This window comes from Homo sapiens, chromosome 7 (assembly GCF_000001405.40).
Source record: "Homo sapiens chromosome 7, GRCh38.p14 Primary Assembly".
Classification (NCBI taxonomy): Eukaryota; Metazoa; Chordata; class Mammalia; order Primates; family Hominidae; genus Homo; species Homo sapiens.
The window spans coordinates 45939423-46083601 of NC_000007.14; the positions used below are offsets into that span (position 1 = coordinate 45939423).

At 40.6% G+C, this 144179-nt stretch overlaps 2 long non-coding RNA genes and 3 pseudogenes across 3 annotated transcripts, besides 5 other annotated features; 1 reads left to right on the forward strand and 4 right to left on the reverse strand.

The window, feature by feature from the left end:
* Positions 1 to 1026: 1026 nt before the first annotated feature.
* LOC102723446 (uncharacterized) lies at positions 1027 to 53733 on the forward strand. 2 transcript variants are annotated; one of them, NR_187745.1, is made up of 5 exons: positions 1027 to 1458; positions 38097 to 38256; positions 38928 to 39046; positions 40487 to 40605; positions 46552 to 47050. It is a non-coding gene; the product is annotated as an uncharacterized LOC102723446 (long non-coding RNA). The 2 variants fall into 2 exon arrangements; NR_187744.1 differs by lacking the exons at positions 38097 to 38256; positions 46552 to 47050 and adding an exon at positions 51111 to 53733.
* Positions 13450 to 13950: an enhancer, noted in NCBI's record as "H3K4me1 hESC enhancer chr7:45992471-45992971 (GRCh37/hg19 assembly coordinates)". NCBI's record gives its function as "activates a minimal SCP1, AML or CMV promoter by ChIP-STARR-seq in naive H9 embryonic stem cells {active_cell/tissue: H9 hESC(naive)}" and the evidence as "EXISTENCE:reporter gene assay evidence [ECO:0000049][PMID:30033119]".
* RNU7-76P (RNA, U7 small nuclear 76 pseudogene) lies at positions 35960 to 36016 on the reverse strand (annotated as a pseudogene).
* Positions 38205 to 39404: an enhancer, noted in NCBI's record as "P300/CBP strongly-dependent group 1 enhancer chr7:46017226-46018425 (GRCh37/hg19 assembly coordinates)". NCBI's record gives its function as "activates an origin of replication core promoter dependent on BRD2, BRD4, P300/CBP, MED14 and CDK7 cofactors, with strong dependence on P300/CBP, by STARR-seq in HCT116 cells {active_cell/tissue: HCT116}" and the evidence as "EXISTENCE:reporter gene assay evidence [ECO:0000049][PMID:35650434]".
* On the reverse strand, positions 52606 to 85000 carry LOC105375264 (uncharacterized). Its single transcript, XR_001745204.2, has 4 exons — positions 84857 to 85000; positions 56656 to 56710; positions 53392 to 53518; positions 52606 to 52692 (listed from the first exon to the last, which is right to left on the reverse strand). It is a non-coding gene; the product is annotated as an uncharacterized LOC105375264 (long non-coding RNA).
* Positions 57965 to 58852, reverse strand: FTLP15 (ferritin light chain pseudogene 15; annotated as a pseudogene).
* On the reverse strand, positions 60091 to 61399 carry TTC4P1 (tetratricopeptide repeat domain 4 pseudogene 1; annotated as a pseudogene).
* Positions 75509 to 76279: an enhancer, noted in NCBI's record as "OCT4-NANOG-H3K27ac-H3K4me1 hESC enhancer chr7:46054530-46055300 (GRCh37/hg19 assembly coordinates)". NCBI's record gives its function as "activates a minimal SCP1, AML or CMV promoter by ChIP-STARR-seq in naive H9 embryonic stem cells {active_cell/tissue: H9 hESC(naive)}" and the evidence as "EXISTENCE:reporter gene assay evidence [ECO:0000049][PMID:30033119]".
* Positions 76280 to 77050: an enhancer, noted in NCBI's record as "OCT4-NANOG-H3K27ac-H3K4me1 hESC enhancer chr7:46055301-46056071 (GRCh37/hg19 assembly coordinates)". NCBI's record gives its function as "activates a minimal SCP1, AML or CMV promoter by ChIP-STARR-seq in naive H9 embryonic stem cells {active_cell/tissue: H9 hESC(naive)}" and the evidence as "EXISTENCE:reporter gene assay evidence [ECO:0000049][PMID:30033119]".
* Positions 94105 to 94604: an enhancer, noted in NCBI's record as "H3K4me1 hESC enhancer chr7:46073125-46073624 (GRCh37/hg19 assembly coordinates)". NCBI's record gives its function as "activates a minimal SCP1, AML or CMV promoter by ChIP-STARR-seq in naive H9 embryonic stem cells {active_cell/tissue: H9 hESC(naive)}" and the evidence as "EXISTENCE:reporter gene assay evidence [ECO:0000049][PMID:30033119]".

The following is a 144179-nucleotide window of genomic DNA, read 5'->3' on the forward strand; positions in this document are numbered from 1 at the left end:
GTGTCATATATGCTGATGGGGCTGAAAGAATGATCTGGAAAGCCAGGGCATGGTAATCAGAGAGTGGGGTCCATGATGAGACCCTGTCAGGGCAGGGCTGGAGTTACTGCTCATGGAAGTCTGGGAGTGGAAGGCCGAGGTGGGTGCAGGACAAGGTCCTGGGAGAAAAGAAGGTCAAGAAGAAAAGGAGGTCGGATAGGACAGACTTGTAGACAAGAATTAAGGTAGCCAGAGTTTTGGAGAAAATGGCAGAGGCACTGGAGCTAGACTCACCCAGGAAAGAAGGGGAGAGGCCCTGTGGGAGGGCAGAGCAGCAGCAACGAGCAGTAATGGGTGAGGGACTCCACTAACAGACGAACGGTTCAGCCAGGAGCAATTGTCAGCGAGAAACAGGAGCGCACCTGCGTCCTCTGCAGGTCGAGGGGGTGCAGGAGCCGGGGCAAAACAAATTACAGTGGAGAGGCAGCAGCACCCTCTGGGGGGACCGATCCCCTTCAGAGTAGGAGTCAGCAAACTGCTGCTCAGGGGCCACATCCAGCTACCCGTTTTTGTAAACAAAGATTTATTAGAGCATGGTTGCCCCCATTCATTGGCAGTGGGTTTTGCTATTTATGGGATCAAAGTTTTCTTAGTATGCTCTGAGAGGGTTACTGCAATAAATAAGATGACTATATTTTTTTTAGCAGAAAGGTCATATGATTGTGAGAGGTGAAGCCGGCTGGGATTCTGGGTCAGGTGGTGACTTGGAGAACTTTTCTGTCTAGCTAAAGGATTGTAAACACACCAATCAGCACTCTGTGTCTAGCTAAAGGATTGTAAATGCACCAATCAGCACTTGTAAAAATGCGCCAATCAGCACTCTGTGTCTAGCTAAAGGTTTGTAAATGCGCTAATCAGCACTCTGTAAAAACAGACCAATCAGCACTCTGTAAAACAGACCAATCAGCGCTCTGTAAAATGGACCAATCAGCAGGATGTGGGTGGGGCCAAATAAGGGAATAAAAGCTGGCCACCCGGGCCAGCAGCAGCAACCTGCTCAGGTCCCCTTCCATGGTGTGGAAGCTTTGTTCTTTCGCTGTTCACAATGAATCTTGCTGCTGCTCACTCTTTGGGTCCGCACTAGCTTTATGAGCTGTAACGCTCACTGCGAAGGTCTGTGGCTTCACTCCTGAAGTCAGCAAGACCACGAACCCACCGGAAGGAGGAAACAACTCCGGAAGCACCACGTTTAAGAGCTGTAACACTCACTGCGAAAGTCTGCAGCTTCACTCCTGAAGTCAGCAAGACCACAAACCCACCGGAAGGAAGAAATTCCAGACACATCTAAACATTGGAAGGAACAAACTCCAGACACACTATCTTTAAGAACTGTAACACTCACCGCGAGGGTCTGTGGCTTCATGCTTGAAGTCAGCCGGACCAAGAACCCACCGGAAAGAACCAATTCCTGACACAATCGTATGTAAAATTTTACTTCCTGATGTGGGAGTTCATGAAAATGAATTTAAACCTAATTTTAATTATGCTTATATTCTTACCCCCTCCTGTTGCCATTCCGTCCTATACATGACCCCAAACCAACAAACACTTGAATTGTTTATTTTTAATTACACCACGAGGCTACATTTTTATTGTTTTACAAGGCATAGGTAAAAAGCAAGGAGTTGAAGGCAAGTGGACTGGGGCAGGGAGGTGGAACTGGAGCGCACTGCGGTCAGAACCCTGGGTTGGATGGAGGTTTGGTTTCTGTCTCTGCCAGAAGCCGTCTCTCTTAACCGTGGACAGATCTTGTTCCTGAATGGACGCTTTCAGTATTTCTTTCTGAAGTCTGATATTTGCTATAGATTTTATTTTTTTCTGTGGCTGTAGATACCCTTTATCTGGTTAATAAAATTATTATCTATTACTATTTTGCTAAGTTAAAGAAAAGCATGACTGTTGAAATGTATCACATACTTTTCTCTGCACCTACAAAGATGACCAAATGAACTCACCATTGGTTTATTAATGTTGTGAATGACATTGATTTTGCTCCTAATGTTTAACCAATCTGTGTTCCTGATCATGATCAAACCTGGTCTTTATTCTTCTTCCCCTTTTCGTTTTCTTGCTCCTGCTGCTTCTCATCCTTCTCCTTTTCCTCCTCTTTCTTTGAATATTACTACATTAAGTTTGCTAATTATTTAGTGTGTGATTTTTGGGTTTACATACTTTTCTTTCTTGTACTACTCTTCACTCTTTAAAAAATGTTTATTTTGAAATGTTAGATTTCTAGAAGAGTTATAAAGATATACAGAGAATTCTCACATAACCGTTCACTCAGCTTCCTCTCATTCATCTGACATGACCATGGTACATTAAGATTAAGAAATTGGCCAGGCGTGGTGGCTCATGCCTGTAATCCCAGCACTTTGGGAGGCCAAGGCAGGTGGATCATCTGAGGTCAGGAGTTCGAGACCAGCCTGGCCAACATGGTGAAACCCCATCTCTACTAAAAATACAAAAATTAGCTGGGCATGGTGATGCGCACCTGTAATCCCAGCTACTTGAAAGGCTGAGACAGGAGAATCGCTTCAACCCAGGGGAGAGAGGTTGCAATGAGCTGAGATCACGCCACTGCACTCCAGCCTGGGTGACAGAGCAAGACTTCATCTCAAAAAAAAAAAAAAAGAAAAAGAAAGGTTAAGAGATTAACATTGGTACAATGCCATTAACTAACTGCAGACTTTATTCAGATTTCTGCATTTTTTTCCTCTAAGATATTTTTTCTGTTCTGGGATCCCAATCTAGTATACCTTGTTGCATTTGGCCATCATGTTTCTTTATTCTCGTCCAATCTGTGATAGTTTTATGGTTTTTCCTTTTTTAATGACTTTAATTTTTTAAAGTGTAATGATCAGGTGTTTTGAAGAATGGCTGTCAATTTGGGCTTGTCTGTTATTTTCTCATAATTAGACTGGGCTTACAGATTTTAGAGGGAAATGTCATAGAAGCGAACTTCTCTTCACATATTATATCAGAGTGTCATTACCGGCATGTTAACTTTGATCACTGGCTGTAATGTTGTCTTACAAAGTTTTGTTCAGGTTTTTCTAGCCTGGTAAAATGAGTTAGGGAGTATATCTTCTCTTTCTTTTACTGTAGAAGAGTTAGTGTAAGGCTAGATCATTTAAATATTCTGGAATTCACTGTAGAACCATCTGAAGTTGGAGTTTTCTTTGTTAGAACATTTTAAATTTCCGATTGGATTTCTTTAAAAGTTTTAGGAATATGTGTTTTCTCTTCCTGCATTTGTCAATTTTGGCAGGTTATTTTCCCTTGAAATTACTCTTTTCAACTAAATTGTGTATTTATTGACATAAAAGTTGGTTACAATATCTCCTTGTTGTCTTCTTAACGGGGACAGGATCTCAAATGTGTTCTTTTTCATTTGTGTTATTGATTATGCCATCTCTCTTGTTAAACAGTTTTGCCTGAGGTTTTGAGTTTTATTATTAGTTTTTGCAAAGAATAAACTTTCTGATTTCTTTTGGCTCTCTATCGTTCTATTATTTATTTTCTGTTTCGTTATTTCTGCACTCATTTTTTATTATTTGCTTCTTAAAGCTTATTTTAGTGTTCTTTTTTAATCTTTGGGGACATACATTTAGATTGTTAATTTTTAGCTGTTCTTTTCACACACGCACACCATACACACACACCATACACACACACATATGGTAAAATTCATGTCCTACTAAGAATTATTTTAAATTCATTACTCAGTTTTGATATGTAGTGTTTTGTTTGTAATCTAGTTCAAAATATTTTCTGTGACCCTTACGTTTTCTTCTTTGACCCATCTAATATTTAGAAGCATGTTTCTTAATTTTCAAATACATGAAATATGCCTGATTTTAAAAATGTATTTCTAGCATGGTTACACTGTGATTGGAGAACTTTCCCTGAATGATTTCAGTTCTTTAAATATTTAAAGGACTTCTTAATGGTCCTGTATATGGTTAATTTTTTAAGAAGCTTACATGAGTTTAACAACAGAATGTACTCTATAATTTTTGGATGCATTGTTCCTAGGTCAAGTTTATGAATCATGTTGCTCAGATTTTAGATAAGATCTGTATTTTTTGTGTGTTTTATTGTTACTTAATGCGAGATATGTATTATAATCTTCCACTCTTATTGTGAGTTTGTCAGTTTCTTCTCATGGTTCTGTCAATTTTTGTTATATATTTTTAGGCCATGTGAATTAAGTACATATACATTTAGTATCTTCCTTGTTTAGCAAATCATTTATCATTATAAAACAACTGTATTCATCTCGAGTAATTCTTTGGCCTTCTTTAGAATTCTTTGCATCTATTCTCTTCTGATGTTAAATAGAACTACCCCAACTTTCTTTTGGTTAGTTATGTATGCTATCTACACAGTTATTTACTCTTACAGCTTTCAATATGTACCCAGCAAATTTAAGCGTGTCTCCTTCGCACACCACAGCATTAGATTTTGATATTTAAATCTAGTGATTGATATTTCACTCAAACATCCAGTCTACTTACCATTACTGTACTTACTAATATATTACGGGGTAAACCAACCATCTAATTATGTGTTTTCTATTTGTCTGGTTTTATGCCTTTTCTCTTTCTTGCCTTCTTTTTTGGGTTGATTATTTTTTTCTTTGCTCACAGTAACACTCACTCTTTTTGGTGTACAGTTACATGAGATTGGCGAATGCATGCACTTATGTAACCACAAGGCAGCGTCATCGCAAAACTCTCCCCTGCGCTGCCCATTTGCACTCAGTTATCTCATCTCCACTCTCTGGCAACAACCAATGTGTTTGTGTTCCTCTAATTTTGAATTTTCCAGAATGTCATATAAATCAAATCATAGTTGAGCATGGTTTCTGTCAGTTATAACGATGTGTTTGAAATTCATTCATGGTGTGTGTGTGTGTAATAATAATCCATTCCTTTTTATTGCCAAAGAGTATCGGCCAATAACATTAACTTTGGATGCACCACAGCTTTTTTACTCAGTTGCAAGTTAAAGAACATTCAGTTGTCTAAGCTATATTCCAGGACCAGGCACACCCTGAGGGGATATCTTGGAGAAAAAATAATGGGGAAAATAGGGGACTCCCATGTACACTCGTTTAGCCTCAGGAGCCCTTTTCTTGGTTTCTCAGGCCTAACACACAGAATCCATGAATTCTTAACCACCAATGTTGAACAGTCTATGATTAGGACTGCCTTTGGATCCATGTTGTAAGAGAAAAGAGAAAAAACAAAACTAGAAAACACCTCCTTTTAGGCTACTTTTCCGTGTTTTGACTCTCCCCACAATTGTTGACTTTTGTTTACTAGATATTTTAGTTGTAATCAGTGATTTTTGTAGCTGTAGAGGTCTAATCCTAGCTAGAAGGAGCTTTCCTAGTTGATTAATTTTATGATTTTATAATGCTTTTTCCTGGTAGTTTTGAAGTGTTTTTTTTTTTTTTTAGTCATCCTGTAGTATTTCCTAGAAATTACAATAAGCCTTCTTAATTTATAAAATTCAAATATTAATTGATAATTGTACTCTAGTCCTGTGAAGCAAAAGCACACTCAGACATTTCAGTTCTATTTGTCCCTTTCCTGATTTCTATGCTCTCGTTGTCATATATTTTAATTTCACCTGTATAATCTACATCCTAAAAATGTTAGTGTTCTTGTTTTAATACAGTGTTCATTTCAATATAGTCTCACAATTCTTTTGATCCCTTTCTGCATCTTCAATTTTTCATCTGTGATAATGCTCCTTCTGCCTGAAGTACATACTTTTTTACATTTTTTAGTGTTCTATTCTATTGTATTTAGTATTCTATTCTAATAAATAACTTATTTCAGTTTTTGTTCATCTGAAAACTTCATGTTACCTTATTTTTTACCAACCAGCCAAGTGTCCTGTATAAAATGAAAAACATGCATTGATTGTAGTAGTTTCTGGCTAATGTTATATAGAATAATTAAGATTACTTTATTTTTTCTGTGGAATAAGCCTCATATTTTTGATCCTTTAAATTGAATTGCAAGAGCCAGATGATGTGATCTATCTATTTCTTTTTTGTAATATATTAATATATCAAATTATTTAAGCAATCTCAGTTTCTTTTCTTTTGCCTTTTCACTTTGGTTCATTTCATAAAATAGGTGTTATTTTCAGTTTTGCTGGTACAAAGTTAATTCATGATTGCTTTATGTTTTTTGCACCACGTCATTTTCAACATTTATTCATTTCCCATCATTTATATGCTGCAAAGTGTTATCACTAACAATGTATTTTTCTGTTTGCTTGCTCTTAAATGTGTAGACTTCTAGTTAGGTGTGGTGTTTTTTACATGAACAGTGAATAATGACTTTATAGGTTTCCTCATCATTCTCTTCGAATACCATTGTGGATCCTAAGGTTCAAGTCTTGATGCCAGTTTAGTGAGGGGAGGGAGGGAACTAAAGCTTTGATTAATTTTTGGAAAGGAAATTTGCTTCTCTGTCTGTGTCTTTTCTCCTCTGGGTTTGGCAAATCTCATTTTTTTTTTTTAGTACCAGTCTTGACATGGCTGAGTCCCATTCCTGGTGGAGGGTGGAGAAGCATATTCCTTTTTCTCTTTGGAGAGGAGCTAACTCCCCACCTTGCCTGTTGCCTTCTCCTGCTGTTTGCATAAATGAAGAACTCTTGCAGTCCTGGGAAACTGTCCTGGGAGACAAAGTCCCATAGACCTGAGCCTTTTCATCACTACCCACAGATTCCACTGCAATGGCCGTCAAAGCCATCTGAGATGTAATTTTCATTTTCTCCTCTACCCTCCAGTTTGGGGGTGCATTGGAGTCTCAGATCTTCATTCGTATCCTTTGGGTCCATACTGCTTCTTCAGTGTGGTGAAGTTTCGAAAAGTTCCAAGAGTTCTTAATAAACCTGGTCCCATTTTCACTGTTCCTAATAAAAATTCTTTTGAGTTTTGGAATTTTTTGGCTTCCAGTCTTAACATTTCAGTTTGCACATTTTCCTCATAGGATTCATAATTAATATATAACTTCTTTTTTTGTATGAAGGTGGGAGAATGAAACTTACCTCCTAGATTTACTATATTTTCCAAGGACTTTGTTTTAGGTGACTTTTAGAAATTTTTTCTCTCTCTTTATTCTTTATTTCATTAGTCGTTTTTTCTGATCAAGTAATCCATGCTTATATAAAACAATGTAGAAAGTCAGAAATAATGTAAATCAGAAAATATTATCTTAGACTTTGTTGTTTAGTAAAGAATCTATCTGGTCTTTGTCCTTAGTTCATGGGAGGCAGCCCCTAAAACTTTGGAATCTTCCAAGTGGTAAGAATGTCTATTTTTTTTTTTAAAGGGCTAAATTTCTTTAATATACAAAGATCTCTTACAAGTCAATAAGCAACAAATAGGCAAAAACCACTCACATCCAGATACTGAAATGAAAGATAATAGCCTGTTGACATGAGTATATTTAATATCTTCATAATTCAGAAAATGCAAATTAAATAATAAGGATATAATTTTCCTTGTGTCTGATTGACAAATTGAACAGGTTAACATTTAATATGGGGAAGGATGTGGGAAAACAAATATTTTGTTGGAACGTAAGTGGAATTAACCCTTTTAGAGAGCAATTTGGCAAAATATATCAAAATTATAAATGTGTATTTCCATGTGTAACAATTTTATTTACACCATTTTCTATGAGTGCTTGAAAATATTAGTATATTCCAGGTAGAATCCCTAAGGGAAAAAAAAAACCACTAGTACAATGAACTTAATTATCCCAAATGCTAGGGAAAATGGATATGGAATTTATGGTCTGAGCAAAGCATTCAATGCTTTTCTTCTTTTCATCCTAAGTTATAGTTGGTTACTTCCAAATATAAAGGCTAAAGCTTGGCATTACCGTGTTTTCAGAGATTCAGAAATTCTATTTTTTTTTCTTTTTTTAAATTTTTTTTTTTAAATTATACTTCAAGTTTTAGGGTACATGTGCACAATGTGCAGGTTAGTTACATATGTATACATGTGCCATGCTGGTGCGCTGCACCCACTAACTCGTCATCTAGCATTAGGTATCTCTCCCAATGCTATCCCTCCCCCCTCCCCCCACCCCACAACAGTCCCCAGAGTGTGATGTTCCCCTTCCTGTGTCCATGTGTTCTCATTGTTCAATTCCCACCTATGAGTGAGAATATGCGGTGTTTGGTTTTTTGTTCTTGTGATAGTTTACTGAGAATGATTTCCAGTTTCATCCATGTCCCTACAAAGGACATGAACTCATCATTTTTTATGGCTGCATAGTATTCCATGGTGTATGTGTGCCACATTTTCTTAATCCAGTCTATCATTGTTGGACATTTGGGTTGGTTCCAAGTCTTTGCTATTGTGAATAATGCCGCAATAAACATACGTGTGCATGTGTCTTTATAGCAGCATGATTTATAGTCCTTTGGGTATATACCTAGTAATGGGATGGCTGGGTCAAATGGTATTTCTAGTTCTAGATCCCTGAGGAATCGCCACACTGACTTCCACAATGGTTGAACTAGTTTACAGTCCCACCAACAGTGTAAAAGTGTTCCTATTTCTCCACATCCTCTCCGGCACCTGTTGTTTCCTTTTTAATGATTGCCATTCTAACTGGTGTGAGATGGTATCTCATTGTGGTTTTGATTTGCATTTCTCTGATGGCCAGTGATGGTGAGCATTTTTTCATGTGTTTTTTGTCTTCTTTTGAGAAGTGTCTGTTCATGTCCTTCACCCACTTTTTGATGGGGTTGTTTGTTTTTTCTTGTAAATTTGTTTGAGTTCATTGTAGATTCTGGATATTAGCCCTTTGTCAGATGAGTAGGTTGCAACAATTTTCTCCCATTTTGTAGGTTGCCTGTTCACTCTGATGGTAGTTTCTTTTGCCGTGCAGAAGCTCTTTAGTTTAATTAGATCCCATTTGTCAATTTTGGCTTTTGTTGCCATTGCTTTTGGTGTTTTAGACATGAAGTCCTTGCCCATGCCTATGTCCTGAATGGTAATGCCTTGGTTTTCTTCTGGGGTTTTTATGGTTTTAGGTCTAACGTTTAAGTCTTTAATCCATCTTGAATTGATTTTTGTATAAGGTGTAAGGAAGGGATCCAGTTTCAGCTTTCTACATATGGCTAGCCAGTTTTCCCAGCACCATTTATTCAATAGGGAATCCTTTCCCCATTGCTTGTTTTTCTCAGGTTTGTCAAAGATCAGATAGTTGTAGATATGCGGCGTTATTTCTGAGGGCTCTGTTCTGTTCCATTGATCTATATCTCTGTTTTGGTACCAGTACCATGCTGTTTCAGTTACTGTAGCCTTGTAGTATAGTTTGAAGTCAGGTAGTGTGATGCCTCCAGCTTTGTTCTTTTGGCTTAGGATTGACTTGGCGATGCGGGCTCTTTTTTGGTTCCATATGAACTTTAAAGTAGTTTTTTCCAATTCTGTGAAGAAAGTCATTGGTAGCTTGATAGGGATGGCATTGAATCTGTAAATTACCTTGGGCAGTATGGCCATTTTCGCGATACTGATTCTTCCTACCCATGAGCATGGAATGTTCTTCCATTTGTTTGTATCCTCTTTTATTTCGTTGAGCAGTGGTTTGTAGTTCTCCTTGAAGAGGTCCTTCACATCCCTTGTAAGTTGGATTCCTAGGTATTTTATTCTCTTTGAAGCAATTGTGAATGGGAATTCACTCATGATTTGGCTCTCTGTCTGTTGTTGGTGTATAAGAATGCTTGTGATTTTTGTACATTGATTTTGTATCCTGAGACTTTGCTGAAGTCGCTTATCAGCTTAAGGAGATTTTGGGCTGAGACAGTGGGGTTTTCTAGATATACAATCATGTCATCTGCAAACAGGGACAATTTGACTTTCTCTTTTCCTAATTGAATACCCTTTATTTCCTTCCCCTGCCTAATTGCCCTGGCCGGAACTTCCAACACTATGTTGAATAGGAGTGGTGAGAGATGGCATCCCTGTCTTGTGCCAGTTTTCAAAGGGAATGCTTCCAGTTTTTGCCCATTCAGTATGATATTGGCTGTGAGTTTGTCATAGATAGCTCTTATTATTTTGAAATACGTCCCATCAATACCTAATTTATTGAGAGTTTTTAGCATGAAGGGTTGTTGAATTTTGTCAAAGGCCTTTTCTGCATCTATTGAGATAATCATGTGGTTTTTGTCTTTGGTTCTGTTTATATGCTGGATTACATTTATTGATTTGCGTATGTTGAACCAGCCTTGCATCCCAGGGATGAAGCCCACTTGATCATGGTGGATAAGCTTTTTGATGTGCTGCTGGATACGGTTTGCCAGTATTTGATTGAGGATTTTTGCATCAATGTTCATCAAGGATATTGGTCTAAAATTCTCTTTTTTTGTTGTGTCTCTGCCCGGCTTTGGAATCAGGATGATGCTGTCCTCATAAAATGAGTTAGGGAGTATTTACCTCTTTTTCTATTGATTGGAATAGTTTCAGAAGGAATGGTACCATTTCCTCCTTGGACCGCTGGTAGAATTCGGCTGTGAATCCATCTGGTCCTGAACTCTTTTTGGTTGGTAAGCTGTTGATTATTGCCACAATTTCAGAGCCTGTTATTGGTCTATTCAGAGATTCAACTTCTTCCTGGTTTAGTCTTGGGAGAGTGTATGTGTCCAGAAATTTATCCATTTCTTCTAGATTTTCTAGTTTATTTGCGTAGAGGTGTTTGTAGTAGTCTCTGATGGTAGTTTGTATTTCTGTGGGATCGGTGGGGATATCCCCTTTATCATTTTTTATTGCGTCTATTTGATTCTTCTCTCTTTTTTTCTTTATCAGTCTTGCTAGCGGTCTATGAATTTTGTTGATCCTTTCAAAAAACCAGCTCCTGGATTCATTAAATTGTTGAAGGGTTTTTTGTGTCTCTATTTCCTTCAGTTCTGCTCTGATTTTAGTTATTTCTTGCCTTCTGCTAGCTTTTGAATGTGTTTGCTCTTGCTTTTCTAGTTCCTTTGATTGTGATGTTAGGGTGTCAAATTTGGATCTTTCCTGCTTTCTCTTGTGGGCATTTAGTGCTATAAATTTCCCTCTACACACTGCTTTGAATGCATCCCAGAGATTCTGGTATGTTGTGTCTTTGTTCTCGTTGGTTTCAAAGAACATCTTTATTTCTGCCTTCATTTTGTTATGTACCCAGTAGTCATTCAGGAGCAGGTTGTTCAGTTTCCATGTAGTTGAGCGGTTTTGAGTGAGATTCTTAATCCTGAATTCTAGTTTGATTGCACTGTGGTCTGAGAGATAGCTTGTTATAATTTCTGTTCTTTTACATTTGCTGAGGAGAGCCCTACTTCCAAGTATGTGGTCAATTTTGGAATAGGTGTGGTGTGGTGCTGAAAAAAATGTATATTCTTTTGATTTGGGGTGGAGAGTTCTGTAGATGTCTATTAGGTCCACTTGGTGCAGAGCTGAGTTCAATTCCTGGGTATCCTTGTTGACTTTCTGTCTCGTTGATCTGTCTAATGTTGACAGTGGGGTGTTAAAATCTCCCATTATTAATGTGTGGGAGTCTAAGTCTCTTTGTAGGTCACTCAGGACTTGCTTTATGAATCTGGGTGCCCCTGTATTGGGTGCATATATATTTAGGATAGTTAGCTCTTCTTGTTGAATTGATCCCTTTAGCATTATGTAATGGCCTTCTTTGTCTCTTTTGATCTTTGTTGGTTTAAAGTCTGTTTTATCAGAGACTAGGATTGCAACCCCTGCCTTTTTTTCTTTTCCATTTGCTTGGTAGATCTTCCTCCATCCTTTTATTTTGAGCCTATGTGTGTCTCTGCACGTGAGATGGGTTTCCTGAATACAGCACACTGATGGGTCTTGACTCTTTATCCAATTTGCCATCTATGTCTTTTAATTGGAGCATTTAGTCCATTGACATTTAAAGTTAATATTGTTATGTGTGAATTTGATCCTGTCATTATGATGTTAGCTGGTTATTTTGCTCATTAGTTGATGCAGTTTCTTCCTAGTCTTGATGGTCTTTACATTTTGGCATGATTTTGCAGCAGCTGGTACCGGTTGTTCCTTTCCATGTTTAGTGCTTCCTTCAGGAGCTCTTTTAGGGCAGGCCTGGTGGTGACAAAATCTCTCAGCATTTGCTTGTCTGTAAAGTATTTTATTTCTCCTTCACTTATGAAGCTTAGTTTGGCTGGATATGAAATTCTGGGCTGAAAATTCCTTTCTTTAAGAATGTTGAATATTGGCCCCCACTCTCTTCTGGCTTGTAGAGTTTCTGCCGAGAGATCTGCTGTTAGTCTGATGGGCTTCCCTTTGAGGGTAACCCGACCTTTCTCTCTGGCTGCCCTTAACATTGTTTCCTTCATTTCAACTTTGGTGAATCTGACAATTATGTGTCTTGGAGTTGCTCTTCTCGAGGAGCATCTTTGTGGCGTTCTCTGTATTTCCTGAATCTGAATGTTGGCCTGCCTTGCTAGATTGGGGAAGTTCTCCTGGATAATATCCTGCAGAGTGTTTTCCAACTTGGTTCCATTCTCCCCGTCACTTTCAGGTACACCAATCAGAAGTAGATTTGGTCTTTTCACATAGTCCCATATTTCTTGGAGGCTTTGCTCGTTTCTTTTTATTCTTTTTTCTCTAAACTTCCCTTCTCACTTCATTTCATTCATTTCATCTTCCATCGCTGATACCCTTTCTTCCAGTTGATCGCATCGACTCCTGAGGCTTCTGCATTCTTCACGTAGTTCTCGAGCCTTGGTTTTCAGCTCCATCAGCTCCTTTAAGCACTTCTCTGTATTGGTTATTCTAGTTATACATTCTTCTAAATTTTTTTCAAAGTCTCCAACTTCTTTGCCTTTGGTTTGAACCTCCTCCCATAGCTCAGAGTAATTTGATCGTCTGAAGCCTTCTTCTCTCAGCTCGTCAAAGTCATTCTCCGTCCAGCTTTGTTCCGTTGCTGGTGAGGAACTGCGTTCCTTTGGAGGAGGAGAGGCACTCTGCTTTTTAGAGTTTCCAGTTTTTCTGCTCTGTTTTTTCCCCATCTTTGTGGTTTTATCTACTTTTGGTCTTTGATGATGGTGATGTACAGATGGGTTTTTGGTGTGGATGTCCTTTCTGTTTGTTAGTTTTCCTTCTAACAGACAGGTCCCTCAGCTGCAGGTCTGTTGGAGTACCCGGCCGTGTGAGGTGTCAGTCTGCCCCTGCTGGGGGGTGCCTCCCAGTTAGGCTGCTCGGGGGTCAGGGGTCAGTGACCCACTTGAGGAGGCAGTCTGCCTGTTCTCAGATCTCCAGCTGCGTGCTGGGAGAACCACTGCTCTCTTCAAAGCTGTCAGACAGGGACATTTAAGTCTGCAGAGGTTACTGCTGTCTTTTTGTTTGTCTGTGCCCTGCCCCCAGAGGTGGAGCCTACAGAGGCAGGCAGGCCTCCTTGAGCTGTGGTGGGCTCCACCCAGTTCGAGCTTCCTGGCTGCTTTGTTTACCTAAGCAAGCCTGGGCAATGGCAGGCGCCCCTCCCCCAGCCTCGCTGCCACCTTGCCATTTGATCTCAGACTGCTGTGCTAGCAATCAGCGAGACTCTGTGGGTGTAGGACCCTCCAAGCCATGTGCGGGATATAATCTCCTGGTGCGCCGTTTTTTAAGCCCGTCGGAAAAGCGCAGTGTTCAGGTGGGAGTGACCCGATTTTCCAGGTGCCGTCTGTCACCCGTTTCTTTGACTAGGAACTCCCTGACCCCTTGCGCTTCCCGAGTGAGGCAATGCCTCACCCTGCTTCGGCTGGCGCACGGTGTGCGCACCCACTGACCTGCGCCCACTGTCTGGCACTCCGTAGTGAGATGAACCCAGTACCTCAGATGGAAATGCAGAAATCACCCGTCCTCTGCGTCGCTCACGCTGGGAGCTGTAGACCAGAGCTGTTCCTATTCGGCCATCTTGGCTTCTCCCCAAGAATGTCTATTATTCATCGGAGGCCCCTGGGATAACACCTGAGTTTAGACTACTAGAGTAACCCATGGTAGGCCCCCTCTGTATCTTCAGGTCAGGTCAGAAAGACCAACAAAGTGATTAGATGGTTGGTGCTTTGAGCCACATCACATCATCCCAACATCTGGGGAGGAAAGCTGGAGACTGAGTCAATCACATGGGCAGTGATTCAATCATGTCTTGCTAATGAAATCACAATAAAAACTCTGGACACTGAAGCTGGGGTAGGCTTTTCTGGTTGATGGTACACATCAGTGTGCACAGAGGGTGCCTTGTCCTGAGGACATGGAAGCTTCACATTTGGGACCTTCCCAAGTGTCATCCTACAGGTCTCTTTTTTTGGCTGGTTCTTATTTACATACTTTTTTCTGTAATAAAACTATAATCATAAGTATATGACTTTCTTGAGTTCTGTGAGTTGTTTTCTGAATTATTGAAACTCAGTGGATGGTGGAAGCCTCTGGATTTGTAACCAGTTGGTTAGGGTTGCCTGGGAACCCCAAGCTTGTGGCTGGCATCTAAAGTGAGGGCAGTCTTGTGCTAACTGTGCCCTTAACCTGTGGAATTTGAGCCACCTTAGTTAGTGACAGGATTGCATTGCAGAATGCCACCCCTCAGATCCCCTGCCTATTTACATGTTGAAATACTTTAGTCTTTATGAATTTTTCTTCCTTATAATTGAGATCACCCCATCCATACAATTTTCATATCCCTTTTCTTGTCATTGGAGACTTCCAATTTGAAATAAGGTTTACAAGATGTAACTTTACGTACTTAATTTTATATTTGTAAATTAAATCTTGTTCCTCATCGTTAGATGTTATTTCTTGAACTTATCTTTTATGGCTAATTCCATTTTTCTGATATACTGAAATTTATTTTATTGCCTCCTTATTGTTTGACATTTATGTTGCTCTCAAATTAATTATAAGAATATTTTTACAACTCCTTTGTACATAAAGCTTTTATCACATTTTGTATTTTTCCAATAGATACCTAGTAATAGAGCTATTAATACTTTATTAAAAGGCATATCAGTTTTAAAGCTCTTTGCCGAGACTTTTTAAAAAATTTGCAAAGTACCTCTTTATTGAGGTATAATAAATCTGTGCATTTGAGATCTGTGCATAGAGGAAAATGCAGAGATCTTAAATATATACTTTGCTGGATTCTGACAAATGTGTACACCTACCTAACTGTAACCCACCACCTGTCAAGATGGAATATTTTCTTCACCCTAGAAATTTCTCCTATGCCTCTTTCCAATCAACGCTCACCCCCAACATCCTAGACAAAACCTCTATTCTGATTTTAATTATTATAGTTTTTGCCTATTCTAAGCTATTAATGGCCATCATAAATACAACTTATATGAACATTCTTTTTTTAAAAATGAAATTTTTATTGTGCATATTTGAGATTTGCAATATGATGTTATAGGATACATATAGGTAGTAAAATGGTTACGATAGGCAGATTAACGTATCTCTCATCTCACACAGTTACTTTTATATAAACATTCTTGTACAAACCTTTGTGCAGACATGTCATTTCCTTTTTCTTGGACCTCAATTAATCTATATATTCCTTCTCTATTTTTTCATTGAGTTGTATTTTTTGAAGAGTCTGGATTCTTTATCTTGCCTTTTCCCAAAGTCTGGAGTTAGCCAATTGTACCTCTAAGATGTTAACATGTTTCTCCATCTCTTATAATTTTTCTAAATGGGTAGATGTGCTCAGAGGTATTTCATTGTTTTTTAGAAAGAACTCTTTGTAGGTGGTAGTATTTCTATTAGGAGGCATAAAATGGTATTTCTGATATACCAAAATTTATTTTATTATTTTCTTATAGTTTGACATTTATGTTGCTCTCAAATTAATTATAAGAATAGTTTTACAATTTCTTTATACATAAATCTTTTATCACGCTTTGTGTTTTTCCAATAGATACCTAGTAATAGAGCTATCATTACTATTCAGACAGCCACAAAGGGCTGACAGAGCTATTCAGACAGCCACAAAAATGCTGTCTCCTTTTTGTGATATTAGTAGGCATTTATGAACATTGCATAGAACCAGTAATTTATACCAACCTGAAAAGTGGTGATATTTCAATTCTATTTTCTTAATTTATTAGTCAGAATACCCTTGTGAAAAAAAGCTCTTAAGTAACAACCTTTCTGAGAGACACTAGGGCAGGTGACCACTGGCAAGTGGGACACCACTACTATTAGCAGCACAGTCCTGGTGGCTTCCTCGTCCCAACTGGCCTGAGACTCTCTTTCCCCATGGCCCACAGGAGAGCCCCATCCATCCCCTCAATCAGCAGGGATAGCAGTAGCCCCGGTAGTACAACACCAAGGAAACAGAAATAAAACTACAAGAATTGGAAAGTAAAATTCTCATTCAAACCAAAGCCCACAAAACTAAGCTAGCACCTGTATGATACATCTAAAGAGGTGACTGGATACTGAAATAGAAGATGTAAATGGACCCAGAGCCTCCAAAAGTTGACATGCAGTATGATTCCATTTATATTACATTTTTGAAATAACAATTTTAGAAATGGAGAGCAGATCAGTGATCCAGGGTTAGGGACAAAGGAGGGGAAGACAGGAGCAAGGTAGGTGTGGTTATAAAAGGGCATCAGGAGGGGCTCTTGTGGTGATGGAATTGTCCTGTGTTTTGACTGTAGTGATGGATACATGAATCCACACTTGGGATTTAATTTTCTAGAATGAAATACACACACACACACACACACACACACACACACACACACACACACACGTTTTAGAAGTAAAACTGGCAGAAATTACCTGAATTCAATTGTTGGATCTATGTCATAATATATTGGTTTTATAATATTGTACTATAAATTTCAAAATGTTACCACTGGGGGGAGTCGGCCAAAAGGTACATGGGGTCTCTGTGTATTATTTTTTACAAGCGTATGTGAAGCTACAATTATGTCCATAAAATTTTCAGTTACTTCAATCAGTGTTACCAAAACTCAGTTTTTTGGAAAAACAAAACAAAACAAAAAAACCCAACAAAGCTCAGGAACTAACAAGGGGACATTATTACAGATCTTACAGACCTTAAAAAAGTTATGACAATATTATGTAGCATTTTTTGCAATAAATTCAACTACTTAGATGAAAAGAATAAAATTCTTGATTGACAAAAATTACTAAAGTTGACACAATAAATGACAGAAAACTGACACAACAATTTAAGTTCTAGGTATATATATTTATGGCCCATGAGAAAGGAGAGTCTCAGACAAGATGAAACAAAAAGGCCTCTAGGACTGGGTTTCTAGTTGCAGTGGTATTCCAATTGCCAGTGGTCTCATGCCCCAGTTTCTCTCAGTGTAGGTAAGAAGAGGCCTCATGAATACTCTCCCAGTGTCTCTTCATGAAGAGAAGAGTATGGGCCAGGCAGAGAAGCGCATATCACCTGGCCCCTCATTATTAGAGGGCTTCCAAGCAATCTTTTTTGCTGATGCTACCTGACTCCCTTGTGTTGTGAAGAGACTTCTGTTAGATCCAGGGGAAGATCTTACCTTAGATGCTCTAATGGTAGGTTAGGGGTTGGAAAGTGCCAACTATGGGTCACCTTCTATTGGTGGGAATCATGAGATATCCTGTCACTGTGCTGTTCTTTTAGTCTGGGGAGTGCAAACCAGTTCTCCTTCCTCTTACTACTTTTTAAAGTTCTCCTTTGGTTGGCTCTTGCATTACTTCCAGAGGTATAGTAGTATCTCATGGAGAGGAGCAGGGAAAAATAGTCTGTTCCATCTTTTCCTGATCAGAAGTTGTTTTGATTGATTCTTTCTACTCCTATTTAATTTCTATTTCTTTGATTTCTACTTTTAATTATTTTTCTCTTCGTCCTAACTTTAGGTTTAACTTGCCTTTTTCTCGAACTTTTTAAGGTATAAACTTAGATCATTGATTTAAGCTTTTTTTCTTTCCAATTTAAACACTTCAAGCTATAAATTTCACTCTAAGCACTGCTTTAGTTGGTTCCTATTTTGATATAGTGTGCTTTCATTATAATTCAGTTCTAAATGTTTTCTTATTTCCCTTGTGATTTTTGTCATTGAACCAAGGATTATTTAGAACTGTGCTACTTAATTTCCAAACATTCATAAACTTTCTTGTTATCATTATGTTATTGATTTCTAATTTAATGCCATTTGGTAAGATAAAATACTCTGTTGATTTCATGACTTTGTAATTTATAGAGGCTTGTTTTGGAGCCCAGGAAGTGGTCTCTCTTGGTGAATGTTCCATATGCATGTGTAAAGAATGTGCCTTCAACAGTTGTTGAATGTAGTGTTCTGAACACGTCTGCTGGTTATGTTAGTTTACAGTGTCTTCGTTATCTACTGCTGCCTAATGAATTACTCTCAAAGTCAGTGACTTAAAAGAACAAATATTTATTATTTCACATAGTTTAGGAGTTTCAGGAATCTAGGAGAAGCTTCTCTGGGTGGTGTTGGTTCAGGGTATCATGAGGTTGTAGTCCAACTGCAATCCAATGGGGCTGCAGTCAGCTTAAGGCTTGGTTGGGTCCAGAGGACCCACTTCCAAGATGGCTTAGTCATATGGCTATTGACAAGAGGACTTAGTTATTTACCACGTGGGCCACTCCATGAAGCCACTCGTGATATGCTGATGTCTTCCCCACAGTAAGTCATTTGAGACAGAGAGAGCAAGCAAGATAGAAGCCATAGTGACTTTTTGTGACCTAGTCTCCAAAGTCACAATTTTTCAATTCCATTACTCTATTCATTAAAAGCAGGTCCAGCCCATACTCTAGGGGAGGGGAATTGGGCTACACATCTTGAAGGAAGGAATATCAATCAATTAACTATTAAGAGAATAATATTATAATTTCCAGTTACAACTGTGGATTTGTTTATTTCATCCTTTATTTCTATTGGATTTTGCTTCATGTATTTTTAATGTCTGTATTAAGCATCTATGCATTGAACATTGTCTTCTTGATAAATTGATTCTTTTTTAAAAATGAAATGTCTATATTTATATAATTTGTATCTTTAATATAAATAACTTAATAGAAATTTTAATATCTTTAATGTAGCTTAATGGAGCGACCCACATGGTGAGAAACTGAGGCCTCTTGGCAACAGCTATGTCACTAAACCAACTTGGAAGTGGGTCCTCCAGGCCAACCAAGCCTTAAACTGACTGAAGCTCCACTGGGTTGCAGTTGGACTGCAACCTCATGGAAGTTTCTGCCCTGGGTACTTTTCTTGTCATCTACTTGAGGTGGCATTAACTACTTGGTATGTATATTTCATCATTTAAATGTTAACCTAATGGTGTGTTTATGTTTAAAGTTTGTTTTTTATAAATATAGTTGGGTCTTGTCTTTATTTTTATTTTTAAACCTAGTCTGATAATCTTTGTCAGATTAATTGGAGTATTTAGTTAATGTAAATCTAATATAATTATTCATTTAATTGGGTTTAAGTCTACCATCTTGCCATTTATTTTCTATTTGTCCTGTTGAATCTTTGTCCTGTTTCTCTTATTCTGCCTTCTTTTGGGTTTATTATCTTTCAATATTCCACTTTATGATTGCTATTGATATTTAACTATACGTTTTTGTATTGTTTTTAGTGTTTAGAGATTACAATTACACTTTAAACTTTTCTCAGCATACCATTATTTAATAATATACCATTTCTCAAACAACATAAGAATATTAGACCATCATAATTTTATAATTTGACTTACTATGACCTCTAATCTTTGTGCTATTGTTGTAATAATATGTTATAAAACACACAATACAATATTCTTATATATTGCGTGTATGTTATAAAACATACAGTGTTCTTACATTGTGTGTATGTTATGCAATACAGAATACAATGTTCTTATTTTTTCTTTACAGAATCAATAGTCTTACATGTTTTGAATTTTATCTTTATTATATCTAAACTCACTGATTCACTCTGGTGTTCCTCATTCCTCCCTGCAGATCCGTGCTTTCATCTTGGCTCATTTCCCTTCAGCCTGAAGATCTTCCTTTAGTATTTCCTTTGGTGTAGACCTGCTGATGATGATCCTCTCCGCTTCCTTTATTTTCTGAGAATGATATTATTTCATCTTTATTTTTAAAGAATATTTTTGCTTACTGTAAAACTTAGGGTTATAAATGTTGTTTTTTCCACACTAAAAAATAATTGTCTTAATTCTGGCATTCCTTGTTTCTAAGGAAAAGTTACTTGCCTTTCTTATTGTTGTTACCCTGAATACAATTTGTTTCCTTTCTGTGTGTACTTTTACCATTTTCTCTTTATTCTTGGTTTTAGAAAGTTTGACTAGGGCATACTTTGGTATAGATTTGTGTGTGTGTGTTTATCTTTCACTGAATTTGTTGAGCTTTTTGAATTGTTGGGTTGATGACTTTAAACAGCATTGGAAAATTCTCATTTATTATCTTCAATTATTTTGCTTCATTATCTCTCTCCCCTTCTGAAAATTTAATTTCATCCTTATTAGACTTTGATATTGTCTATATCTCTCTGATATGCTAGAATATCTCTTTTCTATCTTGTCCATATTTTTTGTACTTCAATGTGAATACTTTCTATTAAGGTATTTTCGAGTTCACTAATTTGTTTCTTATTGTCTTATTCAGCCCTTTTTTTAAACCAACTGAATGTATTCTTAATTTTACTTATTTTTTTCATTCTAAAATTTCTGTTAGGATTTTTTAAAAATAGTTTTTCATTTTTTTGCTTAAATTATCTCTTTTTAAATACTTTTTCATATTTTTCTTTAGTATTTTAGTATATGTATCACAGTTATTTCAAAGTCTTTGTCTGTTAATTTCAGAATCTGTGTCATCTTTCAGTGTGCCTCTACTACCTGCTTTCTCTCTCTCTTTTTTTTTTTTTTTTTTTTTTGAGACAGAACCTCCTTTGTGGCCCAGGCTGTAATGCAGTGGCGCAATCTCGGCTCACTGCAACCTCTGCCTCCCAGGTTCAAGTGATTCTCCTGCTTCAGCCTCCCGAGTAGCTGGGATTACAGGCGCCCGGCACCACGCCCAGCTAATTTTTGTATTTTGTAGCAGAAACGGGATCTCATCATGTTGGCCAGGCTGGTCTTGAACTCCTTACTTCAGGTGATATGGCTGCCTCAGCCTCCCAAAGTGCTGGGATTACGGGCGTGAGCCACTGTGCCTGGCCTGCTTTTTCTCTTTATTATGGGTCTCATTTTCTTGTTTCTTTGCATGTCTTATGATTTTTGATTGTATAGTTGACTTTGAATATGAAGAACAGTAGAGAGGACATACCTTTTCCTTTGTCAAGCAGCTAGAGTGAGGAGCTAATCACTTTCCTACAATTATGAAAAGAAATTGAGCCAGGCCATGGCTGGTTTGCAGTTTATTCGTAGCTCATTCTGGTTTGAAACATCTTCAGGGTGACACACCAGGTTCTTCTCGGTAGTGGAAGATTTGGATCTAAATATTTGAAAACAGTGATGTCTCTGTCACTCTCCTCTTTGTGGTCTCACTTCCATCCTCTCAACTGGGAGAACAGGCAGGATAGGTGAGCTAGCTTCATGTCTGGGAGTCCTCCAGATTCCAACCCAACATGCCAAGCCAGTAAATCTCCTTACCCCAGCAAAGTTGCTCATCTTATATTCTGCAATTGCCCTCAGAAAGGAAAATGGCCATTGGCTTTTTCTTACCTGGAAAGGGCTTATAAGCCTTCTGGAATTTAGTAAATTTAGACTTCTGTGCATATGCAGATCTCTGATGGGTCTAAGTAAAATACGATATTTTAGAAGTTTATCAGCTTATCTTCTTTTCTCATTGCTTTGGTGAGAGCGATGTCTTGTAGTTGAACATTCTATCTTGAAGCAGACATCTTAGTTATTTAAGTATGATACTCCATTAAGTGATTGTATGATCATTTGTTTAATAGTCCCCTATTGATAAACATTTTGGTCATTTTTAGCGTTTTCCTTTTGTAAAACAGCACTACTATGAGTAATCCTGTGGATGTCTTTCCAGATTTTTGCCAGTATATTCTTAGAAGTGACACTGCTGAATTCAAAGGGTAAATGAAGTAGTGATTTAGTTATATCCTCCTCCATAGGATCTGTGTCACTTTGTATTCTCACTAGCTATAGATGAGGAAGCTTCCCCTTGTCTTGCCCATGTTATAGGTCATCAGTCATTTGGATTTTCTGACAATTTGATACGTGAGAAATGGTAACTCAGTATACTTGGAATTGGCATTTCTATTATGAAAATAGTTAGTTGAGCATCTTTCATTATATTCAAAAGTTATTTGCAGTTCTTTTTTTGTGGCCTGTCTGTTCATACCTCTAGCCCATTTTTTTCTGTAGGATTCTTATTCTCTTTTCTTCTTTAAGAAACTTCATATTTTAAGGATATTAATCATTTTTATATAGGTTGCAAATGTTTTTCCCTTTTTGATTTTTTCTTTCTTGTAAGATTAAGCATAGATTTTTATTTATTTATTTATTTTTTTGAGACTGAGTCTCACTCTGTTGCCCAGGCTGGAGTGCAGTGGTGTGATCTCAGCTCACTTGCAACTGCTGCCTCCCAGGTTCAAGCGATTCTCCTGCCTCAGCGTCCCCAGTAGCTGGGACTACAGGTGCGTGCCACCATGCCCAGTTAAGCATAGATTTTTGAAGATTTATTTTGTAGTATAATTGTTTAAGACACCAGTTGTCACTTCAAATAGAAAGGTATTGATACAATTTTTTTTTTTTTTTTTTTTTTTACTTATAACATAGATTACAGACTTATTTTGGTATCCCGGAAGGTTCCCCTTGGTACCTCTCTGTCTATCTTTTGCACATTGTTGATTGGATTGGCCATACTGAATTATGTCTTGAAGATATTACACTGTTTTCTGCCATTTTGTGTAAGCTCTCAATGACATTCTTAGAGCTTCAAATCAAAGTTGAAAGGTCACCGTTTCTCTAAGTCTTGCCTGATGCCTCCAGATTTTTCATTACCTTTTACTATGATTTTCTTGTGCTCTATTATTGACCTCTATAATGGAGCTTATTCTGCTTTTAAGAAAATTGATTTTATGTCTGTTTTTCCTCTTCAAAGTCAGGGACCAGGTCTTACTTTTTTTTTTTTTTTTTGAGACGGAGCCTCCCTCTGTCGCCCAAGCTGGAGTGCAGTGGCGAGATCTCGGCTCACTGCAAGCTCCACCTCCTGGGTCCACACCATTCTCCCGCCTCAGGAGTAGCTGAGTAGCTGAGACTACAGGCGCCTGCCACAACACCCGGCTAATTTTTTCTATTTTTTTGGTAGAGACAGGGTTTCCACTTTGTTAGCCAGGATGGTCTCGATCTCCTGACCTCATGATCCGCCCGCCTCGGCCTCCCAAAGTGCAGGGATTACAGGCATGAGCCACTGCGCCCGGCCTCTTTCACCTCTAATCCCAATTCTTCCAGATAGGTGCACTATGGATATTTTAACAATGGAGAAAACCCTATTCATGGGCTATGATCCCTGGGAAGCTGGGCTGCCAAGTGTTTAAACATGTAATGATGGGACCAGGTGCCTCAGTGGCTGGGAGCTGGGGTGGACATAGAAGTCATGAGTCCCTGGAGACCAAGCTGGAGCTTATGGCTTTGGAATCAGGATCAGGATGGAATGCTGCTGTGGCCCTCTAGCAGCCAGCCACATAAAAGCAAGACCGATCATTCATTAAACACTTACTAGGTGTCAGTCTTTACACTAGGCATTTCATGTAGTTTATAATATTTAATCCCTACAGCAGTTACATTATGAGGATTTTACAGATGAGGAATCAGACCCAGGAAGCCGTTTTTGAAAATGTCACTTCAATGGGCAATGACAGCATAAGGACCTGTTCATTTGAAGATTTCCTAGCCCTGAGGTGCATGCCCTTCTCCACTGTGCTGCCATGCCTTCATTTAGTATTGTTCTCCAATGCAATTTCAAATAACTCTACTCGATTCAGAGATGATCATTTTTGCTACATAGATGTATGAATTATGCAGTTACTTTCTGAGTTTGAAGACCTGGTATAAGAAAAAGAAACCAGATATTTGATAGAGTCAAACCTGGTAAGGTATTCAAAGGCCAGGGGTTTACAGAAAGTGTGGGAGAGAAAGAGAAGGATGTCTAGGTAAATATTTCAAACTAGAGATTTAAGAAAATAAAAACTTCCCCTGTTGTATAAGCATGCCATCTCCTTTTAAAGAGTTGGGTGGAATTTTTGGAGGAAATCCTATTTCTCAGTAAGGCAATAGAAGAGATTTCTGATGATCTGAGATACATTTCTTATTCCATTTAAAACAGCCTTTCCCTAAGGATTGTGTATGTTTGGGTGAACTTGTGTATGTGGACATGTGCGAGAGCGTGTGCACACCTGTGAGTGTATGTACATGAGTGTGTGTTAGTGTCTGAGTGTGAGTGTATGTGAATCTGAATATGAGTTTGTGTGTGTGTGAGTGTGTTTGATGCAGGCACAAACTCACATTTTCTCATTTTATCACTTGTTTTTAGTTGAACAAAGTATTAGCTAGAGGCATAATGAAACAATAATGATCAAGATTGGCAGAAATACAAGCATCAATTGAATTTGAAAACAATTTTACTGGCCAAAGATAGGTTGTATTTTGTTGAAATGCAGAAAATAATTTTCACTAATTTTAGGGTGGAAGGGTTCAAAAAATAAAGCCTTTTGTAAAGACTTCTGAATATCCCCCCTGAAATCAGCCAATTATATGAGGATGATTTAAAATGTCATTGTTAACTTCAAAAGTTCAGAGGCTTCTGAGCATGCCCCAGAACATGTTGAAATATGTGAAAAAAATTACGAATGAGAGCAAGTAACTTTTCTAACAAGCTGCAGGCAAACAAGCAAAAATCCCAGTTCAACAGGGGCAGGCCATGTAGGCGGAAACCTCAAGCTGTACACAGCCTACTCCCTACTGTAAGGTTTGTAGAGTGTTGATCCACCAGAGTATAGAGATTGGGCTTGGAAGAGCCTCCAAACCTTGCCTAATTTCCAAACGTGTGAGCTTTTTCAATTCTAGTTAGCTTGATGAGGAAAAGGTAATTAGGCAAATCCCAAATACTCTGGTAGCACCCTTTGTGGTGTGGCCTGTCCTGGGAGGTGTGGACTCCTGGCCTAGAGGGTGTATGAGCTATGTGGCCCTCCCTATCTCTGTCAGCTCTCTGAGCTCAGGCCTGGGATCTGCCTCCTTGGGGTGGTGCTGGCATGATTCTCTAACTTGGGACACATTAACAGGTTTAGGGGCTCTAATCAAGGTGGTGGACACGATGCCTCACCTCCCCACAGGGTATTCAACAGAGAAATAATTCTGAGATCTCTGTAATGAAGCACAGAGATGATTTTATTATGTAGACGTTGACCCCTTTTGCCAATACAGCTTGGTACAATATTTGGGGGTTTCTTGGTGGGTCAGTTTGGTTTACTCATCCAGAGTGGGACTGAGTGGCCTGGTCTCATAGGTTGACGATTAGGCTGGCTGTTACCCTCTGCCTGGGCATGGCCCACATAGGGGAGCAAAGGCAGAATTTCAGAGGCAATGTACTAATGCTGGGGGTTGGGGGTCTTTCCCGCTGACACGCTCTCTTCCCCTGCTCTGCCCTCCTGGCTGGGCCTCGGGGTGAATCTGCCTCTTCCCCACCTGGTTAATGTGGCTCCGCAAGTGTGTCATTACATTTGTGTGGCTCTGCTCATCCAACCCCATGCTGGGCCTGGGTTTTGGTCTCCATGAGAGGCCCTGTGTGGGCAGACCCCTAGCTAGCAGATGGGACCCCATCTGGGGTGACAGCTTGCAAAGACGGCACCCTGACTCTGGGTCTGCACAGTGTCTGTGTGGTCTGCAGATCTAAGTCCTTCTCCATTTGCAAGGACACAAAGCGCACAGGAGAGTGAAGACACACTCTGTATATGTTTGCTTTAATGCTTAAAGGCCTGGTTTGGGGCTCGGTGCAGTGGCTTATGCCTCTAATACTAGTATTTTGAGAGGCTGAAGTGTGAGGATCACTTGAGGCCAGGAGTTCAAGACCAGCCTGGGCAACATAGTGAGACTGTGTCTCTCCATGCAAAACAAAACACAAAATCTAAACCAAAAAACTTAGCTGGGTGTGGTGGCATGTGCCTGTAGTTCCAGCTCCTCCGGGAGGCTAACTGGGGAGGATCCCTTGAGTCCAGGAGTTCAAAGCTACAGTGAGCTGTGATCACACCACTGCACTGCACTCGAACTGCGTGACAGAGAAAGACCCTGACTCAAACAAAAAAAAGGAAAAAAAAATCTAGTTCGACTTCCTTTGAGAGTCTTTTCCCTGGAGCTATGGAGCTGGCAAAGCCTTCAGGAGTCCTGAGATATTTTCTCCCTGAGAGTCCTAGGACACCCTTTATCATTGGAGCCTGCAGAGCCCATAAGGAATGTTTAATTACAGCTTCGGTCCTTAGAAAAGAAGGTCCATCTCCTGGGTCTGTCCCTGCGGTTCGAACCCACCATGCAGGTCTGGGCGCGCATGACCACATGTTTCTACAAGTGCATACTCATATCCAACTTCCCAGTTTAAACAAACAAACAAAAAATACATCAAGGAAAAGTTATTTTATACTTAGCAATCCACACTATCAAAATTTTTCAGTCAGAAAAGTCCTTAGTATGTGAATCAATTCCATCATTTTATAAAACCGATGTTACACACCTTGTCTTGTCTCATAGAACTGAGCCTTTTTATCAACCTCTTGCTGTTAGAACCTGGCCTGTTTCCTCTGCCTGCCTGGCATAGTTAGAGACAGGACACATTTTGGTTCTTTGTCCCCTTTGTAAGATCCCCATGAGGTCTTGAGTGTGAATCTCAGAAAACAGTTTTGCTCAAAAACCAAACACCCCCTAAGATCCCAGGAAGTGGCGGTGACTTTGCACTGTTTTCAGCAGTGCCTGTTCCAAGGAAGGTTGTTAGCATTGGGTTAAAACCATCAGAAAATCCATCATGAGGGCGTTTTCAGCTTTACCAGAAGCAGGAAGTTACAGAAATCTCTGAAGTAGAGTCCGTCCTGGTGCAGCCCGGCTGACTCAATGGGTTTACATGTTTTGGTTGTGGTTTGAGGATATAAAACCTCTGGATGGGATGTCAGGTGAACCTGCAGTTTGCTGATGGCTAGTAGGGTTTGAGTATTTCTCTGTATGTTGCTAGCTGTCTGTGTGCGATGCTCCTTTCCAATTTTGTTCTTCCAGATCCCCTCCTCTCCTTCAAGAATGTGTGGACTTGTGCTGCTATCTCCTCAGCCCTTCGCAGATCTGGGGGTCTCCTTTATATTTTGCGATGTTTCAGAGTTTCTGGGGCTTTCTGGGTTGGCCTCCCTTTGCCTGAATGCAGGCCATTGTCTTGTACGCTGACTTGCCCCAACTATTGTATGGCTGTTCCCGAAAAGTAGACTCCACAGCTCACTTTGTTAATGCTACCAATATGTACTCTATAAAATCTTGGGGGAAACAGCTGAATACGGAGGATGACATTACCTCCCTAGAACCGGCTGCTGGTAGAACCACACATCTGGATCTGGCCCTAAACTTTCCCAAAAGGAATCTCTGCACTTTGGGATCCAGGCCTAATGTGCTGCCCCCTCTGTCCTGCAAGGAGAGCCTCATTCCAAGTTGCAGCATGGTCAACCATGAGGACCTCTGTTTTCTCAGGGATGATCTTTTCCTGACCCAGGGGAATTGGGACCTCAAAGAGCTAGGGCAAGGTCATATAAAATGTAAGTTTACTTATATTTTTATATATAAGATGGAAGACTCCGTCAGGCTTCCCTCCCACTGTGGGTGCTCTCTCAAGCCCTTCCTGCTGCCTCTCCATAGCTGGTCTGGCCCAGTCTCCCCAAAGACTTTGCCTCAAATTCTCAGTGAGAACAGACTTGAACCAAGAGAATAGATTAATAAATTCATAGGTCATAAATAGGTCATACATTCATAAACTGGGAAAAGGAGTAAGTTCTTAACCTTCCAGGGCTGTGGTCTTCCTATTCCAACCACAACACAGAAGTGCTGTATCCTCCCAAAGGTGGATTAGAAGGGATCCCCTGGCTCAGAATCATGCATAGAACGCTGCAAAAGTTTACTCCAGGGCAATCCCAGCCTCCCTGAGACTCACTCACAGCCTTTCCCCTTCAGAATGGACCCACTGAGCCCTTAGCTCTGACTTGAACCTGAACAAGGTGACCTTGGGCAGGTGGTCTTCCCCAGCCTGAGTCTGACCCTCAAATGTGGAAGTTGGAGGTGGCCAGGTCTGCCCCTTGCTGCTGTCCTGTGCTCTCCGTCGCTGCTGGAGAGGGGATTTGCTGGGGCACGCTTGCTTTTCTGACCCAGGCAAGCTTCTTTTTGGTGCCTTTCTCTAACAGATAAAAAAATGGTATGAGAGAAGAATTGAGCACCTGTGAGATGCCTGCCCATTCCCAAGGGTTGGGGAGCTCAGCCTGACTCCCACTCCCTGGGCGGGCCTGGTTGCCTCACCCCCAAGGTCCTCACAGTCCAGGCCACAGAGAGTGAGGGCTGTGGCTGTTCTTTTTCCTGTGTCATCTCAGCAAAGGGGGATCCTGCCAGTTAATGCAGGAAACAGACTGGAAAAGATGGCAAACCCAAAGGTAAGGGTGTCCTGCCGGAGCTCCCCAGGGCTCAGGAGACTTCCCACCCTTCTCCTGAGGGTGGGCCTGGCTTTCCTGCCTCTCCCACCCCTGGTGCCTGCTGCTCACCTGACAAGAACCCATTTGGTCAGTGCCCACATCCTCTAAGGCACACAATCCTGGGCCTCCAGGTAGGGCCTTCTCCTTGGATTGACAGGCGGGGCCTAGGGGAAGGAGCTTATATTCTCCCTCTCTCTCTGTCTCTTCTGATCCTTTTTTGTTTTTCAGAGAAACTATTCCAACAACACAGGAATAGACAGACTCAGATGTGCTGGTTCTCGCTCACCTGCCCTCCCAGCCCTCTCTCCCCGCGGAGGTGAACAGAGCCATTGCCTGGTGAGCCCCTGCAGGCTCCATAAGTGCTGCTTCCATGCCCTTCCTTTAAATGGGCCAAGGGCGGGCTCTATTGATGTAGCAACTTGCTTTCCACAACGTGTCCCGGCTCTTTCTATGTGGGTGGACACACATCTCTTTCATCTTTCAAACTTTCCCCCTTTGCCCCTTTGCCCAGGTATGGTAAGTGTCCAATGGCTACAGAAACTTGATGAATAGACTGTATTAAGCGTCTGATTAGCTATAAATCCTTGTGCCTGGTGTTGGAGATCTGGGGTAGTATCTGTTGCATGCTGACCTTCCCAAGTCAGGATTTCTCTCCCTTCTGATTTGCCTTTTTCTGATTAACGTCCAAACGTGAGGAATATTCAGTTCTCTTTAGATGAAGAATCTCCTCAACTAAGAGTCATCTAGATGGAAGATTTTGAAAATTTAGTTGCAAAGAGATGAGGCTGTGTCCTGTTTTGTATTCTGCTTTCTCTCTTGTGGGAATGTCCCCACCCTTCACGGAGCTGCGCTCCTTCCTCGAGGCCGGCAGGGCGGATGCCAAGTGTTCTGGAGAAACTGAATTAAGGACACATTGTTTTCTACCCCTCTGTGCACTCATTTTGTTTCATATCAGATGATATCATTTTGTTTGGATATATATCAGATTATACCATTAAATCTGAGGGGACCATAAATATCGCAAAGTGAATCCCTGGCTAACATTCTGACCTTGCTTACCTGCCTGGATTCTACACTTAACAGAAAGTAATTTATTCCAGGGGTGACAGGGAATTTCCATGGTGCGAGTGGAGAAGAATTCTGAAGGCTTGCCCATGCTGGCAGGAAGGAGTGTCTTAATGATTAATTATGTCCTCTAGTCACTCTAAGGCCAGTGACAAAGGGTGGGCAAGTATTTGCCATCTTCTGGAGTGAGCAACTGTTGCTACCCTCTTGGGCCCATCCAAAAAGAAACATCCAAGCTCCCGAGGGACAGAGAGATGCACATCACAAAAGCCAGTGGGTGTGCGCTTTATCGCTTAGTGCTTAACCTGGTCATCTACCTGCCAATCAGCTGAAACATACCAATCTACGTGGGAAGCTTCCATTCGTATAGTCCTGCCGCTTCCTGTGGCCGCTGCATATTCAATGCTCCTTGCTGCTTATTTCTGGAATTGAGGTGGCCTCGTGCTTTTATAGGACAGCAATTGACACATTTGCCCTGGCAGCTGAGACAGCCCATGAGGAAAGACGCTTTGGGGTCCACCTGTCCTATTTAGAAACAGTTACACAGTGAGTTAATTTCCAGATGCTGGGTTCATTTTCAGAAAGTCTTTTGGAAGCAGGGAAAAGAGTGGTTTGGAACCCTTGTTCTTTTGGAGTTTTTTGGGGGAATGGAAAATAACCTCTGGGCAGTTCTCTTTGTGTCAGAAGCCTTGTATCAATCACCAAATAGTTATCCAACATTTACCCAGTCTGGAGTGTATGGGGCTCCGGGCCAGAGCCCAGGCACAGAGCCCTAGTTGGGAGGAGCCCACGTTCAGCAGGGCACATGGCAAAAGGTGGTACTCGTTCAGGTCAGGGCTGGGAGATCAGCAGTATAGAGAGACTGGTGTGGCTGCCCAGGCAGGGGGTGGTTGTGCCTGCCTGGGGCATTGGGAAGGCTGCCGAGACCCAGTGACACTTGGGCCTGGCCTTGAAGGTAACTAGGAGTTTGCAAGCTAGAGAGTGAGGGAGAGGAGAGGTTGGGAAGGATGCGCAGAGGCTGTGTTTTGGACTTGGGGAGAATTGGTTGGGTTGAGGGAATGTCCAGAGAGAGATTTGGCAAGGACACTCGGAGACTGGTGTGTGGGTGGCCTCCTGGGCTGCCTTAGACCCTCATCTTCATGCCCTGCTGCTATGAATTTTTTATTATTGTATTTTGTTTCATTTTGACAGGATATTTTGATAGACTTCTAAAAATGGACAGGACTGTTTTTCTAGCCTTTTGTGATAAAAGTGCCCTTTGTGCTAAAAATTCTAGCCCATGGTGTGTTGCATCTGTAGGTCTCTAGCTTGGCCAGGCCTGCTTCTGTTTGGGGTTTCTAGAGCTGATATTCCTCTGCTGAAGGCTTTATAAGCTCAGATGGCATTTCCTGCCCTGAATCCAAGTCTGCCGCTTAAGAATATGCCATTAAAGGCTCACTGGGTTTGGGTTGGAGTGTGGAATTCTCATTCCACTCAGAATGAGCACGGTTGGGCACAGATTGCAAGACCTCTTTTAGATTTGAAGGTCTCAGCTCTTGCACATGGAAATGACTGAGCTCCTGGTGCTGACCTGAGAGCTGACATTGAGACAGAGGAACTGTGGGCACCATCCACATTCACCTGGATCCTGAGTGTGGCTTCTCTTTTCCTCTGCCCTTCTCAGTTTGAAGTTTTTGAAGCTCTCATTTCTTCCTCCAGTTCTGTTTACTTTGCTTTTTATTTCATTTCCTTTATCCAGTCTGTTTCTCCTATTTCTGTGAGAAACTATCCTAGTTCAATCTCTCATTTGAATTCAGTGAAAGCTGTCTGCCTACAGACTCCACGTCTCTTAAACCTCTGCTCCTTGGAAACTCAGATTTCTTCTTCCCTTCAGAGCTCAGTTTCATCAGCACTTCTGGGAGATTGCAATGTTGTCTGCACAGAAAAATGACCCCTTTATTTCAAGGCACTCCTCTCTACCTTCCAGAAGCACGGTTTTGGGTGTGAGCTGCCAGTTACAGTCCTTAGCATGGTTTGCTAAGGTCTGGGCCTGGGCACATGACCCATCCCAAGCCAAAGGCAATCCTTCCCTGGGACTGCATCTGGAGCTGGCGTGGGGCATATATGTTTCTCTGTGGTCCTAAAGCCGCAAGGTCATCGATTTGGAGATGCTTCCAGCCTTGGGGTGGATGAAAGAACTCCTCCCTCAGAGAGTGAATCCATCACCAACCAGGAGAAACACATAAACAAGAGACGTGGGCCTTCACCTTTATATCTAGGCCCATTCCTTTATTGCTCAGTCCTTCAATTCACCCACTCTTTTTACCTTCTCTCCCCCAAACTTTTGCTACAGCATTGCTCCTTTGTGGTACGCTCTTTGGAAGATTTCTGTTGAAACTAGAATGAAATCTCGACTCTCATGTGGTCAACAGGCCTGGCTCCTGCCTGCCTCCCTCCCTGCTCCCTGGGTGTCCTAGACCCATCTTGCAGCATGTTCCTCCCTCAGGGTCCCTTCCCAGCCCTCTTCAGAGAGGCCTTCCCTGGTATGTCCCTGAGGGAAGTCACCCTCCTCACTCTGAATCATCAGGTCCCAGAGATTTCTTTTTAAAGTACTTACATCATTTTATATCTGTACCTGCCTTTGAAATTTACTTGCTTTGTTCCCTCTTTGTCTGTTCCACAAAGAGTTCAGCACCACGGGGAGCCCATCTGTCCAGGACACTGTATCCCTAGCGTTTGGCATGGGTGGGCTCCAGAAACTGCTTGTTGAGTGCACGAATGAGAGTGAGAATACTGGAGAACATCCCCCTGTGGCCAGGGGCTTGTCCCCTAAGCCAGCCAGCTCTGGCTTTCCCAAGGTTACGCTATGTGCACCAATAGCGTCTGGGTGCCATCCTTTCCTGTCTCACTGTGGTGAAATGTGGGTTAAGAAGAATGAATTTCACTGGGTGTGGTGGTTTATGCCTGTAATCTCAGCACTTTGGGAAGCTGAGACAGGTGGATCACTTGAGGTCAGGAGTTCGAGACCAGCCTGGCCAACATGGTGAAACCCCATTTCTACCAAAAATACAAAAATTAGCCAGGTGTGGTGGTGTGCACCTGTAATCTCAGCTACTTGGGAGGCTGAGGCAGGAGAATAACTAGAACCCGGGAGGCAGAGGTTGCAGTAAGCTGAGATCGCACGACTGCACTCCAGCCTGGGTGATAGAGGGAGACTCCGTCTCAAAAAAAAGAAATAAATAAATAAAGAAAAAAGAACAATGAATTTGAGGGGTGTAGTCTTTGGGCTGGGCCCTGAAGGGCACATGGGATTTGGGCCCAAGAGATATTCCCAGCTGGGTGGGGTCTCAGACCTCATAGCCATGTGAAACACCTGAGTCTTAGGAAAGGCCTTTCAGTACACCCCATTCACATTGGCTGCCACTCCCTTCCCCTACCCTCTGATTTATGATCTTTGGCCTCACTTGTTATCTTCCTGATATGAGAAAGCATCTTTTGTTCATTTCCTGCATGGTTGGACCCAAGGTCCGTGAGACCAAAGACAAGGTCCAGCCCAGGATGTGGAACGGCCACAGAGGATGATGGTGACAGCTTGGGGCTGAGGGAAACCGTGGGAACAGAGCACCCACGGTGTGGGCTGGGCTCAGTCCCCAGGCAGGGCGACTGTGCGGCTGGGATGTAGGAATGTCAGGTGCTAGTTGGCTGGGGAGGCACAAGCCCCTGTGGGCAGGGGGAATGCAGGCAGCCCTATGGCTGGTTTATGGGGCCCTGGAGAGCTGTGGAACAAGTGAGGGCGTGGTCAGGCTGCATTTGGGGAAGACAAGTGGAGGGGGAAGACAGAAGCTGGGACAGGGCAGGTGGCTGTTGGTGTCGGTGCAGAACTGGGCAGACACCCCAGGTCACTTGTGACCAAGAGTCTTTTCGGAGGTGAGACCCAGGATGTGGGTGTGAGTGAAGAGGGCTGAGCCAGAGGAAGTAACTCTCCTGTTTTCTGAAGGAGCTGCCTGATTTCCTTTCCACTCGGTGTCTTCCTGCACCTTTCCCATTTCCACCTGCGCTTTTCTCATTCGGAAAAGAGCATAGACGTGGATGCCACCCACAGCAGACGGTCCCGAGGGGCCTTGAGAAACACCAACTGCAGCTTCTGCTGTCCTGGGGCTCCCCCACCCCCAGAAGCTCCCCCACCTCACAGAGTCCTGAGCTAAGCACAGAATATTCTGGAACATTTTCCCTGTACACCCTGGGGGAGTGGACACAGAGCTGGAATTATCACGGTTCATCTCAAAAACGGACACATAGTTTGTATTCTGTTCTGTAATACGTTTTTATTTAAAATAAATGCAATGCTTTACATTTTTACTCTAGAGAAAATTTCATGCTGCAGCATCTCATTTAAACTACACTGCAGCACCTTCGAGTGGGTTCTAGTGTTATTATTACTATGACTAAAACTTCCATTTGACATTGACGTAGATTTTGGGAGACTCAGAAAAGTGAGGGCCTATCAGCACTCACGCCAGAACCGAACCCTTAGGTTGTTGGCCAGGTGGGGATCCTGAGGAGCCAGTTGCTGAGGATCAGGACCTGGGAGGCACCCACTGCACAGTTATTTTATTCATGTGATTCCATCTTCTCAGCAATGCCGTCCACAGGCACCGTGGCTGTCCTTACACCCTCAAGGAGGAACTGGAGACTTAAAGTTGCCGGGATCCTCTAGGGAGGCCTGCCTTGGAGATGGATGGGATGCTGCCGCTTCCACCGGCTGCTTCTCCAGCATCCACTACTGTCTCCTGGGCGTGGGTCTGGCCTTGGAGAACCAACTTGATCCCTTGCCCCCTGTGTCCCCTCTGTGGTCATTTGTTAATTGTGCTTTCCTTTCCCAAAGTCAACAGAACAATGCACAAAGCCCCTTTCATTCTGGAGAGCCTATTTATTTGTTTAGATAGAGCTTCAGAGAGTTGGCAGCCCTCACGCAGCTGCCCGCTGCCCATCCCAGGCAGGAAATGGAAACCCCCACACAATCGGCCTGTTGTGTAAAGCACAGTGATGACCATCAGGAGGTGGCTCAGCCTCCCGGGATGGGGGTGTCTGCTTGCTATGCAGCATCTCCAAATGCTCCCTAGTTACTAGAGTCAGTGTGCTCTCCCCCTCCGGGGGTTTCCTTAACAGCCCATGTGCTGACACATGGTTCTCAGCATTTTTCTGCCTCCATGCTACTCACACTAAACCCTCTGGTCAATGTCAGTGTCACCTCTCTGATGGTCAGTGATGCTCCTTTTTTCCGTGGGGGCAGCACCCAAGGAAGGGCTGGGGAAGTTCTCTCCTCCCAGAGTTCCTATTCATAGGGAGTCATGGAGAAGGTCCCAGAATAGAAATATCCTACACCCCCACATACCAGCCACATAGCTCCCCCTGCCTGGGGACTGAGCCCAGCCCACGCCCTCGGTGCTCTTCTCCCTAGGTTTAAATTCAGAGCCCTGTTGCCTGAGTTGACCCTGCTCTCACCTTGAATGCACTGGCAGATTTCCATGGGCTTCCAGCACCTCCTCTGTGCCCACTGGCGCCTGGTTCTGGGAATGACAGCAGGAGTGAAGAGGGGATGAAAACTGTCCCTAAAGAGCCAAGTGATGTTGAGTGCATGGGGAAGGGAACAGCATGATCTGTGGGTACACACAGACCATGGGGGGCTGACGGGGAAGGATATGGCTGGGCTCCTTGGAGGTGCATGAGGCACATGGAGCACAGTGCTCAAAGGCTGAGACAACAACGATGAAACGGGTGCGTTTAACACACTGACAGCTTTTAAAATGTGCCCTGAGGCAGGTGGCTGAGCTTATGTGTGATATTGATCCCTCCAGGGGTAGATGAGGCAGCACCACAGACTGAATGCTCACCCGGCATCAGCATCACGCATCCTAATTCTCGAAGTCATCATTCGAGTGGGGTTGTATCTACTTTTTAAAGATGAGGAAATGTAGTAATGTTTTTGCAGACATGGTAGAGCTAGTGGATGGCAGGAGCCCCTATCTCTGCTCAAGGGTGTCTGTCTTAGTCCATTTAGTGTTGCTATAACAGAATGCCTGAGACTACGTAATTTATAAAGAAAAGAGGGTTTTTTTTTTTTTTGGTTGGGGGATTGCTTTCCAGCAAAACCTGAAAAGCCTGCTAGACAAATTCTAAAAGAGCTCTAACACTTAAGAAAAGAGGTTGATTTGGCTCATGGTTCTGGAGGCTGTGAAGTCCAGGAAGCATGGGGCTGGCTTCTCATGAGGACCTTGTGCTGCACCCTAACATGGCAGAGAAGCAGCAGGGGAAGCAAGTATGTGCAAAAGGCCAGCCATGAGAGGCTTCCTCAACCTGTCACAAACTGCTCTTGTGAGGGTGAGTCAATTCCCGTGAGAACTGACCCAGTCTTGTGAGAATGGCATTAACCCATTCATGAGGGTGAGTTCTCAAGACCCAAACACCTTCTGTTAGGTTCCACCTCCTATCACATGAACTTTTGGGGGACACACTCAAAATGTAGCAGTGTCCTTGTCCTCAGGCACCCCTCAGGTGGGGTGAAGGCTGGGCACAACAAAATTGATGTGAAGACTCATCCCAAATGAATGGGGCACCCTCTTCCCTACAGGAGTGTCCACATAGCAGCTCCAAGCACTCAGCTTCCAGGGCCAGCAAGCTGCACGGGCGGCACCACTGGGCTCCCGAGAGGGCTGGGGGCTGCCAATGACATTTGCACTTCCCTTCAAAGCACCGAGGCACCAAGACTTTGAGGATGATGCCCAGAGGGAGGGTTTGGATGAGGTCCAGGAAGAAAGAAAGCTGAAGCCTCTTTGGGCAGGTGAGGGAGATGGCAGGAGCTTGTGGTTTTAGAGGCTGTGTGAAGTGAGATTGGACACTCAGCTGGGTCAGCCCAGAGGCTGGGTCCTGAGGTTGGTCTCAGGGCAGCTCCGGGAGACTCCACGTGTCCCTTCTGCAGGATGCTTCCCTCTCCTCGAGGCCCATCAGTGTGGAGTGGAGCATCCACCAGGGCCCCCAAGAACTTGGCACTGAGGGCACTGGGAATGTTCAGCAGGGCAGTGCCCAGCCTCAGCATGACAGGCTCGATGGCCCCAGGAGGATGTTCCAGCACCTCCCCTGCCATCCTCACCAGGGCTGGGAGGTGGAGATAGGCACTGGTGCTGCCCATGCAGTGCCCTGGGTTCTACATCTGGATTTCCCAGCAGGATGGGGTTTCAGGAGTCCCCTTAGAGAACCAGCTAATTTAACCTTATTAATCAGATGGGAATCAAAGGTCCTGGGTGGGGAAGTGAAGAGCTGCATGCTACAGACACATGGAGGTGATAGGGGCTCCTCCATCCACCCGGGAAAGGGCTCTGGGTGGGAGCCCTTGCTCTGCCAACCTTGGGAGGGCTTCATCCATCTCCTGGACACTCCCAGGGCCTGAGGAATCCTTGACGTCCCCTCTAGGTGCAACCCATGTCCCTGTGTGCATCCCAGGGGTCATCCTCAAATACTACCGTGGTCTTGGTGTCCAGAATCTTCTTAGCAGGTGGGGCTCTCCTTTCTTCACCAGCCTGTTGGGATCAGCTCAGCCAGTCTGGTTAAAGGACAAGTGGCTCTGAGCTTTATTGTAGAACTTACTTTGTTTTCCTCATAACTTTCTCTTTCCATGTCTGCAGCTGCCATTGTGTGGGGCTCCTTGAGGATGGGGACCCCCTGTTCTCTCAGCTCCACTCCCCAGCATGAGTCATGGTCTCTCTAAAGACCCCCTGGCCTTAAAGCAAACATCACCAGGTGCACTCAGCAAGGCTGGTGTCATCTCTGGATTCTCTTCATAACGCTATGGGAACACAGGAAGATAAAGCTCAAAGTGGAGGGAAATTTTTGGTGGCTTTGGGTGTTGGAAGTGGTGCAGCTCCCCAGGACCCCAGCCCCTCAGCAAAGCCGCCCTCAGATACTGTGTATGGGCTGTAGCAAGTCTGTTGATTTCTCATGGGGTAACGCCCTCCTTGGATGTTACTCTTTGCAGTTTACATAATACTAGACACATATTATTTTCTTTTATCTTCATACAACCCTACATTTTCAGCATTCTGGGAATTAACCACAGGCCCCACTATCTGGTGCCCAGAAAGACATGGGACACCCTTGGAGAGGAGCACTTGGCCTCTTTGCTGTCCTCGGACTTAGTGCAGGGTGGTGGGTGCCGGGTGCGGTGGATGGGGCTGGGCAGCAATGATGGTGCCCTTTACTCTTCTCCATTTACCTCCAAGGTTCTTCATGGTCTATGACTCCAAGGTCTGAAATGATCTCATTTACCCCACATGATAGATGTGGCCCTTCCAGATGAGGAGTTCAACAAGACTACATGGTAGAGCAGCCAGAGAACCCACTGGAAATAAGGCTCAAAATAAGGAGTAACCACAAAATAAGGTGATTTATAAAGGTGCATTAACTTATTTCACTAGAGAGGCAGCATTTTATTGAGTAAAGAGCACTGGGTTTTTAATCTCAGAGTCAACTATACGGTTCTGCTGTCTGTCTAAAGATCTTGGTCAAGAGTGTCTCCTTTCTTCCCTTGTAAAGGGATGAATGGGAATCCCCACCTTAGAATCTCTATGACATTATGAAGCTGGAAGTAAATAAGGGACATAGACAACCTTTCAGAATCAGCAAGGGTTGTCCCAATAGGGTGTTGGCTACAAGAATTATTTCATGAAAGAATATCTCAGGGATCACAGTTGAGCTGAATCTGGATCATTCTTTTGACCTGTACTGAGGAAAAGACAGGGATTTGAGTGCATTTAGGGTGAGCTGGCATTTTTCACTTCTCACCTCTCCATGCAATGATGCTGTCTGCTGGCCCCAAAGGCACTGTATTTGCCATCTCTCACCAGAGCCTTGTCAGAGCCTGCTGCAGCCAGGGGCTGGGCATGCCTAAGAGCCGGGAGCCACTGTTCCCAAGTGGGCATTACAGGGTTAACTTGTGTCTGTGGCCAAGGCACAGAATCAAAGTAGGATGAGTCACCTCTTGTGCATTTCTTACTTCAGCCCTCCTGCCACTTTAGAAGTTTCTGATGTTTAATTTCCTCGTTTCATTCCAGAGACAGAGAATGCTGATTCACTATGCAGTGAAACATGCCTAACGTGTCAACAGCTAAATGCCCGGTGACAGTGTGGTTGTCTGGGCAACAGAAGAAGTCACCCACGCAAACACTTAAAGGTGAGCTGTGAGAGTTAAGCAAGCGGGAGCTTTTCACTGAGTGAACTCACGTCCACACAGGGTGCGTGTTCAGACTCACGGGGCAGCTCCAATTATGGGGAAGGTCGGAGAAATTCCAGGCTCCGAGGAGTCCAAGACAGCATTCCAGCTCATTCCTAATTTTATATTCAGGTTCCTTAAAACAAAAACTTCACTATGAGACATTCAAACCCTTTGCATGTTACAGTCTGCAAAGTTTGAAAAGCATTTCCTTCCTTAGTGTCTCTGAGTTGCCCTAAATACTTTCTTTCAACCAGCAGGATAGGGGACAGTAGGTTTTTGTGACTACTTAAGTCTTGGCAGCAAGAATGGGGCCCCAGAAGGCGCTAGTGTTTCTGGAACAACCGATATCAGGGCAGATGTCTTGTGCTTGGCCCCTTGGTGGGCCACTTGCCTGGAGTTATGGGACAGGGATGAGCATGTTCCTGCCCCTGAGGAGTTCATGGTCAGTAGGGGAGGCTGCATAGACAAAACTCAACCCCTGGACTATGGCTGTGGCCCTGGATGGCCCAGAGGCCCAAGAAAATATTGGGCAAGAGTACCTCTTTTCTTCCTCTGTAAAGGGAGTAATAGGAATTCACACACTACAGTCATTGTGACAGGATGCATGGGTGGGGGTGTGCAGGGGACTTGAAGAGGCCACTGCATCCCAACTTTCTCTTCTGCTGATTATTTCCTTTAAATAACTTCTTGTGGATATTGCTTATGAGCAGATGCCTTGCTAGGTGGGAAGGGGGATGGAAGTGAAAACACATAAATCATCATCTCTGTTTGTGGAACTCGAGGTCAGGTGTGGAGAGGGCTGAGCAGGTGAAACTGAGTCTCCAGGTTGGGGCATGAGCCAGGGGCTGAAAGGGGCTCTCCCTGTACTGGCAGGGAGGATTCTCTTCTTCCCTGCTCTGTGGTTGCATGTGGCCTGCCAACCGTTTCTCTGTCACACCATGATGCAGTCATGGGTTGTCCACCCATTGATCTCAGGCATCTGTGGTCCTCCTCAAGGGAGAACACATGTTGGGTCATCTTCGTCTCTGATCTTTGTCCCTGCTGTCCCTGATCATGCTGGAGGTCAGGAAGGAGCTAGGCTCACAGGTGTGCCCAGGTGTTTGGCAGGGCAAAGGCCTGGGCTGAGACTCTACAATCTTGGGCTTGAGTTTTCCCATCTGTAGGACAGGAGCAGGGCCAGCATCCTAGGTTTGTGGTGAGGACTGGTTGAGGGCCACACCAGGCTCCTGGATGTGGCCGGCTGACCAGGGCTGGGTGTCTCACTGGCTCGCAACAGGGAAGAACAGAAATTGAGAGTAAATCAATGTGAACTTTACAGCAATTAGGCAGAGTAATTTCATATCTGTTGAATCTAACAAAAAATGGGATTTGTGTTTTGTCTTCATTTCATTTTTCTAGGACCATACTTATTTTACAAGAGGAACAGTTTTCAATGGAATGGATATTAAAACACACACCTGGATCCCTTTACCACAGGTGCTTTGAGAGGCACCATCAAGGACAGTGAGCTAACGCAGGTAACTCAGGTAACAGGGCGGTGAGCTAATGCAGGTAACACAGGTGACAGAGTCATGGGCTAATACAGGTAACACAGGGTAGTGAGTTAACTCAAGTAATATAGCTAAGCCAGGTAACCCAGCTTACACAGCCAACACCTGGCAGTGGGCTAACACAGTTAACTCAGGTGCTCACCTCGGGCACATCCCCAAGGCCCCTCGTGAGGTGGTCTGATGGCTGTCTACATGTGCCCCTGGACATCTGTATCCTGATGCAGGGGAGCCTGGCAGGAGAGGGGACCCTCAGACTCTCCCTCAGCCACACAGGGCAGACATCCTCCACGTGGCTTCAGCTGCAGCTGTCAATTGAGTGGTGGGCAAGGCCATGCTCTGGATAGTCTACCTGGTCCTCGGTGAGGCCCAGCCCCACTGACAAGCATTTGGGGTCTGTTTAATTGCTCAGCCTGTCTGCTGCTATTTGTCACATGCTAGTATTGGTGTGGCAGCTTCTTCTCTGAGTTCTAGAGCAGGAAAGTCCTGGAGACGAGGCCACTGCCAATGGGGGACCCTGCAGCCTGGAAGGGAAGGTGCCTGTGTGGTCCAGCCCTAGTGGCAGAAACTTGGGTCTGCTCTGTGTGTTGCGTCTACAAGTGTGTCTGCTTGGCTCCTCACTGACAACAGGAGTCTAAGAGATTCCTAACAACTGACTAAACAACACAGAGTCTGAGCAAACGTTACAGAAATGGGGGAAATTGCAATGAAATTCTGGAAAAGGAAACAGGCACAACTGAGACAACATGGAACCTTGCTTCTGAAGGAAGGGGTGGGGTGCTGTCTGGAAAGTTCTAGAAGACAAAGCACTAGCAAAAGGCAAGAACATATTGTGAATGACTCAGGAGAGGGATTCTGCAATTTTTTTTATCCACTAGGACAATCCTGTACTGAAGAGAGTGGGGCTCTGGGCAAACCCTTCTCTCCCCGGAGTCTCATTATTTTCAGTCTATAGTAGGGCAGTAGTGGGTAAGACGCCGCTAAAGTCCCTTCCAGGACCAGTGCTGGGAGTTTTCTTTGAAGGGACACGGTGGCTGCTCCTTTCCACCCTGATGGCTTCCTCATGCCTCTTCCTTCCTTGCCAACCCACATCATCTCCCTGGGACTTTGCTTGCAGTCAGCTCAGAGGTTGCCTCCATGCCTGCATTCCTACTGTGCTGTAAACACAAAGGATTCTTGCCAGATAGGGTGGAGTGGGGTGGGTCTTACCCCTCCTGAGGGAAGCCTATGAACTCTGACTCAGTGAGTTAAGGAGAAATACTTCTCAGGTGTGGAGAACACATACGCTGCTGTGTTGAAGGTGGTGCCGGGCAACATTTAAGTCTCCTCCAGGAGCCCCGGGAGCAGCCTCTGGGGGATGACCTGCACGTGGTCCAGTAACTTGTGTCAGGTTTGCAGGATGTTAGGGCCTTCAAGTTGATTTAGCTCAAAAATATTCAAACTTCCTTAGCAGCAAAAGTATTCTTTCTCAAACAAGATCTTATATGAAGTCCAAATATATAAAATTTCTATATTAAAGACAGCATTTTGTAAATTTCTTTATAATTTCTCATTGACGATGCTTATTTATTTGTAATTAAGCCAGTCAACAAAAATGTAAAGGACATTTTGGTCAACCTGGATACTTTCAGTTGTTTCAATATTTTCCTATCTTGATCTTCCTCATGTGGTTCCAAAAAATTCCAATTCATAAAGATAAGTAGCAATATAATAATTTCTATAATTTTCTTGAATAGATATGTCCAGTTTTGAATTTCAGGGAAATAAAAGAACCTCCTAATCAGAGACATGCCTGAAAGAATTTGACTCGAACTCAAAATATCTGAGATGATTGATAAGCTAATTACCCAAATCTGACCACTATACATTATATGTGTGGAAGCTTCACTCTGTAGCCCATACATATGTATAATTATTATATGCCAATTAAAAAAAGAAATTTGAAATATGCTTGTGTAAGAGTCATGAAAGAAGTATTTTTTAAAATTGAGGTAAAATTCACATATCATAAAATTCACCATTTTAACCGTTTTGAGGCGTACAATTCAGCGGCTTTTACATTCTCAGTGTTGTGCCAGCATGGTCTCTATCTAACTGCAGAACATTTTTATCACCCCCAAAAGAAAACTGACCCTATTAAGTATGCATATTTTCACTTAAGTTTTGAAGTAGTTACAATATATTAAAATGAAATGAATGCAAACCAGAATAACCAAGATGGTTTTAGGTCATGATAAATTCTGTGAAGGGAAAGTGATAACGAATGAGAGGGAAGAAAGACACTTGATTTAAGACCCAGATAATGGGAAGGTGTCAGCAATGGAAGGGGCAAAGGACGGGCCTGAAGAGGGGAAAGAGAGGGTGTGCAGAAGCCCTGAGGCAGGAATGAATTCAGCAGGTTTAAGTATAGAAATGAGGCCTGTGTGCTTGGAAGGGAATGTGCCCAGGAAGGATGGGGGAGCCAGAGTGGGCTGCTGGGGTTTGGGGTGCACTTTAGAATCCCCTGAACAATGTGGGAGCTCCTGGCCTGGGGCCTAGCCATGGTCGCTGGCAAGCTCTGCAGGTGATCCTGGTGAGAAGCCGGGACACAAATACCTGATGGCCGCTGACGGATTTGAGAAGCAGATACGCAAAAATGATCTGAGTGTCAACCATAAAACTCAGGAGTTGAGCTTTGTTTCTTCTCAGTCTATGCATATAACACCTTTAAAATGTTTCTTTCTGACATTATGAATCTTGACTTCATGAAACTAAGAAGAAATATAAAGAAAACAAGTTATTCTGGGTGAAATGTTCTCATGCTGGGTCATTAGCAGTTGCAGAAAAAAAAAAACCCATTATCTCCTTGCTAACTATTTTCCAACAACGTTAAAGATTTTATGACATTTATTTTATTGAAAATAATTAGTGCCTGCCGGCCTGGCAGGCAGCTGAGAGGAAGGCACTGTCCCCAGAGCCCTCTGCTGCAGCCTCTACCCAGGTCCAGGGGCTGCCGTTCCTGCATCTGCGCTTATCCCCGCAGGCGCTTTTGTAGCGGGTGTTAGTGGCTCTTGGCTGATTAACAAAGATAAGTTTAATTTTACCCTTAGATGGGAACACGGAGATTCAGTCTTATCTGATGCCTGCCAACTTCAGGCTCTTCTGTCTAAATTATGGGAATTTGGATTTCCTTGGCTGTCCACCATCAGAAATCAGTAGATTTCTGCAAAGGAAACCAAACAGGACTCCAGCTGTCCAGGTACCATCTGCCAGAAATGGGTTGATGCTACTTCTATTTACAAAAATACTGGCTGTGGAGTGTGTGTCTGTCCCACAAATCCAAGGCTTTCTAGCCTGGCCCTGGGGGTCCAATGTAGGGAGGGAGTTCAGCTGTGAGGCGCAGGCCAAGCCTGTGCTGTGCCTGGGGGAGATGCTCAGGGACCTGGCAGCCACTCATGGAAACTCTGCGTGGCACATCCTCAGGAGAAATCCAGGCCACCCACAGCCTGTGGGGCTGTAAGTGGACAATTTGCTGCTTTGAGTCTCAGTTTCCTTGTCTGAAAAAGGGCCTGATGATAGAGCTTGCTTCTTAATTTCAGCTGTGTTTGTCCTATGCTCTGCCACATTAACTGGGGCAACTTGGTTAGAAGCAACCCTGGCCCCGACCTGATCCCCTTCACTGTGGGGCCCTGGCCAGTTTTCTATGGGGATGGGAGCCCCCAGCCGGGCTGATCCACAGCTGCCCTCATGGGATTGGTTGAGTGATGCAGCACTTTGGCCACCATCCCCTGACCACGCCTGGCTCCTAGTGCCCTTGGGGGTCCTGAGCTTTTGGCTGTGGGAGCAGAAGTCCCAAGGGAGGCTCTAAGAATAGAGTCCTTTCCAAAACTCTCATTTCCAAAGTCTGAACTGACTTTGCAATACTAAATAAATATTGAACGAAGTTGACCTTCTCTCTCCTGCCAGAATTTTCAGCTTCTTTTTCTAAAATCCATGCTAATAGCTTCTGAACCTTTTCCTCTGCGAGAAACCCCCTCTTTTTCAAAATACTTGCTGAAAAGTCGATATCTCGTAAAAGACAAATGCATGAAACTACCAGGAACTTAGGAAGTCCAAGGGAGTCTGAGAAAAATCATAACTTGGTAAGAAAATCTTAAAAAATATTTTTATTAGCTTCTTGAGTAATGGAATTTAGTCAGGACTTCAGACAGAGCCAAATATGAAATTTGTTGTTATTTAATATTATCCAACATGAAACTGCTCTCCATTTTAAGCAATGGTTTAAATGTTAATTTTCATTAGGGATCTTTCTGCTTTCAGGAAAAATAACAGTCAAACCTAGCGCAAACTTGATTAGGTGATTGTTTTGCTTAAAATCCCCAGAGATTTAAGGTTAGAGATTTCATTCTCATTGTCCTTTGGCTCTGACCGAGGCTTCTCACCTTTCAGTCTTGCTGTTGACTGCTGTCTACTGTCTACCTGCCTCCATTCCGTGCCTCCACAACTGCCCCCAACCAGTTTCCAACTGGAGGGGACTGGCTCCTCCATGGAACCCTGGAAATCTTGCATATATCCACCAGGCCATGTGGCAAGACTGTCACTGTGGCTAAATCCAAATCTTTGCAGAGTGTCTTGTGGTCCTCTTAGACCATGGGATTGATCATGGAGGCTTATGAGAAGCTGCCATTTCTCAGTTGCTTCCCTGGGATTGAGGAGGCTGTGGTGAAAGTTTCTCATGGCCTCCTGGCTTCTGACGAGACCTCCCTTTGGGCACAGCTACAGGTGATAGAGCTGCTTTGCCACAGGGTGGCAGGGTGTCCCATCCCTCATTCCTGTTGCTGTTGTTTCTGCACTGTCTTGAACAGGGACCTGGGGAGCTGGCACGTGCAGCTCCTCCTCTTTTTGCCGTTCATGGGCCCAGTAAACTCTCCTGGCCTGAGAAGGGCTCCTTGTTTCTCTGCCTGCTGAATCAGTCCTGTCAGCCTCTGCTTTGTCTTGTTCTTGATATCTCCTCTCCTCCCTGCTCCCGGCCCTCTCCCTGAGATTCAAGTCTGTGTTTGGGGCTCTTCACTTGCTCTGTGGCACCTCTTTCTGAGATGCTGCTTGCCTATCCTAACTTCAAACTGTGGAGTGGTCTGTCTTCTCTGTAGTGTCTTTGCTCTGCCCTGCCCAGCTATGGGCTGGAATCTCCAATGTTTCAAGTGATGAAAGTGGTAGAATATGTCACCTTTGAAAATGGGGAAACTGCCCTGTCTCCCTCAGCCACACAAAGCACCAGCAGGGGCAGGACACCAGGGGTCTTGGCTGAGGTCCTTTTCAGCTCTGAAAGCTCAGTATCCATCCAGAAGCGCACCAGTCTCCTTGGGAGCTTTAGAGCAGATGACAAGATTGTTGGATACAGGTGGCCAAAGGAGCCCTTTTTTCTTGGGACATTGAAGAAACAGATTAAAATGCTACCTGCACATGTGGTACTTAAAACCCCGCTGTGCTCCTGAATTCCCTCATTCGTAAAATGGTAATACCAATATTTATCTCTCCACCTGTTGAGAGGACCCCAGAAAGGTGTCTAGGAGGACACTCTGCCCCTCCAGGACCTGCCACCCCATGTCCTATGGGAAAAGCACAGACATGGGATCCGAAAGATCCTAGGTCTTGCTCTAAGTCTCTCCCTCAACAGGTGGGAGAAAACCTTAGTTTTCTTATGTACCATATGAATGTAGCATTAATAGCTAACTTATGAGGTTTCTGTGAAGATCAGTGAGATTATTAGCAAAAATATATATGAAAGTTCCCAGGCCATAGGAGACACATAATAAATGTTAACTGAATTGATGTTTGAAGTTGTAGGCTTTGCACATCCTATTGGCTTAAAACTAATTAGAGATACGTGCTCTCACCAGGAAATAAGTACCTAACACTCTTACCACATCGTCTTAGGAAGGCAGTGTGGAGCTGCTTGATGGCCTCTGAGTCACATTGCTTCCCTAGAAGCTTATTGGCCAGAGTTGCAAAGTTCTGCTGCCTGAGCCATCTGAGGGCTGTGTCTGCTGTGCTGGTGCCCATCCATGTTGGAGCAGAAAGGACCCTAGCTGAAGCTCAGAGGCTGTGACTGGAGCCACGACAGGAAGGGCAGGCTGCTGCTTCTGCAGAACCAGAGGCCTGGGGGAGAGGCCCCAGAGCTCAACACAAAAGCCCCAGATGAAGCCCTAGTGAGGCCAAGTCCTGTCTGAGACTCTGCCGTTGGGGTTGCCTGTGAGTGGCTGACACTGACCCCTGCCCCCAGCCCCTTTATTGGGATTCTGCTGTTCTCATCCCTGTCCCCTGGTGCAGCTACACACATTTGCTCAGAAAGAGAGCCCCCAGCAGCTTAGATTTCAAGATTTTCTTGTTGGAAAAACACAACTTTTGGAGAAAATAAAAATGGCAAAATGCTAAATGCTGGTGTGAGCCAAGCATGTGTCAGGCGTGTGTCAGGCACGTGCCACACATATCAGATCATCCTCTGTGTTGTTTCTATGGTTCCTTCCCGCCATGTTGTGAAAGACACATCATTGTTCCCACGTTGAAGAGGAAATGGAGGCCCGAAGGGTAAAGTGTGTGTCCACCTTGCATAGCCCATAGAAGGCAGGCCCAGGATGGGTGGCCCTGGTCCTGCAGACTCTGAATTCCTTTGCTGTGCTGTGATCACACCCATTGTAATCATGATGCCATAGCCACTGGCACTTGCGTCACTCTCTCAGCCTTAGAGACTGTTCCCCTGACACTACGTCCTTGGATCTTAACTTAGCCCAGTTGGTAGACAATCTGGTCATACCCATCAGAGGATGAAAGAAGCCCATGGGAAGTTGGCTGCCCTGCCCTGCCCCTGCCACCTGGGGAAAGTTTGGGAGGAGAGGACTATTGGAGCCACCCATAGGAGAGCCAGGTTGGGACTGCCAATGCAGACCAGGTGTGGTGATGCTGTGTGGAGAGTGCCTCTTCCTCCAGGAGAGTGGCTCCGTGTTGAAGAGGACTGAGAATGTGGCTGGAACGGGCAATGAGAACCGTTGTCAGCAGGATGTGCCCGTGCTAGGGAGCCTGGTCCCGAGCCCAGGGTTGCGGGTGAGTGGGGAGGGGAGGTGCAGGAGGTTGGAGGTGGCAGAGGAGATGGACCAGCTCCTTCACTGCATCGGTGGTCCCGATGGTCGACAGGATGGGCTGGATGGGACTGGCAGTGGACAGAGAGAGGAAGTGTGTCTCCGAAGGGCAGCACAGAGCCATGTGCCTAGCCGAGGGGCATGCAGGATCCTGAAGCCAGCTCAGAGATGGTGTGTCTGGGTAGCAGGGAACTGGGGCATGTTGCAAAAAAAAAAAAAAAAAAAAAAAAAAAAAAAAAAAAAACGGGAAGTGGGGCATGCAAGAGCCTGGATTGCAATGATCTATTAAAGATGGAACTCCGGGCTTCTGATACATGACCTGGGGCCCGGAAACATTTGGGTGCCCCACAGGACAGAGCATGGTGTGGCAGGGGTGCTTGGGGAGATGACCTCAAGGGGAGGGGAGGCTGGAGAAGGTGAAATTAAGCTGTGGGAAGTCCCTGCGACGGACAGCTCCAGGTGTGAGGCTTGCGGTTCACAAACGGGTTCACACCTACAGCTGCTTTCACCTGGGTCCCAGAGGACCCTGAGGTTCAGGAAGTCTCCTGGAATTGCCTGGGGTCACAGGACTTGTAGGGCTAGAGGTCACCAGGCCTGGCTGTGCCCTGTCCTCCCATCCCCTCTACTGACTGGACATGTGATTTCCTGTCTACTGCAGAGGGACATACAGGGGGAGGGGCAGGGGTGCAGAGACCGTGGGGTGGAGGGTGCTTTATGGCATGTTTACCCTCACATGATCAATAAGCGCTTTTACCTTAGACCCTCGGAGGCATTTCAAAAACAACTTTCCCAGTGTTAAAATGAGTGAAGTCAGAAGCTGAAGCAGGCATGTCCGGGCTCCCTCCAGTGTGTGCGTTTTCCTGGCGTCACTGGGCTCCTTGCCCTGCTGGCAGCTCCACACCGGCCCCTCAGCCTGGAGGCAGCAGCCCCAGTGGTTGAGCCAGGGGTGCTCCCCAAAGGACCCTGTGCATGTCCAGTCTAGGGAGAACCAGCCTCCAGTCTAGGGAGAACCTAGGCTGGCAGACGATGAAGTCACTTTTATTTCTATTAAATACTGTGCGGCCTGGAATAGGGACACATGTACAGATTTTAAAACCACACTCAGCCAAGACGGTTCAATGATGTGTCAAAGACATCTGACAGGGGTCACCTGTGAGAGCAGCTGAGGTTGACCTTTGATGTTGGAGAGTACACAGGACACTTGAGTTTCTTCTTACCCATGACACAAGTTCAAACCCAGAGAGAAAGTTAAGCCCATTTTAGTCCTTCCTAGTTTATAAGCATGGACCTATTTTCTTCTGAGCTGGGGGAAGCAAAAGATACTGCGGAATTTAGCTGGGAAGCGCACATTCTCTGAGGTCTGATTGTCCACTCTGGTGCCAAGGATGCTCATGAGCACTCTCTGGCTGTTCCATAGCCAGCTTTGACGTGGGGCATTCAAGGACATCCAGGGACACGGCTCACCTTTGGGTGTCAGCCAACCTGGGGAGCAAAGATTCCCCAGGCAATGCAACTGTTCAGTCCCATCCACAAATGCTTACTGAACACCTTCTACAATTAGTCATTGCACCTCATGGAGTGACAGGGACGTGAGGAATCCATAGCCCTGGGGTCTGGGGGCCAGGTGTACATGTGTGTGTGATGTTAATGATCGCCTCAGGAGGTGGAGCAAACTCCTCACTCCTCACGTTGGGGCACACAGAGCAGCTTCCATCCACAGAGCACAGCATGGAAAATGGGAAGGGAGAGGCACTCTATGGTGGAAAAACTAACAGGACCTCCTCCCGGTGGTCAAGGCCAACACCCATAGTGATGAGTCACACTGACAATGTGTACCATTTATGTGATGTGAGGCCCTTCACCGCTGTGGGCTTCCTCCCCAAACCCATATTTCAGTCTAATCATGAGAAAACCATCAGACAAACCCTATTTTGGAGACATTCTACAAAATACTTGACCAGTCCTCCTCAAAACTGTCAAAGTTGTCAAAAACCAGAAAAATCCTGACAGCCAAGAACTGCCAAAAGAGATATGACAACTAAATGTCCTTGGTATCCTGGCACAGGAGAAGAACATTAGGCAAAAACCAAGGGAACCTGAGTAATTTATCAATATTGGTTCATTAATTATAACAGATGTGCCATACACATGTAAGACATTAATGATAGGGGAAACTGGGTATGGGTTACATGGAAACTCTCTTCACTATTTTCATAAATTTTATTTACTAAATTTGTGACTTTTTAATCTAAATCTGTTCCGGAATAAAAAGTTTATTAAAAAAGACCACTCCATCCAGTAGGCAATAGCAGGTGACCTGCCAAAGAGGTGGAGCCAGTTGGTGGCTGGAGGCAATCGAGATGCTCGGGGGATGGTGACAGATGCATCTAAGACATGACAGTGATGAGGCAGTGTCCCAGACACCAAGGGCGACACCCCCAGGAACCTGGACCCTTTACGGTGGCTGAGATCCTTGCAGGATCAGTACAATGAGAGTTATTATGGCTACTCTGACCCATCAGTAACCAGGCTTGTGAGATTGGCAGGAACCTGGGATAACATAAAGCTATGAAGGCAGAGCCTCAAGAAACCTGAAGAGTGTAGCCAAGGTCATGTTGAGATCAGAGCTCACAGCTAACAGATAACAACACAGCAAAGGCATGAAGCCCAGCACGAGTGAAGGGGCATCAGTGATGCAGACACCAAGACGACAATAGAAAGGGTCCAGAAGGGTCGTCCTGAAAATTAAGTTGATGTAAGTGTCTATTGGAGAATTTACCTTTCCTTTGTATCAGCAATCAGCATGCTTGCTCTTTCTGACATAGGGATCCAAGTTCATTCACTAAAACCAATCTTAGACATAGGAGAGGACTGCTCTTTCTGTCAGATGAGTCCAACTAGAGCCTGAAATAAAGCCAAAATGCAAGTTGGCAAAACTATGGTTTGGAGAGAGACAGACTGCACACACACTTGATAGTGTTTAGTTCCTGGATGGAGCTGTTCCTGAAGTCTACACCTGAGCTTGCAGTATAACTTTTGTTTGTATTTTGCTTAAGCCAGTTTGAATGGGATTTATGCTACTTAGAATAAAAGGGTCCTGAGAATCTTTCTGCTACTGAGAAAGATCACAGAATAGTGAGTGCTTCTGTCCCCAGGGCACTCCTGGGAGGCAGTTTGCAAATGCATTGGGGAGGAGATGAGATTTTCTGAAGTCAGATTGTGGTGAACAGGGCATATCCTCAGGAAAGCACAGAATGCCACAGCTAGCCAGGCTGTGAAAGGCTCTCTGGAGCCTGGAATGCCGTCATTGTTCTGAGGTTTTGCATCATGTCTAAAGTCACTGTCCTGTCCTCCTAACAGGAGAATGGAGTCCCAGAAACCTAGGAGGAGAAGACAAAGTGTCAGCCTCTCGGCATCTGCAGTGTTGCTAGGAAAAGAGCTCTGATCCCAGGGGCTTACCCACTTCCACAGGTAGGAAGCGTCCCTGAGAGGACTGGAACATTAGCATATCTCAGATCCATCTGCAAAACTTTTGCAAACACGGAACTCCCTCGTTCTAATCTTATCAGCAACTTCCAGAGCTGAACCTTGATTAATCTGGATACAAAAAGGATTGAAACGCCACATAATAAGCATTAACAGGAGGGTGTTTCCTTTATCAATGAAGCTTGATTTATCCATGATGATCTAGTGCATTCTCCTCCCAAAAATCAGGATCATCCTCTGCATATGAAGGAACAGACAAGCCCTCAGCTCTACCACTTTGGAGAGGGGGGGATTGGACAGCATGAGCCTTCAATTGTATCTCTTGGATGACCAAGGAAGGCTGGATTTCTGCACCTAAAAAATGGAAGCACAAACTGTACAACAAATACTCTCCATTCAAGTTGAAGTTCTCAAATAAGGTATCCAATTAACCAATGTATTAATAACATTGAAAATAATAATCTCATAGGAAGATTCCAAAAATTTCTGGTTTTATATCTAGCAAAAACTTCATGCACTATGTTTGATTTGTATGTAGAACTCAGGGTGAACATGCCAGTGACAGTGGCAATGAGAGGGGTAACTGGGGGCCAGAAGCAGGCTGAGGGAGAGGAGAGGAGGGGGCAGAGTGTGCTCAGGGAACCATGAGCCATGCAGGATAAGCAATAGGGCAGAATAAACAGGACATACCCATCTGTTTATTCTCTCTGTATAATGTTTTGATTCTCTTTGTACCCTAACTAACCAAGGCACAGCTCAGGAAGTTGCTGCCAGGATTAGAAAAAGGGAGTTGCACATTCTCAAAAAGCAATGGTACAGTGCAAAGAATGGTAATTAATCCCCCAGCACACTTGACCCAGCCCCTAAAGAACTTTGTGACCTTGGGCCAGGCAGGCAGCTCCCAGGCTTCTGTTTTGTCATTTTTGACCTCTTCTGGCTGCAGTGATTCATTTCCAGATATAGGTTGCTTCAGCTCATCTCAAAGTCTTCTTGTAGCCTGTTCTTTGAGAAATGGTAATATATCTCTTGAAAAGTTTCTTTTTCTTGCAAAGTCACCCAATTCATGAGTTAATGAGGTCCCACCAGTGATACGATTGCAGAGTCACAAATATCACTAACTGAAAGGAGTAGAAGGAAGGCGGGAATTGCAGACACACCATGAGTGGGTGGCCTCCAGGAGATACACGTGAGACCAGCCCTGTGGTGGGCCAGGTCAGAAGGACTTCTGCTTAGACTAGGTGGAAACTTCTCAGCATTCTGAGGAGTACCACCATCTGACTGGCAGTTTGAAGGTATCACTTGGGCTGCTGTATCAAGAATAGACTTCAGAAGACAAGTTGAACGTAGCAAGACCAGTGAGAAAGGTGTCATAGCCGTCCAAGTGCAGGGTGGCAGTGGAGATAGGAGTTATATTAAGGAGAGAGTCACCAGGATTTGCTGATGGGTTAGGTGTGGGCTGTGGAAGAAAGATCAAAGTCAAGAATGACTCCAATGACATTGTCCTAAGCAATTGGAATGATGAAATCACAGTTGTTGAGATGGGGAACCTGCACATGGAGTGAGTCTGGAGGAGAGATTAGTTGTTTGGCTTTGGCCATGCTGAGTTTCAGATGTGTTTCGACACACATGTGGAGGGGTTACGCTTGAATGTCTGAGTCTGACTTTTGTATTGAGATGTTCCTATCCTACTTCTTCCTACCTCCACCCTGCAAAGGATGGCCATGGTTATCTTCAGTGCCCCCACAAAGCTCTGTGCAGATTCCTGGTATGTCACATTTATTTCAAATGGCTTTACTGAGATGTAATTGATATATAGTTCACCCATTTAAATTGGACAATTGAATGGTTTTTAGTATATTCACAGAGTTTTGATCATGTGTAACATGGTCTATTTTTAGAATATTTTTGTCACCCCTTCCCCTCTAAAAAACCTCATAGCCATTAGGAAACATTCTCCATTTCCTAGCATGGTATTTTAAAATAGTGACAATTCCTATTTTCAAGTCTGTCAGTAAGCCTCTTAATGGTAGGGACTTCCGTGTTATTTGTTTTTGCATTTCACCCTGTAACAATTACTCAAAAAAGCTGTTGTATGAATGAACTACAGTTTGAAAAATACGACCCCAAGACTGTGTGTCTTTAAGAGAGAACCAACCCTTTGCATTCCGGTGCTCTTCGTATGGCTGCCTGTAGCATTTTTCAGATCTAGTTGAGAAACCGATGGGAGGATATGGAGATAAGTCTCATTACTCTTTTCTTTCTTGGCTATACTTCTCTAGCATCTGTTGTAAACAAAACAGAAAAGAGTCTTTCTAAACCTGGTGAAAATATCTCAAATGCAAGGAAGCCAGTGATGAAAAATGCAATATCAAAGTTCGGGCTGTTACAAACACATGGCATAAATCACATCTGCTCATTAAACTTATTACAAAGAATGATAACAAAAGCAAAGAGATGTCTGAAAATGTCTTGGGAAAAATAAAGTAGCTAATAAATTCGTGGTTTTACTGTTTTATGTCATAAGGATGGATATAATTTCATTTGGGACAAATGTTTCTGGACTCAGACTACAGACTACAGATTTGGAGCTGAAGGCCACTACCAAGGCAATCTCCTCTAACATCTTCATTTCAGAGCTGATGAGCTAGATAGTCATGCCCTGTGACCTCTCAGCTGGTTATGGCAGAGCTCGCCCAAGAGCAAGGGGCGTAATATATTAATTAGTTTAAACTGATATGCGTTATGTACTAACAGGGTCTGGGCAGACCAGTAGCATCTAAATATTATTCTAAGAGTCAGAAGCTTTTTTTCCAATAAAGCCTTATGCTGAAAACAATAATTATGGCAGAATCCTTCTGATGGAGCCTGGGGGGTGGACTGCTTTTTCCCTCTGCTGCTGCAGCCCTGACGTGGTTTAGTGTGTCCTGGGACTATCCCTTTGACATCCCTCCTCTGTATTCTTCTGAAATACAGGACCCATCCACTGCATATAGTCACAAGTTTACTTGCTTCTCTTCCCTCCTAAACTGTGGAATCTCTCAACATAATGATTGTGTCTTACACAAAACTGCATATCTCAGTTTCTGAACTCAGGAAATATTAACTTTGTTCTTTGACTTGCCAGGTTCTTTTCAAGGTGTTGGTGACACAGATATGAGGAAAACAGAGTTGACTCATGGTGATGGAGCTTACATTCTATGGGGCAAGAGTGAGCAGAGGGTAAATCATGAAATAAAGAACTTACTATAGACACATATTGTGGGGAAAATACAGCAGCAGAAGATAATAGGAAGTGTCAGGACATTTGGAGTGGCTAAATCTGCTGTTTTTTTTTTTTTTCCAGAATGTGGACAAGAAGACATCTTCAATAAAGTGACATTTATATAGAGACATAAAGAAATGGAGGGGGAGCCATGCATATCAAGGAACATAAGTGCAAAGGCCTTGAGTTAGAATCCTGTAGGGTGATTTGTAGAAACAGTAAGGCCAGAGAGGAACACAGCTGGAACAGAGTGAATTAGGAGATGTGAACAGAAAGGTCGCAGGGAGTCAGGTTATTTAGGACTCTGTAGGCCATTGTAAATATTTGGGATGGGACACTGGGCAGAGGAGTAACATCATCTCATTTCAGTTTTGAAAGGTTCACTCCAGCTACTCTGTTGACAATGGATTATAGAAGACTGAACATGGAATCCAGGAGACCAGTCAGAAAACTTCTTCAGGAATCCAGCACAGTAATGGCAAATTCATCCTTCCCCTTTATTAGGCCTCTCTACTCCACATTTTTCATTGCCTGCATTCCAATCCATCTGCAAATCCTTTGGCTGTACCACCTAAATATGCTCAGAATCTAATCACTTCTTATCACCTCCACTGTTCCCCATCTAAGGCACCCTCATGTCTCATCTCATTATTGCCATTAGCTTCCCAGCCTCAATCCTCTCTATTGCTTCCTCTTAACACAATAGCCTGTGGTTCTTTGAAAATGTCAGTCAGAAGCAGAAAATGGCAGAGTAGGGAACTCTAAAACTGTTTCTTCACTAAAGCAACAATAAAGTTGGCATAAACTATTAGGTTAACTTTTTAAAACTAAGGAATCTAATAAAAAATATACAACAATAAAAGAAGTGTTTCACAAAGAAAGAAGCTCCTAAATTTCAGCAAAAGAGTATTGTGGTGCTTTAACTTACCTATACAATTTACCACTTTCCAGCTTGGTGGTAGCTGTGGGGCTGGCTGCCCATGTTATTGACATAACTTGATGGCCCCAGAGGAGGCACTTAGTCTCAAACAATTATGATTGTATGTCTGTCTGGTGGCTCCCCGAGTGATTGGTGAGGGAATTCCCTATGTTTCACATGCCTCTGAACTTTCTCAGGCCTGAAGCAGCCTCCTGAGTGGCATTTAAAGAAATCATTTAAGGCAAACATACTCACTGCTGCTGCCTGGGGAAGGTTATAACAGATAGCAAAAGCAGCAGACAGACTAGAAAGGTTAGGAAAAGTCAGGGAAAGAATATAAATGTGAGAATAAGTATTTTAATAGATTCCACATAATTGGATAACCTGGAAGTCCACACAAATGCCCAGGACTAGACATGCTCAGAAAAGACTGGAGAACACCATGAACTTTCATCTCTGGCTCCTGTCTTTAGGCTCCCGTGAAGCTGAAAGTGGACATTAAGCAAATGTAAATGGCCTAGCTAAGCATTAAAGGAATGCTCAAACACGTAGCCAGTCCACAAAGACTTGAAGTATTTTTTGTTACATTGGGTTTAGGCATTTAAGAAAACCTCTGTTAAATCACCAGCTGACCAGTAAGTTAACAGAACTGGAACTTTGGTGACTACACATAACAGAGAAAACAGTCTTATAAAAAGAATTTAGAAGAGTCACTAAACAACTACAACCTACAAGTAGCAACAGCAAATCCTGGGGAGAAGAAGATTATGATTTCTAGAGTTACAGATTATGATATTAAAAATGTTCAATTATCAAAAATTTACAACACATGCAAAGAAACAAGAATGTATGACCCACTCACAGGAAAAAATAAATGAACCAAAACTGTCCCTAAGAAAACACAGACATTGGATTTACTATAAAAAGACTTTAAATCAACCATCTTAAATATGCTTAGAGAGATAAAGAAAAACCATAGACAAAGGAGACCATAAATATGATGCCTAGACAAATAGAGATTACCAACAAAGATAGAAAATATAAGAATAGACCAAACAGAAATTCTGGAGCTAAAAAATGCAATCTGAAATTAAAGCTTCACTAGAGAGATTCAGCATAAAATTTGAACAGAAAGAAGAAAGCATCCTCAAAATTTCAAACTAAACTTAAGATAGCTCAATGTAGATTATTCAATTTGAGAAGCAGAAGTGGAAAGAAATGAAGAAAAATGGACATACCTTAAGAGACCTGTGGGACACTGTGAAGTGTACCATTATATGCATAATGGAAATCCTAGAAGAAGGAGAGAAAGAAGCAGAAAAGTTATTTCAAGAAATAATGGTCCAAATTTTTCAAATGTGAGAAATAACATAAATCAGCATATCAGGGAATCTCAATGGACTTTTAACCAAAAAAGCACAAAGACTCCATTACGCGTTATAATTAGACTTTCAAAAGGAAAAGCCAAAAAAGAATCTTGAAAGCAGGAAGTAAGAAGCAACTTGTCATGTTTTTGTACAAGGAATCTTAAATAAGAATAAGAGTCAACATCTCATCAGCAAGCATGAAGGGCAGAAGGAAGTGGGACAATATATTTAAAGTGCTGATAGAAAAAAAACTGTTAACCAAGAATTCTGTCTGGCAAAACTAATCAATGAAGAAGAAATAAAGACATTCCCAGATAAATAAACTTTGAAGAAGTTCATCACTAGTAGGCCTGTCCTACAAGAAATGCTGAAGGTATTCCTTGAGGTTGAAATAAAAGGACACCAGACAGTAACTCAAAGCTGTATGAAGAATTAAAGAAGACCAGTAAAGGCAGCTACAGAGATAAATATACAAGCTAATATTATTGTATTTCTGGTTTGTAACTTCTCTTTTCTTTTTCTTTTTTCCCCTATATGGTTTAAAATTCAAATGCCAAAAATAATATAAATTTGTGTTAATGGGCACTCAATGTGTAAAGACAAAATCTGTGACAATAATAACATAAAGAGATGGATGAGGCTGTATAATAGCAGAGGTTTTGTACACAATTCAGGCTAAGAGGGTATTGATTCAAGCTACATTGTTATAAATTTAATATGTTAATTACAATCTCCAGATTGTGCGGTAGAAAATAAAGAAAATAAAAAAGTGAAGAAAATAATTAAAAACTATGCAGAAAAGAAAATAGGAATTGAACAAAAATGGACTAGAAAAAATCAATTACACAAAAAACAAATCCATAATGAAGGAATTGAGAAAAACATATACAAAATCTATGGAATATAAATAGCAAAATGAGAGAAGGAGGCCTTTCCTTGACAGTAATTACTTTAAATATAAATGAATCAAACTATTCAATTAAATGGCAGAGATTTTCAGTATGTATTAAAAAACGTGATCCAACTATATACTATCTAAAAGGGACTTATTTTAGCTATAAAGACACAAAAATGCTGAAAATAAAAGGACAGATAAGATACTTCATGCAACTACTAATCAAAAGAGATCTGGAACGTCTCCACTATTATTAGACAAAATAGACTTTAAATTTCGTTTTTTTGCTTCCAAAAGCTTTATTTTAATTTGATCCAAGGCTTGGGAGAGTGCTCCAGGGTAGTTAAAAAGCTGCCCAGTGGCTGGAGGGAGAGGCTTAGGCAGAAGCCCTGTTACTTTGCAAGGGGCCCCCCAGAAGTCCCTGGGCTCAGTAGGCTCCTAGTTGTACTTGAAGGTGAGCCTTTCAAAGAGATACTCGCCAGCCCAGCCTCCAGGCCAGCCAGCCTGTGCAGCCTGTGGAGGTTGGTCAGGTGGTCACCCATCTTCTTGATGAGTTTAACTTCCTCATCTAGGAAGTGACTCTCCAGGAAGTCACAGAGATGGGGATCTGTGTAGCCAGAACTGAGGGCATGAAGATCCAAAATGGCCTAGTTCAGATTTTTCTCCAAGGGCATTGTGGCTTCCATGGCATCCAAAGTTGTACCCCACTTATCTTGAGCCGGTTTCTGGATGTCCTGGAAGACAGCATGCTGCCACACTGGTTTTGTATCTTTGAGCGATGCTCGGTGCTCTCATGCTTCTCCTCAGCTGATTTGCAGAAGTGGCCCATGCCTTCCAGAGCCACATCATCATGGTCAAAATAGAAGCCCAGAGAGAAATAGGTTTAGAAGATCCACAAGTACAAATTGACCAGGTGGTTGATGGCTGCCTCCACCTCAATGGAATAATTCTGATAAATCTGGGAGCTCATGGTTAGCAAGAAGGAGCTAACTACAAAAATGGTGTTGGCTGGTCCCAGAAGCAGGAGATGACCGAGAAGATGTTCCCGAAGGTTGAAAATGGAGAGAAGATTGGAAGGTAGCTGGAGACTGGAAGAAAGAGAGTTCCTGGATCTGTTCCATCCAAACACTGTTGAAGCAAGAGACAGATCCACAGGACTGCTGAATGTGCTGCCTAGACTTTAAAATGTATCATAGAAGACAAGAAAATTGTGTATTCAAAAAAGGTTAATCCATCAAGAATATATGACAATGATGAACATACCTGAACATCAAACAGAACCCCCAAGACACATGAAACAAAAATTAACAGAAATAAACTGAGAAAAAAAATTCTACAATAATATTTGGAGACTTTAATATCCAAATTTCAATAATGAATAGAACAAATAGACAAAATGTCAGTAAGGAAATAGAGGACTTAAACAACACTATAAACAATTGGAATTAGTAGACATATAAATAACACTCCACTACCACAAACACCAGAATATGCATTCTTCTCAAGTGCACATGTAACATTCTCCAAGCTAAATCTTATATTAGGCCACAAAACAAGTCACAGTAAATATTAAAAGGTTGAACTCATACAAAGTATTTTCTCTGACTACGAAGGAATGAAACCAGAAACCAGTAACAGAAGGATAGCTGGAAAACTCAGAAATATGTGGAAATTAAACAACATACTCATAAATAAGCTCTAAGTCAAAGAAGAATTTAGAAAATACTGTTTTTTTTTTTCAGGATGGATAAACCCCTCTTAGGAAGCAGGCAACAAACAGCTGCAGACAAAAGTATACCTTATAACAACAACCCAACATACTAGAAGATTTTCCAGTTTAAAAGACACAGAATCCTAAAATGTGAAACTGCAGAGGAACTCAGAGGCCACTGTCCAAGTCTGTCACAGTCCTCCATATGGCAAAGATGAAGAAAACTGGCAATCTTTTTAGGGGTACCAAGGATCTCCGTTTGTATGGTCTTTATAAATGCAGAGCAGGATGTGGCTTTCCTGCCCCAATTTCACCTCAAGGCATCTACAGCAACCCCACATGGCTCCCCTCTGTGCTCATGAAATAACTTGAGGTCAGGGTCTCTCAGCTTTAAAGCCTTGGAATCCTACGCATAGTTTGTTTGTGTGTAGATATGCAGTTTGAAGGGTAGCTTCTGTAACAAGGTGTTGAACTCCACGAAAGTTCAGAATCATGTCACTGGATCCCTAGTCCGTCTCCACAGACCAGGGTGCCAGTCAGGTCAGTTGCTGTGGTAACTGCAGCAGATGGTCCCTTTAGAGATGGAGTCCAGGGATGTCATGGCCAAGGCACAGAGTTTTATATCAACTGAAGAAAGTGAAGACCAGCCAGAGAGGCTGCAGTTCAGGGAATCCAGAGGCTCCTCCCCCACCATGATACTAGGAAGGTCTATCCCCAGGGTGACAGAAATAAGGCACTGGACTGATTCAGGCATGCTAGGTTCCCAGCAGAGGAGGGTGAGGGAGGAGATCCAGGGGGCCTGGCTCAGTCATCTTACCTGGTGCACCTTTCTCCCCCAGAGATAATTCTTTCAAAAAAGTTTGGATCCTACACAGACCAAAAATGCTGGTGTCAGGGCTTTTACAAAGTGCCTGTGGTGCTGTAGATCCTGCAGCAAGGTGCTCTTGGCAGGCACCCAGTACAGTTCTGCCCTGTCCTCATCCTCAATATAGACCTCCAAATTATCAGGGCAATATTTTTGCTCTAGGTCCCAAGAGGGTGTTTCACCAAACATCACCATTAGATGATCAATAAATCTGGAGTCCTCATGAAAAGCAGAGATGAAATCCGATTGGGCATACTCTGGGTACAGAAAGAGCACAGGCCAGCTCAGCCTGCCCTGGTCATCTAGACTCAGTCTGGCTCCATGGGGGTTCTCAGAGCTGAGTCCATCCAGGAAAAGCTCACCTAGACCTTCTGAGGCTGAAACTTCATCCTCACAGGCAGCTTCAGAGAGCCTGATATTCCTAGCCTTGGTATCCTGGAGTAAAACTTCATTCTGATTCCTCTCCTTTTCTTTCAAGTTGGCTTTCCTCACATCCCTCTGTTCAATTAGCTTCAGCTTGTCTACTTTAGCCCTCATTTCCAGAAGCTTCTTCTCTTTGGCATCTATCTGCAGTCCCTCATCACATCAGTTCACAGCCTTGGCAAAGTGTTTCAGTTCCAGATGGCATAAGGCACCTCTTATTATTGCTTTGAGGTAGCACGGTTTTAACTTTTTGGCAGCTGTCACATCACGGAGAGCAGAATGAAAATTGCCCAGATAGTATTGTGCTGCTGCCCGGTTGGTATAAAGGACAGCACTCAAATCAGGATTTGCACATTTCTTCTTTAATCCCTCAGTGTAGGAAATTACAGCTTTCTTGTAGTCTTTTTCTTTAAAATAATCATTGCCCTCATCTTTATAGGTCTTGGCCTGTTCTGGAGAATGCTCCCCATCAAAAATAATTGACTGGAGACAAGCCAAGTCAGGATTCTCCCTGGGATCAATTTCTGATGGCGCTTTCTTCATAAACAGGGGGACCTTTTCAAATTCCTCTTCCCACTGGTCCTCATGAAAGCCGCCACGGTAAGGCTGGCTCTGGAACTTTTCCAGGAACAAGTCCGTGGCATCGTCTGAGGTGGGGTCCTGCTCAGGTTACTCCATAACTGATGCCCTGCCCTCCAGCCCAGGTCCCGGCACCGTGAAGTGTAGAAAATACTCTACAATGAATAAAAATAAAATACAATATTCAAGATTTATGAATGCAATAAAAGCAGTGGTCAGAAGGAACATTTAAGCTCTAAACACATTAAAAAAGAAGAATGATATTAATAGAAAATCTAATTGTGTATCTTACATAACTAGAAAATGAAAAGCAGTCTAAAGCCAAAGCATGAAGGAGGTAGGAAATAATGATTAGAGGAAACATAAATGACATAGAGAATAGAAAAACAAGAGAGAGTATCAATGAACCTAAAATTTGGTTCTTTAAAAAGATTACCAGATTTGACAAACCTTTAGCTATACTAATAATAGAAGACTAAAATAAATAAAATTAAAAATGAAATCATAGACATTATAACTGATACCATAGAAATACAAAGGATCAAAAGAAACTACTAATGAACAATTATATGCCAACAAATTGGATTACCTACAGGAAATTGATGAATTCCTACAACATACAACCTACCAACGCTGAATCATGAAGAAATAGAAAATCTAAACAGACCAATAGTGAGTAAAGAGATTGAGTCTGTAATCAAAAATCTTACAAAAAAGAAAAGCTCAGTATCAGACAGCTTCACTGATGAGTTCTATCAGTCCTTTAATGAAAATTTATACCAATCATTGCCAAACTCTTTCATAAAATTGAAGAGATGAGAATAGTTCATAATTCATTGTATGAGGCTGGCATTACGTAGATACAAAGCCAGACAAAGACATTACAAGATTGTCTCTTTTAAGTATAGATGCAAAGCCTCTTGATAAAATCCTATCAAACTGAATACAGCAGCATATTAAAGGGATCATACTCCATGACAAATGGGATTTATCTCAGTAATGCAAGAATGGTTCAACGTATGAAAATCACTCAATGTAAGAAACCACATGAATAGAATGAAGGGAGAAAAAAGACCCCAAAATATACGAACATTTCAGTTGATGCAGAGGAATCATTTGATAAAGTTCAACATTCTTTTAAAACACTCAGTAAATGAAGAATAAAAGATATCTTCCATAACACGATAAAGGTGATATATGAAAAACCCACAGCTAACATCACACCCAATATTGAAAGACTCAAAGCTTTCCCTTAACAATGGGAACGAGAGCAGGATTCCTACTGTCGCTATTTTTACTCAATATAGTAGTAGAAATTCTAGCCAGAGCAATTAGAGAAGTCAAATAAATGAAAATCTTACAAATTGAAAAGAGAGAAGTTCTCCATTCACAGATGACCTGGTCTTATGTGTAGAAAGCTCTAAGGATTTAATAACAAAACTATTAGAGCTAATAAATGAATTAAGCAAAGTTGTAGGACAAAAAAACAATAAACAAAATCAGTTGTGTTTCTATACACTAGAAATAAGCAATAGGACAAGTTTTTTAAAACTTTCTTTTTATAGTAGCATCTGAAAGAACAGATATGTAGGAATTTAATCGGAAATTAAAGACGTACTGAAAACTACAAAACATTGCTGAAATAAAGAAGTCATAAATCAATGGAATGTGTTCATGGTGTAAGATTTAATATTGTTAAGGTGATAATGCTACTCGATTTGCTTTGCTAATCAAAGCAATCTACAGATTGAATCCAACAATTTTTTTTTTCTTGTGGAAATAGAAAACCCATTCTAAAGTTCATATGAAATCTTAAGGGACCTTGCATAGCCAAAACAATCTTGAAAAGAATAAATGTGGACAACTCACATTTCCTGATTTCAAAACTTATCACAAAGATACAGTAATCAAAACAGTGAGGTACTTGTATAAAGACAGACATACAGACCAATAGATTTGAATAGATATTCCAGAAGTAAACTCTCACATACACAGACAATTGATTTTTGACAAGGGCACAAAAGCCATTCAATGGGGAAAAGGACAATCTTTTCAACAAATGGTGCTGGGAAAACTGTGTATCCACATGTAAAAAAATGAAGTCAAACCTTTTCCTCAAATTATATACAGAAATTCACCAAAAATGAATAAAATACTTAAATATAAGAACTAAAACTATAAAACTCTTAGAGGAAAACATACAACTAAATCTTCATGATATTAATTTCTTAGATATGACACCAAAAGGATGAGGAATAACAAAAATAGATAAACTGAAGGGTAGAAAGCAAAGTGATAATGGAAGATGAGAGTCGAGTGATGTGACCAGGAGCCAAGGAATGCCATGGCCTCTAGATGTGGGGAGTTAAGGGACCAATTTTCCCTGGAAACTCCTGAAGGAACTTGCCATGCCAACACCTTGATTATAGCCCTTTAAGATACATTTTGGACTGTTGATCTCCAGGATTGTAAGATAATACATTCGTGTTGATTTAAGCCACTGAATATGTGGTGATTTGTTACAGCAGCAATAGTAAACTGATACACAATCTCAATGAAAGTAGGGATTTCTGTCTTCCCACACCCTGCTCACTTCACTAGAGAATTTATAGCACTTAGTGTATTCTTCGATAAATATTTGTTGAGTAAGATGAATGAAGCCAGACTTTAGAGTCAGATTACACTTGGCTGGTTAACTGTTGTGAGGAAAGCAGTTGAAAGTTCTCTTGGCCTTGCTTCTACTTGCACTGGGAAGCACTGTCATCAATGAAGGGGTTGCTGTGGGTTTCAAGAGAAAAGAAAAGGTGTGAGAATCTCCCAGGTACAGTGGGAGCTCATCTGGACTAGGGAAATAAAATAGGATTGCTTGGTTATTGCTCACTTGGTCACTAATATAACATGAATTGAGACAGTATGGTTGTATATTTTTCTCCAATTAAGGTTATGGGGTGGCATGGCCTAGGGGAAGTTACTTATTTTGCAAGGGTGATTTGATAGAGGCAGCAAGCCAGGTAGCTGGGATGTTTGCAAGGGCATGATCATAATGGTGTACCATGCAATTTAAGCAGGGGCAGGTGGAAATAAGGACTTGATGTGATATGTTCAGATCCATGAATAAGACATCATAACAGGAGTCACAGTATTGTCAGACTAGAAGTACTGGAGGAAGGGAGCTGGACATTTGAAAGAGATGGGAGGGTGGAATGTTTGAGATTGAGTGAATGGAGGTGCTGTGTTCATTTGGTCATGCTAAGGTCTTGGGGTGGCCATGGGAGGGGTGGGTGGCTGAGGTGGGGCAGAGGACAGACTCATCTGGAGATGATGCAATAAATGAAGGGGAAAGCTAGGCCCTGCAAGGAGCTCTCTTGTGTGTATTAAAATCATCAAAAACTGTGGCAGGAGTGATTGCAGAGATCCTAGTGACCCATGATCAAGGAATGAAGAGGAAGACCAGCGGTCTAGAGATTACTGCACATGTGGGGTGGGAAGAGGGCGGTAACAGATGACAATCATTAATTTGATAAAAAAGTATTGAATGTCTGCTCTGTGCCAGGCACATGGTGGTAGGGTCTGATGGGAGGTTAAAGGGAAGAGAGGTGGATAATGTTCTGGAGATTTCAATGAGCAAGAAGGGTATTTAGCCCACATTGAGGCCCAACAGATTGAAGCCTTAAAAGAAAACAGCAACACCTGAGAAGGATGCCAGGAAATGAGTCCTAGGGGTACATGTGGAGTCAGCTGGAGCACATCCAGGAAGAAGGACAGAAGAAAGACTGTGAAGGACTTGAGTCAGGGAGGGGTGTGAGCTGACTCAGAAAGGGTGATGCATGGGTAGGCCATGGGGTGAGGGATGAACGGGAGTCTTGGATTTCCTGTGGTCACTCAGGGAAACCCAGCAGCTAAAAGTAAGTGATTTAAGCAAATGAATGGACAGATGAATTAATGAATAGACTAAAGATGGACAAATGCTTCCACCAGCCTTGCTTCAGGCCCTATTTAGAACTGAAGTTGACTTCCTCTTTCTTTTAATAGCTGCAAAAATGATGAATTTGATTTTCGTCTCTAGAAGCAATTTCCTTTTTAAATCAGGTGAGGATCTTGGCAGATGCGAAGAATCTTTCAGAACCTGCATGTATATGAGAAAGGGATATGACAGCATGAAGTTCTCCTGTTTGAAGAAGCTAAATGGAGCCACTTTTTGACTCAGTTGACTGGGACCTGGAGCTGGTGCACTATTTGAATTGCATGGTGTGCCTGCCGCTGCCTTTTGACTTCTCCAGCCTGTACACCTGCCTTTTTGGGGAGAACTGTGGTAACATATGGGGAGGCGTCCTGTATTTTCTGCAATATCTGACAAAGAAAAACTAGTTGGTTCATATGTATATATGATCTTTCAACAAGAACGTCAAATAAATATCTTCACTCCTTGGGGAGAAGCAGGTCAGAGCCCCACTGTCTCAGCTAGCTCTCACTTGGCTGTCTTGTTTTGGGGCTGGAAGGCCACACTGTGTTTCCTGGGGTAGAGGCGGAGTCTGGGCATTCTCCCTTTGTAGCTGAGAGCTAAGAGCAGTTGTGTCTGCTTTGATAAAATAAAGTTATTTTTTAGTTTAGTCTGATCTCCAAATCCTTCCCTTTCAGATACCTCTGCCATCCAAGATCAGGGGATACTAAATTTTCAAAGCATTTTCTCAGGAGTTGCATGAGAAAACATACACCTGCTCTTGTTTTCAAGGGGTGTGGGCAAGAAGTAAAAAGGACAAACTGTTAATGAGAACACTTTCTGTATTCCTCCCTCCCCACTGATACATACCAGTACCATAAAATTTAAAATGAGTCAAATGACTGCAGTAAGACTTTACTTTGGTATACGAGGCAAAATGTTGGACATGGGTGCTAATTAATCATCAGAGAGTTACAGGGGAACCTGGACGAATTAAGACTGGGGCAAGAGACAGCTCATCAAGGATCTTGCCCTGTAGCTCAAGAAGAAAATGTTTAACTTAGTTGCCTGGACACTCTGAGGATAGAATGAAATGCTGTATGCGACCTGTTGGCCTTGGAAGCCGGCATGGATTCAGCACCCAGGGTTGGGGTGAACCTTCTCTCCCTCACTGTGTCAGGCATCTTAGTCTGCCCCAGGATGTGCAGGCTGCCTGTCCCTGGCCTCACATCCTGCTGTAAGTGGGATTGTGACCCCCTGAAATGCATATGTTGAAGCCCTAACTGCCTCTGTGATGGTATTTGGAGGTGAAGCCTTTGGGAGATAATTAGGGTTAGATGAAGTCCTAAGGACCTCCATGATGGGATTAGTGTCCTTACAAGAAGAGGAAGAGACACCAGAGCTTCCCCTCTCTCACCTGTGAGGACAGAGGTAGCAGGTGGCTGTGTGCAAACCAGGAAAGGAGCCCCCACTAGGGAACCAGTTGGCTGGTTCCCTGATCTTGGACTTCCAGCCTCTGGAACAGTAAGGAACAAATGTTGGCTGTTTAGGGTGCCCAGGTAATTTGTTATGGGAGCCCAGGCTAAGATATGCACCTTCTCAGCACCTGTGTGTGACGGAACACAGGCTTTGGTGCCAAACATACCTGCATTCCATCACATACCTTGTTATGTGGCCTGTGGTCAGGCACTGCCCCAGGGACACCCCACGTGGATTAGAAAGTCCTTCTCATGCCACATGTACTCCCTGTGCCGTGGGTGGTTCCCACTGTGGTCTCTAAGGCCACCAGCCATTCAGATGCTTACACAGCAAGTGTGTGGGGCTGTGGTTGGGTTCCTCTCCTCTCAGTGGTCAGGGGCATGAAGAGCCGCCTCTCACCACCTTCCATTCTGCTATCACATGCCTTTTGTATTGAACTCTTGTAAGTCTGTGTTATGAGCCAAATCCTGTCACCCCAAATTTCATATATTGAACTCCTAACCCCCAGGAGCCCAGAATACACCTAGATTTACCAATTAAGATAAAATGAGGTACTTAGGGTGGGTCCTGATCCAATATTACTGGTGTTCTATTAAGAAGAGGAAATTAGGACTCACACGCACACAGAGAAATGACCACATGAGGACACAGGGAGAAGATGCCCCATCTACAAAACAGGGAGAGAGGCCTTAGGAGAAACCAGCCCTGAGAACACCTTGATCTCAGACTTCCAGTCTTCAGGATGGTGAGAGAATACATTTCTGTTGTTTGAGCTGCACAAGCTGTGGTGTTTGTTACAGCAGCCTGAGCAGACTGATACAGGCTGTCACCACTCAGGGCCTTCAGCTGTACTTCTTGTCAGGATGCCATTTCCTTGGTCTCCATGGAGATAACTTCGATTCCTTTCTCAGGAATTCACTTGGGCATTCTTAAATGCTCCAGGAAGGCTTCTCTGCACCCCTCAGGCTGGGCTGTGCCTTCAGGGTGCCCCTGGCTCCCTGGGCATGCTGTGTTTGCAGGGCTGATCCCAGTGTGCTGTATCCCACTGTGCTTCTAGGGTCCTTGTTTGACTGCAGATTTCTCTTGTGTCCAGTTGTTATCTTTGAATTGTGTCCTCAGTGCTCAGTACTGTGTTTGGGATATTGGCCATACTTAGTAAACGTATGTTGAATGAAGAAATAGATGAATCACAGTGGTAAACCAAGGTGAAAATCTGAGTGATAAATTATCAGAGAAGCACAATAGACTACTATAGTCCAATGGAGCCATGCCATTGGTGCTTTCCTGGCCTTTTGGTTTGAATCAACTAGTAATCATGTTGATGGTCTACTTCACTTTGTGGTTTTGACATGACTATCATGTCACTCAAAGATAAACAGATCCGCTCTTAGGGAAGAGTTACTTGAACTGAGGCCAGGAGAGATATATTCTCTTGTTTTTGATGTCACATTGACTATTTTTCAGAAAGCAAGGATAACAACACAGCCTCTTGAAACTGTTATTGAGGATTTTCAAGGGATTTGTAAATTATTTTTTTAACCAAATAGGGAAACAGCTTTTTTATATACTGCAAAATTGTGGAGATAAAAGTTTCCTTGCTTGTGTTTCCTTTTAAAATTATCAAGGCAGACCCAGCTTACAAAGGGAGAAATAGCATGGATGTAGAAAGAGGTGCGTGAGGTGGGCTTTTGTATCCTCTGCACCCTGCCTTTTACACAAGCCCCAGAGCCCCTTCTGCTCAATGAGGGACCCCTCGGGTGCCAGGCCTGGTTGGCCAGGCTGGGCTGCAGCCCCTTCATAAGCTTCTAGTATGACAGTGTTGTTAAACAGCTCTGTTTTTTAAGTTTTAGGTTCCACTTGGAGTTTGTACATAGAAGACATTTGGAAGAATAAAATCCATATAAAACCATGTTTATCCAGCCTACTTATTCTTGTTATTCCTCATTCTTGGAACCTGTGTGGAAATCTTATAATAATTAATTGCTTAAGATTTTATTTCCTTGTCCTGTTGTTTTGGTGTTTACTGCCCGTTTCCCGGGATACTGACGAGGAAATGGAATGAAAGGCCCTTAACACGCTCTGGACATGGCCACCCTGAGTTGTACTTGGCTATGGGAGCTCAAGTTCACAGCAAGAGAACAGAGGCCAGAATGGCCAGCTCAGTTTCTTGGCTGAATTATCATGTGAACTTTTCCCTCCCTATCAGTATTAAACCTTTTCCCAGCTCTACATGGGACATGCTTTGTCTCTGGGGTCAGTGGGGTTGTTGAAAATAAAGACTGTGATATTATGAGTGATGTGCTGCTGTGGGAGAGGATGGATCTCAGTAGCAAGAACTACCCCCCCCAGTGACACCTCATGTCATCATCCTGGACCGCTGGTGTAGAGTCATTGAATTTTGTGTGATGTTAACATGGATGGCTCAGATCAGTAACACAGAGGCAAGGAAAGAGGTACCATGAATGGGAACAGTTCGGGGAAGCTTTATCAACCTCTCCAGACCTTATTTCTCCATCTAAGTGAAGGAAGAGTGTGATGTGAAGATGTCATGTGTCAGGTGCCAGCTCTAGTGCCAGTCATGTGTCAGTGCCCAGCTGAGGCTCACTCTTCCTCCCTTTTCTTGCTTCTCAGCTTCCAGCCTAGAATCCTTGTTCTGCATGCTGGGAGAGAGCACCAACTTTGGAGTCCCCCAGCCCTGAGTGTGACTATGGGTTCTTGCTTTTCATGAGTGTTTTCGGGCAAATTTTTTCACATTTCTAGGCCTCAGTTTCTTCTTCTGTAAAAAAGGAAAAGCACTTATGTCATTGTGTTGTTTTGAGGATAGAAAAATACTGTGAAGCATTTAGTATGTTTCGAGCACATTGTATGCACTCAATTCATGGTCACTATTATTTTATTTACAAATATAATATAAATATAAATATAATAAAATGCTTCCCAACTAGTCCGCAAAAGAAGACTGCCTGAAACGTATTGATATTTTTCTTTTTGATTTCTGGAGCTGTCATATGCCAAATGCTCTTGGGATGCAGAATTCTATTTTTCTGGAAATGAAGTCATGGGTCGAATGATTGGCAAAGAAAGTCATATTACATTTTGTTTTTTATTCTCACAAAGTATGAAGTGGATCATTGGCAACCTTAATTTAAAATAGTGCTAAATAGAAAGTATATGTAACAGTACTTATTTATTCTGGAACTTTAAAACTATAGTGAAAAATTTTCTAGACCAGGAGTCAGCACACTTTTTCTGAAAAGGACCAGATGGTATATATTTTAAGCTTTGCAGGCCTTCCTGTCTCTGTCACAACTACTCAACTCTGCTGTTTAGTGCAAAAGCAGCTGTGAACAATATAGAAATGATGAGTGTAGCTACGTACCAGTAAAGCTTGAGTGGTGTGACATTGACTTGTCAGATTCCCCCTCTATATCTTGCTTTCCTCATTACAAAAGGAGCGTCAGTCTGAGGATGCTAAACAATGTACTTAAATGTACCTAGCACAGTGTCAGGCATGAACTAATGGAGCTCACTCTGGCCTTTTATGCCATGGGTCCACAGTCCATGTGCTGTTCATGGTTAATTTAATTTTGGAGTGGTGAAGGAATTTCGTGATCTATCTATTTGTAGCAACTGGGGTGCTGTGTTGAGAACGATTCTGGGACTGTCTGGGCTTGGCTGAAAAGTATGCGGTGACGTCCATTCCTAGACTAGGCAGTGTTTCTTCTTTTCTTGTTATGTTCCCTGTATTTCAGCCATTTTTTTCTTCTGGGTTCTTCAGTCTGGTTTTTTTTTTTTTTTTTTTTTTTTTTTTTGCAATCTCATATCACCCCTTACCTTCACTCACAGTGGGAAGTGGGTATGTCTATAGTTCTGGGTTGGAGAGGAGTTGTTGACATGACTATTTCTTTAAAATTTTCTATGGTTTAAACTCTAATTTTAATCTGATGATTAAGCAAAATGTACATTTTAATTGATTAATGTTTTCTTAAGGTATAGGATAAAAGTATTTCCACGTCTGTCTGTCTTTCTTTCTGTCTGTCTGTCTTTTCTTTCTTTCTTTCTTTCTTTCTTTCTTTCTTTCTTTCTTTCTTTCCTTTCTTTCTTTTCTTTCTGTTTCTTTCTCCCTTCCTCCCTTCCTTCCTTCCTTCTTTCTTTCTTTTTCTTTTTGAGATGGAGTCTCCCTCTGTTGCCTAGGCTGGAGTTCAATGGCATGATCTTGGCTCACTGCAACCTCTGCCTCCCAGGTTCAAGCGATTGTCCTGCCTCTGCCTCCCAAGTAGCTAGGATTACAGGTGTGGGCCACCATGCTACAGGCTAATTTTTGTATTTTTAGTTGGCCTGGCTGATCTTGAACTCCTAACCTCAGGTGATCTGCCTGCCCTTGGCCTCCCAAAGTGCTAAGATTACAGGCATGAGCCACCGTGCCTGACCTCTACATGTATGTTTTATGTGTGAGATGTTGTCAGTCTTAATTTAGGAAAAATCCTTTTTAATTTTCTAAGGTTTATTTTTTCTTTTTTTATACCCCAGGATTGTCATATAAATCTGTCTTCTGCAGTGGAATGCAGAAGAGGAGATTACAGTTCTGAAGCATCATTGTCCACACCTTTCTCTTGCTGCCCTCCCAGCTGGAGGTGGACACCACCCCTGCAGCGCAGAGCAGGGAGGCTGGCCCAGTACTGCAGGGGCTTCATGTGCAGGCTGATTCCTTTCCTGTGTTTGCAAAGTTGGAGGCAGTCCACAAGGCAGCTTTCTGCACCATCTGCAGAATTTATAGGTTCTTAAGGTCACCCTCAGGTTTGATAATTTGCTAGGTGAGTTCTTACAGAACTCACTGAAAACTGTTATACTCATGGTTATGGTTTATTTGAGTGAAAGTATACAGATTACCATCGGCCAAGGGGGAGATGCAGAGCGGAGTTGAGAGCTTTCCAGACGTGGAGCTTCTAGTTGTCCTTATGGTGGAGTATGGACAATGTCAGCTTCTGCTGGGAATGGTATGTTACAATGCTTGTGGGGTATTGACAACCAGGGACAGTCACCTGAGTCTTGCTGTCCCGGGTTCTGATTGGTGCTTGAGCAAAAAGACAGGGTTGACTGCCCAAGTCACTGACTTTTACTCTCCAGCTCCTCTGGAGGAAGAGTGAATACTGCATGGCCCAAAGCCCTCATCATAAATCACACTGCTATTAAACCGCCCAGTGGCCAAAGCCCCAGGCTCAGGTGAGCTTCTTGGTTGGAGATACTATGTTTATCTTAACACATGTCATCCCTTGAAGAAATTTATGCTGTTTGTGAATCCACTGGACAATGACACCTGGAAGATCTGCATTTGGAATCCTCTGGGACTCTGCCCCATGTATCTCTTCCCTTGGCTGATTTTAGCCTATGTCCTTTCATTATAATATAACATTCCATAAATATGCTAGTTTTTAGAAGAATTCTGTGAATTCAGTGGAATTCTGTAGCTGGAGAAGGGAGTGAGGGTGGAGGTGTATGAGAAATACTTGTACAAAACATACCATGAGGCATAGGCCAACCAAAATACTGAGAAATAGTCAGGAGATGAGAAAATGCCCCTCCTCCTACACCTTATCACCATGCTAACAAGCCACCAGTAATAAGTGGATTACAGCTGAACAAGGTGTGAGATAAAGACTCTCTCTGAGAACGTTGTATAAAAGAGGGGTGAAAAAAAAGCAAAGAGGGGTGGAAAATTTTTAAAAGCAACAACAAAAGTACTTACTGGAGGCATTTGAAGTCTTTAGTGGCTACAGCTACAACAAGCATTAAACATATCTCAACTCCTAGACATATCAAGTTTAACATAAATCTTGATATATATTAAATAATGATTATTTAACATATGTTAAATGAAGATTTACCATAAATCTTCATGTTAATGTCCTATTTATCTCAATAACTATTATCCTAGGCAACACGGCTGGCTTTCAACAAGAAATTACAAAGAATGACAAAGGCAAAGTAAACAAAAAAAGCTTCACAATCTGAAAAGGCAAAATAAAAAGAGAGGAATAATCAGAATCAGACTCTGATATGACACAATTGTAGGAATTATCAGATAGGAACTTTTAAATAACCATGTTAAGAGCTAAAATAATATAGTAGTAATAATAATAATAATATACAAGGCCAGGTAGACAATGTCAGAAGAGAAATTGAAACTATAAAAATGTACCGAAAAGAGGTGCTAATAATAATAATAATAATAAAACTGTAACAGAAAAGAAGGGTACCTTCAGTGGAGTCATCAGGAGACTCAATATAGCTAAAGAATCATGGAACTTGAGTATAGGTCAACAGAAACATCTAAAACTCAGATGCAAAGAGAAAATTAGAAATAATAATAATACGGAATAAAATATCCAAAAACCGTGGGGTAATATAAAAAATTACAACATATACACAGTACCAGAAAAAAAAGAAAAAGAGAATGGATGGATAGAAAATATTAAAAAATATAATAGCCAAGCACTTTCTAAGTTTCACGTTTTATTGATTGAAACTACAATAACATACAGGTCCAAGAAGTTATACGTATTATATTCAAATTGTAGAAAATGAGAAACAAAAAGAAAATTTTCAAAAAAACCAGGGAAAGAATATACATCACTTATAAAGGAACAAAGATAAGGATTACAGCAGATTTGTTATAAGAAACCATGCAAACAACAAGAAAATGAAATAAGTTCTTTAAAGAACCTGTTGAAAAAAAACTCAACCTAAAATTTTATAACCAGTGAAATTATAGCTGACCACTTCTTAAAAGTGGAGCAGAAATAAAGGCTTTCTGAGACTAACAAAAAAATGAGAGCATTCATTGTAAACTGATCTGCCTTGAAGGAAATTTTAGAATAAATTCTTCAGGCAGAAGGAAAATTATATAGGTCAGAAACTTAGATCTATATTAAAAAGGAAAGGCATCAGAAAAGAAAGAAATGATGATAAAATATACTAATTTCCCTTATTTTTAATTGATCTAAAAGATAACAGTCTCCTTAAAGCAACAATAGTAATAATATTGGAAGTTTATAGCATATGGATAAGTAATATGAATAACAGCATTGTCAGAAGAATTGAAAGGGGGAATTTGGAAATATTCTGTTTAAGATATCTTCATTACCCATCAATATATATAAAGTATTATTTGAAGATAAATTTAGATTATTTAAAAATGTGCATTATAAACCCTTGAGCAACCACTCAAGAAGTTAAAAAAAAGTACAAATTATATGCCCAGAGAAGAGATAAAATGGAATCAAATAAAATGCTTAGTTAAAACGAGAGAATGCAGAAAAGGGGAAAAAAGGGAGAAGCAAAGAATAAAGCAACAAATGGAAAATAGTTAGAAAGATAGTAGATTTTTGTTAATAATCAACTTAAAAATGGCCTAATTGTAACAATGAAAAGTTAGAGATTATCAGAGTAGATTAAAAAAAGAGACCCAATCATATGCTGCCTAACCATTTTAAATATTAATATAAAGACTCAAGTAGGTTAAAAGCAGAGATGGAGAAACTTATGCCATGCTAACACTAATCAAAAGAATGCTGGAATAGCTATATCTGTTTCACACAAAACAGACATTCGAACAAGGATGATTTATCAGTATAAGGAGGTATCTTGCATGATGATATAGAGACCAATTCTCTAGGAAGACATAATTTCAAGTATGTATGCACCTAACAACAGAGCATCAAATAGATGAGGCAAAACCAAATAGAACTGAAATGAGAGGTAGGCAAATCTACTATTATAGTTTGAAACTCCAATACCCCTCTATTAATAATAGATAGATAAGGTGAGGAGAAAATCAGTAAGGATACATATTACCTGATCTGCACCGTCAAGCAGACTGAGCTAATTGGTATTTATATAGCACTTTATTCAACAAAAGCAGGCTACATATTCTTCTCAAGTACATATGGAACATTCACCAAGATAGCCCATATTCTCAGTGAAAAAAAACCACAACACTTAAATGGAGAGGATTAGGGAAATTATACAAAATGCATTCTCAAGACACAATGAAATTAAGAAATCAATAAATGAAAAATAGGAAAATATCAACATATGTGGAAATTTAATATGTTTTAAAAAAAACCGTTGGTTAAAGAAGTCTCAAATGAAATTTTAAAAATTAAACTGAATGAAAATTAAAACAAAACTTATAATTTATAGGATACAGCTAACACAGCACCTTAAGGAAATTTATAACATTGAATACATATATTAGAAAAGTAGAAATATCTACAAACCCATTACCCAGGCATCAAGTCTTAGTAAGCTGGAGAAAAAAGAACAATTAAGTGTAAAGCAAACAGGGAAAACAACCAATAAAAATTATAGCAGAAATCAATGAACAGAAAAAATAGGGAAAATCAATGAAACAAAAATTTGGTTATTTGAAAAGTCCAGTGAAATTGGTAAACCTCTAGCCAGACTAACCTGTAAAAAGAAAATAAAGATATATATTTCTAATATCAAGAATGAAAGAGGGGTTATGACTACTGATTCATAGATATTGAAAGGATAATAAAGGAATACTACAAACAACTTTACACCTGTATATTTTATAACTGAAATGAAATAAGCCAATTCTTGGAAAAACACAAATCGCAAAAATCCAATTAAGGAGAAAGGGGTAACTTGACTGTCTCTATATCTACTAAAGACGTTAAATTGTCAATTAAATTCTAAACAATTTGCCAGTGAAACCACCTGGCAAATTATATTAAATATTTGAAGACATAATACAAATTCTACATAATATTGTCCAGAAATACAAAAGGAAGGAAACTTTTCAATTCATTTTATGAGACCAAGATTACCCTAATTACCAAAATCAGATAATATTACAAGAAAATTGCAAATATATCTCATTAATATAGATGCAAAAATCCTTAGCAAAATGTTAGCAAATAAAATCCTGCAATAAAAAGGATAATACATTACAATCAACTGGAGTTCCTTTCAAGAATGAAAAGCTGGTTCAACATTCATAAATCAAAAAATTTTATTCATGATATTAAATTAAGAAAAACTGTAAGATCATATTTTGTGTATATGTGTATTTAATTTTTCAAAAAAAAATTTTAAAATTACTACTAAGAGATCTGACTAGGAGGCTGGTATGATCCACGGAAAGGAAGGATGAACAGCGTGGTGTGGGGCCGCCCACCTGAGAGCCACATGGGGCAGGGGAGCCCCCTCCCCCCAGCCAAGGGAGGCGGTGAGTGAGGGTACCGTGCTTTTTCCATGGAACTGTGCAACCAACAAGTTGCACAGTTGGAACTTTGCAAGTGGAAAATCCCACTTGCAAACCCACACCACCAGGGCCTAGCGTCCCAACCACAGAGCGGTGCAGATTCTCAACAGCCTGTCAGCTGGAATCTGCTTAAGCCTACTGAGGTCCTGGGGGGAGGGGCGACCAGCACTACAGCTGCAGCTGCTGTCTAAGCTGTTTTTTTAGCTCCTTGGGGGAGGGGCAGCAGCCAGCATTGGCACTCACAACTGCTTAACACGCTAAGCTCCGTGGGTTGGGGGAAGGGCGGCATTCATCTCCATAGCTCCAGACTGTGCTTTTCCCCTGCTGGAGCCAGGGAGGGTGGACGGCTTGGTCCCAAGACATGTTCCCCACAGCCCAACACACCAGCTGTGGCAGACTGCGGCCAGAGTGGCCAGAGTGCTTCTTCAGGCCTGACCTTGACCCATCCTTCCTCATTGGGTGGAGCTTCCCTTCAGGAACTCCAGTAACTCCAGCCAGAGGCTCAGGGACAGAACCTGGACCTCACTGAGCCTGAGCCCCTAGGGGGAGGGGTGGCCACAGTCTCTGCGGACCAGCCAACTTAGCCTTTCCTCCTGGTAGTTCTGAGGAATCTGGGCAGCCCAGATGAGTGGGTTTCCCCCAAGTGAAGCACACCCCCTCCACCAAGGGACAAAGTGCTTCATTAAACAGGTCCTGTTCCCTGAGCCACCCAATTGGGTGAGACCCTTCAACAGGGGTTGTCAGACCCTATATAGGAGCAATCCTACTGGCATCAGGTTGGTGCCCCTCAAGGTCAGAGATCCCAGAAGAAGGTGTAGGCACCCATCTTTGCTGTTCTCTAGCCTCCCTAAATGACATGTCCAGGTGCAGGAGCAGACCAGATGAATAGGGCCTGACGTGAACCCCCAGCAAACCACAGCAGCCCTGCAGAAGAGGGACCTGACTATTGAAAAACAAAAACAAACAGCAACAGCAACAGCATCATCAACAACAAAAGCCCCCGCAAAAATCCCATCCAAGGGTCAGCAGCCTCAAAGAGTGAAACTAGACAAACTCGTGAAGATGAGAAAGGATCAACAAAAAAAACGCTGAAAACCCAAAAGGATACAGTGCCTCTTCTCCTCCAAATGATTGCAACGTTTCTCCAACAAGAGCGTAGAACTGGATGGAGGATGAGATGGACAAATTGACAGATGTGGGCTTCAAAAGATGGGTAATAAAAAACTACGCTGAGCTAAAGGAGCATATTTTAACCCAATGCAAAGAAACTAAGAACTTGATAAAAGGTTAGAGGAGCTGCTAACTAGAATAACCCATTTAGAAATGAACATAAATGACCTGATGGAACTGAAAAACACAGGATGAGAACTTCGTGAAGCATACACAAGTATCAACAACCGAATTGACCAAGCAGAAGAAAGGATATCAGAGATTGAAGACCACTTTGCTGAAATAAGGCATGCAGACAAGACTAGAGGAAAAAGAATGAAAAGGAATGAACAAAACCTTCAAGAAATATGGGACTTCATAAAAGGACCGAACCTACGATTGATTGGAGTACCTGAAGGAGACAGGGAGAATGGAAACAAGCTGGAAAACACACTTCAGGATATTATCCAGGAGAACTTCCCCAACCTAGCAAGACAGGCCAACATGCAAATTCAGGAAATGCAGAGAATATCACTAAAAAACTCCGTGAGAAGATCAACCCCAAGACACATAATCATCAGATTCTCCAAGGTCAAAATGAAGGAAAAAAAATGTTAAGGGCAGCCAGAGAGAAAGGTCAGGTCACCTACAAAGGGAAGCCCATCAGACTAACAGTGGACCTCTCAGCAGAAACTCTACAAGCTAGAAGAAATTGGGGATCAATATTCAATATTCTTAAAGAAAAGAATTTTCAGCCCAGAATTTCCTATCCAGCCAAACTCAGCTTCACACGTGAAGGAGAAGTAAAATCCTTCCCAGACAAGCAAATGCTGCAGGATTTCATTACCACCAGGCCTGCCTTGCAAGAGCTCCTGAAAGAAACACTAAATATGCAAAGGAAAAATTGGTACTAGCCACTGCAAAAACACACCAAAATCTGAAGACCAATGACACTATGAAGAAACTGCACCAACTGGTGTGCGAAATAACCAAATAGCATCATGAAGACAGGATCAGATTCACACATGACAATATTAACCTTAAATGTAAATGGGCTAAATGCCCCAATTAAAATCCAGTCTGGCAAATTGGATAAAGAGTCAAAATCCATCAGTGTGCAGTATTCAGGAGGCCCATCTCACATGCAAATAAACACATAGGCTCAAAATAAAGGGATGGAGGAAAATTTATCAAGCAAATGGAAAGCAAAAAAACCCGCAGGCATTGCAATCCTAGTCTCTGACAAAACAGACTTTAAACAAACAAAGGTCAAAAAAGACAAGAGCATTACATAATGGTAAAAACAACAGTTCAACAAGAAGAGCTAACTAGTTTAAATATATATCCACACAATACAGGAGCACCCAGTTTCATAAAATAAGTTCTTAGAGAACTGCCAGGAGACTTTGACTCCTACATAATAATAGTGGGAGACTTTAACACCCCACTGTCAATATTAGACAGATCAATGAGACAGAAAGTTAACAAGGATATTCAGGACTTGAACTCAGCTCTGGATCAAGTGGACTTAATAGACACCTACAGACCTCTCCACCCCAAATCAACAGAATATACATTCTTCTCAGTGCCATATGGCACTTATTCTAAAATCGACCACATAATTGGAAGTAAAACACTCCTCAGCAAATGCAAAAGAATTGAAATCATAATGAACCATCTCTCAGATCACAGTGCATTCAAATTAGAACTCAGGATTAAGAAACTCACTCAAAACCACACAATTACATGGAAATTGAACAACCTGCTCCTGAATGACTCCTGGGTAAATAATGAAATTAAGGCAGAAATCAAGAAGTTCTTTGAAACCAGTGAGAAGAAAGAGACAATGTACCAGAATCTCTGGGACACAGCTAAAGCAGTGTTAAGGGGGAAATTTATAGCATTAAATTCCCACATCAGATTCATGACAGAGGCATGGGCAAAGACCATGACGAAAACACCAAAAGCAATTGCAACAAAAACCAAAATTGACAAATAGGATCTAATTAAACTAAAGAGCTTCTGCTCAGCCAAGTAAACTATCATCAGAGTGAACAGGCAACCTACAGACTGGGAAAACAATTTTTGCAATATACTCATCTGACAAAGGTCTAATATCCAGAATCTACAAGGAACTTAAACAAATTTACAACAACAACAAAAAAACAACCCCATCAAAAAATGGGCAAAGGATATAAACAGACACATCTCAAAAGAAGACATTTACATGGCCAACAGACATATGAAAAAAAGCTCAACATCACTGATCATCAGAGAAATGCAAATCAAAACCACAATGAGATACCATCTCATGCCAGTCAGAATGGCGATTATTAAAAAGTCAAGAAACCATAGATTCTGGTGAGGTTCTGAAGAAATAGGAACACTTTTACACTGTTGGTGAGAATGTAAATTAGTTCAACTATTGTGGAAGACAGTATGGTGATTGCTCAATGATCTAGAACCACAAATACCATTTGACCCAGCCATTCCATTACTGGGTATATATCCAAAGGAATATAAATCATTCTATTATAAAGATACATGAACATGTATGTTTATTGCAGCACTATTTACAATAACAAAGATATGGAACCAATCCAAATGATAGACTGGATAAAGAAAATGTGATATGTATATACCACGGAATACTATTCAGCCATAAAAATTCATGAGATCATGTCCTTCACAGGGACGTGGATGAAGCTGAAAGCCATCATCCTCAGCAAACTAACACGAGAACAGAAAACCAAACACCACATGTTCTCACTCATAAGTTGAACAATGAGACCACATGGACACAGAGAGGGGAACAACACACACCGGGGCCTGTTGGGGGTTGGGAGGCCAGGGGAGGGAACTTAGAAGACGAGTCAACAGGTGCAGCAAACCACCATGGCACACGTATACCTATGTAACAAACCTTCATGTTCTGCACATGCATCCTGTTTTTTTTTTCAGAAGAAATAAAAACAAAAATTAAAAATAAAATTACTACTAACGTCATATTGAATAGAAAGAACTACAAGATATGCAAATTGGAAACAAATTATTTTTATTTTAAGATGACAAGCATTTCCATTTTGGAAATAACTTAATAAAAATTTCCTGGAACTAATAACCAAGTTTAGCAAGGTCACAAGAACAAGGTTGATCTACAAAATTAATGTACCTTAATAACTGGAATAACAAATTTAACACAATGACAAATCACAACAAAACCAATACGTATGAAGTACTTGTTTATAAGTCTAACAGTATATATACAGGATCTGCATGAAAAAATCTAAAAAACATTGAGGAAAGAAATCACAAAAGATATAAATAATGGAATGATATTCTCTATTCATGGATTGAAAGAATTAATTAATCAAGATGGCAGTGTATTGGTGAAGAAAAGAGATCAATGGAACTCAATAGAAAGCCCAGAAATGAGAATACACAAATATAGCCAACTGATTTTTTTTTACAAAGATGTAAAGTAAATTTAATGGAGAAAGGAGGGTTTTTTCAATAAATGGGATTGCTACAATTAGATATCCACATGCAATAAAATGAACCTCACATTTATACAAAAATTAACTCAAAATGGTCATAAATGTAAAACACAAGACTATAAAACTTGTATTCAACAGATGATACATTTTGAATGGCTTTTGGTTTGGTGATTGGTTTTTGGAAACAACACCAAAAGTACAATCCCTGAAAGAAAAAAAAAAGGACAAGTTGGACTTTATTAACTTTAGTAACCTTTCTTTTGTTGAAAGCACTATGAAAAGAACAAAAAGACCACAAACAGACTACCGACAGGGTGAAAATATTTGCAAGTCACATATCTGAGGAACTTTTATATACAACACAAATAATTTTTAAAACTCAGCAATACAGAAACAAACAAACCAATTTAAAAATAGGCAAAGGATCTGATCAGCTATCTCACCAGATTACAAATTAGCATATGAAGTGATGTTCAATATTATTTATTAGGTAAATGGAAATTAAAACAACGAGAGATACTACCTGTTAGAATGGCTAAAAAACAAGAGCAAACCAGAAAACAATACCAGTGCTAAATGCTGGTGAGGATGTGGAGCTATAGGAACTTTCATTCATTGCTGCTGAGAATGCAAAACAGTACAACTACATTGGAAGACAGTTTGGTGGTTTATTACAAAGGTAAACAGTCTAACATATAATGTAGCAATTATGCTCCTAGGTATTTATGCAACTGATTTGAAAACCTCTATCTTTTGTATACAAAACCTGCATGCAAATGTTTATAGTAGCTTTATTCATACTTGCCCCAAATTAGAAGTTACAAAGATGCCCTTCAGTAGGTGAGTGAATAAACAAACTGATAGACTTATGTTATAGAATACTATTCAGTGATCAAAAGGTATAAGCTATTAATCCATGCCACAACACAGCAGTATCTTAAATGCATATTGCAAAGTGAAACAAACCATTCATAAAAGGTTATATGCTGTAAGATTCCAACTATAAGACATTTCGGAAAAGGTAAAGGTATAGAGATGGAAAATAGATCAGGTGTTGCCAAAGATTACTAAAGAGCTGCAAGAGATGACAGATGACCTATATTGAACAGCTATGAGATTGACAAGACTGTTCAACAGTAACAGCAGAGGTTAGAAGACAATACAAAATGTTTGCAAGTGTAAATGGATGCTAGATACCAATTGAACATTTTATATCTAATAAATTTTCATTCAACAATGCAGGTAAAATAAATGCATTTTCAGGCAAAAACTGAGATAATTACACTATTTATCTTCCCTAACATGTCTTCTAAAAGAATTTAATCTAGGAAGAAGCAGCTTGAACCCAGAAGGGAGGGATGAAATGCAAAAAGCTTTGATGATTAAAAAAATGGTCAATATGTAATAAACACTGATGATGTTGAGTGATAAAGACTTTATAAAACAAGATTAAACTACACAGCAATACTAGGTCAGACAGGAGAATATGATGAGCTAAGGTGTTGCAAGGTACTTCTACTATCCAGAAGTTAAGTGCTGATACTAGTAAATTTTATACTTAGTCAGGCTTTATTATTGAAACTGTAAGAGTAACCATTGAAATAATATAAATAGACTAGAACGCTAAACTGTTAGAAGTTAAGGCAATGAAGAAGTGTTATTAGGAATGAAGAGGGAGTTATCACATAATGACAAAAATACTTTTTCATAAAGCAAAATTGACATGATTTCAAGGAGAATTTGCAATACAATCATAATGGAAGATTTTAACACATCTTTCAAATTAATTGATAGAAAAATCAGACAAGATATAGAAGATTTGGATAATGAAATTAATAAGCTTGAGGTAATATAGAGCCCTGCGCACCAACTCAACTAAGAATGAATGTAAAAACTAGTAATATATATAGAAGATTTACAAATTTGACCATAATCTTGGGCACAACATAAACTTCAATAAATAACAATATAAAGAACAGAGGCTGTTAGAAATTAGAAATTAATATTTTAAAAGCTATTCATTTCCATGCAGTTAGAGATTTAAAAAAAATCCAAGATTCATGGGTCAAAGAAGAAATCATTTTGGAATTTTTGAAATAGTTAAAACTGAATAATAATAAAATTCTACATATTTTAATTGGTAGAATGCAACTAAACCAGTATCTAAAAGTTAATTTAAATCTTTAAATGACTGTTTTAGAAAGTCCAAAAAATAATGAATTTAACGAGTTGTTAGAAATAAAATAGAATAACTTCCCATTAAAGAAAGAAAAAGGAAAGTAACAAATATTGGTGGAGTACTTAGTGAAACAGAAAATAAATAATAGATAATCCAAGAAACTCAAAGCTGATATTAGAGAAAAATAGAAAGATAACCCATCTTTGTGTCCATGTGAACTCAGTGTTTAGTTCCTGCTTATAAGTGAGAACATGCAGTATTTGGTTTTTTGTTTTTGCATTAATTCACTTAGGATAATGGCCTCCAGCTGCATCCATGTTGCTGCAAAGGACATGATTTCAGTAACTTTCTCCTGATAAGAGACCATGGCCATGGGCTGGTTGTGACTGGTTTACAGAGGCTGAGCACTGAGTGCCTGCATGCCCTGCTTCATCTTTTGATCTATAGGACTTAATTGCAATACATTTAAATGTCGTTTCCACTCCAAAATGAACATAGGAGCCTTTTTGCTTATTATGCATGTATGTGTCCCCGCTTTGTGAATATTCATAGCTCTTCCTGTAACCTGTTGAATGTGTATACCTGGCCATCCTGTTCAGCACAAATCTCTCTTCCACTCTCCCCTCCCTTGAAGCACCTGTTAATGGTCTCTGCCTGAGACTACACTTCCCAGCTTGTCAGAATGGCCACCTTGCAGGCTGTAACCCTTTATAAGAAATAAAGCTCTCCTTTCTAAATTTATAAATCTTGTGATTTTTAAGTTGACATCTTCACCACCGGGAGAGCTAGTTGCCTCTCCTAAATTGATCAGAGTGAATATCTCTGTCTTAAAGACTTTTAATATATTGTAAAATAAATTTATTTCACCCTAATGAGACTATGAACTTATTAATATCATTTTTATGTTTAAGCAATTTTTATCTCTCCAGTAACTATGTGTGGCTTGATATCTAGCAAATATTCAGTATATTTATTTTATGAATATTTGGGAGTTTCTATCCTCAAGTTGTGTGTGTCTGTGTGTATGTGTGGATTGTGGTTCTCTGTTTGTGTATCACTGTTGTGGCAAGTAACTCTTTTTTCTCCTTCACTAATCCAGACCTATAGATGTTGATATTATTAAATTCTGATCAATTTCCCCTTATATTCTCTTATTACTAATGCCTCAGTCAGTTTCAAAGCATATTTATTTTGTATTAATCAAGTAGAAAGTGCAGATATCAATTGTTTGACATTACAAATGGTGAAACTGAGGCTTAGAAATTTTAAAATGCACTAGTTAAGAGGATCATTAGTGTGGAAACATTCCAGATAATAATTCCATGCTTGAATTTTAGAGTCAAATACTTCACATATGTCTGGATTTACAGATAATTAGAGATTTGCATGTTAATATTTCTGTGCCTGTTCTTAAATAACATTTCTACCCTTTTATACCAAGTCTAATTGCTATATTAAATTTAATAGCTTTGCTTATATATTCTTTATTGAAAATGCAAATGAAATCATAGATGCTGTAAGTTCTTATCACAATCAAAATGATCAGCAGTCATATTCAACCCAAGTTTCTTTAAAACAATAAATTGATCTCCATGGGGGTTCTGGATCCTGGCAATACTCTTATTTCTTTCCCCACTTGGTGGCTTCTCAGGCATTTGTTTATGATTATTCATTAATCCACTTGTATATTTTACTGCCTTATGTGTGTCATATTTCCAGTATAAAATAAATAAGTTTAATAAAGTAAATCTTTTAAAATCTCTTATTACAAAATTGATATATTTTAGAACATTTCAAAATAGCACTATAAAAAAGAAGAAAATAAAAACCTCCCATAAGCCCACCATTTGCCTGATATCTGCTGATATAGAGACTTAAGTTGCCTGTGCTTCCACACATTAGTTCAAACAGACTTACGGAGAGATACATACATGCACCCACCCCCAACCACGCCACCTACTCCTGCCCTCAACTCACTCACAGACTTTTTAAAGTAAGAAGTTAGTATTGGTATAAAACTATTAGCTAGACTGCAGACATTATTTGGATTTCACCTGTTTTCCCACCTGGTGCCATCCAGGATCCTCTCTTGCATTTAGTTGTCATGTCTCATTTGCAGGGTGACCAGCTCATCCTAGTTTGCTCTATTTGTCTCAATTTTAAAAATAAAAGTTTTGCATTCCAGGAAGCTCATTTGTCCTGAGTCAACTGAGACAGCTGGTCACTCTACTCCTTACTCTTTTGCAATCTGTGGCAATTTTTAGTCTGTTCTCATCTTTCATGACCATGGTTCACTGCTAAAGGGTGCTTTTTGGTATGTTGTAGAATGTTCCCAGTTTGGGTCTGTCTGGTGTATTCTCATGATTAGACCCAGGGTTATGGATCTGGGGAGGAATATCACAGAGGCATCTTGTCCTTCTTATCATGTCACGTTGGGGGTGCTGATGTTAACACAAGTTATTACCGTGATGTTCGTTTGGATCGCTTGGCTCAGGCCGGTTGGCCAGGTTCCTCCACCGTCATGTGACCTTTACCCCTTTCTGTAGTCTGTTCATTAGAGCCACTAAGTCCAGCCCCACTCAAGGGCTGTGGAATAATTCCAGCTCCTAGGAGGAAGAAGGAGTTTTGAATTTGTGGACATATGTTAAAACCACTCAGTAATTGATAAGTGTTTTGGGGGTGAATACTTTGAGGTTATGCAAATCTCCTGTTTCTCCTTAAAGTTTCACCTATAACTGCAGGGGCATCAGTGGCTTTTACCTGCAGGGTTATTGCTGTGGAGTTCCAGTGATAATTTTCTCTTTCCTTCATCACTTCTATATTTATTAACTGAAATTCCTCTGGAAGGAAGATTTGTTCCTTCACTCCCACTTACTTATTCATATTAGTAAGGATTTAGGGAGATTTAATTGGTGGAGGGGAGTATCATCTAGTACAAATTTTATTTAATTTGTTGCTCAAATTGTTAAAGGCTTGGCCACTGGGGGATCTTTAAGTTGACTCCTGTATCCTTTTCAAGTACTCTCATTGTTTATTTTTTTAAGCACTTAATTACTGGCACTGCTAAGCTCTTCAAACTCATTTTGTAGTTTCCCTGTCCCAACCCTAGAAAACGCTATTTCTCTAAAAAGCATTGGTGCCCTGGTTCCTTTTACGGGAGAATGGTAGTTAAATTTAGGCTTTAGTTACTCGTTGCTACCAAGTGTTGCTGCTTCTAAGCCCTTTCAGTAAACAGAGCTAGAAAATATACCTATGTATGCTAACCCACACATATACACACAGCATATTTATTGTGATAGCGCAGTTTCATATTAAAATAAACACGAGTTTATACAGATTTCTCTAACTACAATTTACAGTCACAGAGTTTGTTCTAGCCTTCCTTCTTTCTGTGACAATGAGAAGCCTGGCTCTAATTTTCTACTCTATATTTAATAATTTGTTCAATCCTAGTATTATCTTTTTACATAATGCTGGATTTAATTTGCTTACATTTTGTTGAGGAATTTTGCATCTCTGTTTATAAAGGATATTGGTTTGTAGTTTTCTTGTAATGTTTTTGTCTCCTAAAATGAATTGGAGAGTGACCCTTGCTCTCTCATTTTCTGGAAAAGTTTGTGTTTTGGATGGGTGTTATTTCTCACCAATGAAACCATAATGGCCTGAAATTTTTCTTGATGAAATGTCTTTAAGAGTTTAGTTTATTTAATTGCTACAGGGATATTCAGGTTATACATTTATTCTTTAATGAATTTCGGCAGTTTGTATCTTTGAAGGGACTGGTCTACTTCGTCTAAGTTGATTTTGTGGAGGCAGAATTGTTTGTAGTATCTCCTTATCTTCCCTTTAATGTCTGTGGGGTCTGTAGTCAGTCTGCTTTTTCATTTATGATACTGGAAATTTGTATTTTCTCCCTTTTTGTTTCTTGGCCAGTCTTGTTAAAGGTTTGCCAATTTTACTGATTATTTTTTAAAAAGAATCAATTTTTAGTTTAATTAATTTTCTTGTTTTTCTGTTTCCAATTTTATGATTTATGCTCTAATATTTATTATTTTCTTTTTTCAACTTGCTTTGGGCTGATTTTGCTCTTCTTTCTCTACTTTCTTAAAGTAGATGTTAGATCTTCCCTTTTTATAAATAATTAATACTAACAATTTCCCTCTAATATTGCTGTGGCTGAATCCAACATGACTTAAAAAATTTAAAAATGCAGTCATACTATTTTGAAAACTATTTATTTAACTATGTACCATGAATACATTTCATACATATATTCTTCTGTAGCAGCCTTTTCATTATTTAGTGTTTTCTAATAATGAGGCATGAGGCAAGAGTACATAGTTTAACAAATAAGCAACCATTGCATAAATGACTCTGTGCTACACACAGTGGGCAGGAAAATATAAAGGTGAGTAAATCACACCCATAGGTAAGAACATCCAGGCATTCAACGTTGAGTGGTATGACTGTGATAACACATGGATACTTAGAAGACAGGTTGGGAAGGGGGTGCTGGGATAGGGCTGGTGGGCATCAGAAAAGCTAATTCTGATGTAAGGCCTATAGGTTCTCATTGCAGTGGGGTACATATTGCTCTCATTTGGAAGAAGGCTGGCAGTCCCCACCATGGTGTATTTCAAAGGCAGTGGAAATATTTAGAGCCAGGAGGTCAGCAGAAACCTACTTTTGGAAAGTGAGTTCTTATGGCTTACAAACCTATCCAGCAGCAGCTGGAGTTAGAGAACAGAAAGTGCTGAAAAGAAAAAATGTGTCATCAGAGAAAAGTGCCCTCTCAGCAGTCAGACAAATGGGTTTCCCCATTTGGGAAAAGTGTTATTTCAGCAACACTGGGAGTCTTGAATTGGGAATAAAGCAACATTTCTAGTGGATGTATTGGAGGAACACGGCCAGGGAAAGAAAGGTCAGTAACTTAGCGATTACCTGAGTTCTCTCCAAGTTACTCAATTCTTATCCCGGAATGGCAAGACTGAAATGCAGACCAGACAAGGTGGTAGCTGAGCATCCAATGTTCTTTTTGGTTTGGTTGGTTTGGCTTATCAAGAGGCTGGGCTGTCAGTGGATAGAATTAGATTGGAAGGAGATGTGGGAGACTTTTATCCCTATGAGACTTCCAGATATTATGTAAGAATGGGGAGTCAGTACTGAAGACCAAGGATAATGACTGCAAGATGTCTGAAGTCCCGGAATAATGGCTACTTACCTGTGGGGTGGAGGGCCTGTCTCCTACTTTTTCTCTTGTTTACACATTGTGTTTTCTAAACACACGTAATTCTACAGTATAGATTCATGTTCTTACTCTAGCGATAGAAATGGGGTAAAAATTTGAGAAGACAAAGATACAACTGAAAAGGCTTTGGGGCAGGAGAATAGCAAGAACCTATAGAGGCAGGGATGGCTTAGAAGAGGTATTAAAGAAAAGCTCTTCAGGAAAGGAGCTGTACAGGAAAGCTGGCTGGTTTCCCCAAGGAGTCCCTGTTCAAGAGTATTTCTAGCCCAGTTGCTAAGGGACTAGCTTAAGATCTTTTGCATTTGACCTATTACCTTCCTTCTAGATTATGTGGAATCATTTTTACCTATGTGGATTTGCTCAAATCAAATGCAATGGTTACAACAGCTTACTACTTCAAGAGGAGAAAGTGTCTTAGTTTTTAATGACTTTCTATAGCAGGAATACCAGGAAGGCCAACTAGGAAGGGAAAAGGGTCAGCTTCAGGTAGCGTTAGCTGTCCACCTGTCTGTCTCACATCTCTCTCTTTTCAGCCATCATCTAATGCCCGTCTTCGAGGGTGGGGCCAAGGCACAGAGCTCAAGGACCTGTGTTTTGATGGGAATCCATAGTTCTGCTTTGGCCAATCCAAAGATATCCCATCACGAATAATGTTTAGTGTTTATTAGGACCGTCTGTTATTAAATTGATACTTCTCTTCTTATTGTTTAATTCAACAGGGGAGAGGTGCTATAAGTTGTGTTTATTAATTTATTTATTGTAACAGGTTTCCAAAGAAAGCTTCAAACCTATAGATTTGCTGAGAACAGGGCCCACAGATTGGTATTTTTGACAAATTCTACAGGTGATTCTAATCCAGAAACACTGGTTTATGATATAGTACTTCCCCCAGACAAGGCTTTTTGAGATGGACCAGGTTAGGAACAGCCAAGACCAGGAAATGTGTTCAGGAATTCTGGTGTTTTTCCCATAATGAACAATCTCATTCTGAGTCTCTGCCACTGGAATGTCCCTATAATTCCTCACACTCATCACTAATATGTTTTTGGTATGTTTGATGGTGTCCCAAAGTGCTCTTAGGCTCTGCCCATTTTCTTCGTTCTTTTCTCTTTCTGCTTTTCAGGTTGGATAGTATCAATTGTCCTATCTTCAAGTTCACAGAGTATTTCCTCTGTCAGCTCAGATCGGCCATTGGACCTCTCTAGTAAATTTTAAAACTTCAGATTGCACTTTTCATCTCCAGAATTCCAATTTTATTCAACTTTATAATGATTATCCCTTTATTGATATTCTCCATTTGCCAAGACATTGTTCTGATTTCCTTTAGTTCCTTGTCTGTGGTCTTTCTAGCTTTTTGAGCATATTTAAGACAGTTGATTTAAAGTCATCGTCTAGTAAGGCTGATGCCTGGGCTTCTGCAGGAATCATTTCAATTCATTTATTTTTTTCTTCATGACTGGGACATACTTTCTTGCTTCTTGGCATACCTCATACATTTTGGTGAAAACTGGATACTCTGAATATTATAACATGGCAAGTTTACAAACCAGGCTCTTTCCCTTCCCTGAGGTTTGTTGTTGCTGCTTGTTGTGGGTAGTTGCTTGCTTGTTTGTTTCATGATTTTCTGAACTTTTCCCCTAAAGCCTATATTCTTTATTGTGGTTGCTGAAGTCTGCATTTCATTATCTTAGTTGTCAGCTAGGTTTTTTGAGTTTCCTTACGTGCTTAGAATGCACATTCTCCTGGTCATTGCAGATTGGCTCTCTGTGGGGGCACTCCTTCAATGCCTAGCTAGGCCATTTTCAACTCTGCATCAGCCTGCACTTCCTGTTAGCATGAAGGTATGCTGGAGGTGAAAGCCAGATAACCTTAGGGCCTTCTGAGGCCTTTTGTAAGCATGCATCTAGCCCAGAGAATGCACATAGCATTCCTTATTGCCCAGCATACAGAGCAGCTCCTCTTAAAAGCTCCTATCTCCCCATATGTCTCATTTCCCAGCCTCTTGCTTCTCAGGCTTTGTGATCTGTCTGTTACTTGTCCTGATTGTTATCCCTTGCCCTAGGCTTCCACAGCCTATATTTTTGCCTTTAAATGCTTTTGGAAAATGCTGTCCAGAAGGCTGCCACAGCCCTGGGAACTCTCTGAGTCTAATGAAACAAAGGCCAGCTCTTGTGCTGGTGTTTCGGGGACCTCACCCCATCAGGGTGGAGAAGACATCACAATTGTTTGAGAATAAGGTTTGTTTTGCTTCCTGTGGCACCAGCAACATGCACCATGAGCATGGGCTGGAGTCTTCATGACTGCCACTGATCCAGGGAAGCAGGCTGGCGGGAGGGTGATTCCAATGTCACCACAGTCTTTTACCACAACACAGTGGCTTCTTATTAAGTATCTCTTTGGTTGTTATAAGTTTTTGACTAGATTCCAGAATTCTGCAGAATTCTGACAGTTTTTGTCAGTTCATTAGTTGCTTTTGTGGAGGAAGGAAGATTGGGGATTTTCTAGTCTGCCATTTTTCAGTGATGTTTAATATATTTTTAACTTCGATTATAGAAAATTAATATAAAACATGCTTTAATGACTATTGTCATCAATGGAATGATATACAATTTCCATTTTTGAAAATGTTTCCAATTCTATATTCTTTACTCATGTATAGACCTTCATGCTAAAATACTCAATGTATGTCCTTCAAGTCATTAAATATGCATTTATATACATATATGAGGATCCTTGAAAATGCATACTTCGCTTTTGTAGCATCAAAAAATTAACACAGATGTTTCTCCCTTTCCCACTGACTGGCTGCAGCATTTAATTCATTAAATATTTCTGACTTTGTGGTAGGGCCTTTGACCTTGCTCCATCATTATTCTTGGTCCTGGAAAACCACATTCATGATGGAACATGTTTTTGTCCACAGCACAATATATATGTATTTTTTCTGGTTCAGAGAAGAGACTGCAGCCTCAGAGATGTTTATGTCTCAGGACTTTCTTGGGAAACTAGGGCTTTTAAACTTTCATCTACATGGTGAGGAAAAGCAAGGGAGTGTGGGGTGGCCACAGACAAATGTGGAAATGCCATTTGGTGTCAGAACATGCAAGTTATCTTAAGGCATGTCAGGGAGATAGGAGTAGCCCTTGCAGCTCTGTGGAGCACAGAGTCTAGCTGGGAGAAGCTTGATGCTGAGGCAAAAGAGGAGCCGATGCCGCTGTGCCACTGAGAGGGGCCAAGAGCAGCCACAACAGAAACAAAGAGCAGGACACAGACTGAGGAACCCTGGGGAGGGTGGCAGAGTCTGCACGATGTTGCCAACAATTAGAGGTTTTCTCCAAGCTCAGAAACACGGTGAACAGAACTGTCAATTAGTGTCAGTACATGTCACAGCTTGAAATCTCCAAAACTTCACTCACCTTGTAAAAACAGGTCAGCCACCAGCATTATTATAGGCACCATTACCATAGGTTGAGAAACTGGAGGCTGGAGGGAATCATTTCAGTTTGACATACTGCTTCTGATGTCCACTGAGCGTCAGGCGCTCCCCTGGAGTCTGGGAATATGATGATGAAAAGACTTGTTTTCTACCCTAAAAGCTGGCTGTAAAGTTCGGAGTCATCTTTAGCTTGAAGTTCTCCCTGTATCTCCTGTAATATTCGCATAGCACAGATGGCCTCCTGTAGCAGATGTAGCAGGAGAAGCCACAGACAAAACTCCTCAGACACCGAGTTAAAGAAGGAAGAGGTGTATTCGGCTGGGAGCATCGGCAAGACTCCTGTCTCAAGAGCCGAGCTCCCCAAGTGAGCAATTCCTGTCCTTTTTAAGGGCTCACAACTCTAAGGGGGTCCGTGCGAAAGGGTTGTGATCAATTGAACAAGCAGGGGGTACGTGACGGGCTGCAGGCACCAGTGGTCAGAGTGAAACAGAACAGACCAGGAAGTTTCACAATGTCTTTCTATACAATGTCTGGAATCTATAGGTAACATCAGTTGCTAGGTCAGGGGTCAAATTTTAACTACCAGGCTTAGGTCAGGCAGGCCCAGGCTGGTTTCTGGTCTAGTTCCTTGGTTTCGGGTCTGGTTCCTAGGCACCGGGCTACCTGCCTTTAGTTTTGCTTCTCTTTCCTTTTCTGAGTATAAAACAATATAAAACAATATGAGAGGGTCTATCTCTCTTCTCTCACTCCGAGTAAAGTCCTAACGTGGGTAATTTGTGTCTTCTTTCTTCTTTCCTTGGTTGGACCATGTAACAACATGCAGACTTAATTTTCTTTGCTAAACATGTATACATTTTTTCTACATATGCTTTATATGAGTTTTCAGTCTCTGAAATAGCTAGCAAAAATTAGGCCATAAAATCAATGAATACGATTTTAAATATATGATTTTCCTTTTGTAAACTGTAATGAGACACAATTAGATAAAAATGTCATTTTGAATTTTAGTCCCTATTGGTACCACTAATTATTATTATTTTGTTAATTTGTATTCAAGTGTAGAAAATAAAGGCATACAGCGACTTGGATCCAGGAAAAAAGATAATGCGATTGGAAGAAAATACACAGGCAATTTAAATCCAGCTGTTCTGAGCTTGAAATCCTTGAGTGTGGGAACAAATGATTTGTAGTCATTGAATTCTCAGATTTCAATTCATTACGGCAGAATTTGAGTGTGAGCTTGAGATGATCAAGGGAAAGTCTATAAGGGGAATTAGGATTACGTCAAAACGTTTGTAATGTTGGACAAAAGCAAGTTCCCAAGGCACAATTTTAGCTTCCTAAGTAAGTCTTTCTCTGAAGGACCTTAATTTAGGTATTTTTTTTTTTTGAAAAGAGTCAATGCTTTTAAAGTTAAGAAAGAAAAATTGTAGTTGTAGTTGGGCAGGATCAATAAGAATGTTAAAAATGGAAAAGTAAGCCAAAGTTAATATCACAATGTGATCAAAGCATAAAAATGTTTAAAGCCTTTTATGTGCTACTTCTGGGTCATCTGAATGCCAGGGCCAAGTCCAACCAATTAGCCAATACCATTGTGTAAACTATTTTTCCCGTTTCCTTTCTATATTTGCAGAGACTTAAAGTATGCTGTTTAACCCGAAACAATGATTCTTAATGGGTGAGGTCACAAGAGCCAGCCTCTTTGGTCGGATCCATTAACTAGAATGGGGTGGGTTTTCCATGATATGCAGGTGTTCGTAACTTGTGCATCTTGAGCACGGGGCCCAGACTGTTGATGACAAAGTATGTAGAGTGTTTTCAGAGATCGGATTTGATAACACTGCTTTGAGTCTGGACAGAAGATAAGGTGCCTTCCTTAAGTGGCTTTTTCAAATGATACAGAAGGAAGTGCATGGAAATGGGATGTGCAAGTTCCAGCTTTTCTACTCGGACCAAAGACTAGCCTGTTACCTTCTATGAACCTTAACTTTCTCACATGCGAAATGGGAGAACTCACTGTCACATGGCTGACCAGGGGCAGGTGCTCCAATGTTCATGCATCAACTCAGTGAGGTGTTGAAGGTGTACTCTGTGCCCTGCGCTCTTCCAGGGAGATAGTGGCAAGCAGGACTGTGGCCCTTTTTTCACCTCACTGAGTTTATGCTCTCACTGAGTGTGAGAAAGCGGAAAACAAACAAACAAAAAAAAACCCAAATAAATACTTAAGATATTTTCAGAGGTGACTCAAGACAAGTCAGACATGTGCCAAACTGGTGGGAAGAGCATTTTAAGTACAGGAAACAGAAACACCAAAGGCCCTGAGGCAGGAATATACTGAGAGTACATTTGGATTAGGTCAGTGGCTCTCATACTTTGCTGCCTTATTATCCCCTGGGGCCTTGCTAAAACTCTGAATCTCCACCCCAAGGTTTAGACTCAGCAGATCAGGGTTAGGGCCCGAGAATCTGCATTCTTCATTGGACTCCCTGGTGCTGCTGGCATTGGCTCCACATGTTGAGAAGCTTGGATTAGAGGAAAACACAGAAGTCTAGTTCGGCTGACTGGGAAGCAGCAGGTGGAGAGTTGGGTAGGGAGATCTGTGAGGGAGGGGCTTGTGCAGGAAGGAGTTTAGGTTTTACTGATTGAAGTGGGAAGCCATTAGAAAGATCGCCCTGGTGCTTTGTGGAGAACAGTTCACAGCAAGAAAGCAGGGAGACAGGTTAGGGGCTCTCGCAGCGATTTAGGCCAGCAGTTAGGGCAGGTTGGGCTAGTAGTAACAGTGGAGGTGGTTGTTTTCAGTTATCCCTTGGAAGTAGAGGTGTCAGGCCTTGCTGATGACAGGATCTGGGATGTGAAGGAGAGAAATGAGCCAAGGACAGCAACCAGATATGAAGCCTGGGCACCCTGCAGCTGGTCAAATGTGTGTAAGGACCATTGACAGTCATGTGGTGGGGCTGGGCCGGGGCTGTCTCCCTTCTCTCCCAAACACGGCTTGTAATAATATCAAGACATTTAAGGTGCGGTGAGGTAAGTCAACCAGGGGCTGGGCACTTTTCCTCTTTAAGACCCCAGCCTGCAGGTGGCCGGACCTTCTGCGAAGCTCCAGTTGACGAGTTAGTTTTTCTCATGTGGTTCAATGACAGGGACTGACAGACACATTGTTTTGACAAAGTCTGCTCTTTTTGCTGTAATATTCCTTCTCCACATCAGAGTTCTGAGGATGGATAGCTCTAATACCCACCCTTGGAGATTACTGGAGATAAATTTATGTGAGACAGTGTAACAGAGGAAAAAGCATGGTGTTTGGAATGCCAAACCTAGGATTGTATCTTTATTCCCTCCTCCAGACTGCAGGCATATTACTTAACTTCTCACTGTCTTCATTTTCTTGTTTGAAAAATAGAGATAATAATGTCAAGTGATTCGCAGCTTTTTGAAGATGAAAGAAGATAAATCACGTGTAGGATTTTTTCATCTAAAGGTCTATGTGAAAATAAGTTGTTTTATTATTATCAATGTTTTCATTAGGATGTTGCAAAAGTACTTGATGAATTGCAAATGACTCTGTAAATGGATGATGTTGCTATGAGTTTACAAAATGTTCATAAATGGATGATGTTGCTATGAGTTTATAAAATTTTCAGCCCAATTCGTGAACTCTTGACTTGGGACTGTTCCTGTGTCTCATAGTTCACACATGCCCCGTCAGACAAATTGTCTGGTAGATTTGAATTTCTGCCATGGGTAATGAGTAGGTTTTGGAGAGTGGAACAAGGCTATCTTGGGTTTCACATTCCTCTGATTTCTCCAGAATATTTCCTGAGGACTGTGAAAGAAGGCAGTTCTAAACGCAAAGAAACTCTGGTATTGAAATGGTTTTGACATTCCAGGGAAAATCCACCAAATTAAGACAAGAACTGTGGTAGAGGGTGTACACATTTTTATTGGTTGAACTGCTATAATTCTGGATACAGTTCATTCAAATCTGCAAATAATTTTAGGATTTCATTTGTAAAAAAATGTAGTAGCATGGGAAACCTCATTGGACTCAAGAAACAAAGGCATCACAAAAATGATGAATTCTCTGTTTATTATGGAGGGATCAAGTCTGGTAATAAATTCAGGTGGACGTGCAAGATAGTCAGTATCTCACATGATGCTCAATGATGCCAGCCTTCACACAGATGCCTTCTTTCTGAAACTGTTGTTTCTCTTTGGTTGGCCCTTTGTAGGGAACTGCCTATCATCATGATAACCACCTCTAACTGAAACTCACCATATGCCGGTGGTGACCACCATGCTGAGCTCTTTCCATACTGTTTGGTTTTTCCCTGTACTATTGGTAATCCTGTCACTAACCCTGTGAATTAGGGACCAGTACAAACCTCATTTTAGAGCTGAGCAAGCAGAGTCTCCAATAAGTTGAAGAATTTGCTAATGAGAGGGTTTGCCTTGGTTTGCCTGACTCAGACCTCTCTGATCCAGGAAGTGGGATCCAGGTGAAAGGCTTATTTTCTTCTTAGTGTGGCACATATGAAATATTAGTCTTTATGTTTCTCTCTTTGGAGCTGGAAACCTGTGAATTACCACATCTTGTAGCTTCATACTCTTGGCCAGGCCCTAGTAGTGCCTGTGGCAGGAGGGGCAGCAGGGAGGGGTTCCTTGCTTAGGGTTCTCCTTGCAGACTATGACTTGGCCCCTTGGGTCCTGATCTCTTCCTCTCTGGCAGTGTTGGCTGTGAATCCATTGGGAAACAAGTATCTGTGGATACGCATGTGTATGTGTAAGTCACATAGAATCTTGGAGTCAGTACCTTTCACTCTTAGAATTGGTGTGTTCATTAAGAGATTTTCTTTTTCTTTTTCTTTTTTCTTTTTTTGAAACAGAGTCTTGCGCTGTCACCCAGGCTAGAGTGCAGTGGCATGATCTCGGCTCACTGCAACCTCTGCCTCCCGGGTTCAAGCGATTCTCTTGCCTCAGCCTCCCGGGTAGCTGCGATTGCAGGTGCCTGCCACTGTGCCTGGCTAATTTTTGTATTTTTAGTAGAGATGGGGTTTCACCATCTTGGCCAGGCTGGTCTCGGACTCCTGACCTTGTGGTCTACCCACCTCAGCCTCCCAAAGTGCTGGGATAACAGGCGTGAGCCATCGTACACAGCCTGAGATTCTCTTCTCATTTCAGTTTCCCTTACTTTCCAGTCCAGTACCCTAAACCTCCTGGGATTGGAGACTCAGGATGTATAAGGTAATCTTTTTTTTATTTTTTTTTTTTAGACAGAGTTTCACTCTTGTTGCCCAGGCTGGAGTGCAATGGCGTGATCTCGGCTCACTGCAACCTCTGCCTCCCAGGTTCAAGTGATTCTCCTGCCTCAGCCTCCCAAGTAGCTGGGATTACAGGAATGTGCCACCACACCCGGGTAATTTTGTATTTTAAGTAGAGACGGGGTTTCTCCATGTTGGTCAGGCTGGTCTCAAACTCCCGACCTCAGGTGATCCACCCTCCTCAGCCTCCCAAAGTGCTGGGATTACAGGCGAGAGCCACCGCACCTGGCCAAGGGAACCCTTTTAAACTGTGAATGACGCTGAATGCTCCTAAGTTCTTTTTATAAGTTTCTGTTCTTGGCAAACTTTCTTTATCTTATGTTTTATTTATTTCCTTGAATATGTTAAATCGACAAAAATCCCCAAAATAAACAAAAACTGTTTATCTTCTCTATTTTAGTTCCGTGAAAAAGTTGGTTCAAATCATTCAGCCTGGCATTACTGGAAATCTCTAACAAGATTTACAGCGGTGCCACCCCAATGAATTCCACCACACTGAATTCATTGTTCATTGAGAGAGATTAGAAAATGAAGATACCATGCCCCTTGGCTTCCCTGCTAAAGGAGACACTGGGAAAGGAGAGGTAAGTCTAGCCTATCATTAGTCTCTTAATTTTCTCATATTGATTTAGTTTGAAGAGTTTACTTAATTTCTTTAAAAATTATGCCCTTTTTGTTAAATTAGTTTAATTTTTAAATTGAAAACTGTATATTAAACATGGAGGAAAAAAAGAACATGTGCACAAAATGGGAAAGCCTCCAAATAACAGCAACCTGCCTGCCTCTGTTAAGCGGTGTTTATAGCCATATCTGTGCCTGTCATCCACACCAGGCTGGGTGATGTTGCTCTTGACACACCCATCCTCTGGGATTGACTCCACTCCTGGGACAGGCTGCAATGAATTGGAGGCAGCAGCAGCAGCACCAACAGGGAACTTGTTAGAAATGCAGGTTCTCCACCTCCCCCTTCACTAGGAATCTGACACTTTGGGGGTGCGACCCAGCAATCTGCACTCTGTCAAACTCGTGAGGTGATGCCCATGCATGCACAACTTGGAGCACATCGTCTGACCTCAGGTAATCACGGTGATCCCAGCTGCATTCATTTCTTGGGGCTGCCAGAACAAACTACCGCAGACGGAACGGCTTCAGAAGAAATATGTATTCTTTCCCAGTTGTGGAGGCCGGAAGTCTGAGATCAAGATGTTGGCAGAACTGGTTTCTTGTGAGACTGAGGGAAGGATCTGTTCCAGGCTTCTCTTCTTGGCTTGTAGATGGCCATCTTATCCCGGTGTCTCTTCTCATTGTCTTCCTTTAAGTGTGCCTGGGTCCAGGTTTTTCCATTTCATAAGGACACGGTCACAATAGATTAGTGCCTACATTCATGATTTTTTTCTTAACTAATTACATCCACAACAATCTATTTCTAAATAAGGTCACACTGGGGGTTAGGACTTCACTGCAACTTTGAGGGGACACATTTCAACCCATAATGCCATCCCATGCCAGTGGGAAGCTTAAGGACCAGGCAAATGCTTAGCAGAGCGTGGCTTTCCCTGAGTCTACGGTTCTTGGCTGGGCAAGTGACTTAGCTACTTAGCTTGCACCTGGCAGGTGTTGACTAAAGGCATGCTCACTTTTCCCTCTGCACGTGAAGGAATAAAAACAATACTGGGAATTCTACAACTTGTTTGGTATGTAGTGGTGAGTCTGACATTGTGTGGAGCAAGGCTGGAAGTCACCAAAACCTGACTCTTTAAAAATCTCTAAGTTCCTGGACCAGTAGTTTTCAAACCGCTCATGCCCTCTGGACTTGCGATTAATGCCCTAAGAGTCTCTATTTTATACAACAGCTTGAGCTGGGGTCTTAGGAATCTGCCACTGAAATTTGCTGCACACACTTATATAGATATAGGTATTTTTGAACTTGTATCATGCCAACATATTCTTTTTTAGCTTGATTTTATTTTTTATTTAGCAATATATTATATGCTGAGACCAGCTCGGTCGGGGAGACCCTAACCCAGTGGCGCTAGAGGAATTAAAGACGCATACACAGAAATATAGAAGTGTGAAGTGGGAAATCATGGGTCTCACAGCCTTCAGAGCTGAGAGCCCCAAACAGAGATTTACCCACATATTGATTAACAGCAAACCAGTCATTAGCATTGTTTCTATAGATATTAAATTAACTAAAAGTATCCCTTACGGGAAACGAAGGGATGGGCCAAATTAATTGCAGCAGGAAAACACCCATAAGACACAGATCACTCATGCTAATTGTTTGTGGCTTAAGAATGCCTTTAAGTGGTTTTCCGCCCTGGGTGGGCCAGGTGTTCCTTGCCCTCATTCCTGTAAATCCACAACCTTCCAGCTTGGGCGTTACGGCCATTATGGACATGTTACATTGCTGCAGAGATTTTATTTATGGCCAGTTTTGGGGCCAGTTTATGGCCAGACTTTCGGGAGCTTGCTCCCAACATGTCTCCCTTCTTTGATTTGCAAAGAGATAAAAGCAAGGGCAGCTTTGTCACAGTGAGCTACTTCTCGCAGGAATCAGGATCCTCATCTGCAGACTATACAGACAAACAACATGGATTAAAAACACAGTCATCATTGAAATCACAGAGCTTCCAAGTGTTTTTATCCATTTAAATGGGTTACTAGATGCTAATTTGTCTGCAGCTCCTTTAAACACTCCAGGTCTTGGCATTAAGGTCAGGTGTGCCTGGGATGCTTTAAATATTTGTTTTTTAAATTTTGCTATATTCTAAAACAAGTTTGTAGAGTGTCCTTCTAGATGCTTTTTTATTCTTTCCCAAATTTTGATCTTATTAAGAGCATTTAATAGTTTCCACAAATCCTTATGTTCAGCTCCTAGAGCGGGCCATATCATTTGAGGTTGAGGTGCCACTATAGCACCATGGTTCCAGATAATAGGAACTTTTGCCATACTTCTTATCATTTCTACCATCTGACTGTTTTGTTCAGATCATCTGAACATAGTGTGGCCTTGGCACGCAGACTCAGAGGTGCAATTCAAGCTAAACACCCCCTTAGGGGACCAATTAATAATGATTCCATAGGAATCGTTGTGCAGCACCTCTGCCTGTTCTGCAAAGCAATCTTCCTAAACAAGTATGTTCATTTTTTCTAACTGGGTCCAATCCTGTTTACAAATAGGTTTTTGAGGGCGGTATCCCTCAATTATAGGAGCAGATTTATTACGGTAAATACTGAGATCAGAAAGCATGTGTAACTGTGTCATAGAGTGATTGCATCCAGGTATTATTACCATCCCTTATTGAAGGAATACTCACGGCAGTGGTGATAACCGCTATCATAGCTACCATTAAATTATTCATTGTGACTGGTTGTCCCGCTTTCCTTAGGTTTTCTTCTGCCATCTGTGACAGCTTCTTGATCTGTCCCCAGGTGGGTGGCTGTGTTCGACGGGTGTTGCTCGTGACAGTTGGGGTCCTCCTCAGTGTCAGCCTCAACATGGCTGCAACCAGGAGGTCCTCGAGATCCTCCCGGAGTTTCTTTCTCGGCATCTGGCTCATGACAAGGTTTCAGGTGTCTTGATAGTATCCAAATCGGCTGTTGATTTTGGCCTGGAGAAACACAAGCATAACCTCTACCCCAAGTTATTATTTTACCTATTTCCCAACTTTTTGTTATTGGATCTCTCCACCAAATCAGTTGTTCTGTTTCTGTCTTTGCAGCTGGTTTCTGTAGATGCTGTTCAGCTGCTGATAACATCTGGCCTTTGGGCAGCCTCAAAAAATTTAAAGTTAATAATGCTAGATTCAGTTGCATCTGTGGGGTTCCATTATTGTTTCTCCCTTTCTGCTTTTGCAACTGCTGTTTGAGGGAGAGATTCATTCTTTCCACTATGGCTTGTACCTGAGAATTGTATGGGATACCAGTAATGTGTTTAATATTCCACATAGAGAAAAATGTAGCTAGAGCTTGGCTAGTACAGCCTGGGGCATTATCTGTTTTAATAGAAGCTGGAATGCCCATCACCGCAAAGCACTGCAAAAGATGACATTTAACACGGGCAGAAGACTCCTGTTTGGCATGCAGCCCAGACAAAGTGAGAAAAGATGTCCACACATACATGTACATAAGCTAGTCTCCCAAATGAGGGAACATGTGTGACATCCATTTGCCAAATAGAGTTAGGTTCCAGTCCTCGAGGATTAACTCCTCCTGTAAAAGATGAGGAATGTACTATTTGGCAAGTTGGGCATCACTGGATAGTATCTTTAGCTTCTTTCCAGGTAATGCTGTATCTGCGTTTGAGACCAGAGGCATTAACATGGGTTAAATTGTGAAAGGGTCTAGCATTAGATATTGAGGTAGCAACTAGGTGATCAGCCATTTGATTTTCTTCAGTCAAAGGTCCTGGAAGAGGTGTATGAGCCCTAATGTGAGTGATGTAAAAAGGGTGCATTCTACTTCTAACTGCTGTTTGCAGTTGGGTAAATAAAGTCATCAGTTGTTTATCTGTATGAAATTGTAACTGACCATTTTCAATTAACTGTGTGGAGTGAACCATGTATGAATAATCAGAAATCACATTAATAGGCATATCAAAAGCAGTCAATACCTCAATTACTGCTACAAGCTCTGCTTTTTGAGCTGAAGTATAGGACATCTGAAAAACTTTACTTTTTGAGCCAGAATAAGAAGCTTTACCATTACTAGACTCATCTGTAAAAACATTCTCAGCACCTTCAATTGGTTTAAATTTAGTTATTTTAGGGAGAATCCAATTAGTTAATTTCAAAAACTGAAACAGCTTCGTTTTAGGAAAATGATTATCGAGAATACTCACAAAGTCAGCTAAATGGGTTTGCCAAGTAAGACTATTTGTAAAAGCTTGCTGTATTTGTGCTTTCGTGAGAGGGACAATAATTTTTCCAGGATCATATCCATGTAATTTAACAATCCAAATTCTCCCAATCCCTATCATAGTAGCGATTTGATCTAAATAAGGAGTTAGAGTCCGTGAATTAGTATGTGGAAGAAAAAGCCACTCTACTAAGTCCTGTTCTTGGACAATAACACCAGTAGGTGAATGCTGAGTTGAAAAGATTAGCAAACCTAGAGTCTTCTCTGGATCTATTCTATTTATCTGAGCTTTATGGATTTCTTCTCAATCACTTGTAACTCTGCCTCAGCCTCTTTTGTTAATTGCCGAGGGCTAGTGAGACTAGGATTTCCTCTAAGGATAGAAAACAGATTACTCATGGCATAGGTAGGAATGCCTAGAGCAGGTCTTATCCAATTAATATCCCCTAGTAATTTCTGAAAATCATTTAATGTTTTTAATTTATCCCTATGTATGGTTACTTTCTGTGGCACAATGGTAATGTCATTTACTAAGGTCCCCAAGTAGGAGTAAGGAGTAGTAGTCTGAATTTTGTCAGGAGCTATAATTAAACCAGCATGAGAAATAGAATTTTGCAAGTGATCATAACATTGGAGTAATATTTCTCAAGTGGGGGCTGCACAAACTATATCATCCATATAGTGAATAATGTAACACTGTGAAAATTTTTTACGAGTAGATTCAATTGCTTGCCCCACATACTTCTGGCAAATAGTCGGACTGTTTAACACGCCCTGTGGCAACACTTTGCAATGATAACGCTTAGCAGGCTGCAGGTTGTTTACTGCAGGAATTGTAAATGCAAATCGTTTGCAGTCTTGCTCAGCTAAATGGATAGTAAAGAAACAGTCTTTTAAATCTATAACTATTAAAGGCCAATTTTTTGGAATTATAGCGGGAGAAGGCAATCCTGGCTGTAATGCTCCCATAGGTTGTATAACTGAATTGATGGCTCTTAAGTCAGTTAACATTCTCCATTTACTTGATTTTTTCTTAGTTAGGAAAACTGGATAATCCCAAGGAGAAAATGTTGGAGCTATGTGCCCATTTTCTAATTGTTCAGCAACTAATTTCTCTAAATCCTCCAGTTTTTCTTTACTTAGTGGCCATTGTTCTATCTAAATTGGCTTATCTGTTAACCATTTTAAAGGTACAGGTTCTGGAGGCTTAACAATGGCCGCCATCAAAAATTTTTTCCTAATCTTTGGCGGGAACTTTGTTTTTCCACTTGAAGCAGTTCTTTCAAACTTTGCAAATTTTTTTCTAGTCCCATACCAGGGACATACCCCATTTCATGCATTGTATGTTGACTTTGAGGGCTATGTAATAGTTCTGGAATTAGAACTTGTGCTCCCCATTGTTGTAATAGATCTCTTCCCCATACATTTATAGGTACAGAAGTTAGAATTGGTTGAATAGTCCCAGGTTGTCCATTGGGCCCTTCACAATGCAAAATATAACTAATTTGATATACTTCAGCGGCTTTACCAACTCCAACTATATTAAATTGAGCGGGTTGAATTGGCGACGTGGACGGCCAGTGCTGTAGAGAAATGATTGAAATGTCTGCTCCTGTATCTACCAAACCTTTAAATTTATTTCCTTGAATAGTTATTTCACAGATAGATGTTTATCAGTAATTTGATTTACCCAATAAGCTGCTTTGCCTTGTTTATTTGTGCTTCCAAATCCTCCTGTTCGTTTAATTTCACTTTTCCCCATTCCCACATACAGCACAATCAGGAGCTGTGCTATGTGCTCTCCTGGCTCTGCTTTCCAGGGAACAGAAGTAGATATAACAATTTGAATTTCCCCATTGTAATCTGAATCAATGACTCCTATATGTATTTGTACGCCTTTTAAACTTACACTAGACCTTCCTAAAAGTAATCCTATTGTCCCTGCTGGTAACGGTCCACAGACTCCTGTTGGGACCTTTGGCAGGGGTTCCCTAGGCAGAAGACTCACAGCTTTTGTGCAGCATAAATCTACTGTGGCACTACCGGCTGTGGCAGGGGACAGACATTGTACGGGGGTGAGGGAATGGCCTGAGCCAGAAATGCCCCGGTTTAGAACGGGGCCTGGGACAGGCCCCTCATGGCATTTCCTGAAATCGGGTTCCCTTCTTTATCAAACTTAGAGTGACACTGACTAGTCCAGTGTTTTCCTTTTTTACATATTGGACATATTTCAGGCTCAACAGTTTTCTTTTTTCCCCTATCTGGTGGTCCGACTCACTGATTTTTTTCTACATTCTTTTTTAGTATGACCATGCTTCCCACAGTTAAAACAAGCTCCAGGAAATGGAATATTTCCTTTATCCACTCTCAGTCCTGCCAATGCCTGTGCCAACAAGGTAGCTTTATGCAGATTACCTCCGATACCATCACAGGCCTTGATATAATCAACCAAATGTGCTTTCCCTCTGATAGGTTGCAGAGCAGCCTGGCAATCGGGATTAGCATTGTCGAAAGCTAATAACTGCAACACTATATCCTGAGCAGCCGAATCTGCAATCATCCTTTTAAGAGACTCCTGTAACCGAGCTGTAAAATCAACATATGGTTCCCTTGGTCCCTGTTTTATAGCACTAAAGAAAGGGTATTGTTCTCCATCTGAAGTGATTTTTTCCCCAAGCTCTAATGCACACTCCTCTAAGCTGTTCTATGGCATCATCCTGCATGACCAGTTGTGCGTCTAAACCAGCCCGGCCACCAACCCCCAAAAGTTGGTCTGCAGTTATATTAATTTGAGGTTGGGCCTGGGCATTGCAAGCAGCCTGAATGGAAGCTTCATCTGCCCACAAAGTTTTAAATTGTAAGAACTGAGCAGGAGTTAGACAAACTCGAGTAAGAGTGTCCCAGTCAGTAGGAATCATCTGACTGGAACAGTAACATTCTTTAACAGTCTCATTACAAAAGGAGAATCTGGTCCATACTGACTTATTGCTTGTTTTAATTCTTTGAGTAATTTAAAAGGAAAAGGCTCAAATGTAGCTGTAATATTTCCCTGTTGATCTGGGGGGTGTATTCTAACAGGGAACTGCCAAGCCTCTAAATCACCCTCTCGTCTAGCTTGCTGAATTCCTGCCTGAATAGAACCAAGAGCCGTCGCTCAAGGTGCTGCTCGAAAAGTCACTGGGGCAACTACTTTTCGCCCAGTGTCCTCCAGGAAAGAAAGATCTGGTGGGTCATTTTCTTCAAAATAATGATGAGGGGGTGCAGAAGGGTAGGGATGAACCTCTCCTTCCTTTGTCACTTTAGCTTTAGCTGGCAAATAAACATGCTCTGTAACCTCTTCTGTTCTTCTGTTACTTTGCTATGCTCTTGTTCTTCCTCCTCATCAGTGTGAAAAAGTTCCAAGGTGGACCGAACCAGACCCCATACCTGTCCCATTGTTACCCTGACACTTCCAAGCTCCCCTTCTTACTCACCACAGGGATTGCTTTAAGAGTACTCGGGTGTCCTCCAGCTAGTTTTCCATTCCAGCTGTCGCTCCGGTGACCCTTTGACCTGGATTTGAGCCCCTCAGAATGGACGCCGCTTGCCGAGACCAGCTCAGTCGGGGAGACCCTAACCCAGCGGTGCTAGAGGAATTAAAGACACACACACAGAAATATAGAGGTGTGAAGTGGGAAATCAGGGGTCTCACAGCCTTCAGAGCTGAGAGCCCCAAACAGAGATTTACCCACGTATTTATTAACAGCAAGCCAGTCATTAGCATTGTTTCTATAGATATTAAATTAACTAAAAGTGTCCCTTATGGGGAATGAAGGGATGGGCCAAATTAATTGCAGCAGGAACATGCCCTTAAGACACAGATCGCTCATGCTATTGTTTGTGGCTTAAGAATGCCTTTAAGTGGTTTTCTGCCCTGGGCGGGCCAGGTGTTCCTTGCCCTCATTCCTGTAAACCCACAACCTTCCAGCTTGGGCGTTAGGGCCATTATGGACATGTTACATTGCTGCAGAGATTTTATTTATGGCCAGTTTTGGGGCCAGTTTATGGCCAGACTTTGGGGGACTTGCTTGCAACAATTATACACTTCTTTAAAAATCGATAAATATTTTTGGGATTTTGGTACTGAACAGACACTCGAGGATTCATGCACCTCCTGATTTGTATGCATATTCTTGTGTATGCATTCATAGACTGAGGGTGTGTATCTGCTACTTTGACACTTACCATATCATAATTTATTTAACATTGTTTTTTCATTTGGAAAATTTATGTTATCATTTTTTTCTATTAAAATTATAAATAGTAAATTTTTGCCTAAGTGTACTGCTTCACTTTTGTGAACACTTCTAATTATATCTTTAGGAAAACTTCCAAAAATGTAGATTTGCAATGAAAAAATACACTTGAATTTAAGGTTCCAGATGCAGCATTAACAGATGTCCACCCAGAAAGCCTGTGCCAATTTGTGTCCCTTTAAACAAATAGTATCTGAGAATGCATTTTTATTTTCATACATGTTGGACTTTATTCCTTTTTCACTCTATACCAATTTGCTTAGCTAAATAAAAAAGATCTCATTTTTATGTGCATATTTTATAATAAGTGGGCCTCAATTTCTCCTATGTGTGCTGGCCATGTGGACAGCCTATTTCTACACTTTGCCTATGATTCTACTAGGACAGTTATCTTTCCCTTCTTGATTTGTGAGAGCTTTTCTACATCAAACATTTATCACAAATCTGCATCACAAACTTACTTTCTTTTTGTTTTCTGTTTTAATTTTGCTACTTTGGCAATATGTAAGATTTTGTTCCTTTTGCAAAAATGCTTCAAAAGGCATTTCTCAGTCTATATAGAATAATTTTAAAAAACCATCTGGCTATTTGTTAAAATTACTCAGTTATTTTATTATAATCATAAGTTTGAATAATAATGCGTGAGAAAAGTTCTAATAGATTGTCATGAGTTGCTTTTGAACCACACCTCTTTGGACTTTATAAACATCTGCTACAATAAAAGCTTGACACCATTAGTTGGTTATTAATAAAATAAGTAAAACCTTCATGCCCTTAGGTTATTTGATGCAACTCCATTAAACTGAAAACCCCACACTCCTATCAAACAGATCAGATGCTTTTAAAGTGGGAAAAATACTTCTTGTGGAAATAGTAGATCTGGTTTGTTATTAGTGAAAAGAAGATCATTTCTGTTTGAATATGTTGACCAGAGGTCCTGCAAGATGTGCTTTGCTGAGCAGAAAAGTGCTCTCAATGACCAGATTGTGGATGTCGATTCTCAAACTGTTTCACCAAAGAACTTCATCAACAGAGCAGAATCCCATGGGGAGTCTAGGTAGGATAGGGGAATATCTGAAACAGTAGAATAAGAGTGAAATTTTTATTCTCAGGTGTGGCGTGTATGTGTATGTGTGTGTAGCTATATATAGATATGGAGATATTGCATATATGTATACATATACACGCATGGACAGATATCACATTAGGGGTTTTTTAAATAAAACATTTGTTGAAGCAGAGTAAGGACCCATGTTTTGTTGTCTTTTCCTCAGCCTCTAGTACAGCAGTGGCTCAGAGGAAGTTTTCTTTAGATGATGATGGGATGAATGAATAAATGAATAAAACTTGCATAAGTAAGATTTTACCTGGTTATAAAATACTATGCCAAATACAATTTATTTATAGTTTATAAAGTTTAGTTTATAAAGTCTCTGGTTGCAATTGAGCAAAGCCCTTTTGCAGATAGAGGAAAGAGTAGGGGAGAGCTGGCAACGCTGTCCTGGCCTTGCAATGCAATGTTCTTCTCTTGTTACTGGAGTGGCTGCCTCTCCACTGGCTATCAACCAGCTCAAAGACCAAAGAAAAGGACAGTTGAACTGTCTGTGTCACCATTATGCCTGCTGTCAGTGAAGGCCCATTTCCCATGCGACAGATAATTTTGTGTCTTTGATTGATTCGATGGATTATACACACACGTTCATGCACACAATTTACGAGATCAGTTGATCACTTTGGTCTAAGAAATTTAATTGACTTCAAAGCCAATTGAAATGCAGTGTCAAAATGATTTTTCACTAATAATGGATATTCCTGAGTTTTCCCTGGTGCAACAAGGAAACAAACAAAATCACAATCTTGCTTTCATGAGGTCCTACCTGCTACTAATAGCAGCCGCATTTTATACTGCCTTTGTCAGCTGAAGCCCTAAGTGCTACAATTTTTCACTGGAGAGCACTCCAAACCATCCAGTTTGATTATGCTTTATTGTTTTTTTCTGGAAATTTCTTCTGTAGTAATGTTGGTTTCAAGCTGCCAAAAAAGCATGCCAAAAATCATTCTCGAGGCTTCATTCTTCTGAGTCTGTATCTCTAAGTTGCAGCAGCCATTATTTATCTTTAGGAGTCAGAATCACACCTGGAGAAGCAGGTTCTACACTTAGTGCACGTGGCATCTGGGGTCTCTCCAGAGCCGCCCATCCAGGGAGCCAGTCTTGCAGTTCTTTCAGGAAGTAACGCAACGTAAACTCCATGACTCCCTTTTCTGAATTTATTCCATGTGCTTCTACAAATGCCTGGGCAGTAGCTCCGACTGGTGCTTGGCCTGTCTCCATTGTTTCTGTTTCCAGGTTCATTAGCAATGAAATTTCCATACACTAAAGTGCAGCACAACATATGGATCACCAGGGTAACTGAAATGCAAAGGAAAAACCGCTCATGCTTTTGAATTGACTTTAAAGAAACAGTGGAGCCTCAGTGAGAGACGGGGACCTGGAACCGCTGATCTTTGCTGTCACGAGTGTGGGCTGACTGTCCGAGGTCTGGAACAGTTCACGTCTGAAGCTAGGTCAGACCCCTGTCTAAGGATTGCTCTAAGAAGATCATTATTGGCATTTACTTTTTCCAGATCACTTTTACAGTGCTGCCGTGTGGCAGCCAGGTGCTCAGAAAGCGTTTCTTGGATGAGTAGATGGTGCAGCTTATTTCTTGTCAAGAAGTGGTTGGAAACATATTCATGTAATCGTTGAAAATGTCAAGATGAATCCAGCCCTGTAAAGAGAAGGACACTAATGCACAGTCTCAGCCTGCTGTAGCTCCTCAGAGGCCAAAAGCAATCAGTGAATCAAACTATTTTTCCAAAATGCATTTCTTGAGAATTAGTTTCATAAACTCAATTCCTATCAGAGATTGAAGGTTTGGGGGCATGGAGAGGTTCTCAGCAAAATGTCAGAATATGAAAGGGTGACCAAAATGTAGTGAGGCAGTGACAGCGTGGCTTCCGGGAATAGTCCATGGCTCTAAGAACAAAGCCCTTCCTGGCTCTCCGCCTCCCAACATGGGTATTTAGAAACTGTGTTTCTAAAGCACATTTCTAACTACTCTACCAGCACCCCAACCCCTGCCTGTGTCCTTCAGGATACATCTTAAAGTAAGTTATCCTTTAAATTGTGTTTACCTAACTGTGTAAGTGCAGGTGGTGCAAGGAGATAAAAGTTGTCTTGTCCATTCCACCTAGGAGCTTGCATTCACTCTAGTGGCTAGTGCTAACAAGTTAAAAAAAAAAAAGATACATTATCACCTATGTATTGAGTGACATACAGAAAACTGAAGAATTCTTGATGCACAATGAAAGTTCACCCATCTCAGATTTAGGGCCAAGGAATCTTCTTGGATAAAGTGCCTTCTAAGCTGAGCCTAGATGCTGGGTTGGACTGAGTCAGGAGGGTATGAATGTCTGGAAGGAGTCAAGTCTCTTTCTCTCCAGGGCTAGCCTGGAACCTCTCAGATTTGCCATTATGAATAAGGGTTTTCTGCTTGGAGATATGGACCAGACCTGCATCCCGCTCTATGGGGCTATTCAGGCAACTGTACCAGGGGAGGTGGCTGTGGTAGGTGGATTTGGCATCTTAAATCCTCGGGGCCGACCCGGCTATCCCACATACCATCTACGTGAATTCCAGCAAATCTCTGCTGCGTTTAGTATCTTAGCTTCCTCATCTGCAAAGTGAAAGAATTGAACCCCATAATTTCTGTGGGGATTTCCAGCTTTTACTGGCATCATTTGGAAATGTGAACTGTGACATTGGCTGCTGGAGCTGCCAGGCCTAGAACTCTTTCTTTTCCTTGGCCTTGGGCTGGGGTGATGTACTTAAGAGTGCAAATGGCTACTTTGACACTAATTGTATGTATAAAAATCAAATTTAAAATTGTTCACTCATATCTTCATCTTAGAATGAGGGGAAGAGACTTTTGTCCTGGATTAGACTTACACTCACAGATTTTCAAGTGGGAAGAGCTCAAGGATGGTTTCATTCAATGCCCCATTCACAGGTAAGGAAATTGTTATAGAGGCAACCTGGGCAGAGACCAGACAAGAGATAAGCCTGCAGCTCCTGGTTCCTTCTACAGGGAAAACAAAACATGTTCACTTACATATTATCTATGTGATCCTTAAAATGTATCTATGACATCTTTAGGAAAATCTTGCTCCTACCCCGTGGACATCAATGCCTGCAGGGGCTGAGAAATGTGCCCACATCCTCATTCACAAGCTGTCCAGGGGACCCAGCTCTCCTGAGACAACTGTCTATTCCTTTAGCCACTTTAATATCACTTTAGACCATACGTTTTGCTTAAAATGTAATTTAAAATAGTTTTACTTCTGCTTTAATGTCATGATTTACAGCTATAACTTGAATTTCTATTACAAATTGTTTTCTCCTGTCACAACTGTCTGAAATTATCCAACTGTGTAAGCCTGTGAAAAGCCATTGTTGTATCCCTAAAACCAAAATATGGTTTCCATTGGTTTAGAAAATGAAACATGTCCTTTAATTTAAGCCCATATGTGGAGCATAAAAATGTGTTTCCCTTGAGTTGGCTTTCTTGGAATTCTCTTTCGAGTAATGCTCAATTCCAATTATACATGGATGCTTTTTTCAGGAGACTCTTTTGAAAGTTTAATTGGAGATGCAACTCCAAATGAATGAACTCACGGCTTCAAAGACTTTGGAAAATATGTAGTGAAGTCCAAACAGCAACTCATAACGAGCTTGATTATGTGACAGGCTAGAAACAAAGGCCTGGCCTGAGGCGTCTATTGGTGCCACAGAGGCATATAAGGACATATGAACTAGGAAAAAAGTGCTCTGGGTTTTTATTCACACGGATCTATCTAGTTCAGATAGAACAAACCAACAACTGACTGAAGTCTCCCCTAGAGGCTGGAGTAAATGAGATGAGGGAAAGCACTTGAAAAAATTTTTGTTCAGTTGTTGGTTCATTCTATCTGAACTACTTAGATCTGTGTGAATAAAAACCTGGAGCACTTTTTTCCTCAATTTTCATTTTGAACTTGTCAAATAGGAGATGAATGAAAATCTGGAAAATGAATTCACATTCAAAATGAAAATCTGGAGAAGGAAATTGACTCCCTTGGGTTCACATTGTAAAGTAATGCCTCAGCCAGGGCTCCTGGGTTCTGATCCTACTCCTCTGTTACCCTGCAATTTTTTCCTATTTATGCTAATCCCATCCCAAAGTTGGGGAATAGTATAGAATCTCTTCTTATTTCCTCAGACATATAATTCATATGAAACAGATTTTTAGGGAAAGGGGGAAAATTCTGTACAAAAAGGTAACAACCACAGGCTGCTCTGAACTAAGTAATTTCAGCTGATCGAGAGCACATGGAGGGTGACTGAAGGCTGACAACTTCTCATCTACAACAGAGCCTTTTACAAGGAAAACAGTGGTGATGTTTCCATGGTATCTCTAATACCTCCTCAGTGCTAGTGCAGGGAGAAGGGCAAACAGGAAGGTTAGATGAAAGAGCCCTCTGGAGTAGAAGCCTATCTAACAGGGGATGGGAGTGTCAGCTTCTTGTCCATCTGGGCTTGGCAGGGCCTCTTGCCAATTGATAACTTTTTTTTTTTTTTTTTGATGGAGTTTTGCTCTTGTTGCCTAGGCTGAAGTGCAATGATGCTGTCTCAGCTCACTGCAACCTCCACCTCCTGGGTTCAAGTGATTCTCCTGCCTCAGCTTCCCAAGTAACTGGGATTATAGGCATGTGCCACCACGCCCGGCTAATTTTTGTATGGCTAATTTTTGTATTTTTAGTAGAGACGGGGTTTCACCATGTTAGTCAGGCTAGTCTCGAACTCCTGACCTCAGGTGATCCACCCATCTTGGCCTCTCAAAGTGCTGGGATTACAGGTGTGAGCCACTGCGCCTGCCCGCTAACTCTTTATCTCCCCCTTGGTCATAACCATGGAACCGCATCTCTAGGAAGGAACCCAAAGAGAAAAGCCACAGAACCGATAAAAATGCACTTTAGTATTAGAGGAGATGTTTCCAGAAACATTGATTTACTAAAAGAAACTATAGAAATTTTTAGAGTACTTCAAGTTAAAAATCCTAGTTAAAAAAAAAGAATTTAAAAGTTAGAATTAGGAGTGAAAATTAGAATTCAAAAATTAGAAGATGAGATTAGGAAAGATGGATTGAGATCCTAAAAAATGAGCGAAGCAGTGAATGCATAGCAAATTGAATACTGCAGAAAATATAATTATTGAAGTTCAGTACTAAAACTAAGTATTAAGAGTTAAAATATTTTTTCAAAATATTTTTGGAAATAGAAGGTTTATATAATGTAAACATATTAATAGTGGTCCAAAATTCTGTATTATACCAATAAGTATTGAAATTTAGAAATTGGAAAAAAATTTCAATTTCTAATGTTACACAGAAAGGATATAATAGAAAAAGATTCAATTATTCTCCATATAAGGGGAGGGAGTTTTCCCCTTGCCTCTTACTCTGAATAAGAGTATTCTTATTCTGAGTATTCAGTTTTTAGGTGTACGTTTGTTTATAATGATTATATCCTCTGATGGATTGACACATTTAGCACATAATGACCTTTTTCATCTCTAGTGAGAATTTTTGTCTTAAAATCTATTAGTAAAGTCACTCTAGCTTTATTTTGACTGTTGGCTTCTATGGCTCATCTTTTTCCATCCTTTTATTTTTAATCTACTCGTGTCTTTAAATCTAAAGTATTTTTCTTTTAGATAGCATATTTTAAGAGCCTTTAAAAAATCTATACTGCCAGCCGGGCGTGGTGGCTCACGCCTGTAATCCCAGCACTTTGGGAGGGCGAGGCGGGCAGATAACGAGGTCAGGAGATAGAGGCCATCCTGGCCAACATGGTGAAACCCCGTCTCTACTGAAAAAAAAATACAAAAAATTAGCCGGGGGTAGTGGCGGGCGCCTGTAGTCCCAGCTACTCAGGAGGCTGAGGCAGGAGAATGGCGTGAACCCGGGAGGCGGAGCTTGCAGTGAGCCGAGATCGTGCCACTGCACTCCAGCCTGGGCGACAGAGCGAGACTCCGTCTCAAAAAAGAAAAAAAAAAAAAATCTATACTGCCAATCTCTTTCTTTTGTTTAGAATGTTTAATTTATTAACATTGAATGATGTTACTGATAAGGTAGAATTTAATTTTGCCATTTGCTCTTTGTTTTTTATATTCTATGTCTTTTTGTTCCTTGATTCCTACCTTCTTTTGTGCTAAATATTTTCTAGCATACATTTTAAATTTCCTGGTTGCTTCTTTTATTGTATTGTTTGAGTTATTTACTTTGTGGTCACTTTTGGAATTATAGTTAGACTCAATATAATTTGGTTAGTAGCTTAAGTTAATAATAATTACAAGGGTATACAGAAAGTTTGCTTCAATGTATGTCTGTCTCATCTTTTGTGCTTTGTGTTATTATTGTCATAAATGACATCTTAATAAAGTCTTCAATACAGTTTTATAATACTACCTTATGCTGTTGTCTTTTAAAAAAGGAGAAGAAGAGTTATGCTTATGCTGTCTTTCATAATAAACTGTATAGTTATTGTTACCAGTGCTCATTATTTTTATGTGTGTATTTGAACTGCCGTTTGGGCTTTCATTTTAGCTTAAAGGCTGCCATTTAGTATGTGATAATAACACATTCTCTCATTTTTTATTTATCTGGAAATGGCTTAATTTCTTCATTTTTAAAAGATAGTTTATCTGGATGTAGAATTCCTAGCTGATAGTCTTTTTATTACAACACTTTGAAGATGTCATCCCGTTGCCTTCTGAACTCCATGGCTTCTATGAGAATTGGCTGTCCGGTTGAGATCCCTTGTCCATGGCTGGTCTCTCTTCTCTTGCTGCTTTCAAGAGTCTTTCTGTGCCTTCGGTCAATTTTGTCAATATGACTATGGTATGAATAGGCATAGGTCTCTTCGAGTTTATTTTCCTTGTAGTTTGTTGAGCTTCTTGAATAGGTAGATTAATATTTTTCATAAAATTTGGGAAGATTTCAACCATTATTTCTTCAAGTGTTTATCCTTTCTCTCTTCTCCTGGAACCCTCATTATTCATATGTCTGTGTGCTTGCTGGTGTCCTGCAGGCCTCTTAGGATCTGTCCATTTTTCTTCATTATTTTTTCTTTCTGCTCCTCAGTCTGGATAACCTCATTTGACTTTTCTTCAAGTTTGCTGTTTCTTCTTCTGCCTGCTCTGTTTTGCTATTGAACCTCTCTAGTGAATTTTATATTTGAGATATTGCACTTTTTAGCTACAGAATTTCTATTTGGTTCCATGTTATAATTTCTGTCTCTTTATTGATGTAAAGTAATGCCTCTGTTTGGTGAGGCATTACTTTCGTATTTTACCTTTTTTCTTTAAATATGATTTCCTTTAGTTATTTGGAAATATTTGTAATAGCTTACTTTAAGTCTTTGTACACTAAGTCTAAACTCTAGGTGCCCTTCGGGATATTTTCTGTTTGTTACATTTTTCCACATAGTTAGAATACTTCCCTGTTTTTTTGCATGTCTCATATATGTTTTGAAGACTGGGAATTTTGGATATTACAACAATTTAACAATTGTGTTATAACAACTTAAAGACTGTGTATCAGATTTTTCCGCTCCTTCATGGTTTTTTGTAGCTGCTTTTAGTTTAGTTTAGTTTAGTTTCATTTTGTTGTTTTTTTTGTTGCTACCTATTTGTTTAGTGACTTCCTGGACTAATTTCATAGATTCTATATTTCTTGCAGTGTGGGACCAGTGAGTTTTTCACTATCTTTTATTTTAAAATTTCTTTAAAAAAATAAGACTTGCTTTCTAGAAGTCACACTGGGGTTAATATGATTTAGTGGTCAGTTGATGATTGGTCGTATTTCCTTAAATGCTTTGTCTATGTTTTCTCTAAACTTTGCCAAGGGGGTCTGTGTGCAAAGGCCTTCAGACTTCAGGCATTTTCCAAGACAGCATTAGCTGTCACTTCCTGCTGTTATAGAGCCTCAAGGTCAGCCAGAGGTGGTGCCTTTTCCTTTCCCAGGATTTCCCTGGTCATACACGTAGCCTAGATAGCTAAGAATATGTTGCACTTGTCAAAGTTTCCAGTGGTCATCTGGTTTCCAAGATTTGTTTTAAGATTCCCAGCCAGGCTTTTGTTTGCCCCAATTTAAGTCATGGCCTTAGGCAGTTGACATGTCTCCAGTAGCTACCCTTGTTTCAGTAATATCCTGTGAGTGGGTCCTTCACCTCTGCTGAACTGAGCTCCAGGTCAAATCAAACACCCATCACACTTGAAACATATAGATTATCAAGGGAGCTGCAAATTCAGACAAAATACTAATTGTGAGCTTGGAATAGTACTTTTCAAGAAGCTCCAAAGAGGTCAGAGCTGTCCTTAGTCTGCAATGCCTCTAGGTTTTGGCTACCTCACTACTGTTCTGGAGAGGGAGAGAAGTGAGAAAAGCCTCAAGTTAAAATGTCACAGACACTGTTGTCTTACTGAGGGCTAGTAGCTTCTCTTTGATGAATGATTTTCACTATGTTCTGAAGCTTATTTAATGGCCAGCATTCCGAAATGGTTAATTGTATTTCTTTGGCTGTTAGTTTGTTTCGTTCGTGAAATACACATTCATCGAGTCTTCACTCCTCTATTCTGGAAGTCTATCACAAGATGCATTACTTTATAATTGGAGACATATGGTAATTGCAAAAGGGACTATTAATAAATCAAAGGAAGTTCTTTCTCTGTCTACTTTGCTGTGTTGATATTCATTATCATAAAAACTACCAGAGCCCATAATTTACTGACAGCATTAAAATGATTAGCATGACATGGGGCTACACAGGTGTAGTCTTCTTGGGTTATTTCTGTCTTAAGGCTATTTGTGTGTATATTCATTAATTTTATTAACATTCATTGACAAGTGTGGAGTCTCCAAATGAGACAAAAAATACTGTCCTTGCCTTCAAAGGGCATAAATAAAAGTTGGCAGGAGAATTAGAAAATTTTTGACTAATGCAACTTTTAATGCACATTGGACCCCTGGGGTTATTTTATAAGATTGGAAACATTTAATTCACTATAACTAAAAGTATATATTTTTAAACATTAAAAACAAAAGCATCCACAATTTCATCACCTACATAACTATACATGACATAGCATGCATGTGTTTAGATAATATGAACTGTTCAAGTTTTAAACTTGTCCCTAAACCAGGGTCTTTTTCCCCAAAAGTAAGTGTTATTAAGGACTCGTGGAATAGTTCAGATTAGTTTAAATGTAAATATCAGTATATATCTTAATACTATTTATGTATGTCTCTTTTTCTCTATCTATCAAGAGAAAGACACAAGAGAAATGAAACTTAAGTCTGTCCCATCCTCATATTCTGTGGTGAAGGGACAGAATGTTCTGGCTAGAAAGTAGAAATAATGCCGAATGTTAGGAAGGTTATTAAGCAGCCCACATGATTGAGGATAGAACATGTTTAATTTTGTTCTCAAAAAAAGAAAAATGATCTCCGTAAAGTCACAGCAGCTTGATGACAGTCTGGCCGCTTTGGAAGCTGGTAAGTCCTCTTCTGTCCAGGAACAGGGTAATGTCTGCGCTCAGAGCAGCAGTTCTCAAATGTTTTGGTCTCAGAATTCCTTTATATTCTTAAAAATTATTGAAGACCTCAAAGAGCTTGTATTTAAGTGAATTATATCAATAGATATTTACTGTCACAAAAATTAAAACCTGATTTTAATATTATTAATAAAAGTAACAATACATTTACTAGCACATACTGTGAAATAATAAAAAATATATATTTGGTTTCTGCCCCCAGTTTCTGGCATTTAGCTCCTAAAACTCTTGTAATTTCCTGGGTGATAGGAGAATCTTTTTTTTCTACTGAGGGTACTCTTGGTGGGCTCCTGGATGGGGTCTGGTAACCAGAAAGACCAACACATGATTAGAAGCTTGAAATTTTCAGCCATATCCCCCAGCCTCTGGGAAGGGGAAAGGGGCTGAAGATTGAGTTAATAATTGGGTGTTTTATTTTGCCTATTTGATGAAGCCTCCATAAAAATCCCTGAACAATGGGGTTCAGGGAGTTTCCAGGTTGATGAAAACACCCATGTGCTGGGAAGCTGGTGCACCCCAAATCCATGGGGACAGAAGCTCCTGTGCCCAGGAGCCTTCTGGACCATGCCCTGTGCATGTCTTCGTCTGGCTAGTCACCTATGTCCTTTATCATATCCTTCAAAATAAAGCAGTAAACATAAGGAAAGTGTTTCCCTGAGTTTTGTGAGCCATCCTGGAAAATTACCAAACCTAAGGAGGGGGCTGTGGGAACCCCTGATCTATAGCTGGTGGGTCAGAAGTACATGGTCTCAACCTGGGGCTTGTGATTGGCATCTGGGGTCAGGGGCAGTCTTATGGGATTGGGCTCTTAACCTGTGGAGTCTGTGCTCACTCAGTTAGATTCAGAGCTGAATTGAATTGTGTGATACACAGCTGGTTTAATGTGAGAAACCCCACCCCTACCGCCTCATTTTGGTGACCAGAGTGTTCTGTGTTGAGTGCATAGTAAGAGAAAACAGTTCTGTTTCTCCATTAAACACATACATACATAATGTATTATTAATACAAATACATTTTCTGAAAAACATAGTGACAAATGGCATTGTTTTCTATTTTTTGCAAGTCTATGTTTGGCTATATAGGAGACGCATTCTCATAGCTGCTTCTGCATTCGTCTTCTGTGATGTCGATTCAGGTAGCTTGTAGAAACCTCCAGTGTACACTCCTGAGTTAATAACACTGAACAAAGCAAATAACGTCTCATTATTATTACAAAAGTAGTTCTGATTTAGTGGACTCCTTAAAGGTTTACTGTGAACTCCACAGAGGCTCCTGGAACACACTTTGAGGACCCCATGTCTAGGGTGAGTTCAGGAAGGAGATGCTTAGAGATGATGGGATGAGAGGTTCTTGGGTGTCTACTCCATTCCTCAGGGAAAAATAATAATCAGATTTTTTGTATATTAGTATCAGCCCAAATAACTGTTAGATTACTTTACATTTTCTTTTAACCCTTGGACAAACAATTTACATCTAAATCCAATAACTTTAAGAAATGTGTTCATTTGTATTGCTACTAGAGCTGGCTAAATTTGTATAGATGTATCAGTTGAGATGTAAGTGATAATTTTTGGAATAAAAGTTATTTTGTATCTTTAATAGCGGTAAAGCACGTGTTCATCCTATGACCAGAAGGTTTTCTGAGAACAGTAATCACATTCAGTCTCCACATCTCCGGGGTCCAAACCCTTTACATTGGGCTTCATTGAAAGGATAAATTGGAGTTTGAGTTGATAAAAAAGTTATTTTAATGCTTTTACTTCATGTACCTTTTCTAAATTTTTCTTAGAAGATCGATATTAACACTGGAGCTATTTTAGGTAAACAATCAGATTTTGAAAATAATTTATTTTGGGGAACAATTCTAGTCCTATTAGCAATATTTCTTGGTTGGAACTTCATTAAGGTGGCTTTGAAAAGGAGCTTCGACTGCCCTGTGTGAGGCTGTTGGCACCCACTGCTCAGTCTCCAGCCTGAATCTCCCCAGGCATCTCTCTGTGTCCTGCTTCTCCCCAAGACCCTCTTTGCCTTGGAGTCTTCTGGGGTGCTGTCCCTAGCTCCAAGACAACATTTATTTCTCTCTGTGGTTTCTACTTCCCATTGTGAAAGCACAAGACTTAACCCTAAATCCACTAGTGACACTGATAATGAAGCAATGACTGTGGACCCCAGCCTGAAACAAGCCCTGGGGTGTGGGGTGCACTGAGTTGATGTCAGGCCTTCTGTTGTGGGTGTTTTATTTTGTCAAGTCATGGACCCACCCCTGGGCTCCAAGGACATTTGCATTATCTGGACACACTTAGAGGATGCTTGGAGGTAGAAAGGCTTTAAAGATTAGCCCTAAACCTCATGTTACCAAGCTAATAAAATGGTTAGCCATGATGCTAACTCACTTATTTACAATTTTAGAAAACAATATTCAATGTTCAAACAATATGTACTTGGGCCCTGTTATGACTGAATTATGACCGTTTCTCAATTCATATGTTGAATTCTCAACCCCTTGCACCTCTGAATATGACTGTATTTGGAGATGAGTCATTTAAACAGATGATTACATTTAAGTGGGGTAATTGGGATGGGCCCTGATCCAATATGACTGCGGTCCTCATAAGAAGAGGAAGTTAGAACACAGACACACACGCACACAGAAACACACACGAAAAAGCATGTGAAGATACAGGCAGAAGATGGCCATCTACACATCCAGGAAAAAAGCCACAGGAGAAACCAAGCCTGCCAACACCCTGACCTTGGACTTCCAGCCTCCAGGACAGAATATATTTTCACGGTTTAAGCCACCCAGGTTGTGCAGTATTTGCTATGGCAGCCAACCAGGCTGATACAGGCCTCTGTGCCTGACACTGCTCCAGGCCCAGGGAACACTGTATTGCGAGCCACCCTCAGGAACTTGCTCTAGTGTGTTCTCTCAGATTCATCCTATGCACAAGCTGGGCCCTTGGGGTCAGCAAGGCACTCTCTTTGCCAAGAACCTGTGGGCTAAGGGGCACACAAGGCTATACTTTGAGAATTACTAGAACATAGTCATTTATATCAGAAGAGATGGTCACAGGTAAAGCCAGAGTCTGCGTAACCAGACAAGATGCATTAATCAATTCATTTATTAAATATGTATTCTGCAATGTGGAATAGATGTGGAAATAGAGTCTGAGTTGGGTCCTCAGAGACATGATGGTCCAGTTGGGAGCCCAAGAGTCAGCACATTAACAGTGAGGGAAGACATAGTCAAGATGAAAGGGATTCCTGGGAAAGACACAAAGAAGTGGGCTGAGCCAGGAAAGAGTATGTTTAGGGGTCCCTGTGGCTGATCAGGGCAGAGTCCCTCCGGAGCAGGATCTTAAGTGCAACCTGAGGACTGGAAGGGCCTTGTGAGGAGCAGGGCAAGAGTCTCCCAGGCAGAGGGACCAGCCGTGCAAAGGGCCTGGGGTGGTGAAGGGCTTGCTGTATTGGAGCTGCTGAGGGAATCCCCTGTGTCTGGCCTCAGAGAGAGGAGCAGCAAACTGTGAGGCGAGGGTGGAGAAGTGAAGGGAACTGGGTTCCCAGGGGCCTGTGGGCCATGGCGAGGCATCTGAATTTTATTCTAATGCACTGGGGACACATTGAGGCCTGGTGAGCTAGTGAGGAATGTTGTGATTCCACAGAATTTTGGAAGAACCCACTGATTTGGTGGAGCAGGGGACTGAGGGGAGGAGTGCAGGAAGCTGGGAGCTGCTTAGCCTCTGTCCAGGCCACAGGGGCCAGCAGCCAGTGCTGGAGCAGCAGCCTGCCTTTCCTCTGCCTGTTGGCTCCAGGCCCCAGCCCGCAAGCCCCAGACCAGGCGTGGCTCTCCTCGAGTCTTAACATGACCTAAAAAGGGGGATTTAAAACATCTATTCCTTTCTATTGAAACATAGTTTTTTCCAACTAGGTTTTATTTTATTTTTTTTTAGATGGAGTCTTGCCCTGTCTCCCAGGCTGGAGTGCAATGGTGCAATCTTGGCTCAATGCAAGCTCTGCCTCGCGGGTTCAAGCAATTCTCCTTCCTCAGCCTCCCGAGTAGCTGGGATTACAGGCACCTGACTCCACACCCAGCTAATTTTTGTATTTTTTAGTGGAGACGAAGTTTCACCATGTTGGCCAGGCTGGTCTCGAACTCCTGACCTCAGGTGATCTGCCCACCTCGGCCTCCCAAAGTGTGAAGATTACAGGCATGAGCTACTGCGCCTGGCCGCAAGTAGTTACTTTAATAGCTGACATTCATTCAAGACTTACCAAATGCCAGACATCATTTTGCACATTTTCTGTACAGGTTGTTGTGTTATCATTGCAATAGCCATGGGATGTAAACATTTTCTTTTTTTTTTCATTTCTCAGGTGACGAGGATTTTATGGGCCTTAGTTTCTTTTTCTTTCTTTCTTTTTTTTTTTTTCTTTTTGAGATGGAGTTTTGCTTTTGTTGCCCAGGCTGGAGTGCAATGGCGCCATCTCAGCTCACTGCAACCTCTGCCTCCTGGGTTCAAGCAATTCTCCTGCTTCAGTCTCCCGAGTAACTGGGATTACAAGCATGTGCCTCCACACCCAGCTAATTATGTATTTTTAGTAGAGATGGTGTTTCTCCATGTTGGTCAGCCTTGTCTCGAACTCCCGACCTCAGGTGATCCGCCCGCCTTGGCCTCCCAAAGTGCTGGGATTACAGGCGTGAGCCACCACGCCTGGCCAGTTTCTTTGTTTTTAAAATAAGAATATAATATAGCAAAAGTCCTGTCGTTACATAAAGGGGCACACGAATGTGAATACACATGTACACACAGATGTGCACACACATGCACACATGGCAGCCATGAGTGATGTTCATGGATAATTACAAGATAGTTGGAACATAAATTATGTTGTGTTTTTCATAGCACTCTGTATGTTTTGAAATAATGAGTGGCTAAATAGTGAATCCATTTTTTTGGATACTACAAGTTTCAGAGATTTTATGGAAGATAAAAAAGATGGAACAATAAATGCAAAGCACGGTTTGTTATTATGATGAACTCTTACATTGTGATAGGTTCACATATTCAGGAACATCTTAATGTGATTGCTATATGATATACCCATTTAATAAAGAAAATGATAAAAGAAGGGAACATTAACACAAAGTAAATGCCAAATAATGTTAAAAGTTTGAACAATGACACCACACTTATTTAATATGAACATTTATCATTTCTACAGTGGAGGCTGAAAACTCACAAATCAGGCATTGTACTATTTGCAAGCTTAATCTTTCATGACAAATGGTTCAGACATAGAAAAATGTCTTTCAGTTTTCATTGCCATTGCTTGAATTGTTCAAAACATATTTTCAAGTTGGGCCTTCAGTGCACATTGCCTCTGCTAAGTTCTTTTCTTTTCTTTCTTTTTTTTTCTTTTAACACTTGCTTGCCCTGGTTTTGGTTTTACCATCGACATTGATTTTGCTCCTGCTACTTCAGTTGCTGATTCACTCTCATCTCATGAGAGAGCATTTCACAGCAACTCTCATGTTTTCTCCATAAATTTCTTCCACTGAAGCACATTTTCTCTTAAAAATCTATCCATTGGTGATCTTGCTAAATCAACAATTTCATTTTTGACTGCAAAAAAGTTGTCCTTTCTCACTTCATATAAATAGCAAGCTTAAAGCAAGTTCATGCATCACTCACAACTTCGTAAAGTTCCCCTTCTATAAATGACTGACTTTCAGCTGCCAAAAAGCAATTTTATTGATATGGACTTTTTAAAAGCCTTTGGATCATTTTTTATAATATATCCATTTAGTATCCAAAATGACTTATAATTTTATTTTTTTCATTCTTGAGTATTTCTTTCTGCAAAAAAAAACTAATTCTCATGAGAGAATGATTTAAAGAGCTTTATAATTTTTCTTATATTTAAAAACTGTGGCAGAGGCATTTTACAGATGATACTGCTTAGATTTGACCCACAACCAGATCAGAGTTATTGTTTTCACTATTCTGGTTTTTCAAAGTTGTAGTGCATTCACTTCTGCTGCTGTTTGTTTTTCATGTTTTGTCCATCAACCTCCTATTGGTGTAAGATACTTTAGTCACAAGGTGAAATGCATGCTCATCAGTGATAACTTTCTGAATTTGTCTGTGATTGTGCTGGTAATCAGTGTTAGTAAGCTATGACTGTGTAACAAATTACTCCAAAACCTAACAGTTAAAAAAAAATTTAATTATCTCACAGTTTCTGTGTTCTAAGTGGTTCTGGCTCAAGTCTGTCAAGGGGCTGCAGTCAAGTTGTTGGCTGGGTGGGAGGGGAGGCATCTTAAGGCTCAACTGGGAGAGGACCTGCTTCCAAGCTCACTCATGTACTTGTTGGCAGCCTCAGAAGATGCGCTTCTAGGGTCACCCACATGGTGCCTTTGCACAGGATTCCCTCACAGCATGGCAGCTGGCTTCCCCAGAGCTAGTGATCCAAGAGAGAGCAAGAAAGACAACCCAAAACTGAAGTCTGTTTTTTTATAACCTCTTTTTGGGAGTGACCACTCATCACTTGGGCCATTGGTTTAAAGCAGGTCACCAAATCTGGCCCACCCTCAAAGGAAGGGGATCACTGGAAGCTATCTTAGACACTGCTTACCACACAACAACATCTGCTTCAAGTTCTACTTCAAAAGTTTCTAATCTTTTCTCAAGTAAAGACAATAGTTTTTCTCCAGAATAGTTCCCATGAATTCTTATTAAACCAAGAGTCAATGAAGTTTCAATGTAGCATGCATGAACATTCATGTATCTTTGATTCTGATAACTGGCCACTCATCTACCTAAATGTTTATTTTCTTATTTTCGCATTTGAAAGTGCCAAATTGATGTGCAGTTGTTCCATTGTATTGTAAAAGTTATGTATTAACGCAATAATTGATGATGGACGTTTTGGCCATTGCAGTCCCTTGCTTAAGAAACTTGCCCTAACAAATTTAGTTTCATGTTTTTTTTTTTTCTCCAAATCTTGTCTTTTTCAATGGTGTTCTGGGATCAGCTTGTGAACCAACTCACGTCATCTCTTCTCAACTCCACAGTCAGTGACATCATGTTGGTAGCTTAAAGTTGGCCGCTGTGGAGGATATAGCTACATGTGGGATTTGGCAAATGTTACAGACCACCATTTCCATCCCTACTGTATTGTTCCTTAAGAGTAGTTGGCATCAGCTTATGAGTATTATTTTTAGAGCTTTATTTTGCCAATAATGCTATGATAATATCCAGGGTGCTGAAGTAGATGATGCTTTGCTTTGCAGTGATTCAAATATATCTGGTTATGAGATAAATGACTTCCCTTATCTCTTATGCTTTCAACATTTTTGTACTCTGTATTATGGATATCTCAAAATTACCTAATAAATAATAAATTACAATGTAGTACTATGACGTAGTCTCTAACAAACAGTGAATGTGCGCACCCTGGAAAACATGAGCAAATATTATTGGGTAGTATTTAATACCTAGGTCAGCTACCAAAGTTAATAGCGCTATATAGAATTATGTGTACAATTGTGAAGTTAAAGAATTATTTTGTTTTAAAAACTTATTTCTTGTAACATCACTTGCAGGGTTTGTATAAAATACACGATGCATATAAACATATTTATACTTATTTCAGAATGACTTACTGTTAGCAGCAGACAGGGCTGCGAACACCCTAATGGTATAGCAACAACTATGAGAAACACAGGCTGATTAGGTTACAGAAATTTCTGTCCTGTGCACCTCTTAACCTTCGATTCCTCATGCCCACGTTTCCTGCTCTTGCTTTTGACTGGCCATGGGTGGATCTTTTCCACCCACCACCACCTCTATGTTGATTGTTGAGCTTTAATTTACTCAGAAGAATCAACAAACTTTTCCCAATTTTTCTCATTTTTCAACTTATTTTTCTTGAGATTCGGGATTTGAAACAACAATTTCCCAAAAAACGCGGGGAATAAATTTTTACATGGAAAGGTTATCCCTACTTACCTTCCTCTCTATAGCTTGACTCTTTTGAGATATGGCCCATCTTGGTTTCTTTTCCTACTACAGCACATCAAATTATGCTCTATTTTATTTTATCTATATACTTATATAAATATATATGGCATAAATTTTAAAAGGCTTGGACATTGTAAATATATAAAAGCATAAACTTTATAAATAAATAAGCCTGGCTCCATTCTTTGTCACTTTATATTTATATAACTTAGAGAGCTTTACTTGGTTTCTTGAGATGCAGTTTTCTTAGCTAAAATGGGCAAACGTTTGTGGTGGGGATACATTGATATAGTATGATTTCCCTAATTTAGCACAATGCATAATAGCTAACATGTTTTTCCCTAAAAATGTTTAATTAAAGTATAATAATAAAGATAAAAAAGTGTTCAATTGATTGACATTCTAGAAATATGCATGCCACTATTTTCCACTGGCATTTCTAAATCTCTTCTAGTCAGCGTTATTTAATACATGTTAATAATGTAGAAATATTGAGGTGGAGAGGTACAAAAAATAAGAAAACAAAACAACACAAAGAAAACCCTCAACAACATTTTGTTTTAGCTTTTCTTTCCAAAAAATAGACATAAAAATAAAGTTAAAGCAAAGCAAACCCAAAATAAAATTCTTATAAAAAGAATAAACAGGAAGAGTACCAGATTCTAGCAGTGAATCTGACAGAAAGGCTTAGTGAAGTCTCATGGAGGAAGCTTAGGATATTGCTTCTTTCCCTGTGGTTTCTGAACCCAACCAAATGGCCACATTTCCAGCTGGTGACCTTTTATTCTATTTCCATAATTATGTAATTGTCTGTGACACAAATAATTTACTGTGTGTGGAGAATCATTGTGCAGTGGGTTACATATATATAAATATATTTTTGCATTTTCTACATATACATTTTTTATACTTTAAGTTTTAGGGTATATGTGCACAACATGCAGATTAGTTACATATGTATACATGTGCCATATTGGTGTACTGCACCCATTAACTCGTCATTTAACATTAGGTATATCTCCTAATGCTATCCCTCCCCCCTCCCCCACCCCACAACAGGCCCCAGTGTGTGATGTTCCCCTTCCTGTGTCCATGTGTTCTCGTTGTTCAATTCCCACCTGTGAGTGAGAACATGCAGTGTTTGGTTTTTTGTCCTTGCGATAGTTTGCTGAGAATGATGGTTTCCAGCTTCATCCATGTCCCTACAAAGGACATGAACTCATCATTTTTCATGGCTGCATAGTATTCCATGGTGTATATGTGCCACATTTTCTTAATCCAGTCTATCATTGTTGGACATTTGGCTTGGTTCCAAGTCTTTGCTATTGTGAATAGTGCTGCAATAAACATACGTGCGCATGTGTCTTTATAGCAGCATGATTTATACTCCTTTGGGTATATACCCAGTAATGGGATGGCTGGGTCAAATAGTATTTCTATTTCTAGATCCCTGAGGAATCGCCACACTGACTTTCACAATGGTTGAACTAGTTTACAGTCCCACCAACAGTGTAAAAGTGTTCCTATTTCTCCACATCCTCTCCAGCACCTGTTGTTTCCTGACTTTTTAATGATAGCCATTCTAACTGGTGTGAGATGGTATCTCATTGTGGTTTTGATTTGCATTTCTCTGATGGCCAGTGATGATGAGCATTTTTTCATGTGTCTGTTGGCTGCATAAATGTCTTCTTTTGAGAAGTGTCTGTTCATATCCTTTGCCCACTTTTTGATGGGGTTGTTTGTTTTTTTCTTGTAAATTTGTTTGAGTTCATTGTAGATTCTGGATATTAGCCCTTTGTCAGATGAGTAGATTGCAAAAATTTTTTCCCATTCTGTGGGTTGCCTGTTCACTCTGAAGGTAGTTTCTTTTGCTGTGCAGAAGCTCTTTAGTTTAATTAGATCCCATTTGTCAATTTTGGCTTCTGTTGCCATTGCTTTTGTTGTTTTAGACATGAAGTCCTTGCCCATGCCTATGTCCTGAATGGTAATGCCTATGTTTTCTTCTAGGGTTTTTATGGTTTTAGGTCTAACATTTAAGTCTTTAATCCATCTTGAATTAATTTTTGTATAAGGTGTAAGGAAGGGATCCAGTTTCAGCTTTCTACATATGGCTAGCCAGTTTTCCCAGCACCATTTATTAAATAGGGAATCGTTTCCCCATTTCTTCTTTTTGTCAGGTTTGTCAAAGATCAGATGGTTGTAGACATGTGGCATTATTTCTGATGGCTCTGTTCTGTTCCATTGGTCTACATCTCTGTTTTGGTACCAGTACCATGCTGTTGTGGTTACTGTTTTTTACTGTAAGTGAGCACAAAATTTGACCACGGATGACTGTGTTTACTTTTCCTAATGGCTCTACACAAGAAAGCATAATGACAGACATCCCTAGAAGAAATCCCAGGGAATTGGGAGAATATAAATGGGCTCTCCATTGTCTACACTCAAGCTACTTTGGTTATGAAAAATATCATATATATATATATATATGCATGTATATATATATGTATATATATATGCATGTATATATATGTATATATATATGTATGTGTGTACATATATATATACACACACACACACATGTTTGGAGAAGATATATATTTACTCTTATGTATACTTACTCTTCCCATATTTACTGCCTATATATTTACTGTTTTCCATATGAAGAAGAGTAAAGTTAATCTCCTTCATGGATGTATTATTTTGCTTCAGCAATTGTCAATTTATGGCCCATCTTCTTACCCACTTCCCTATCCCTGAATTATTTTGAAGCAATCTCAGACATCTCAGGAATCCCAGTTATCATTTTACTCACGTATATTTCTCAACGTTTCTTTAAAAAATAAGAACTAATATATAGAGATAGATATATATAAATATAGATATTTATTTTGGTTTATATTTTGTCTTCGTAAATTTTCAGGGTCACTCCTCTGTTCCTCTCCTCTCCCTCCCCATTCTTCATCTCTCTTTTCCTCATCCCCCATCTCCTTTTCCTCCTCCTCCTCCTCCTCCTTTTTCTCCTTATTTTTTTCCCCAGTTTATTTGATAAAGAAACTAGATTGTCCTATAGAATTCCCCACACTGGACTTTGCTGATTGTATCTCCTTGCTGTAATTTAATATGCTCCTTTTGTTTCCAATATCCCCTTTCTAATGGCCAAATAGAGACTTTATCAGATGCGAATTCGATTTTGTGGGAAGAATCTTGCAACATGGTCTCATGAGCATACAGAAGGAGGCACAATATATCTGTGATGTTTGTGAGAAGTCAGCTCTCCTGAAGAATATTGCATAAATTTTTTTTTTTTTTTTGAGACAGAGTCTCACCCTGTCGCCCAGTCTGGAATGCAATGGCATGATCTCGGCTCACTGCAACCTCTGCCTCCCGGGTTCAAGCGATTCCCCTGCCTCAGCCTCCTGCGTAGCTGGGATTACAGGTGTGCACCACCACATCTGGCTAATTTTTGTATTTTTAGTAGAGACTGAGTTTCACCATGTTGGTCAGGCTGGTCTCCAACTCCTGACCTTGTGATCCACCCTCCTCGGCCTCCCAAAGTGTTGGGATTACAGGCGTGAGCCACTGCGCCCAGCCTATTGCATAAATCTTTTATATCAGTAGAGGTTGCAAAATGATATTTCCTTCCTATTATTCTGATTTAGCTAAATATTCTAAAGATAATCTTATCTATATAAGTTTTATTACCCTGAGTTATGTTCCTTTAAAATAAAGCAAGATGAATAGTTGATTTTCCCCCTTTATATCCTAATTTTCAAAATGAATAATTGGTTACCTAGCATCATCCCAAAGTGACCAATGAGGGTTTTGTTTTTCAAACATTATTTAGATTGCATGGGTTTAAACATTATCAATATATTTTAATTTATTTTAGTCTTTATCCTCATTGGTGCTCGAATTGTCCCAACTTTGGCAATAGGAGTTACTGCCAGGTGGCTCCTGAATCTTCCTGACATGACCTCATTGGTTTTCAGCAGCTGCTTTGCTTCCTGTTAGAATTAAGGGCCATATTTTAAATGCCCTGCTTTATACCTGGAATCACATTTTTCCACAGGAAGTTAGATTTTTTGAGGTGGAGGGTGCAGCAATGAGTTTTTATTTTCTGAATAGATAACTTCTTTGAATTAAGCTTTAAAATTCAGATACTTGTGAATTCCCATGCAGCTGTAGGAATTAATATAGAGAGGTCCCATGTACCCTTCACTCAGTTGCCTCCAAAAGTAACATCTTGCGTAACTATAGTGCAATGTCAGGACTGGGAATTTGACACTGACCTACCCGTATTTCACTAGTTTGACATGCATTCATTTTGCCTGTGTGTATTTAGTTATGTGCAATATTATCACATGGAACAAGTTGGAAACAAGGGTTCATCATGCTACTCTCTCATAGCCACAGCCACCACCCTATCCTGATGCCCATCCCTAATCCCTGATAAATGCTAATTAGTTCTCCATCTCTGTAATGCTTTTATTTCAATAATTTTATATAAATTGAATCATCTAATATGTGACCATTTGAGATTGGCTTTTTTCCCTCGATATCTTGAGACCCATCCCAGTTGTGTATATCAATAATTCCTCCTTTTTTTTTCCTCGTTGGATAATATTCCATGGTATGGATTTTTTAAAACCATTTGTTTAAGCATTTACCCATTGTGGGATATTTTGCTTGGTTCTAATTTTTTCTATTACAAATAAAGCTGCTATGACCATTTGTGTACGGATTTTTGTGTGAGCGTTTAAATTCTTGCTTCTCTGTAATAAATGCCAAGGGTGCAGTGGCTGGGATATATGGAGAGTGCATTTTTAGTTTTGTTAAGAAACTGACAAACTATGTGCAGAGTGATAGTGCTATTTTACATTCCTACTGGCAATGTATGTGTGGTTCACTTTTCTCACATCCTTGCCAGCATGTGGCACTCCAGCTATTTTTTTATTTTAGCTGTTTTGGCAGGTGTGTAGTGATAACTCTTTGTGGTTTTAATTTTTATTTCCCCCATGTTTAATGATGTCAAACATCTTTTGACATGCTTGAATGTCACCTGTATATCCTCTTTAGTGAACCTCTTTAGTGAAACATTGGTTCCTTTCATTCTCTCATTTTCTAGTTTGATTGAATGATTTTTACTACTTCATTTTGAGAGCTCTTTATATATTCTAGACAAAAGATCTTTGGTGGATATGTGGTGTGCAAATATATTCTCCTGGTTTGTAGCTTTTCTCTTAACTCTTTTAATAGGGCATTTTGCAAGGCAAAAGTTTTCATTTTGATGAAGTCCAACTTATAAAATTTTCATTTTATGGACCATGCTTTTGGTGCTGAGTCTGAGACCTTGCCAAGTCTTAGATCCTAAAAATTTTCTTCATTTTCTTTTCTAAAAGCGTTTTGCATTTTGTTTACTTTTAAGTCTGTGATTCATTTTGAGTTAATTTTCATATAAGATTTGAGGTTTAGGATGAGATTCTTCTTTTTGTTGTTATTTTTTCTTCTGGATGTCCAATTGCTCCAACATCCATTTATTGCGAAGGTTGCTCTTCTTTCATTGAATTATTTTTGCACCTTTGTCAATAATCAATTGACATGACAAAACAAATTCTGGCAAGGATGTGGAATAACAGGAATGCCTATTCATTGCTGGTGGGAATGCAAAATGGTACAGCCATGTTGGTAGACAGATAGATGGTTTCTTACAAACTAAACATACTTTTACTATATGATCCAGCAGTCATGCTTCTTAGTATTTATCTAGAGGAACTGAAAACTTATGTCCACACAAAAGCCTACATTGGACGTTCACAGCAGCTTTATTCATAATTGCCAACACTTAGAAGCAACCAAGAAGTCCTTTGGTAGGTGAATGGATGAACAAACTGTGTTACATCAGACAACAAAATAGTATTCAGTGCTATTTACCATGAAAAGACTTGGAGAGAGCTTAATTTCATGTTACTAAGTGAGAGAAGCCAATCTGAAAAGGCTACATACTGTATGATGCCAACTAATTATATTTTGGAAAAAGCAAAAGTATGAAGACAGTGAAAAGAGTATTGGTTGCCCAGGGTTAATGGGGAGGGAGGGATGAATAGGTGGAACACAGAGGTTTTTATAGGACAGTGAAACTATACTGAATGATACTTTAATGTTGGATACATGTTATTACATATTTTATTCTCATAGAATTTACAACACCAAGAGTGAACACTAATGGAAACTGTAAGCTCTGAATAATAACGATGTGTCAATGTAGGTTCATTGATTGCACCTAATGTACCATTCTGGCGGGGGAATACGGACAATGAGGGAGACTGTGCCTGTGTGCCAGTAGGGGGTATATGGAAAGTCTCTGTACCTTTCATTCAGTTTTTGCTGTGAACTGCTCTAAAAAAAGTCCATTAAAAATCAATTGGACATATGTGTGTGCATTTATTTCTGGATTTTCAATTCTGTTCCATTTTATGTGTCTCTGCCTCCAGCAGTACTATACTGTCTTGATTACTGTAGCTATACAGTAAGCTTTAACAGCAGATTGAGTGATTCCTCTCAGTTTATTCTTGTTTTATGAAATGTTTTTGCTATTGTAGGCTCTGTCCTCTCCATATAAATGCAAGAACGAGCTTGTCTATATCTGTAAAAAAAATTTGCTGGGATTTTTACAGGAATTGTATTAAACTCATAGGTCAATTTGAAAGAATTGACATATTTCTATATTGAGTCTCTTATCCATGGGTGGTATCTTATCCATTGTATGGATGTCTCTCAATTTATGTAGGTAATTTTTAATAAAAAAATTAGTACTTAAAATTTTCCACATGATTCTGTATGTTTTGGTAGAATTATACCTGAATATATACATTTGGAGCAATTGTAAATGGTATTGTGTAATCCATCTGAGATTTTGCACATGGTAGGTCCTCTACTCTCAGAATTGTTAATAAAAGCCAATATAATTGCCTAGAAGACAATTTTCTGAGAATCACTTTTCCATTATGAAAGTGCATTGAGCCTTTAGAATTCCTGGGAGTTGAGAATTGTGGCTTTGTGGTTCCTATTCAAGCCTCTTTCTAAAAATTACAAGCTACCGTCCTTGGGGAAAGCTGGTGAGTTGGACTTCTTCCTAGTTGTGGAGGTCAGCCACTTTTTCCTATTGGTAGATTTAGCGATTTAGATATAAATATGGCTTGAATGTAAGCCTCATGAGCGCAAAGCCCCTGAGTCACTGCTGGGCTTTCAACAACAAGGGGTGTGGCTAAACACAGTAGCTGCATATGATGGACTCAATGTTTCAGCATTTCCCCAAATTCAAGTGTTGAAATCCTAACCCCCAACATGATGTTTGTTGTTTAAATAGGATGCAGTCACCTGGAGTCCACACTCCAGGAGAGCTGAGGGTCCCTGGCTGAGAGCCACAGAGTGGGCAGCACCCTGTCAAGCTGTGAGTGAGACACGGCTGCCCCAGTGCATCCAGAAGGCAGAGCATCAACCCAAATAATTATTCTTGAAATTTAAGATTCAATGTTGTTTGCCTTGTTAGGTTTTGGGCTTCATTGAGGCCAACTGTCTCTCTTTCCCTTGCTCTTTCTCCTTTTGGTATGGGGAGGTCTATTTTATGCCTGATCCATCATTATACTTTGGAAGCACACGACTTGTCTGGTTTCACAGGTTCACAGCTGGAGAGGAATTTGCCTCAGGATGAATCACACTTCAAGCCTCATCCATATCTGATTTAAATAGATGAACCTCAGACTTTAGAATTTAGAGTTGATGTTGAAACAAGCTAAGGCTTTTGGGGTTGTTGAGATGGAATGAACATATTTTGCATGTGAGAAAGAGATGAATTTGGGGACCTGGGGTGAAATTTTATTAACTGAACATTTGTGTTCCCATAAAATTGTTATGTTGAAATCCTAACCTTCAATGTGATGGTATCAGAAGGTGAGGCCTTTGGGCCTCTGGGTAGGTGCTACACTACTCTGGGTAGGTGCACATCTCTCGTTGTTGGAGTTAAGGCAGGGAATTTGAGTTCATGTCTCCATGGACCTTATGTACAAACCATATCATATTTAAGTCTGAGAAACTAAAATGTTCTTATCAGATATCTTCATTGGCATGATTCCTAAGTGCTCACATAGCCAGCCAGACATACTCAGCCTGGACTAGAGGGAGACCAGCTTGTCCAGGTTGCCAGCTCTCAAGTCCATGAAAATTGAGGGGTTCTTCCTAATATCTAACTCTCTCTCAAACCACTCTTCTCCTTCACTCCTGGGACTCTTCTCCTTCACTCCTGGGACTTCAGTATCGGAGAATAATTCAGATATTTTTGATTATTCTGTAGTAAATTTGGTTAAAGAAATATTCAACAAGGCCAGCTTCCTTCATCTTTCCAATGGGTAATTGAAGTCCTTAATAGGTCCATGTTAGTTCTTTTTCTTTAACTTTTTAGTTCTGAAGATATTTTGGATAGAGCTAGTACTTAGGGGAGTCTCTTCAGTATAGATCATTAAAGCCAAATCAAGCAGGAAGTAATTGTAAACTTTCATAGGTTTGCGCCTATAGCCATACTATTAGAAGGTAGATAAAAATATGCAACCTAGTCAATTTCACATTTTCTCATTTTCTCTCATTAAATATTTGCCAAGTTCTAAGAAGAAGGCTGTAAGATTTCATTCTGGATACTGGAAAGCAAATAGTGGTATGATGTTAAACTTGTTCTCTGGAAAATAATCAAGCAAGCAAGCAAGTTTGTTTTGTTTTCTCTTTTGTTTTGTTTCTGTTGTGTTTGGCAATTTGCCTGGTATAAGTACTCCATCATGACTGATTTCAAGATTTCAAGGTACCAAAGGTTTCACAAGTGGCTAGCCAAATTCTCAAGTATTTAACAATGGGCTCTCTTGAGTTATAACAAACCAGCTCTAGCACATCACTGAGTCTCCCTGCCACCAACTTGTGGTATGACATTGGGCACATCAATGTGTGCCACCCATCTTATAAGGTCAACATTCTAAACTCCAAGTTTTAAAAAATTTCTGTGGGATAGAAACATTGAATCTAGCTGAATTTCACTCCACCAGCTATTTCAAATTTTGAGTCCTTGAACATGAAGCAGTATAAAACAACAACAAATTAATTTTAGAAAACTTATTTCAGCTGATGTTGTTTAAAGGCCAAAGAAAAACGTTTTGTCTTTATTGAGATTTAAAAATGGACAAACAAAATGAGGTTGAAGCAGTTTTGTCTAGTAAGTAGCCCAGAGAGAACAGGCACTGGTATAACCATGAAACCTCACATAAGCTACACAAACTTCCTGTGTTTTCATTTCCTTGTCTGTAAAATGATAATAGAACAGATTTTGTAATTTCTGTCGCTATTAAATGAATTAATATAAGTGAACTCTCCATTGTCAGGCTACCTCAAAGGAGATATTTGACCACTGTGGCTGTTATTGATGATAAGAATTATTGACTCTACTTCCCACATTTCACTTTTAAACCCCTTCAAGAGGGAGAATGCCACCTGACTCCAACCTGTCAGGCTGCTGGGCTATGTGTGTGGCTGAGACAGCACTGGGGTGACTTTGCCTGTATAGCTGCATGTTCCATAACTCACCACACTTCACATTTAATGGCAGAGATATTGTCCTTTACCTTTGAGAAAAATCGCTTAGGTGGTTATTTTCATGACTCACAGCAGTAGGCAAATGGGGATATGGTGAGGGATCTTTGGCCGTTTCAGTAACATGGATCGTTGTTTTTTCAGATGGGTAAAGAAGTGGCAGTTTGATTACAGGTGAGCTTCCCATTCTGATCTTACCATCAGGGCACGGCAAGGATCTGATCTTCACGTCCAAATTTTCTTGTCCATTTTCTGTGGTGATCCAGACTTGTGTAAAAGGATAACTAGTAAATCTATAAACAGAAAAGACATACTTTATAATTCACAATAGCCTAGATGTAGAAATGTCCTAAATGTCCGTCACTGGATGAATGGATAAAGAAATTGTAGCATATACGTACAATGAAATATTATTTGCCCTTAAAAACAAAGTGAATTTGCCATTTGTGACAACACAGCTGAACCTGGAGGATGTGATGCTGAGTGAAATAAGCCAAGCAAGGGAGGACCAAAACTGCATGATCTCACTTCTATAGAGCATCTGAAATAGTTGAAATTATGGAAGTAGAGTATAGAATTATGGCTGCCAGGGACTATAGGTGTGCTGGGAGGAATGGGGAGTTGTTGGCCAAAGGTCTTACAGTTTCAGTTAGACAGGATGAATCGGTTCTGGAAAGCTAATGTAGAGCAATGTGAATATATTGAACAATACTCTATTATATACTTGAAATGTGCTAAGAGGGTAGATCTTAAGTGTTCCCCCCAACCAAAATAAAGTTGATAACTATGTGAGGTGATAGATACGCTAATTAGCTTGATTGTGGTGATTAATTCACAATGTATACCTATATCAAAACATCAAGTGGTACACCTTAAGTATATATCATGTACATTTGTCAATTGTATCTCAATAAACCTGGAGGGAAAAAGACACACTTTAGTCCAAGTAAAATTAATCTGCTATCCAGTGATTCTGATTGAGAACTTGAGAATGTAATGAGTCAATGGGAAGACAATTTCTGATACTCTATAGAAGTGTTCTTTTCCCCAGCTCAGTGTGAGTTCTGCTGTAGACTCAGGCCCACATTTAGAGAATTTCTCAGATTTCTATGGGAACAAGTCAGTATATTGTTTTCCCTTTAATCTGTTGTAGCCCAAAACTTTTATAAGACATAATAGAAATAAATTACTAGAACAAAGAAATGAAAAGACATAAGGAATACAAGCCCTGCTATTCATTTGTTTTTGTTTTTGATTTTTTAGATTCAACAGCCATAAATTCCACTGGTAAGTCATACTCAATTTTCTAAGGGTTCACTTTCAATTCTTGTGTTTATTTCCTTGCAAGCTGACCACAGAGTCCTGACATCTCAAAAATAAAGAGCCCTTCATGTCACAGACCCTCCCGAATATAAATTCTTTAAAGGACCCTGAGTGGCCAGGCTGGCAGCTCCTGCAGCTGTCAGGGATATGCTATGGACCCTCTCCTTCCTGGTGTCCTCCAGAGAAAAGGGGCAACTTCCCGGGGCCAAGGAGACAAAGACACTGTTGTGCAGAAGTCCAGGGGCTGATGCATCCCAGGGTGCAGATGCCTTGCTGAGGTAGCAGAGATGCCATGGATTCTTGCATCATCAAGTCGCATTTCCCCACAGTGCTCAATGCCTGCTATCTTGCTCTTCTTCTCCTTCAAATTCCCACCTTTGGAGGCATATGAATGACTGTGGGGTTGGGAAAGTTGCACATGGAATCGAGGAACATTTTAAATTATTAAATAATTCATATTACTCTTAAGTAGCTATCTACCTACTAAGACACAGCATGTGAAGCACAATATTGATTTTTTACATTGGCAACCAGATGGATGAATGCTAACATCACATTGTGAACATTTTGATTTTTCTTAAATTATCTAATAAGGTCTAATAGAATTTTTCAATAGAAAAAAATCTCAGCATTTTAAGTAAAATTATTTTAATTTAATATTCAAATTTTTTTTGTTTAACTGACAAATCATAATTGTATACAAGTATGGGATACAACATGATGTTTTAATATATGTATTCACTGTGAAATACTTAGAACAAGTTAATTGATATATCTATCACCTGACTTATGTTTCTATCTTTTTGTGGTGAGTCATTTGAAATTTACTCTCTTGTCAATAGATCTAAGTCAGTCCATGTCAGAATTCAAATAAGAATAAAATATTTTTCTGCATGACTTCTGGATCTTATGTAAATGAGGTTATGGGAGGAGACAGTTGAATGTACATCACTTTCTCTCCCATAGCAAGATCTTAGTTTCAAATACGGCTCACCCAGAATACCTCACTGCAAGCCTGCCAGTCTTAGATGGAAGCTAAGGGGGCAGTTTCCTGGGAAGGGATTTGGAGGCAGAAGAGAAAAGACAGCATATGTTAATATGCTTAGTGCTCATCTTCCAGTGAAGGAATGTTAAAGAGATATCACTTCAAGAATAAAAACTCATATTGTAGTTCATAAATTTTTCTTCAGCCATAATAAAAGGGACTAGATTTACCATCCTGCCATAAAACTCCTACAAAACCAGCCAAATTATATAAAACAAATGGTTTTCAGATTATGGAAAATAGGCAGCTCAAGAAATGTATCCTCAAGAGAAGGTGAGTTGAGCCTCACGAGTGCCCAGTTAAGTATTTGAAAAGAGCTTCCTGGCCACAGGATGGAAAGGGACAACCCAAACACAGCCAAGCATTTCTGCTGAATTAACGAGGCAGAGATCAGAGTTTTAGGTGAATAATGATAGTAGAGTTTGTGAGTTTGTGATGTAGATTGTCTAAGCCAAGAAGGAACTGCACACACACACACACACACACACACACGAGAGAGAGAGAGAGATAGAGAGACTGAGGGAGAGAGAGAGAGAGAGAGAGAGGTTGAGAGAGAGACAGCAAGCACTGGAGATCAACAGGCTCACTTCTGGCTGAGTCCTGGTCTGTGAATATGTGTGAAGAAACTCCAAAGGACAGGGAAGAAACCAGCTGGGAACATGTCTAGAGTTTACACAAGACAGAATAGTTTGTGACCCCACCAGATAGAGTAGAAATATTTCCTAATAATGTCCCATGGGTAGAGTTCTTAGAAAGGCATTTTCTCAGTAATGGGGCCAAATCAGCCCTAAACAAAAGGCTCTTCTGGATCTTCCCTAACCAAGATCAAAAACAAAGCTCAAAAGGTTTCTAAGTAACTTCAGCTCTAAGTAAATTAATTGTGTTGCAGAGCACAGCCCCAAGATATTTAAAACAATATGAAGATATTCATCATCCAAAAATGTAAAATGTATGATGTCTGATATCCAATAAAAAATTACCAGGCACAGAGGGATTGGGGCAAAAACAAAACAAAACCCATCAATCAATAGAAACAGACCAAGAAATGACATTGATGATAGCATTAGTAAACAATAACATGAAAATAGCAAATGTAAATACACTCCAAATGTTCAAGAATGCAGAATAAACATGGATATGATGATGAAAGAAATAGAAGCTGTAAAAATATTCTAATAAAACTTTTGGAGATAAACTAGTAAATTTCTAAATAGGAAAGTTACACTGAATGGGATTAAAACATATTAGACGCTGAAGAAGAAAAAAGTTTAATGGGCTTAAAGGAATAGCAATGGAAACTATCTAAAATGAAACACACAAAGAGAAAAAAAGGCCTACAACATAAAGTAACAATGAGCTAGTGAACATGTCACCTAAAAAATGTGTCATACATTCCCAGAAGGAAAGAAGAATAACAGAGAAACAAACAAAAAACTGAAGAAAGAGTAGTTGAAATTTTTGCAGATTCAGTGAAAACTATATTCCAATTCCAGAAAGCTCAGCAAACATCAAGCAGAATAAAGAACAAAAAAATTATACTAGGCAGCATCACAATCAACTTGCTGTAAGTCACTGATAAAGAGAATGTATTAAAGGCAGCCAGAGGAAAGAAGGCATATTATGTATAGAGAAACACATATAAAAATGAGGATGAATATCAGAAACAATGGAACCCACATCTTTAAAGCACTGAGAGAAAAAAGCTGTCAAGCTTATAATCCTATATCTACAAAAACATTTTTTCCCCAAAATGAAGGCAAAATAAGTATCCTTTTCTTCCCAGGCATTCAGAAACTTGCAGAAGTCCCTGCCAGTCAACCAACATTACCAAAAATATTAAAGAAGTTCTTTAAGTGGGAGGAAAATGATTCCAGATGGAAATTACAGTACACACAAATAAATGGAAGACATTGGAAACTATAAATATGCTAGAGGGGGATAAAAAATACTTTTTTCTCATTTTAAAATTTCTTTAAGTGCTAATTGACATTGTACAGTAAATAAATATAATATATTTTAAATAAAATTTGTGCCATTAGGGAGGACTGGAAGGACATGAAAGTACACTTTTGTAAAATTCTCACACTGTTTATGAAACAGCACAGCATAGAAGATAGTCTGTGATAAGTTTAAGATGTACATTGTTAAGCCTAGAAAAGCATTTAAAAAGAGAGGGGGAAAAAGAGAGAGGGAAAAAAAGAGGGAGCATTCATACTAATGAGCCTGTAATGGAGTTAAAATAAAATTAGGAAAGAAGTACTTGATTAACACAATAAAACTCAGGAAAGGGGGAAAACAGAAGCAAACAAGAGATGGAAAAAGGGAAAACATAGCAATTGCTAGGTTTAAACAAAACTGTATTAAAAATCACATTAAATATAAATGTCCTCAACGGCCCTAATAAAAGACAAAGATTGTCAAATTGTATGCAAAAAGCAAGACCCAACTCTATGCTCTCTGTACCAACTCACTTCAAATATAACATCTCAGATAGATTAAAAGTAAAGAGATGAAAAACATATCAAACAAACACTAATCAAAAGAATACCATGTTAGCTATGTTAATATCAGGTGGATATTAGAGAAAGGAATACCATGAGAAATTTAAAAAAGTTATTTAATGGTTATAAAGGGGTTGTATTAGTTTGTTGGTGCTGCTATAACAAAATATGTTAGACTGGGTGATTCATAGAGAACAGATATTTATTTTCTCACAGTTCTGGAGGTTGGAAATCTGAAATCAAAGTTCCATCAGGCTTGGTTGTCTGGTGAGGGTGGCTTTCTTCTTCTAAGATGACACCTTGTTGCTGCATCCTCCTGAGAGGAGAGATGCTGTGTCCTCATGTGGCAGAAGGCGCAACAGAGCCAAAAACTGCACGAAGCCTCTTTTATACAGGCCTTCATCCCATATCTTCATAGCCCATAGTAGTAAGGCTATAAGAAAGGAGCCCTCATGGCATAATTACTTCTTAAAGGCTGCAGCTTTTATTACTATTATATTGGCAACACTTGAAATCTGGAGGAGACACATTCAAATTATAACAGGGGTCAGTTTGTCAAGAGGAAGCAACAATCTTAAATGTTTGTGCTATTAATAACAGTGCTTTAAAGCATAGAAGCAAAACTGATTAGAACTGTAAGGAGAAACAGACGGATGTTGTTAAACAGAGTATCATGCACTGATTATCAATCCCAAAAGAGGACCATAAACATGCTAATTTCTGGTAAGGACCCTATATCTGGCATGTCTTGCACAAACCCATCTGCTAGAGATATTGCACAAGTCCAACCGCCATAGTATGAGTCTGGTGAGACAGAACATTCATACAAGTTATGAAAAGCAACTTTATTTCTCAAATATAGACAGCAAGGATTGACAGAATCCTGGAATCATGGCCAGTCAGACCCTAAGGCTTGGGAGAGTTGCACAGGGCAGATGGAGTCTCATAAGTGCATGTCCCACTTTGCACCACAGCTGGGAGACACTGGAAGCATTCCACTCTGGGCTTTATACCCTGAGGGTAACTGGGCCACAAAGCTAAATTTTTGCAGGACATTGGGCTCTGGGTTGGATAAGGACAAAGCCTCGTCTGTTCTGGACAGTTTCTTCTTATCTCAGGGCACTACATTCTCAGTACATTCTACAGTTCTTGAGAACTATAAGGAGGCCGGGAGGAAGAACTGGGTTGGCCAAGATCATCTGGGAACCTGTCTTACTTGAAATGTATAATTAACATCAGAAATTTTCAGATTTTTCTCTCTATAACTGATAGATCAAGAAGACAAAAGGCCAGGCGCAGTGGCTCACGCCTGTAATCCCAGCACTTTGGGAGGCCGAGGCGGGTGGATCACCTGAGGTCAGGAGTTTGAGACTAGGCTGGCCAACGTGGTGAAACCTCATCTCTACTAAAAATACAAAAAAAAAAAAAAAAAATTAGCTGGGCGTGGTGACGGGCGCCTGTAATCACAGCTACTCAGGAGGCTGAGGCAGGAGAATTGCTTGAACCCAGGAGGCAGAGGTCGCAGTGAGCCAAGACAGTGCCATTGCACTGCAGCCTGGGCAATGGAGAGAGACTCTGTCTCAAAAAAAAAAAAAAAAAAAGAGACAAAAAATCATTAGCAAGACAGAATACTTGGATTAAGCTATCAACCAACGTGACCTCATTGACATTTATAGAACATTTTGCCCAATGACAGTAGAATACACTATGTTCAAGTGCATATGGACATACACCAAGACGGAACACCTTCAGAGCCATTAGTAAATATAGAAAACTTCACATTACACAAACAAGTTCCCTAGCAAAGATAGAAATACTTTAGATATCAATACATTTAAAATGCCCAAATATTGGAAGCCAACCAAACCATCCAACCAAACAAACAAACCCATTAATACATTGTCAAAGAAAAAATCATAAGGGAAATTAGAAACTGCAAAGTTAATATGTGGATTTTCTACCAAATATTAGTCTACAGCCATACCACCCTGAACGTGCCCTATCTTGTCTACCAAATATTGGTTTAAGCTAGTTCTAGTATTTTCAACCCATCAAATAGTAGTAAAATGTCTTCCTTTTCCTAGCCTGGCATCTAGAAAGGTAAACTTGTTCACCTATTTAGATATTAACTAAGTACTTATTATGGGCAAGGTGAAGAGTGAGGAGTATCCAGAGCTGTTTCCACGCTGAATCCTTTTTTTTTCCTAAGAGACAAACATCCATTTGTCACTTGCTAGTGCTGGACAGTGGTCTATGGTTTACAAGTACTAACTCATTTCACTTCATATTAACCTAATTAATAGATTGGACCATTAAATCCTCCTTCTACTTATTTTTAGTACTACTTTTTATGGTAATTACCCACTTACAGATCTGTCTCCTTCCCTGGACTGTGATATCCTGAAGGCAAAGTGGAGATGACTCATCTTCGTGCCTTCCGAACCTGGCACATATGTTTTATTTATTAAGTGAATTATTGGATGCATGTGTAAAATTGTAGCTCATACACAAGGTCCAAGGGCTGAGAATTATGATGAGTTGCTCATCGTAATGAGTGGTTTTAATTTTCCACATTCTGAAAACAGTATTTTTCATCATTATTATTACTATTGTTGCCATTATTACTATTATTAGAATATGGAAGTCCTTTCTTCCGAAATAATAAAATATACTCTCATGTTATTATTATAATTTGTGTAATTGTAACATTGAACTCACAATCCCTAAAGTGGACCGTATTTGTTTTTACTCTTACAAGTTTTTTAGCTCCAGGACATTTAATTATTTCTTTCTGAATCTGCATTTCTCAACTGATATTTATAAATCTTTGTTTCTGTGCTTGCCTGAAATTAGAAAAGTTCACAGTATGATTATCTGGTTGTTTTACAAGAGAAATAATTCTATGATACAAGTAAAGAAATACTTTAAACTGATGGCTATTCAAAGTCCTGCATTTTATGCTGACTGCTTAAAATAGGCTTTTTATTATTTACTCAAGATAATTTACAGATATTCTAATGTGTATCAAGCCTTAGAATAGGCACTGAAAAATGGAGATCAGTAAAACACTTCTTATTTTGGGAGCAGTTTCAAAATGGAATAAAATATTGATAGGTGCTAACATCTGGAATAGCTGAGTAGGGAGCTTGGAATAGCTCCTTCACAAAAAGCAGTGATACAACTGGACACACTTGTTTAGCCTGGGGCTGCAACCATTTCCCCCACCCTCATCCAGAGTTTGTGGCATAAGTTACACCAAGTGATGGGGCATCCCATGAGGACTGGCAGCTTTGCTGCCACAGGAGGATGACTTGAAAATATCCAAGTCCCCAGGGGCATTGTCAGACAATGATATAAATCTCAAAGGTAACCAATAAACAAAATTTTGTGGTTGCAGTAATGATTAGGACATGCAGCAAACTGGCAGAACAGCAAGAAATATAGCAGGGAGTTCTGGGAAATAAGATAGTGAAAGTGGGCTTTGATAAGCAACTTTATATTCATACCATAGATGATATTAGGGTGACAAACATGTTGAAGACTTTACACGTGTTCTGGAAAGACAGAGAAAGTCTTAACATCCCTGGATGAATGTGAGATCTTGCACATGCAGAAAGCAAAAGCTGGGCAGATATGTAAACTTCACAGACGTAGAATGCATTTCCCAAAGCAAATATAGATCCACCAGGAAAAAGTAGAAGTTGAACCGGTTCAATGTGTTTCAGCAAAACTTCTGACAAGTAAGCTTTGCTAACTCAGGGCCCACTCCTACAAGGCTGGGCTCAAAACAACAACAACAACAATCCCTCACCCCCCACAAAAACACAGAATTTAAAAAGCACTGGGCAGATACATCAGTGACCACACAGCAGCAAAGACAGATTCTATAGATTTGGTCTGGGGAAGTCAATAAACCCGCCATAAGAACAACAAGCTTCCACGGGGGGAATGAGAATACAGGGTTGCTGCCATATGTTATTTACAATGCCCAATTTTCAAGAACAGTAACAAAATATGAGCCACTCAAAGGCAGAGGACACTGTGACACATCCACTGGAAAATGGATGAGCACTAGGGAGCCAGATGTTTTTATTTAGCAAATCATTTGCTATAAATACGTTCAAAGCATCAAAGAAAGCCATGTCTAATGAAGCAAAGGAAAGCATGGCAATAATTATTTATCAAAGAGACTATCAATTCAGACAAAAATTATTTTAAAAATCAAGCGGGAATTTTAAAGTTTAAATGTATAATAGCTGAAGTGAAATTGTTACTAAAGGGACTCGAGAACAGATTTGAGCTGGCAAAATAAGCAAACTTGAATATAGACAAAAATTATGCAACCTGCAGAAAAGAAAGAAAAAGAAATAAAAAACAAACAACGCCTCAAAGACTTGTAGAACACCGTAAAGCATGAGAAACTTTTACCAACATATCTAAGAACCTAAACAAATTCTGAGTAGAACAAACAGAAAGGGATTCATACTGAGATGTATTATAATCAAACCATCGAAAGCCAAAGACAAAGAAATAATCTGAACGAGCAAGGAGAAATCAAAAGATTTTCACTGCATACAGAGGAACCTCAAATATCAATAGCTGATTTTTTACCAAAAGCCAGGGGGTGGAAGACAGATCAGATAACATATTCAAAGGGTTAAAACGATAGCAGCAAACACTCTTGTCAACCAAAAATTCTATTTCTAGCAAAATTACTCATCAAAATTGAAGGCAAAATAAAGCTATTTCGAAGTAAACAGAGATTTAGAGAATTTAGTGATAGCTGACCTACCTTACAAGAAATAACAAGGAAATTAGTTAGAAAGGAAATGACACCACTGTTAACTTGAATCCACAAAAAGAAATAAAGAACATGGCCAAATAACTATTTGGGTAAATAGAAAAGACAGTATAAACATATTTTCTTTTCTGTTATTTTAACATATTGGAAAGACTTTTCATATAATAATGACTATAAACTTATATTGCTAAGTTTATAAAATATGAATTATGAAATAT